Raw genomic sequence first — 121896 nt, 5'->3', positions numbered from 1 at the left:
TTAATTCTATTTTTATGATTTTCTATTTTACTCCTTATTTCTAACTAGTTATAGTTTGATTTTTCCCAGCTTGACTCTGTAGCAGGAGCTACTTTCACCGAAAAGCAATTTTTGATCAACAAAGAATTCCGATTCTGAAATAATACACGATTATGACGAGATGTGCGACCTTCTGTCTGACCTTCAGACCTGACGAGGTGGATGCCACCATTGTTCCACACCTCCAGCATCTGTGCGTTGGCAACTGTCGCCCCTTCTTCCAGCCTCCCTCCCGCTCCAACAAAAGCGAAGCCACAAATCAACCGTCGTGTCAGGAATTGTGAGCCTTATATAATGTGATCAAGTGATGGATTTGATATTTCAAGGGATAGGTCAGAGGAGATTTGATTACCAGTACGGACGCTGTGATCCCCTTCAGCTGCTTCCGCACGTCCAGCCAGGATTCCTTGCATATCTGCTGCAGTTTTACTGGCCCGACAGAATAGATTGCCTCAGCGGTGTGCGTTACGAAGGGCACAATTTTCAAAAATAACAAAAAAAATCCATTATTATGAATTCATATATCATATTTAATTCTGTGATTATTGTTACCAGCGTTTCCAAACATCAAAGATGGAATGTCGGCGACAGAACATCGATGTTTTTCCCGTGACAAAGGAAGCGAAGGAAGTGGCCGCGCAGCCAAAACACAAACCTCCACAAAAAAACCAAAGCGTCTCAGTGCACCTCTTCAGTTTGCTCTACCTGCTCCGGAGCCGCCCAAAGCTGAGCCTCCGTCCCGGCCTCGTCCTGCTGGAGCCGCCGCCGCCGCTCCTGCTCCGACTCGGCCTCCAGGCTGAAGTGGGCGTCCGGAAGTCCAGGGTCCAGACCTGCCTCTGGTCGGGCCAGAATCTGCTCCCTTTGGACCCTAATAACATATTTTCCAAATTTTAAAAGGCTAGTAGACTTTATCAGCCTTCATTAAATGTGATCGTAATCACCAGTGATATCTTCATGTCGATATTTGTATCTCTTTCTGAGAAAACCTTTGATAGACTAGATTTATTTCACCCCATTGTTGTGTTTTCTGAAAACATTTAAAGTCTGTTGTTGAATAGTGACAAAAAGTTATTATTATTATTATCATTACCGCAATTTCCGTACCTCAATATAAGTCGGACCAGCTAAAAATACCTAATAAATATAGGTGTACATATATAGGCGGCGCTTGTCTATAAGCCGCAAGTGTCCACTTGTAACATGAGATATTTACACGGAAACATAATTTTTTTTGCCTTTTAATTAAATATATATCAGTAACATCAACAAATATGTGCTTGAAATGCTTTTTTTTCCAAACAGTGGCTGTAACACGACTGGTGAAAAAGATGAAAGATAAATAACACAAGGAAAAGTCCATCCATCCATTTTCTATCCCCATTTTGTCCTCCATCTGATCGCTATCTCGGTCGTCCTCCTGCGCACTAAAACCATTAGTCGTCTTTTTTCGGTGTCGGAATTGAAAGGCCTCCGAATTTCACTGTCGTTCCATCGGTCCGACGTGACCAGGCTAAATGTTTTGGCGCCGTGAAGCTCATTGGCCCCCTAAGAAATCCATAAATTAGCTGCATCGTTGTGTTCAGCCGCAGTTTGAAAAAAGTAGCGTCTTATAATCCGGAAATTTGTGCTTGTCATGTTGTCACCTGTAGGCAACGAGCAGGGCGTGATGGGTCTTGGTGACCCTCTGTAGTCTCTTCTTGTAGGACCAAGCTGCAGAGGCGAGCTGCTCCTCTCTGCCTCTGTAGGACGACCTCACATCCCGGAGGATCTTGTCCACAAACAGCTTCAGCTCGTTCACGTCCGACGCGACCGGGTTTTCTCCGAGTCCACCGGCGCACGCCTGAAGACGATCGCGCAGATGGATGTCACGGGCGGGCGGATGTGCTGAAAGTACTTCTTGTGTGTTTCGGTACTCACTGCGACGTCCTGCATGTAGCCAATAAGCCGCCTGCGAAATTTCTCATTTAGCTCTTTGATTTTCAGCTGCAGCTTCGAGTTCTCCTCCTCCTGCTCTTTCACTTGGTTCCGGGAGATCAGGAGGGCCTTGGAAGGACGGAACACAAACACACGACGTCATTCTTTGCTGGTGTAACAATGCGTCACACGAGGATGCGTGAACAGAAATATTCGTTTCTATGCGGACGACACTGTTGTTGAAAGAGCAACGGAGAGTGTGGAAAAGAGGTAAAGAAGCAGGTTTAAGTGGAGAAGAATGAAAGGAAAAGGTGGACAAGACAGTTGTTAGATGTTAGACACATGTTAGATGTTTTGGAGAGAAGGTCAGAGATGGTTGGGTCACAGACAGAGGAGGGAGAGTGAATATTTTGGTAGAAGGATGCTGGAATTGGAGGTCTAGAGGAAGAGCAAAGAGAAGATTTATGGAAAAATGCAGAAAATGCAGACCGAATCCCTCTCCATCTGGAAGTCAGAAACCTGTAGCTTTTGATGAAACATCAGCCAAAATTTCAATCACCATTCAAATCTCTATGGTCTATTCTTCTGAACCACCTGGATGTTTTTTTGCATCAGTGATTCTCAGGCTGAACAAAGAATAAACCCTGGTCAGGGGGGGAAAAAAAATCTGTTTAACATTCAGTTATTGGCCACAAAGCGGTGACAATATCTGGAGGGGTTTGTGAGTCATCGGTGACCAAGAAGAGAGGGTTCACGCTCACCACGCTCTGCTCGGAGAGCTTCTCCTGGGTGTTGTGGACGGTTCTCTTGTTCTCCAGATGCTCTTTACCCAGGGCTGCGCTGACGACCAAACGCAGGCCCGGCCACAAGAAAGACGGCCACATCACAGAGGGAAGCAAAGAGACCACATCACAAATACGGCGGATAAAGCCACAGTTTTAAGAACCCGAGCTTCAGAGAGGATGTGCCGATGCAGATGGAGAGATAATGACGATTCATCGTGAATGAGCCGCCGCAAATGAAAAACATTCAGGTCCTTACGCTTTCTGCCGCTGCTCTTCATAGCCGTTCTTCATGTTCTTCAGGATGTCCATGATCTCTTCTTGGTTTCCCAGTAGCTGGCGACCGACAGAAGAAACGCAGCAGGTTGTGAGACTCCAACTTTTGAGTTATTACCCTCAAACCCGTGTGATATTTGACCCGGTTTGTGTGCATTCTCAGAAATCCCAACATATTTCAAAACGAAGGAATCCTTTTATCACAAAATAAAGTGCGCAAAGGAATGTAATATATAAGCAACACATTTTAAGCCCCTAACCTTGACCAGATCTGTGCAGAAAACTGGAATGGGACATTTAAAGGTCTCGAATGTTATCGCATTTCTCGAAGATTTGCGATTCTTTCCTTTACCCTACCCTGACCGTGCTCTGCGACAGACGGCTGACGAGGACCAGGACTCTGTCCAGCTGGTCCTGAGCGCCGCTGTGGACGCTCTGAGGCAGCTCCTCCAGCTGCCTCCGGAGGGCGTCCTGGGCCTGGGTCAGGGCCAGCAGGTCCTCCCTCAGCTTCTTGCTGTGGGAAAGTTCTCTTTCATGGGTCTCAGCCAGAGCCAAGTAGCTCTTCCTGAGCTCGACGCACTCCTCGGTCAGGTCTCGGCCGTTCTTCTCTCCGTCTTTCAGACGAGCCTCTGCCGACAGGAGCTTCCCGACACACTTGTCTTGGTCCCTCTGAAGGTCTGTTATCGTGGTCTTCTGGTTCGATATCTGAGCAGGGGAAAGAAAGAACGCACCGTTGAACCACCGTGGAATATATTACTAATATAATCTGATTAACCAATATTTTTTTGGAATTCTGTTTCATGGATTAACAGTAACTTTTCCCTTCTCGCTTATCCCGCTGATTCATTCGATACAGATGACTTTAGGTTTCACCCTCACCGTGTTTTTCAGCTCAAATATTTCTTTTTCAAACTCCTCTATTGACTTGGTCGTCTGGATTTTTTCCTCCACAAGCTCCTTGGATATCTACAAACATGACACGGACACTTGTTGAACATGCCATCACCGATATAAGGTTCACGCCTCGTGCTCTACCTTCAGCTTCTCCTCCTCGCTCTGCAACAGCCTGCAGGACAGGTCTGCGTTAGAGCTGGCCAGGTGGGCCAGTCTGCTCTCCAGGTAGCCCACTTTCATGAGAAGTCCTTCATTCTCGTCACGCCCCTGCAACTTAAGTTGATAAATTAAAAAAAAAAAAAAGATAATAATAATCTCAATTTTTTTAATCCCCAGTCACCTGCTTCCACATCAGGAAAGACTATTAGCAATTATGATTGATACCTTATTCAGCCATTCTCTATGGCACTCTTTACACATATATATTATATTGACTATAAAAGGTTTTTGTATTACCTTGTCCACTGAAGTTGGAAAGTGTCCCTGCTGCTGATTTGACTGGACGTCCCCCGTGTCCATCGTCATTTACAGTTTCCTTTTCACTGCTCAAACTCTGAATCTATCAACAAAATGTTGCCATGGTTCCCCACAACAACAGGAACGGTAACCACACAGGCTCTATTAACGAGGCAGGGTGAAGTGTAATAAAACTGTAAATAACTTTGCCACAAGTGCAGTTTGTACTGGTTCAGTAGCCTAACTCAAAACTCTGGAAAGCTCCTTCCAAAGGGACAGTTTTCTACTATAGCTTTAAAATGTTAGTGAATAACTAAAAATCTGTTTGATTTTCTAAAACAATTACATCTATTTTGTATTTATTTTTGTCATTTTAATGCATGAAAAGTGAAACGTACCTTTTTTTCTTATTTTGCCGGGTAAAAAGAAAGGGTTTTTCTAAAGAGATTAATTGTGAAAACCAAGACTTATAAGTGTTCCTGTGAAAGTGAGTAAAACCAGGCTTTGAGGTCTCACAGAAAATGTCGATTGTGTTTCCACTGAACTGAGAAAAACACCCTCTATGATTTCTAATAATCAATCTGGACACTTAAAGTTGAGGTGCAGCAGATTGATGAGCAGAAGCCTCAAAGGTGGTGGAAAGACAATACCATTGCAAACAGCGCCTCCTTCTGGACGTACAGATAACAGGTCTTGTCACAAAACAAATTGCAGCTTCACTCAATTTTGAAATTTTAATGCCATTTTCAAAAATATTTTATTTATTATAATTACAATTGTTATATGTAAAGAAACAAATAATAATAACATCTCACAATCAGATATTCTATGTAGAAATGTGCTCGGTTTATCAAAAATATTTTTTGATATATTATTGACACGAATAGCGTTCTTACAAAAATGACAGATAAAGCTGCCAAAAAAAAAAAAAAAAAAAATGACATTGAATTTCTCCAAATAAAACCAACATGATGTGTTTCTATATTTAGGACTTTATCTCGCCGGCTTCCTGATTTATATATCGAAGGAAGATCAGCTCCCCAGTGAGGTCATTTGTCCCTGAACATGTCACTGCAGGCATTGTTGGGAATGTGGGCAGAGCTCAGCGGCGTGCCGAGATGTTCTTGATGTACGTGGTAAGTGTGAAAGTGAGATGCGCGGCAAGAGAAACTGTGAAAACACAGCTAAGAGCGATCACTTAACGTCTTTAGGACCGAGTCCAAGGACAGAGGCCCTATCAAAGAATAAATAGATTAAAAGGCTTTGAGAGAATACATCAAATAGGAGATCTGATGAATCTTGTTTTTTTAAGAGATAGGATTACGATCTCAGTTCCTGGCTCCATTGTGTGATTGTTAAGTACCCTCCGTGGGTTTGTACTGCATCTTTTTCTCCTTTGTTTCCACTTCAGTGTTGTTGCAGCAAGAGCAGAAAGGTTCAGGAGCAGCCAGATCGGTCGGGGAAAGCGACCTATCTGCAGATTGTCTTCGGGATCTTAGACGCGCATTCGTGATTTTCTGTGTGACCTACATTATATATGTACATATGCGTGAAAATCACATCTTGTAATTGGCCGCACATTTGAGAGAAAAACTAGATTTGTCTTGTTACAATAGTGTGACCGAAAGTCTCATCCTCGTCTGGTTTGGTCTCAGGGTTGACAGCGGTGACGAAGTGCATCTCGGAAACGTTGCTCAACATCCGTAAACATCTATCACTTCGAGTCTTCATGTAAATGTAAGAAAAAAACTGACGTGGACGCCTGCAGCGATACCAAACACCAGTCTTTTTTTTAGCCTTCTAACTGCATTCAAATTCTGGTGTGTGTATGAGTGTTCCTTCCTCAAAATCTTTTGAGCAGCACTGTGAAAGCTACGAGTCCTAAGAGAAAGTCTTCACCTCTCGGTCAGTGCAGTGAGCGAGTCACCCTCCCCGGGAACATGATTTTAAGATTCAAAGCGGTGCGAGGAAGTTGTGTTGTCACCTGATCCGATTGGCCACCGGAGAAGTGTGCATAAATGCGTCTGTAAAAAAAATATTCCTCATCGTGGATGAAGATTTTAGGACTCGTTCAGGTCTTCCTCCACCTCGTCCTCGTCCTCGTCCTTTACATTGTTCGTCCGGTCGCTGTTATCGATGGTAAAACCCATTTCTTTCTGCAGAGCCTTCAGGCTGGCCTGGCTGACATAATAGCTGATGTTTTGCGACGGCAGCAGCTTCTGGAGCTCCTCCGCCTTGCGGTGGGCCTGGAGAGCGCAGACGGAACGCGAGTGAATCTCACCATCATCTCGCATTTAGTTATTTAGTTTTATTTCCAAAAAAAAATAATCACCACTTGGAAGTTTCCCTGCTGACAGTGATGCTCCACCAGGAAACCAAACACATCTCCGATCCTGACACAAGGGTCCAAATCTGGCTCCTCCAGCAAGGACTCGCATATCACCGCCGCCTTCTCGGCGTCCTCTGCGTACAACCTGCGGACCGACACGTTCCGGAAATGAGACTCTTATTTGCTTCACGCAGTTTTACTGGTTCAGGGTGGGGATTTGTTTGGGGTAAGAAAAATGAATCTTACCGGCGTGCATGGACAAACTTTTTAATCAGCGCGGTCTTGTGCTGCAGGTCTGCCAGTCTGACATCCTGCTGCTCCGCTGAGTCCTTTGCTTTTGAGAGGCACTTGAAAGCTTCAGTCAGTGCTCCCAGAGCTTTCTCATAGTTCTGGTATTCGTCGATTTCCACCTGTGTAATTGTAAGCAGACAGACCAAAGCTATACAGTGAATTCCGATATTTTTGGGGCAAGCAAAGAGACGGACGGATGGATGGATGGATGACACAACATTGACGGGAAATTGGCTAAAAACGCAGGAGCTTCATTGAGAACATCTCAAAGAAGTGACCTGACGATTAGCAAAAGGTTAAGGAGGACTCAGTACAGAACTTAAATCCAAAAGATTTTCCCGTTAAGTGGCTTTAAATAATACAGCAAATACAAACAGGGTTAATACTGATAATTCAAATAAAAGTGTCAATTCATGTGATGTGTGTCAGGCATTGGTATTTTTGACATATAGGCACATATTCAGAATCAGAAAAACGTTATTTGTCCCCGAGGGACAATAGGGGTAATTGGGGATATTGTCATGTCAGCATCATTGCTGAAAATTTGACTTCTGAACAGGATTTTTATTCTGAAACCAACTTTCTCAATATTTACTGTCTCATAATGACCATTTCAAAACTTTAGGGTTAAAAGTTTCCCACTAAACTGCTGAATGTCATCTAATAACGTCAGTGAGAACAACGGATGCGAAGCGCGACCTGAGCACAAGCCTCGTAGAAACCGGCGAGCAGGTTGGGAGCCCTTCCTTTGGTGTAGAATCCGACGATGGTCTTCAGGATCTCCGGATTGGTCCTCCAGTCCAGGGACTGAAGATAGTTGGCGGCCATGATGAAAACCTCCTTCCGACGACAAACGTTGGCGAAAAGGATGATTTTCTCGGTGTCACCTGATTTGAGGAGTGCTCTCATAGCCTGTTTATACCAAAAAAAAAAAAAAAAAGACAATCAAATGTTTTAAAGGTGGATATTAAAGCAGGCATTCATATGTCCTGGTCATGAAGGTACATGTGAGACCTTCTCTGAATACACATGTCAAATGTTACACCGTTTTATTACCTTGGGCTTGTTTCCAGCCTCTGTGTATTTTTTGGCGGCCAGGAGGTAATTTCCCTGACGCATGCTGCAGTCGGCTATTTTCTCCAGCAGCTCCTTGCAGGCCTCCTCGGCCAAATCTTTGGGATCGGTTACAGTCATTTTGTCTGCGAGCTCTTCTGTGATATTCAAGTTCTGGGCCACACACAACTCCAGCGCTTGGTGGTACTGGACAAGGGGAAAACACACACGGATACAAGAACAGATAACTGCAGGTACAGGCAGGCTCAGTTCAAGCACTGACATAAATATTGGATATTGTGAAACTGCAATCACATCAAGGATGGGATTTCTTTACCATCATTTCCACTTGATTTTTGTTTGACATAAAAACATGTTGTTTTCTTTTATTTGTTCCTATATTAAGGAAATACTGTGATGTATTGTAACCAAACAGTTCTTCTCCGAGTATCATGGTATTGGTTTCTGATGTGTTCACTCGAAAATGTTACGACATACACAACTGCCGTCACAGATACCTTCCTGGCTGCGACCAGTAACTCCACGGCCTTCTCATACTGGGAATGCTTGATGAAGAAATCCGAGCAGCGCGCCAGGATAGCGGGGTCAGAGTTCTCGTTCAGATCCTCGGCGATCAGCTGAAGAGCAGAGAACTGCTGGGTTGCAAACGCCAACTCCAGAGCTTTAGAGACGTAACCAGCCTACAAGAGAGGAATAAGAAGATCCCTCTTTTTGATAAGTCAGAGGGCAAGTTTCACCTCCATCTTTTCATGAGAGTGCAACATTGCCCTCTTGTGGGGTGATTTTGAGTGCAACTATAACCTTGAGGTCTTTCAGAGGATTAAAAAAGGGATGCGATGTCTGCACGTCGGCTACCAAATGTGACACAGAAGCTCCCATAGCCATCATGCCGTCCACCTTAATAAGAAAACTAAAATGACTTGCACTTGTTCATCTTAATGTCAAATTCCATCGCAGTGGAATCAGTTTAGCATTTGGAAAAAGAAGATTGCGCTTTTGTTTTTTTGCTAAAAACATACACGTCAAAGGGACTCATGATGGCGAAAGTGGCTGGTGCAGATATTGTTTTTTATTTTTAATGCATCCCATCATAGTCAAAACAGAGCCCAGGCAGACCTTGTGGTAGAGCGCGACAGCTCGGTCCATATGGGAGCCTTTCTCCTCGTAGTAGCAGGCGGCTTCCATCATGTCCTCCGGGTTGCTGAGCAAAGCCAGGTTCATGAGCTGGTCGTCCAGACCGTTCTCCTACTCGGAGAGAAATGCGTAATTCGACAGTTGCGGAACCATAAAAAGGTGTAATCATGATTCCGCATGTGAATAAGTGTCCTTAATTTAAAAAGAAATCCGGGGTTTTAAAAGGGACATCCGGCCAGTCATGCATGAGATTTACCAACCTTACAGAGCCGTATGGCGTTGTTGTAGGCCTGGGCTCGGGTGTAGAAGTGGACGGCCTGTTTGATATCATCGTGACCCTCGTAGTGTCTGGCCAGGTGGTAGGACGCTGCTCTGTCACCGGTGTCGTTGGCTATCGCCGACGCCTGGTAATGACAGAACTCTATCATTACATCCATTCATGAGGTGTGTGTTCAAGCTGAAAGTAAAAAGAAATGACTTATCGCATTAACCTTAATGACTACAAAGATCCTTTGGGCTTTTCCCTTCAGGGGTCGCCACCTTCTCCATCCAACCCTATTCTCTGTATCCTCCTCTCTCACACCGACTTCATATCCTCTCTCACTACGTCCATAAATCTTCTCTTTGTTTTTCCTCTAGATCTCCAATTCCAGCATCCGTCTACCAATATATTCACTCTCCCTCCTCTGTACATGACCTGACCTCTCAGACTGGCTTCTCTGACCTTCTCTCCAGAACATCTAACATGTACCGTCCCTCTGATGGACTCACTTCTGATTAGAGAGAAACCCCAACATCTTCATTTCTACGACCTCCAGCTCTGCCTCCTTTCTTTTCGTCAACGTCAGTGTTTCTAGACCATACAGCATCGCAGATAAATATCTATATCTAAATATATCAGCTGTGACTCCCAAACATGTCAGATGTTCACTCCATGACTGTTCTGGAACCACGACAGAACAAATAATAGAACCATAATTTCTGGGCTATAAGCCGCAACTTTTGAACACTGCACCAAAAAAACGCATTTCCAGTATGTATTTGTGGATGTTACCGGTATGTATTTAATTAAAAGTTTAAAAAAGTTTCTGTGTAAATATCTTATGTTACAACGTGGACATCTGCAGCTTAGATGTGTATATATATATATATATATATATATATATATATATATATATAAAACTCTATCTATCTATCTATCTATCTATCTATCTATATATATATAGAACGTGGACACCTGCTGCAGCTTTTACATATATATATATATATATATATATATATATATATATATATATATATACATATATATATGTGTATATATCCACGTTGTAACATCAGATATTTACACAGAAACTTTTTTTAAACTTTTAATTAAATACATACCGGTAACATCCACAAATACATACTGGAAATGCTTTTTTTTGCTATATATATGTACACATAGATTTATTTGGTTGTTATTATTCAGGTGCGCTCAAGAATCTGGAAATTACAGTAATATGATGGATTCTAAATTTTCAAAACTGTTTTCTTCAACTGTGAATTTCAATATGAATTGGAGTTTTGATCATAACTATATAATCAATATGCAGGGGAAACGTTTCTTTCGCTGATGGGAGTTACCTTCTGGATGTTCCCCATGTAGCAGTGAACTCGGACCAGGGAGAGGAAATCCTGTGCGCACTCATAGAAACGCAGAGCAGAATCCATGTCCGACTGGCTTTCCAGGTACTGAGCCCACCACTTGTAGATGTTCCTGAGATTTTAGGGATGATCGCATTTACAAAACATAAAGCGGCATACGAGCCATCATGTGGCGTCATTGCGAAGTCATCTGAAGCCTGCGTGGACTACAAACACCAAGTCCAGCACTTACTTGTCCTTCATCTTGGTCACATAGACCTCTAAAGATGCCGTGTCATCCTGGAGCATTCTGGGCACTTCCACTCTGTGGGTGCCTGCATTCTCGTAACTGCAACCACAAAGATGCCGGTCACGATCCGCGACCCCGTAGTCGGTTTGGAAAAGATGTCGGTTGATCTTACTATGTCAGGGCGGAGGTCTTATCGCCCATGGACTCCAGGTATTTGGCGTAATTGTAATAAGTGGTGCGCAGATGGATGCGATCGTGGCTCTCGGCTGTTTCTAACGCCTTCTGCCATTCGCCAGAGGCCTGGTAGAAGTTGTTCAGAAGGTCATAGCGCTGACAGGACTTGTACAACCTTTCTGCATCTTCCTGCAGAAGGACAGGAAAAGACGACCAAAACATTTATGCTTTTAGTGTGGAAAGTCCCATGATCTTTGTGTCGTGACATTCTCGGGGCTAAAAAGAGGAGTGCCGCACGTAGCAGCAGGATGTGGCATTAAATTGCACAATTTAAGGGAAAATTTCACTATGCTCAAAATAAAATTTTGACAATCTTTCAAGAGCATTCTGGATGGAGGCATCTGATACGTTCTAACAGTTTCTAAATCTGCAGCTGCTTTTCTTCAATGAATATTTACACAGAGAACGGCACAAGAATAAGGCTGGGTGATGTGAAAAAAGGAATGTCATATTTAGATAATTAATGATAATAATCAGAATTTTATTTAACAAATGTGACACATCACACTGATCTAGCCTTTTAAAATACATATTAATGATGATAAAAAAATAAGGCTTAATTCTTAATATTCTGGTGAATTTCCTGCCAGCGCAATAATGTTCTGACTTGGAAAGTAATATAGCAGATTCTTTTGTCTTACTTGGGTTATAAGGATTACTAGAGTGATTTTATTTCTTTATTTTTATAGGTGACAAAAAATATATAACAATAATGATTAATAATACCATCAATAATAATAATCATCATCATCATCATTGTATATTTTGCCTGACATTAACAAGAAAACTTCTATCAAATTTCCATACATATGAATATAAAATGTTCCCAGCCCTGCAAAAAACATAGAAACAAATAACTCTATTGCTGCGGCAGACATTGAAACGTGGCTCATCAAAAACTAATTTTATGCATTCATTACCAGCATGTGAAGCTGAATGGCCAACATTGCCAACTGAGCCTCTGGCTCCGGCTCAGTTTCCGCCTCCCTCAATGCTTTTGCTGCCCTGGCATTTCCCATATTCCCAAGGCACACTCGGGCCACATCCAGGCGGTGAGTTTTCACACACATCCTTGCCATGTTTTCCCATACCACTTTACTACAGAGAGAAGAGACAGGGTCATTCTGTGAGAATAGCAGTAAATATTACATGGGTGTATTTGTGCTTTGGGTTTATGCTCTTGAAAATGCCCTCAGTGTGCAGGGGAAAACAAAATACTGACAAAACAGACCCCAAATTAGACATCTACGGTTCTCTTGTACTCAAATAAAATGGCATTAATAATACATTAAACATTTCAGATCATCGACATCCTGTCGGGAGAAGCGTCATAAAGTATGGCGAAATTGGAAGTCAAAGTCTTGCTCCTCGCTTCGTCTGTTTATATTTTTGTTCTTTCTGTCCCGCTGACGTAAAACCGTTCGGCCCCCTTTTCTGTTGCTTCACCACCAAATTTAAAATTCCTCAGCCATCTGTTCTCTATTTGTGCCCCCCCCCCCCCCCCCCCCCCCTCCTTGCATTAGCTGATACAGATGTGGGCTGTTTATTAAAGTTAGGCTACAGGAAATACCCCAAATCTTTAGGGGCCCTGGTGCAAGTGGGGGGGGGGGGGGGGGGGGGGGGGGGGCCTGGAATCCAACTAAAGTAAATCAAAGCAAGAACACCAGAGCGAAGAAAATCACCATTTTCTGCTGCAGACGACGGCCAAGATCTTACTCTGCGCGGTTCTGAAATCTATTTTTACAGACAATGAATGAGCTGACTTAAAAACCGGAGAGGAATCGATGCTGCTGCAGCACACAGCGGCAAGATCTAGAGTGACAGAAAAGGAAAGACAAGAGAAGAAACAGGTCTACATTTGGCCCCTCTTTCCAGCCTCCTTTCCTCTCAGGAAACACATCCTGTTGCAGGCTGACTGCGGTGACCAGTATGTTTGTTGCACACAAGAGAGAGGACTTCAGTGAACGCCCCCTGGGCTCCGGACAATAGAATACACACAGTGACGTCTGAGGGAGGGAGGGGGGGGGGTCTTTTGGACATTCTGTCACACAATCGCTCTGACATGCACACACATTTAAGGTGATCATGAAGGCGGGACATGTCCATTTAAAGCCGGCTGCAGATGCAAACTGATGTGTCGGACAGTGACGGACTGCAACTCGACAGGCATTTCAACTCTGACCTGAAAGGATTTTCAAAGAGCCTTTGAGTAGAAGGGAGAGGGGCCACGGCAGAAGGAAACAGAGGGAGGTGGGTTAGAGGACTTCTTTTCTCAAGCAGACAAGACAGTTGAGAGACAGTCTCCGCAAAGCAAGCGGCTCAGAGGAACACTGTTTGGAGAACCTGCGCTTTTTCACAACTCCGCTCCTCTGACGGGACTGAAGAGTGAGGACATCCATACAGCGAGGCCGGCAATACACAGTGAGGACGCAGCAACTGCAGAAGTGAAGAGAAGGGACGATAGAGCACACACACACACACACACACACACACACACACAAAAAAAAAACCTGGAACAAAATCAAAGCAAGGTCACGGTCAGAAGAGTCAAGCTGCAGCCAGTGGGAGCCAGTGGTATGGACGCAGGTACCTGTTGGATTAACCCCGGCGTACCCAAGGTGCTTTCTGAGGAGGAGGGCTGAAGGTCTGCAGCGATAACAATCAACTCATGACTGAGGATGAATGGAGATGTTCTTTAGCTAAGCTTCAAGACAACACCTTTGCCTATTCCACCTCAGTGTGAGCGGGGACAGAGCAAGCCATCAGCTGGAGGAGGTGGAGAGGAACCACGGGGACCAGGGCACTGCTGGTGCTACTGCCCCGGAGGAGAGGGAGGGGAGCAGGCAGGACAACCAAGAGGAACACCAGGGAGGGGGAGAGGTGGCGGGCATCGGCCGTCGCATGGCCGTGCAGAGGCTGGTGGTTGTGGCGGTGGCAGTAGCCCTGCTGTCCCTGATTCTAAACAATGTGGCCGCCTTCACCCCCAGCTGGGTCCTGCAGAAGCTGGAGGACGGACGCAAGAGAAGCGTGGGATTATGGAGGATGTGCCCTTCGGTGGGGGAACAGGGTCAAGATGATCGCCAGACTTGGCAAAAGGGGAATGGGATACAGAGACATTGCGGAGGACTGAGTTGGGGCTCTGAGTTTGCAGGTTATCAAGAACACCGAAGCACTGTCAAATGTAAGTTCTCGATTTTTGGTGTGAGTTCAATGTTGACTGTAAAAGCTAAATCCTGCATGAAGTAAAGCCTTGAGCCAGACTCCTGTGTAGTAGATGTACTTGCTTTAGAATACAGTGCTCCATTGAAAAAAAAAACAAAAACATTCATTCAAGAACAAGTTTGGGAAGTGTTGAGCTCAGAACAATGAGCTGCCGCACCATTCATGATAATATTGTAACCATGTCAGAGTGTGCATATCTTTGCCACCAAAACAGAGCGGGCCTTCAGAATTTCTCGTGGCAGAACCGATCGTGACCCCCGCTTTAGATTTTACCTAAATTTGCCAGGAGAATCGACTGGGCCGATTGCGATAATTGTTCTTGAAGTGAAACGCGACTCTTTTCATTGTCCCTGAAGTGCAGTTTGATATGATGCGAGCCTGCAACCTGATGGCAACGGTGGCCTTGACTGTTGGTCAACTGATCTTCCTTCTGGGCCTGATGGAGCTGCCGTTCATCACGCAGGAGTCCCAGTGGTGGGAGGAGGCCATCGCTGCACTCTTCCAACTGGCCAGTGAGTACCAGTGTTCCCACAACACTTCAAGATGCTTTGTATCAACAGACAGACGTTTATCACTTAAAAAATATAAACAAGTCCAACACAGACATACCCCCCCAAATTAGCATTCTAACGTAACGTTTAGGTAATTCAAATGGTCTAAGATGGACCGCAACGGATGTAGGAAGAAGAGGAGAAAAAAAAACAGCTTGTGAGCCCAACGAGAGGAATATTTCCCAAAATGTGAACTCATAGAACCAAAATGAGCTAATCGTGGAACACTCGCTATCCTAAACCATAGTTCACAAATGCGACCATGCATATGTAGATATTACTTTACAGGAGAGCAACTTCTGTGTATCGCCCTTCAGGTTTTCCAACTTTGGCTTAATGTAAAGTGGTTTGCCGCAACTCGTGCAGTGTTGATGAACCAACAGATCGCCGAGCATTGGCCCTGCCTTGGGACTCATTAGCATGGCACATGACTTCACGGGTTGGCACGGCCCGTCGCGGTGCCTCTACTGAGGAAGTCTGTTGTGCGCTGCCGTTGTTTAGATGCTTGGTGCCGTATCACTGTTGCAGAGCAACATGATGGTGGTCTGCTTTAGGTCTAAATTTAGTCTTGGTCCAGAATCCAAGGGCCAGAGCTGCAGCGAGCGACTGTCGGGCGCCAGGATATCCCTGCTCAGGACGAGGAAATGTCTGTGACTACCTGTTATGCAAACCCCCGAGCTGAAGAAGGGAAAAGAGGGGAGGGGGGGGGAGGACGGGAAAGACAGTTTCAACAGGCCCTGTGTGTTTCTGCGTGCACGGGCAGGATTACATGCACATGCTGTATGTTTGTGTCTGCCGATGTGTGCTTTGTGATTGTGTGTTTATTGTGCGTGTCGTGATAGAGAAATGTCCTGTGATGCACGCGGCGGCAGGATGGGAATTGCCTCTGTCTAGATAAGCTGGCCCAGCTTTTATGTCTGTGTTTACAAAACGTCCAAGAGCAGCGGGAAATAAAGAATCTCCTTCTTATCATTCGCATTTTTCAGCAGGCATTTCAGCGACGGTGAAGGCTTTTATCTAAAGGACTGAGAACCGCTCAACAACACACTTCAATAGACAACACCAAGTAAACCCTGGATATCCAGGAATGTCCTCTACCACTTCACAATTAATAAATCATCATAATTAACACCCGCATTTAAAATGCATAGCCTGATTGAAAATGGGAAACCGTTATAAACTGAATTGCACGGCATCTGTAAAGTTACTATCTTGCCATATAAGGCCAGTCTTCTCTGCCTGTTTGGTTGGTGGTATGTTCTCAACCCAAAATAGCATTCTCAAGAGAATTTCTTTTTTGTTCGGTTAAACTGGATAAAGGGCAAATGTGGGGGCTTTCGACAGTGCTGCATCATTTGTTTTCGCCAGTTTGCGAAATGATGACTTTTCAAAATCAGGCTAAAGCTCTGACAGCTTGTAAAAAAAAAAAAAAAAAAAAGATGAAAAGTAATTTCTAAAAAAAAAAAAAAAAAAAAAGAGTAAATAGTAGTGTAGGCATGTACAATTCACTCCCCCCACAGAGCCCGTGAATGAGCTCCAGCTCTGCATGAATGGAGATATTTTTACCCATCAACATCTTTCTAAGGAATGTTTTCATTTTCCAACGTGCCAAAATGTTCGGCCTTTGCGAGCAGACTGTAGAATAACAATATCCAGTTCCATTCAGCGATATCGCCATAGTGTTAACAGGTTCAGATTGGAAGCGCAGAACTGACCATTTCACCCCTGAAAACAAGGCGGAGGGTGTGTTTTTGAGAGTTGGGAATAATCTGTTGGCAGTGTTATTTCCACATTAGGGTGTAGGTACGGTTTACCTAACCAGACAAACACGCAGAGAAGATTTTCTGTACAGTCAACGCCTCTCCGTGAAAGACAAGAATGCCTGCCAGGATCTTTTCGTAATAAACACCTATTTCAAGGAATAGCAAAGGCAGCACTAAATTTAGCTCTGTTGAACATGACTCACGAAGGAGTCAAATGCAGGAGATTCTTGGAGACCTTATCACTCATGGATTTTGCATCCTGCACTTTGGAAGCGAATTAACACGTGAGATTTCCGAGATCTCGCCTTAAAGGGGAAAGCAAACGTGCAAATACATTTAAAAAAACTGTCCAGATAATAAAGTAAATAAAATCTGGATGAGGATGTTACCGGTGGCTATCTCAAATGACAGGTTTGGCACTTTGGCCTCTGAAACAGGATAATGTTTGAGAAAAAGCAGACATTATTGACCAAACAACTGATATTGATAGATCGCACTCAAGACAAGAGGCAGAAAAAAAAAAATCCTTTTAATTTGGGGATGAATGCTCCTTTTAAAATTAATCACGGATAGATTTTCCTGTATCAGATCATGTCAGAATTCCAGCATATTCATCAACCTCGAGGCTTGGGGTGTGGAGAGGTGGGAAGGAAGGAAGGATGGAAAGAGGAAGAAGGGAAAGGAAGCTTGAGAGATAAGTCTGTGCCAAAAAAAGAGGTTCACACAGCCCACCCTGGCTGGAACCTGGACAGGAGATTATTCATTTTCTAGGATAAGGAGCCAGGCAGGTTAAACACGAACAAAGTGCGCAAACAGTTGCATTCCTATGTGTACACAAAGTGGCAGACACGCAATGATACAGAGACACAATTATCCACATCCTTACATCAAACAATGACAGGCTTCTTGCTGCCGAGAGGGAGAGAGAGAAATATAAATGAACTCCAACCCTCAGCGCCGGTGACCGCTTCAGGAAATTGACTGATTCATATCCTAAAGCGCCAACATCCCTATTTCCAGTAATTATTTTTGGTGCCTGTATTTATACAGAAGTAATGTGGATGGGGCAGGTTTTCAGACATCTATTATTGTTAAAACTACTGAATGGCTCCAGGCCACACTTGAACGCCGCGAATAAGGGTTCACTGACTTTCTTGTATCTACTTGGGAAGGTGGAGGATGAGGAAAGGTGTGGTGAGTGGAGACACTCAGTCTTTCTAGAGCAGATCAAAGAAACAGCTTGAAATTCAAGACCGTGGCTTTCTGCCTTTGCGTGTAAACCGGAGCTCCTCATTGTGTGAGCTCCATGAGCGTGAATCAAAGAAGTCAAGAGATAAAACATCTCAAAGGCTTTCCCGTGTATATAATAATCCTGATATTTTTAGACCTTGAGATCTCACAAATCCTTCCTCACAAGAAAACTCAAAGGCATCACACTGGGCTCCCGCTGAACGTTCTGCCTGCGGGTCTATGGCATGTGTTCTTTAGGCAGATGCACTCGCCATGAAACAATAAAAAGACGAGGTATGGCCAAGAAACAGTCTACCAGTCACACATTCTTCTCAGGGGAGAGCTAACCCCTCATTCAAAAAGCACATCCGCCTCCAGTTGGTCGCGATAAAATCCATGTAGACGATTTCACGGTACGTGATTGAATTGTGGAGATACAGTACGTGCCCGTTGGATTTGTCTAAAATACACCGGGGCAGAATGGGGTTTTTCCCAAGTGGAGCTAGAAGCGCTAACATTTGCATTCGAACGGTCATGTGTCTTTTGAGAAATAACGGATACGTTGGAAAAGACAGCCGTCTTCGTTACGACGCTGCCAGCGCTCTCGATGTAAAGTTTTCTCTGAAACCGCACGCTTTAATGCCAGAAACCAGTTTAAATGTGGAGTAATAGAAAAAAAAATCATTTAAAAACAACATTTCAGTAACCAAACCCTTCTGTGCCTTTGCTCCTGGGCAGGTTTCGTGCTGGTGATCGGACTAGTGACCTTCTATAGGATCGGACCCTACACACACCTCTCCTACTCCTGCTACTTGGACATAGCGGCGTGCCTTCTGGCTACGGTGGCGGCCGCCATGCTCATCTGGAACATTTTACACCGCCGCGATGACTGCCTCACGCCCCCGGTTATAATCATCAGTCGCTCAGTGGCACACCCATGCCACCCGCGCCTAGACAATGACTACGTGGAGTCACCATGTTGAGCTGAACGGGAGACGACCGCACTCTCAAGACTGTCCTATATGATATTAATCCATTTAGTTGATTCTCGCGAGAAGAGGACACTCCTGTGGCTTTACAATAGCTGCACTAACATGTACCTGCGTTTGTTCAATTCTATGTCCGACACCTCCTCCCACCACAAACACAAATGTCAGATTATTATTGCTGCTTAGAGTCCAGATGTCACAAAATTATGCTGAACATATTAGGCTACAGTCAACTATTAAATACATTCACGCGCATTTGGGTGAACATATTGGTAAACTATGGAATTTGGACCTGGAACTTGAGTGGATCAGTGGAAGAAAAGATCAAGCTGGAACTTGACCTTTATTAATATTATTATTATTATTATTATTATCATTATATTATGTGAACTTCTTAAATGTAATCTTTCATAATTATAAATTGGAAATTGTGAAAGATCTTACAAATATAATACCAGAATACCTCATATTTGTTTTAATTCTTTTAAAAAATTATTAAAATGATAATAGATCTTAATGGTTACAATATAATAACAGACATGTAAGTGTGTAAGTTTAAGCTTTACATTCAGTCCATCTTGAGTTCTTAATTGGAAAACTAATATAAAGTAAAAGCATGTGTCAAGAGAAAAACAGGTCTGACCAGGTTCACCTGGCAGATATGTTATTCCCTCAAGGTGAGAAATAATGAAAAATTAGTTATTAATGCAGGAAAAAAAATAATTTAAAACAAAACAGACTTTTTAAAATCAAGGAAAAAAAAATTAATGAAATATTTCAGTACTTCAGTACTTTTGTGATGCTTTCTATATAAATCTCTGCTTGCTTGTGGTACATACCTTATACTAAATTAATATTTTATGGTTGTATAAAGAAGAATGCTATCATTAGTATTAGGGTTATTACAATTATATCATATTTTTGTAAAGAGCTCCTGTGTGTCTTCTTGGGTGCCAAACATACAGGCCCATGAAAATAATAATAATATATCACATAAATCCAATAAATTTCCAGAAAAGTCAATGTGATTGTTTTGTTGCCTTTGCAGTGTCAACATTTCATCTGTTGCAATGGAAAGTTAATTTAAGATAAAAAAAAAAAAAACAAAAAAAAAAATCAGGTGGTAGCCCGTGGTAGGAAGGACCAGAACAGGGTCCCTGTGCAGCTTATAATGCAAAGTGTCATTTTTCGGTCATTTTTCATTTCAGCTACCAAATGTTTTTTTTCTGAGTGTCGCTGTGATGAAAAGGCTCATTGTTTCTGGTGTGTGTTCAACAATACAAGTATGAGATGAACTAAACTGGATCACCGGTCAGACTGACCTAGGTGTGAAAAACTGCTCCGCAGAGACAAGAGGTAGAAGATAGAGGTTACCTCAGGAGGAAATGCATATGCTCGTGGGCGGTGATTTCGGGAATCAAACACAATACGGACAAAAAAGGAAGAGGCAGTAAAAATAACCATCAATGAGTGACTTAGTAAAGCTGTCATCGGTCCTACTAAACTGGAGGGAATATCCGGCCTGTGGGATATTTTTTCCTACTTTTCATGCAATATTCCCATTTGCGTATCTTTTGTACGTGACAAAGAAAAGCTACTTCTGCATTCGGGGCGAGTGCCTTGAATCACGTATTCGCCTTGAGATACCATCAGATCTTTGCTCAAATCACATATATGTTTCCCAAAGACACACACAGGAACAGGCACACACATCCTTTCGGCAGCCCGATTCAATGCTTGCAAGAATGAAAAGGGCACTCCTTTTTCGCCAAACTGACAGGGGGAACCTCGTGCATGTTTGCATGTATGTTAGTGTCTGTGTGTGTGTGTGTGTGACTCTGTTTAGAAAAGTACATCCCCTCAGAACACACCCGCAAACTAACAAAAAGAGTCGTATATACACACTGTGAGAGTTCCTTCCCTCCGCACAGACTTGGTGAAAGTCCTTAATCATAACATGCGCACAAAATCGTAGTTTTTCAGAATTTATTTGCGCATTTGCTTTGACCAATTTTGTATCAGCCGCAGTTTATTCCCCATTCATTATAGTATTATAAACCTCTGTATTAGTCTTGTTTTTCACCTGCATTCAGAGTTCGTCTGATCCATTAATCAGATAAATACATCGACGTGATATTGTTTCCCTTCACTTGCAAAAGGGTTTCTTGCATTCTCGTACCTCAAGAGGTGAGTGAAAATAACAAAATTAGCAGTTTTTTTTTTCCACAACCTTAAAAGGTGCTGAATGAAATGAAGAGCGAGGAAAACAAGTTGCAACAATAACCCATTCTTAGCACAAGAAAGCAGTTTATTATAGCTCACCTATTGCAGACTATGGTAAAGGACTCTGAGCAGAGTCAAGGCTGAAGTAACAATGCTATCCCTGTGGCCTTTTCTTAGCCTTTGAACCTGAGCCCCTGTGGAAAGGAGCGGTGAGGAATGTGACTAAAGACTTATGAGGAGGTGGGCTCGCTCGGAGTCCGCTTCTCTGCACGGGCTCGCTGCACTGACACATGGAATGTGGACAAACTTCTTGTTGCCTTACCTTTTGATCAGTTTGATTGCTCTAAAAGCTTCATCCATGTCACCGATGGTCAGATAGAAGCTGAAGTTGAGCATGGCGTCCCGGGTGGACTTCTCACAGCCCTCTAGACCCACGAAGTCTCTGAGCGCTCGTCTGGATATCATGCTGGGTAATTGGGCCGTCGGCCCTCTAGGTGGCTGGATTTGGTTTGTAGGAGCTGATGCGGTGGAAACATCGGCTGATCCTTGGTCTGTGTCACCAGGCTGAGGAGGGTTGCAGAGGACAGAGATATTGTGTTCGGATAGCATCACCAAACAACACGCTATAATTCATGTTTAATAGAATATCTTGGTGAAAAGTAGCGCCGGAGAACAGGCCAGAGCAAATCACACAACGACAAAGCGTTACAGAGGAAGTCAAGGCACAGCGATGGGAACCGACCAAAGCTTGTGGATTTCTAGATATTCCTCAGCACAACACGCGGGATGGGGGGGGGGGGGGGGGGGGGGGGCGTACAGTATCTGTGCTGTTTTTAGGGATTCAGGATTTTCACAAGACATATACAACCACAGTAATTACAATGGGGGAAATCCAAAATTACTGACGCTTTTCAGAGTGGCCTTTCGCGAACAGAGATACTTACTTCTGGCCGAAAGACATCACCCCTCCGAAATAACAGCTGGGGTGTGTTGGACCAAACACAGAGTTTCACATGAGAGTACTGATGGGCGCAAACAGAAATACTTGCCAACCTGTGGCTCACGTTTAAGGTACTGCTGCCTGAAGAGACAACCGACTGGGTTAAAAGGGTATTATCTGTTCTCACCTTGCAGCTGAAATAGTAGTAGGGCACATCCAGGGCAAGGAGAGCCTGCAGGCCAGCATGTTTGGGGTAACAGTCCTGTAAGAGCAGCCCGTGTTCCTGACTACAGAACAGTGTGACCACTGACACGTCCACCTGAGATAAAATGACAGGCTTTAGATTCACCTCATGTTTGGGAAAATCATGTGACAAGAAATCACGCACTAACTGCTGATACATGAAGAAATCCATGAATCAGCGATATCGATTTTCCTGCTATCAATGACAGAAGGTGATGAGTAGATACATTTTCATTGTATGACAAAAGGGGCAAAGACTAAAACAGTATTTAACGGTTAACTTTACCGTGTCCAGGTAACTGGAGGATGAGGATTCAGAGCTAATCGGCACCGTCTCACACACAAAAAGACGAGGTTCACATTCATCCCAAAAGTGGGATACAGGACACCGACCAACGAGATCCGTCCCTTGAAACTCCCGACTGAATCCCAGAACACATAAATAAGGAGCATGAAAAGCATGAAAGAATTAACTACACAAAAAAAAACACAACACAAATATAGACAAAAGCAAAATCCTTCACCTTTCATTATCTTCGGGCTGTGAGATACCACTAGACGGCCTTCCACTGAAGAAGTCAAAGTGCGTCACGGTGTCCATCTCGACGTCAAAAAAGTAGACTTTCGGATCGGGTCGCCCGTTTACCTGGTGGTAGGGAATCGGATTTAGAGAATGGAACGGGAACATCTAAGAAAATATCCTGGGCGATGAACTTTACCAAGGAAATAATTAAAGATATAATGAAATCTTGAAATACAATTATCGTAAGGCATCAGCTATATATTTAGTCAATATGTAATTTGCTAATCAGTTCATTGGTATAGATAGGGTTTTAAGGAGGTTCAAATTTTTTTTGATTTATTTATTTATTTATTTATTTATTTTTAAAATAAGGATGAGAATCAAATTCTAATAACGATAATGATTGTGTTAGTTGGCTAAAAGGACACTGATTGTAATTTTTGCAAGCCCAGTGTGTTGAATATTCACCTGAGATATAAGAATGCTGACTTGGCTGCCATTAGCGTTGCATTTGACTGACCGCAAGGCTCCCAGGTTAGGAATTTGTTCGGCCAGGTTCTTTGCACCGCAATGAGCTTTGGCATCTCTATCACACCACGAAATACATCAATGAGACCACAGGGACGGAAACTGACCATTGTGTTTAGTCAGGACTTTCAAAGTGGAATATGCGAATGAAAGAATCTCCACAAGCACGGCTTTAAGTGACGTTGGCGATACAAATAATCCCTTTTGAAATGTACCTCCGGCTGAGGTCAAAGACTCTGACGTGCAAGGTGTCTGTGCCCACGGCGAGGTATGACTGGCACACACTGAGGAGCACAGGGTTGCCCTCTGCCTTGGAGAAATTCAAAAGCTGCTTCACCGTCCCCTGAGCAGTTGAGGAGAAAGTATGTGTAGGTTAAGCAATTTCTCCTGACAAATGCAATTCAAAATGTAAAAAAAAAAAAAAAAATCAGCTCTAAAAGGAATTATATCGTGTGTGTGATGCAGTCTGTGGTTCATTTTTATTCGTCAGAAATCACTAAGATGGGGTGACTGACCTGGGGAGTTCGGATCTGGACCCTGTTCTGTTCCACAGTGTAGAGGTTTTCATCATGTGCAGCGACCACGTGGGAGTCACATGGAAAGGAGCCTGCGTCCAAAAGTTTACAGAAGAGAGAAATGAAATATAGGTGCAGTTTGTGGGTCGTGAACTCTGCAAAACATTGCGAGTGAAGTTGGAGTTTGAAATATACCTGAATTGCGGAGGACTGTCCCTGAGATTTCATAAACATTGACCTGTTTGCCACTCCAGACTATCACTGAGTCCTGTTGGGATGATCACACAAACATAGTGAGCATTACGTTTGATTAAACTCATGCGACTACATTGTAACTTGGATGGAAAATGGTAGAGGCCTACAGAAACTTTGTAAAACCAATGTTTTAAAGTACACGAACACACACTTTCACTCTTTTCCTCCACTTAAAACTCACCTTCTTAACACACACTCCCTTGATGTGCATATCTGACAGAAGGGCGAGGTGCACTCCCGTGTTGAAGTCAGTGATGCTAAGCTGCGTCGGGGTAAGCTGCACGGCTGCCACCTGCTGGCCATAGTGGCTGGACATCACGTGCTCGTGCAGGATCAGCACCGTGTCGGAATTGTTGGCTGCCAGCAAATTCAGGTTGGACCCCCACTGCAAAGGAAATCTACTTTAGCTTTCTGAGCAGGATGTTATGCTAATAAAAATGTCACTGTGATATTTTAAATCAATTCTGACACCGCACTGGACGCGGGTCAAAACTGCACCTGCAGCTGAGTGACGTTCCCTTCTATTTCAGTAGGTGTTTGTAACTTCCACTGGGCTTTGGTTTCACCTCCGCCGCGGTCTGTCTGCATCACCATCCTCCACATGGCTATCCGACCATGGTTGGTGCCAGCAGCAACAATTTCTAGGAACCATGCCATGGTAAAACATTACCAAGTGAATACGTGGTTTAAAATGAATCAAAAACATCGTAATTGGCAAAGAATGTAAACAGCTGCTAATTTCAAGGAAACATCAAGTGGAAAAGTGAGGTAACCTTTTCCTGCACAGTATGAAACGCAGTTGATTATCTCTCCCTTTTCAAATCCCAGGGTGTCATCAAGAGACAAAACGTAGTTGTCATCTCGTTCAAGATCCCAAAGCCTGTGAAAGGATCAGGAAAAAACATCACTCGAGTTTCCTGTAAGAAGAAAATGTTGGCGTATTCGGCGAGTCCGTTACCAACCTGATAAACTGCTCCCCTGTGGCCGTGATGAGGAGACCATTCTCTGCCCAAACCATATCAACATTCTGTCCGGTTTTGCTGCTCAGCTTAACCTGAAAAAAATAGGTCACAATTACCTGGGCAAAATAGGAGAAATATGCACTACATAGTAGGAATTAAATTTTGCAACAAATCAACATTGATCCTATTGATTCACACGTTTCACATCAATTATTTAATAAGATGAATCCGATCCAAACACAAATTAGATAGGTTATGAAAATATGTTTAGTTTGCTTCCAGCATAATCAGTGAGTTTGACTCAGCTTGCACTCAAATAGTTGTATAAAGTGTTTTATTATCAAAAAAAAAAAAAAAAAAAAGGTGAAACTGACGTGAAAATGTAAATCTCCGTTTGCAGTAATTTCATATTCTGATGCTTTTTTATTTTAATTTTGTTTATTACTGTAATACTGATTTTTGGGAGATTTTCAAGGTTTGCTCGGTGGCCGTTTACTTTTCTCTTTTTCTATTTAAAAAACCCTGATGCATTTCCAGAAGAAAAAAATGTGAGCATACCCTTATTTCCAAATGTCTGAGTGAGCACAGAAATCATTTGAGCGTACCTTAGAGAATTCCTGCGCCCCCTTGTCAAGTCCCAAAGTGTACTGAGACATCATCATCGTCTCAGTGATCACAGCAAGAGCTTCCCTCGTCTTAAGGTAGAAAACCTTCTTGATGGCACCCTCCACACTGAGAATCGTGCTAGTTTTCCCGTGCTCATCCACACTGTGAACCTTTCCTGCAGAGACGGAACATCTGGTCAAGGATAAAATAAGCAGCATTTTTGTTGCACTGCTCAAAGACTTCATATTTGACAAGATGGAATAAGGGAACAACTCTGTGTGATCACTCTAGGACATGTTGTTAATACTTCCTTTTTTGAAATTGAAAACGCCGGTCATTTACGTGATAAAAACATTTAGATTTAACGTATTCATCTATGACTTGAGGGAAAAAGCCGACAAAACGGGAAAAAAAAGAAATCCTTGCCATCTGCAGTGCTGACGTAGAATGCAAGTCCTTCCTGAGGGCCGATCTTAAGAGGGGCTCCTTTCCAGCTGAACATGTCCAGAGCCGTCTCATCTCCACTCACTGATGCGCGGGCTAGCATTGCCACATCACTGTAAAAAGAGCTGTGTCTAAAACATGCTTTCAATAAGCTACACATTAAATCAAATTTGTTTATTTCAAAAGGGGACAATGCAATTTCATAAAACACACGAATAAAACATGAGTAAAAAAGCCAGAATAAGCCAAAGAGGCTATGTTTCATCAGTAGTCCCCCCGCCATGATGTCAAAAATGACATTAAATGGACAAAGAACAGGTGACAGGTTAAAAGATAAATGTTTATCTCTACATACTCTCCAGGTGAGGCAGGTCTGAAGATGCAGCATGTTAGAGGTTTGTTGTATTCATGCTTCACTTGATGGGTTCCTTGAAGTCTCCCTCTGGCATCAACCTTCCATACTGCTAAAGTTCCACTCTGAAATAAGGTTTTCACACTCTATTTATATAGGTTTATCATTAGAAATGCACAATTTGTGCAGTTTACAAAACCGCATGCTGATACAGTTTGAAGAATATATATTAACAATAATAAAAAAATAAAAACCCATAGTTGTCAACCCCACTAATCTGCCGTACAGAATGTGCAATGCTCTCACCTGGTCCCCGGTAACCAGGCGGCTTCCAGAGGTGCTCCACTCCAGCAATGTGATGCATGCTGAATGTGTGTTTGGCAGGACCGTTTGATCTCCAGAGGGGTAAGCTAACATCAGCACGTCTCCATTCTCCCAGCCTAAGGCCAACACTGGCTTGGTGGGATGCCAGCGCAGCACTGTGGTCTGATTTGGACGTTCGATGTGGCAGCTCTCGACATATTCTCCCTGTATGTAGACAAAGATGATAGGTTTTGAGAGTCCCCTTCTTTCAAAATTGTGATGTTAATTCTATAGCTGAATGAAGTACGTGCAAATGTTCCCACTCTCATAAGTGAACGAAATACGCACACTTGCTATGCGTGGTTTATGGAGTCATAATAATGGAGAATCTGATCCAGGCATAAACAAATCCCATAATGTACCTGCTGTAAATAGATGTCAATGCATGCTCCTGAAGTTGAACTACTCGAGGCCACGGCCAGTAACGGCAGAGCTGAATGCCACGTCAACAGGGATGGCGTGTCACTCGTTTCAGGGGCCTCGGTGCGGTGGTCAAAATACACCGCCATGTTCCCGCACAGTGTATCTCTCTGTAAAAAAATAAGAGAAAGAATGCATGATTGGACGGCGTGCGATGGTTGTTGACGTCGGGTTCGGTCTCATTCCGTACTGCGAGAAATGCAGTTCTATTAAAACCGAGTGATCATTAGTGCACAAATTCCAGAACACAATGCTGAAGTTGAAAACTACCCAGGAACAGGATGTTAGATACTTTGACTGGGGGATTCCAGAAGCACAGTCCACACTATGTAGATACACATCCAACTGGACAATACAAACATGTAAGCCCGTACCGGATATAATGAGTGCTGCATTAGCAGGAAACATAAAATAATGACCATTTCAATTCCCCATTAGAAAACAAAACAAACAAACTTAAGTTGTTATTGTTTTATCCTCCAATCAGTTGCTCCACTCTTCAAGGGCTGGTGATGTCTGTAGGCTGCTTTGTCAGCAACCAATTGCGGCCAAAGCACCAGCAAAGGAAGGGGAAGGTGTTGTTGCATTTATTGTTCAGCATTTGCTCCAGATAAGTAGCGGATAAGAAGCAAAAGCCCAGAAGGAGTGACAGCCACTGCAGCTGCCCGGTCCGTTTGCACAGTTCAAGCTTGAAAATCACTGGTTCAGTCTTCAACATATCCCCTCATCCCCTAGATTGTTCGACGTCATTTCTGCGTATGCAACTCTTACGTGTATAAATTAATATGTATCATTCATAGGAACCGATAAAGTTTGAACAGTAAAGCGTACGATTCATTGAAATCATATCAACATCAACAAAATGTTTAATGTGACACTTGTTAGCGGTAGCCGCTAACATTAGCTAACGAAAAATAAGCTAGCCAAAGTTAGCATTCTCGGTTAGCTGTTGGGTTTGAGACGCCGGACGGGGTTCGGCAGACGTACCTCGCCGTCCCCTCGCTACCTTTACCGCCAACTTCGCCGTTTAAATGAAAAGCGTTCAAAGAAAAGCGTTCAAACGTCGTCGTGTAGCCGCCGTGCGGGGACCGGAGCGTCGCCGCTAGTTGCCCCTGACAACACCGAGGGCTGAGGGGGCGGAGCTACGGGAGGACGGAAACATCAAAGGCGCGTTCCAGACAGGAGGTCCAGAGAAGGTCCAGAGAAGGTCCAGAGAAGGTCGAGGAGGTCCACAGGAGGGCCAAAGAAGGTCCAGAGGAGGGCCAAAAAAGGTCCAGAAGATCCAAAAAAGGTCCAGAAGGTCCACAGGAGGTCCAGGAGGGCCAAAGAAGGTCCAGAGGAGGTCCAAAGACGGTCCAGAGAAGGTCCAGGAGGTCCACAAGAGGTCCAGAGAAGGTCCAAGAGGCCCACAGGAGGGCCAAAGAAGGTCCAAAGAAGGTCCAGGAGGTCCACAGGAGGTCCAGAGAAGGTCAAAAGGAGGTCCAGGAGGTCCACAGGAGGTCCACAGGAGGGCCAAAGAAGATCCAAAGAAGGCCCAGAGAAGGTCGACAGGAGGTTCAAGAGGTCCAAAGGTCCACAGGAGGTCCCTAGAAGGTCCAAAGACGGTCCAGGGGAGGTCCTTCAGAGGTCCAAAGAAGTCCAGAGGAGGTCCAGAGAAGGTCCGGAAAGGATCCAGACGAGTTCCAGAGGTGGTTCAGAGAGGATCAGAGGAGTTCCAGAGGTGGTCCAGGGAGGATCCAGAGATGGTTCAGAGAGGATCCAGAGGTGGCCCAGAGAGGATCCAGAGGAATAATTACAATTATCATTATAAAGAAATGTGATGCCCATGTGCGACCGCAGAAGTGTTTATTTATAATGTCAGTCATTAACATCTAGAGTGGATTTCTCGGGGTAGCAGATACCTCCATATGACCTTCTCAATGACAATGGACCTAAAGAAGCACATCAGTGTAGGATTATTACTGTGTCTTTCATTTTGCTCCAAACTGTCTAAAGTTTTTCAGTGCAAGGCTTTTGACCCTGTACCTCCTCCTTGGAGAATTTTACTTTCCAAGACGGTTCATCAGCGTCCTCCTGCAGGCTGGCCCACACCTGTCGACAACTTTCCCGCTGCCTCCAGCTCCTCCTCCAATGCATTTTGTTTTTAAATCCACGCATTGCAGGTACACCCTGTATTTACTCCCAGCTGAGGCTACACGAGCCGGTAGTTTGCTTTGAGAAGACCTCCACGTCTTTGGGCCTTGACCCGATACGTTGCTTCTTATGTCCTTTCCGCATCAGAATCGCTTTAATCGCCAAGTAATTTTATTTCTACAAAGAATTTGCTTTGGCTAATGGTGCTACAAAGACAACATGTAACGGGCATTAAATCAAATAAATGAAAAAAGGATTTCTCAATATAAGAGTCTGGAAACGTTGCATGAAACAGCTCGGAGATACAATCATTTGACGTGTCTCGGCGTTCCTTCACTGCAGTGTTGAGACACTGGAACCCCTCCTCGCAGGTCACCGGTCCTCCGCCTGTCGCGGCGCTGCAGATGAACAGTCCTTCATCCGCCCAGTTTTGCTGAAAATGACGCTTTTCCCATTTTCCCGACACCATCCCCACTCGACATCCGCTGACTTCATGTACGGTCAGAACAGCTGCTGTAAACAACAGCCGATTAAAAGGTTCTGTCTGTCAACCATCACAGGTTATCACATCATTGTGATCGAAATTAAAAGAATGTTAACATGGATAAATTAAGAATAACAATTTTTATTTCCCGTCATGTGTATCTAAATTTTAATGCCTCAAGGCAACCTTTACCGCTCTAAAACCAATTTGGATCAGTTTCCCCGAAGTAAAGAAAACACCCGGAGCCACACAACCCTTTTGAAATTTAAAATGAATTAACACGGCATATAATGTTATTTTTTTGGCTTTATGCTTTCAAAACAAAATATAAATTGCAATTTTTTTTTTTATCAATGAACACTTGAAAAGAAAACAATATTACATTTCTGCATGCAACAAAATATTTTGAACTCAAAAAAAAAAAAAAAAAAAAAAAAAAAAAAGACATTAGGTTGAAGGTCTGCAATTTCCTTCGGGATTAATAAAGTTGTTCTTATTCTTATTCTTATTCTTAAGGTTACTTTTAAACAAAAAACTCAATGTCTATTTGAGTTCTTCTTGTATTTATGAAAAAAAAAGCCTAACTTAATTTTTCCACCAGCATCCTTTTACTGGTGCGTGCAGTCAAATATTAAGAGCGACAAAGATATTTGAACATGTTTTATTTAGATGTTACAAGATCTCCATAATCTTCAAATTTAAAATGACATGTAAAAAAATGAACGAAAGCAAAATACATTTTAATTAAATACTGCCGACCCCTAATCTAGATTTTGAATTTAATGCTTTTTAATGCTATTTAAGGCCTTAATTTTTGCAAAATCTTTTCCATGACTTTTATACTTTTTAATTACCTGCAGAAACCCTGTGAAAGGTATCATTTGGTATCATTTTTCCAGTTTGTTTTCTAAATAATGGTATCTACAATCATACTTTCTCTCAGCACTGCTTCTTTTGTAGTCAGAATGACTGTTTTAAAGGGATGCACGCTTTGTGCTGAAGTCACAAGAGGAAGTAGTAGTAGCATTTATTTTTATGTGTGTATGCATGTGAATATTCACAGGATGTCCTTTGCAAACAACCGACCGCAGCACCGAGATCTGTTTGTACAGGAAAGGGGTTTGGAGGATATCCTCTTGACACACTGTACTTTATTTACACGCATAAACTGCAATCTTTTATCCAGAATTGGTCAAGTTTCATTATAGACAAACAACATGTTCTTGTATAAAATGGAAGTGCAGGTTTCAAGTAAAAAAAAAAAAAAAAATGCAAAGACGTGAGACAATATCTGCTTTCCTTGTCCTCTGATTGGCTGTGTGTTCCAGGAAATGGAAAAAAAAAACAAACCTCAGCATCTGCAGCATCTGAGCAAGCGGCTCCAGAGGACATTCGTCATTGTCCAGTACCGCCGATTTCCTCGGCCTGACAAATGTCCAGGGCATCGTTTCCCTCGGCTCGGCTTGCGGACCTTTTTTATCCGCACTCCACGCTCAGGGCTTGCGGATCCTGGAGCTGCTTCTTCAAGCTCTTATCCAGCAGCAGCAGGCTCTGCAGAGCCAGGCTCCTGCAGTCGGCGTCAAGGTCCCCGTTAGCCACATCTGTCAACAATAAACGACACAAGCTGTCAAATAAAATAATTTCAAAAATAATAATAATAATTTCATCCTCTGGTTGGGGGGGGAGGGGGTTGCAAATTCATCTGCCGATGAGCCAATCACGTCATAGACCGTCTGTAGTACAGGACATCCTGGCTTCTTGTCGATTTCCCAGAAATGAGGGCCCAGCTGCGCGTGTGTGTGCGCCGTACATGTGTGCGTGCATCGCCGCGTCCCACTGAAGGGACGTTCCTGACAGAAGTACGTTATGCAGGTGCCGCACAAGAATAGCACGGTTACCAGAATAATGTATTTTAGGGTCCTTTTGTTGAGGACCGAGTCAATGCTGTGCAGGATTGTGGCATTTTGGCGTCATGATCGCAAAAACGCCGCCTATCAGACTTGAATATAGAGCACGTCCTGCGGCGAGCAGCTTCTGTGACAGCGCTTGGGTTTGCAAAGGACTGTAAAAGAAAGTGAGAACTTTATCTCCTGAGTTCAAGTTGGAGATAAATTTAAATGTATGCCAAAACATAAGAAATGACGGTGACATTATATTGTGAATTATCTCGTCATTACTTTCCCCACTCGGGGGCTTCTACTGATTCACACCTCCATTAAATGTTAAATGAAATGTTATTCTTGTGTAAAGAAAAAAAAAAAAAAAAAAAAAAATTCCCCCCTGAATGACTGATAATGGAATTAATTAACTGTGATTGAGACCTTCAACATGTTAATATCTGCACCGTAATGCAAAGGCGTGGACGGATGGCTGCATGGAAATGTTTTTTACCCGCCAACCAGGATCTGGTCTCCAACAGCTGGTCACCGAGGTTCTCCAGAAGGTTCTGCGCGGGCATGCTCAGAAACACGGAGCAGACGGCGAAGAGGATGCCTCGTCTCACCACCCTGCAGAAAGACGGGAACTTCTCAACCAGGCTGGATTCTGTTTTTTTTTTTCAAAGCTTGTTCTGATACTTACTGGTCAACATGGTAGCGCACCGCCCACACAAAGTCCATCAGAGCACAACCCATCTGTGCAGCGATCTATAAGGTAGTGAAGATTTCAAAATGATGCCGCTTTTGGACTCAAAATACCACCAGGGAGAGCAACGTTTTGTTATTCGCTCCTTAAATCAGTGTTTCCCAACCACTCTGCCGCGGCACGTGACTGTATTTTTCGCACTATAAGGCGCACTTAAACTTCAACCAACTGACCTAGGGATGTTGTGTTAAAGTCGGCCCCAGGTTGAATACGGGTTGCAACGTCAGACAATTTTTGATAACTATTTATGTAGTGCTGGAATACAACGTTGTTTCAACCTCACACTTACTTCAGGTGTCCGCTATTGCTGGCATCCATAAACGATCATAGAAGAGAACAAAGTGCGCTTACCTCTGGTACGTAATGTGCTTCAAAATATTACTGAACATTTGTGTGTATGAGGACCTCCAAAAATGGCACTTGCTTACAAAGAGGAATTCCAACTCAAGGCTATCAGTCACGCAGGAGATGATTCAACATGAATGAATCAACGGTACGCAAGTTGAGAAACAAGCACATCAACTGCGCCAAGTAAAGACCAAACAGTTTCCCAGGGAACAAAAGCGATGAATGAGATGAAGAAAGTTCGACTGAAGTTTTGTTTTGCTTTATATACCGTACGTTTTAACATGCGCCTTATGTATGAAAATAGACCCGTTCATTGCGTGTTATAATGCGGTGCGCCTTATGGGCCGCTAAATACAGGGTTGTGCTGTCAGAGATCATCGGGTGTGCCGTGGAAAAATGCCCACTTTCACCTGATTTTCCAACAACTATTTATTCAACACAAAAATAACGTGTCTTGGTTTTGTCTACCTTTGTGTGCAGCATGCAACGATGAAATGCTCTTCCACTAGAAGGCAACGGGTAGTGAATGAAACTTCTGCTGCTCAAACATCTTCCAGTGAGACAGCGGCAGTGATACGCCATGGATAAATATTTGAAAAGAAAACGTCAGGACGCTCTGGTCCTGAAGAACATTCTGACCTGGATGAAGTATGAATAGTGGTCAGAAGAAAGTCAAAATAAGACAATACGATGAAAGTTAGATTGCGATTGGATTCACTTTTACTGAGCCGACTCCGTTGTGCCTGGTTTGCTGGGAAACGCTGTGCCACGGCGCCAAACTTAAACGGCATCTCCAAAGTGAACACCCTTCCAACACTTTTAGTTCATCTGCGTAAACAGACTGAGAAACAGGCAGCGTTGTTGAAGAAAACCACCAAGATGAGCGCGAAAGCTCTGAAAGCTAGCGACAAAATTGCCGAACTCATGGCTAAATCCAAATAGCTACACAGCTGAAGAGACATTTACACTACCCGCCTGCAAAATCATCGTGGAAGAAATGCTCGTCCCTGGCGCCGTTAAATAAATACCCCAAAAGCACAGTTTCATTCTAGTTCATTAAAAATGTTTTTGACATATTTATTTGGTGGTGTGCCGTGTGATTTTTGAATGTTAAATATGTGCCGTGGCTCAAAAAAGGTTGGGAAACACTGCCTTAAGTTAAGGCCGCAGACTGAAAAGTCAAATGCGGTATTACTTTGTGATCAGATATATGAGTAAAATGTACAGAAAGTACCGGTGCGTTTACTGCCAGATGCATGAAGAGGCCCAATGTGTGGATCAACCTGCCGAGAACCAGGCTGTCGCCGCCCAACAGGTCAAAGGTCACCTGAGGCCTAAGAGAAAAAGATCACATCCAGTTTGGAAAAAGTGCTGCTGCTCAAGGGATGGGCGATCGCCTTCTTGGTCCACAAAAAAACAACTCACTTGTCATAATTCCTCAGCAGGGGGAAAAAGAAGTGTCCGGCAACCGGTGCGTAACGGTTCGGGGTGGCCTGAGCTGGCGGACGCTTGGCTCCCTGCAGTGACATGAAATATTAGCGAGTGACGTGCGGTCAGGGGAGGCAGGAGAGGCCGTGCCTCACTTGGCAATCTTGGAAAGAAAAAAATGTAAGATAAAAAAGGTGTTCAACAGTTCTATTTATCAATGATTTGCACTGTAATGGCATTTTTCTTATACAACTGCACCAGTTTAAGATTTTTTTTTAATTCAAAAATTGCTGGATTTTCACATTCAAATACTTAGAAGAGACATGCAGTGAGGCTGGGGACTGTTGAGCCTCAATGACAGCTGACTGCTAGCCATATTGACTGCATTGCTGTCTCTCTGTAGCTGCTATTAAATGTTGCTATATGAACTACATTTCCAATGTACAGTTTTTTTTGTACACAACTGTATGTTCGTTACTAGTTTCCTGTGCTGAGCGATCATAAAACGGCTGACGAAGAGCCACCAAGTGAGGCACGCAGTTCTCCTGCCTCATGGTAGGGGGCGCTCATAATTCCAGGGATTCTTCTTACGACTCCTCGGCTGCAGAATACGGTGCCCCACCAGCCACGAACCTCACCGCAAGTCACTGATTAGCGATATCCGTCGGTACCTCTTAAGATTGAAAAGGCCGATAATATGCAGGAGCAGCTTTACAGCCTTACAAACCTTGCTCAGACGCTTGGTCTTGCTCTGAATACGCTTTTCAACCACTTCTTTCCAATGAACAGGCCTGTTTCCCGCATACGGGGTCAAATCAGAGGCTGCTGTTGGAGTCAAACAGGCGTCTGCGTTGTTGGTGATTGGCTGAGAAAGTTCCTGAGCTGCAAGGCCGAGAACCTAAGAAGCCCAACAGGAGGAGAGGCAAAGAACTTGTAATTATGTCCAAATCACTGTCACCGTCAACTTTTTTTCACACGCTTTGAACACTGCGGCTTTAGGGTGAATGTGAAATTCTGAGGCCGTTCAATTGCAAAACTGCAAAAGACGACTTTAATAGTTTTGGTGCGCAGGAGGAAGACCAAGATAGCGATCAGCTGGAGTAGGACAAAGCGGGGATGGAAAATGGATGGATGGACTTTTCCTTTTATTTATTATTAATCTTATTCATCTCCCGTGTTCACAACCCACTCAGAAAAAAAGCATTTCCAGTTCATATTTGTGGATGTCACCAGTATGTGTTTAATTGAAAGTATAAAAAATATTTCTGAGTAAATATCTCATGTCACAACATGAACACCTGCAGCTTATAGACAAGTGTGGCCTCTATATGTACACACAGATTTATTTTTGTTATTTTTATCCGTTATGTTTTTTTTTTTTTGTAAGAAAGCTGCAACTCTCACCTCCAAAATGTCCAGCCGCTGACGGAGACTGTAGTTGAGTGAGTAAAACTCTGCAGTCAAATACCGAGTCACCTAACAAAACCCAACAAGAGACGGTTTAAGTCTGAGAAGTCAATCGCGGCTAAAAATGTGTCAAGTCTCAAATTTGCCCGAGACAAGGTGAAGCTCGCAGACGATGGCGTCTTACGGGGACGCAGTCGGTGACGGTGACGGCCACCATGCTCGCGCGTCTGAGAGTCAGGAAGCCGTCGAGGTTGTATTTGTCCTCCATGTGCAGAAGCACTTTAGTCAGCTCAACGCTGATCTGAAAAAGGCACAAAGAAGGATTCAGTTGGAGACCTTGACTTGGAAACAATCACGATATAGGCATCCCTGTGTGTGTGAGTGTGTGTGTGGGTGTGTGTGTGTGTGTGTGTCCATCATACCTCTTTGGTTGTAAACACATTCTTCCTCACCAGACTCTCACACACACTAAGACTGAGCTCCACACGCTCAGGGTCAGTGGAGGATATTAAGGCTGATGGATAGGACAACAGAAATGCATTAATGCAGGGATTCAGACAGTGTGTGTGCTTAAATGCTATAAACTTACTAATTTTTAAAAATAAAATAGTATCAGATATAAATCAAACTCAAAATAGTGATATAAAATACAGAAAATCCAGAAATGTGCTGTATTGTGCAAAAAATGACTCCATACATTAGCAACAACCTGGAAGAAACCATTTAAAATCACTGGTAATAAATGACATATAAGCGAGTTTTGAACAGAGAGGTCGTACTTTCCAGACAGTCTCGAAGATAGCGGGGCGGGGAGGCATTCTTCAGTTCCCGATCTCCAGACATGTCGTACGGAGTCAGGTCATCATCGCTGACGCAGGAAAAGAGCTCTGATACAACTCATGTACTTTTAAACACCCATTTCTGAACGTAGGGCAGGTTGAAGACCTACCTGTCCAGGTCTGAGTCGGGATCAGCTTCTGGTGGTGGTGGTTCAGATTCGCTTTGGGGGGACTGGCCGGGGGTGGTTTCTATTTCCTGAGCGGAGCTGTGGACGCAGACAAATATGCCATTAAAGCATTGCTTCTCCAAAAAGTTGGGGCCGCAGTGCGATGCCGGCGTGAACCCGCGGAATAGGAATATTGTTGCCTCACTGGAATAAAGTGCACATCCACAGTAGGTGGCAGTGGCGCGGAGTATTAGCACCGAGAAGAGGAAATATGAGATGCACTGAACAAACCCTCAAGAGACACCGTGGAAAAATATTTAACAGGGATGATAAGAAAGGCTGTGAGACACGGAGATGATGAGACAAAGTCAGGCGAAAGCGAAGACGAGGAAATATGAGGAAGCGTACGTAGCGCTTGGTTTCACTGTGACGACGGTGGGAGACGAGGAAAGGCCGCTGTTGCAATATCATGACAGAAACCCCATTTCAAAAAACTGTGCGCTGCAAAATGGGCTCATTGCAGCCATTAATCCTGACTTTATTATTTTGATTAAAAAAATAAAAAAATAAAAATAAAAAAAAAATCAGCACAAATTGTTCTATTCATTTTTGTTTTATAGGTTAAGGTGTTTTATTTATTGTGCTCCTGAGTTCATGTTGCTGATCAATTTGAATCTATTCTCATTTATTTTATATTTCAGTATCTAATGGTTCAGTTTGTCAAAAAATGTTAATAAGGATTTCATTTTTTTTTTTTTTATTTCAGCCAAAATTGATGCACTTTAAATCTTTCCTGTTACAGACCAAAAATCAATGGTAATAAAGTTATTCTTCGTTGCAAGTTGATCTATATTTCTTTCTTTAATGTGAATAAGGATACAATGTTCCGCAAAGGTGTAGACGTGACAATTTTATAGATCAATGATACTATTTACAGTTGTGGCGGAGATTTTTTTCTTCTTCTGGGGGGATGTTACAGAAAATAACGGAGAAGCGCTGCATTAAAGAGGACATACTTTAAAGCGTGAGATAAACAGGCTGTATGAGAACTCGCCACAAGGTTTGATATAGACAGGAATGCCAAAGTTGATAGCAGTCTTCTATTAAACAACACACTGGATATTTATTGACATTTTCCAAATATGACACTAACGCCAGGCTTACACACAATGACTGAGAGTCGGAGGGAAATCTTTTTTATCTTCGCAGTCTTAGATCGGGCTTCTCCAAATCACATGTGTTTGACATTATTGCAAAATACTCGATGAAAACATTGACCCTGTAAGATACAGTCTTTGTAAAATCTCACTTAAAACTTTAAAAACTACTCTTCAGATGTGAGGAAGTGTGAGATGATATGAAATAAGACGGTCCGAATCTTTTCAAAGCCTACAGATGTCTTTTGATTTGTCTCTTCTATTTATATTTATTTTCATATTTATTGATATTGTTATTGTTGCGCTGCTGTGACAAAGGAATTTCCCCTATGGGGATCAATAAAGTATTATCTTTTCTTATGCACGGGTGGCATTGGTTGTGCGACTGGTCAATTTTAACGTCTCCATGAAACAAGAGAGTGGATGTTTTGATAAAATTTGAATTTGGCTCGAAAATAAAATGATAAAGGGTTGAAATGTCATAAAAATATTCTGGGCCACTTTCCACGCTCGCCTGCCCTCTAGTGGGTGTGGGAAAAATGGGATTGTGAAGATTTTCAGGGAAAAATGGGATTGTGAAGATTTTCAGGGAGCAGAAACGAGCCTTCGGCGTCATTTTATGGACAATGTGTTTTATTTTTCAATTTGGAGGCAAAAGTTGGACTCACTTGTTTGCAGATTCTGGTTCATCATCGGCGAGAGGAGACATCAGAGAAAGAAGTTCACGAGTCTCCTCGTCCTGTTGGTACTGTATCACACAACAAGGAATGATTTCAGTAAGTAAGACCAGCGGTTTCCAACCTTATTTTGTACCAGAGATCAGTTTTATACATGAAAATGTTTAATCCGAATACATCGATTACATTTTGTGATTTTAATATAAAGTGCGGCAGCAGGGCAAAGACGGAAACAGTTGTTTTTCAAAATAAGATCTGGAAGGTCTGATGAAAAACACGGCATGTAATGTTATTTTTTCTGGCTTTATGCTACAAATATACAAAATATGTATTGCATTTATTTATTTTTTGAATCAATGAACAACTGCAGAGAAAACAATATTACATTTCTGCATGCAACAAAATATTTTGAACTCCAAAAAAAAAAAAAAAAAAAGAAGTAAGACGTTAGGTTGAAGGTTACTTTTAAACAAAATACTCAACTTCTATATGAGTCCTTCTTGTATTTATGAATAACAAAACTCTAACTTAATTTATCCACCTGCATCCTTTTACTGGGGGTTGCAGTCGCTTATTAAGAGCAACAAAAATATTTGAACATGTTTTATTCAGATGTTACAAGTTCTCCATAATCTTCAAATTTAAGATGACATGTAAAAAATGAACAAACGAAAATAAAATACATTTTAATTAAATACTGCCGACCCCTAATCTAGATTTTGAATTTAGTGCTTTTTAATGCCATTTAAGGCCTTAATTTTTTGCAAAATCTAAAAACTAATTTGCATTTGAACATGTTTTCTTTAGATTTTACAAGATCTTCATAATCTTCAAATTTAAAATGACATGTAAAAAAATGAACGCAAGAAAATAAAATACATTTTAATTAAATACTGCAGACCCCTAATCTAGATTTTGAATCTAGTGCTTTTTAATGCCATTTCAGGCCTTAATTTTTGCAAAATCTAAAAACTAATTTGTACCAAGAAAAATCCTCTTTGCAGACCAATCCTGGTACCACTGAGTTAGACAACTCGGGGAGGATTGCAGAACTTATGAACGACATGGTTGTGTAAACAGATATACACGACATGGCCAAAAGTATTCGCTCACCCATCCAAACAATCGCTGTGATACTGTGATAGGACGGGCAACAAATCCAGTCCTCGCTCCTAAATATTCCACAGTCGACTGTCAGCTGGATTAGAAGAACGTGGAAGTGTTTGGGAACGACGGCATCTCAGCCACCGAGTGGTCGGCCACGTAAACTGACGGAACGGGGTCGGCGGATGCTGAGCGAGCCGACTTTCTGCAGCTGTGTCAAGCATGCCGCCACTAGACTCCAGAGCGGTGGAGACGTGTTCTTTGGCGTGAACAATCGCGCTTCACCGTCTGGCGATCTGATGGACGAGTCTGGGTTTGGCGGCCGCCAGGAGAACGCTACTTGTCTGACTGCGTTGTGCCAAGTGTGAGGTTGGCTGGAGGTTTATGGTGTGGGCTTGTTTTTGGCCTCTTAGTTCCAGTGACAGAAACTCTGAAAGCTTCGGCAAACCGAGACGTTTTGGACGATTCACCAGTGCACAAAGCAAGGCCCAGGAAGACATGGATAAGAGTCTTTTGGATGAACTTGACTGTCCTCAAACCCCCCGAACACCTTTGGGATGAATTAGAGCAGAAACTAAGAGCCAGGCCTTCTGGCCCAACATCGATGTGCGACCTCAAAAATCCCCATAAACTCACTCCTGAACCTTGTGGACAGCCTTCCCAGAAGAGCTGAAGCTGTTCTAGCGGCAAAAGGTGGATCAACGTCATATTGAACCCTTTGGATTAGGAACGGGATGGCACTTTTATGTTCATAAGCGAGTCCAGGTAGGTGAGCCAATACTTGCGGCCATAAAGCGTAGGTGTGGACTGTCGTAAAAACCTATCTTTAACCTAAAAAAAAACAAAAAAACTGTGCAATATTTCATTTCACTGTGCAATATTCAGAACTGTGCAATATTTCATTTCATAACAGCTACACTACAATTTTTCCTTTTATCATACTATTGTGCACTCCTTACCTCACTTGTTACTAAGACACTTATAGTTCTATCACTTGTTCACTAAGACACTTTATAGTTTCACTCAGACACTTTATAGTTTATTTTTATTTCTAATTCTGCCTTTTTCTTTTCTTTTCTTTTTATTATTTATTACTGTTATATTTTCTGTAACTCTGGCACAACAATTTCCTTCGGGATTAATAAAGTTGTTCTTATCTTATCTTATTTTAAAGTGCATTGACCCCACCTCAAACTTCAGCTTGGTTCCGTTGATATCCATTTTGGAGGTGATGCATTCCCCGACCACCATGCCCAAATGTCTGATCCGCACCACGCTGCTGTCCAAGTGGCTCTGCATGCCGCCCAGCAGACACTGGAGCAGCTCTGCGGAGGTAGAAAGTGATTAGATCAGACGACAGCGGGGTTCAATGATGCTTGCGGATGTTGGAAGAAGCGGTCAGGGCCGCACCGGAACGCAGCTCCTGGAGCTCCGAGTCCTTCAGCAGGTTCACGCAGAGCAGCAGGGCCTTGCTAACGTAAACCTGCTGCTCGACGGCCGTGTGCTTCACCGCGCTCGGATTAGACCAGGCTTGAGCCACCGACCGTAACGCCTAGAAAAAAAAAAACACACCGGAAAAAGTTAAAAACTACATCGGGACATGATTAAACCCAAAGGTATTCCGTGCACGGACCTGGACGAGCAAAGGCCTTCGATCCACGTCTGCTGCCAGGTAACCCAAAATAGTCCTCAGGACTCGAGTCTGAGGAAATAAAGAATATTTATATTGAATTCTGAAGCTCCGGGTTTGATTTTGGCTGAACGCAACTTCTTACCTCATATTTATATTGTAGTAGCAGCAGTTTATGGGTGACGACAAACTGGGCCTTTTTATTTGTCACGACAAGATTCCCTAGGATTCTGCCCAAAGCGTCAGACCTGAGAGAGCACATAGACACGCAGATTTAACACAACTGCATCTCCTTGTTGGTCTCACTCCATTTATTTTCATCACTCTGTTTATACCCTTGTTGTTGTCATTTTGGTTGTCTATTGTTATCCTCCTCGTTGTTGTTCACTCTGCTGTCTATTGCTATCATTTAATTGTCTGTTTATTAATATTTATGCCCATTTTAATTGTTATGCTGCTGTGACAAAAGAATTTCCCTTATGGAGATCAATAAAGTATATCTTGTCTTATTATCCAATCTATCAATGTGCAACAAAAAAAAACTGCGGATCACAAACTAACAGAGAATGTATTTTCTCGTTTTGTTCATGTTGACAACGCAGGGATAGAAAGTCCGACCACAGGTGGTGCAAATGGGAAAACTCATTTTAAAACGATTCTAAAACATGTTGCGATATTATTTCCTCGACTGCAAAGCCTCGAGCGCGTCTTTACCCGCTGACCGCCTGAACCAGCCCGGTCAGCACGCTCTCCATCCAGCCCGGGGGAACATTGCCCAGGAGCTTCTGGCAAACCCTCTGCCACACCATATCTGTGCGAGCTTGGACCGACATCTGCGGAGCCAACGCCGCAAACACCAAACCTGCAAGGAGCGAAACGACAAAAGTAACCGAAGAACTCACTTTCACGCAAATCTAACCCGCAAGACATCGATATTAGAAATACTGTGCGTGACTACTCTGCTTTTCCCCTCCGTGCTACCACAACCTCACAACATTCATTTGTTTAATGCTATTGACACTCTGTCTATGTTGTCGTTTAGTTTTGATTGTCTATTTTCACCCTTACTGACTTGTCTTTTTCTCCTTCTTCTTCTCTGCACTTCACATGGAATTACTGCCGTTTAAATTCTTGTCGAAATCTTCTCGTCGTGGCAACCGAGTTTGAATTTCTTCACTTGAAGACTCAATGACCTATGGGGAGTTTCAAGATGTGACTGCCAGAACTGCTAGCTGTTATATTTGGAAGAAATTCAAGTCCAGTTGCCAAGACAGGAAGATTTCGCAAAGAATTCACAGACATGCTGCCATTTAAACTGTACTCATCGTTACACCTGTACTTTGCGAGTTGCACGCCAAGCTATCGTAATTATTGTTAATACAAATCCAAATGCAACGTGGACGGCAAAGTGAGAATTTCATTGTACAGGGAAACACATTAACACACTGTACATATGACAATACATACTTTGACTCTTGAATCTATGCGGAGGAGCAGCAGCTCCACCCTGATGGTGGAACATCTCACCCTATCTCTAAGGGAGAGTCCGGCCACGCTGCGGAGAAAACTCATTTCGGCCGCTTGTACCCACGATCTCGTTCTTTCGGTCACTACCTGCAGCTCCTGACCAAAGGTGAGCACGGGACTTAGATCCACTGGTAAATTGAGAACTTTGCCTTCTGGCTCAGCTCTTTCTTCACCACGACAGACGAGTGCAGAGTCTGGATCCATCCGACTGTCCGTCTCCTGCTCCATTCTTCCCTCCCGAGATCCTTAGATACTCCTCCGCTTGGGGCAGGACTTCTCTGACCTTCTCTCCAAAACATCTAACATGTGCCGTCCCTCTGATGGACTCATTCCCGATCCTATCCGTCCTGGTCGCTCCAAAAGTGAACCTCCACATCTTCATCTCTGCGACCTCCAGCTCTGCCTCTTGCCTTCTGGTCATTGTTACAGTTTGCAGGCCTCCTCCACCTTTCCTTGACCCTTTCCTAGTCTTCTATCTCATAGCAACCCGGACACTTTTCTCCACCCATTCCAACCTTCTCGAACCCGTTTCTTTGCTTCATTTCCACATGAAAATATCACGGGTCAGGTTATCCAACATTACGATGCTGATATTAGTTTTACTATGAATTCACAAAAATACTGCTGACGTGTCATCGAATTCAGAAATGCATGTGTGTGTACTTTTGCATAGCATACAGTCAGATACAAAGATATCAAAATGACATTTATTTTCCTCTAAAATACCGTTCACCTATCTCCATTGTGGTCGAAGATACGTCCGATTTGAAGGACGTTCTCGCGCTTCATAAATCAACTCACCGCTGTGCCCTTGGATACACACTTTTCCCAGTATCTGAGCCACGAACGTCAATGAACAGCTTCTTCCGTCTGTTAAAGAAACCAAGACGATGGAATTACAACGTTGAGAAATGACAATTACTTTAAGTATTTCACAGGTCTCTCTACCTCTGAGTGCCTGACACGTGCGCTCCAGCGCGGTGAGCATGGCTGCAGCCAGCAAAGGGTAATATTGTTGAGGCAGAAACACAGACTTGTTATTCTGCTGCAGCTTGTTGGCCATGAGGTCTGGAAGAGCCACCAGGCGTCCCAGCAGAGCCTCCCGCAGCTGGGGGGAGTCAGACGGGCCGGACTCCAAACAGAAGGACCACAGCAGGTCCACGAGCCGACCGCTCTGGAGGAACCTCTCGGTGACGCCGATCAAGTGATTTAGGCTCGCGCTGGGTCTGGAGAAGAAATCTGTTCAGGTCTGGACTCAATAAATGAAGGCCAGGATGCCGTTTTCATCAACACCTACCTCTGGTCTCTTATTGCTTCCATCAGGACCAGCAGAGACTGCTCCGGGGGTCCGCGCAGGAACAGGCCATCCCATAATTCTGTCCGCTGTGCGGCGGTGAGACCGTGCAGCCAGTCGGCTTGGATGCTGCTTACAAGGAACTGAAGCGTCCGGGTGAAATGGGCTCTTCTGAACTCTGACCTGTGACCTGGCGTGCTTGTGCTGTCCGTCCCTTCGTCCAAGTAGGAGTGGAGCGTCCGGAGAGCCGAGGCGACCTCATTTCTGTCTTTGGATGAACTGAGGGTCCCGAAACTCTGCGCGACGACTTGCCGAACCTCAGCATTTGGAGTGAGAGGCTCCATTATTTCAACAAGATCCAAATGTTAGATACACTCCCTGTGTGAGCACATTATAAAACAATTTCAGGGGATCAACAGACAAGCAAGCTGCACTTTGAGGATGATATCAGGCAAAATACACAAGTGAAAAGTGGATTTCTTTACTTTTTTGGCGTTGTAATTGTGATTTAGATCGGTTATTAAGCACGGCAGTAGTAAACAAGTCCCTACTCAGGGAGGAAGGTGGACAGTGAGTTAGCTGTGATGCTAACAGTAAGATTGACGTCATACGCACCGCTGCTTTTTTTTTAAAATAAGTTAACTTCATAAACTGACCAAGGGAGCTGGAAGGCTTCTTTCTGACCAGTGAAGTCTATCGTTGCAAGTGACATTTCATGTAAATCCAGGAAGGTCCCGCTGTGACGCTCGGCTAGCTAACGCGGATACGCGTTGCTTCCGCTAAATAGGTCCGTGTAGAACACGGGCGGAAAAGAAAGGTTCCGGGACAAACGGTCCGAGGGACGTTCAAGATGCCACAAGACTGGATGCAGTCAAAAACTTCTTTGGTTTCTTTTCTTCCGGTAATTAAATATGCGCGTTGTCTTTTTGCAGATTTGTTTGTTAAATAGGTTTTCATTTATCACTGTGATGGCTTTTCAAAAAGGGATTTTAGTTGAAAACCAAGGGATGCATATCTTTTGGAAATTGAATTACTTTCCATTTTTTGGCGTATGATAAGAAGATGAGGTTCAGAAGGTTAGCAAATAAAGTAAAATGGAAAAAATCAAGTGTTATGCACGGTTGCAGAGAGAAACTGGTTTGCCCAGCCAAGTCATCACCTTGATTCTTTTACAACCTCGGCGGCTCGTGAACCTGGAAATAAATGGATGCAAATACATGGGATAATATACAACCTTGCGATAAACAAAGCAACCAAACCAATTCTTTTCAATCCATTTATTTTTCTAATCTTACTTTCACTGCTTACCTTTATATTTTCTCTTTTTACAATGACTGAAATTATACTTCCCCTGAAACAACAGGATTAGATCTCGTGGGGATATTCAAAAATAACATACAGCTGTAACCAATACTTATATAATTTATACATTTATCTTTGAAAATAGGAATAAATTTAAGTTTTACAATTTCTGTTCTCTACAATATTCTTTTCATCTTCCCATGTCACACAATGGCAAGTCATGCACTACACCAGTAGTGATGTTTGTGCCTTGAAGGAAAGGGAAAAAAACAAACCAAAAAAAAAAACAACAAAAAAAAAAAAACTCTTTGGACACTGGAAGTGAGTGTGAGAGGAGCGAGAGGAAAAATATCACAAAAATGACAATTTATATTTACAGTTAAGCTTCATCATATATAATTTAATAAACTGACAGTCACTTGGTCAGTGCTTTTCCCAGGGCTCATCATCAGGTTAGTTTAGAGGAAGTGTTTTAAGACACAGAGGCACAGTGTTTAGACTAGTATGCCAGTTGTTTGCCTTTCAGGAAATAATGAGAATCCTATTATTTCAGGGAAAAGGCGGACCCCCGACGAGTTAATTCAAATGTCTGTCTTTGGTCATTTAGACGGAGCTAAACTGAAACTGGATCTGGGTAAAGTGCAATGACCTTCTGCCGAACGGGAATGTTTTTGTCCGCTTCATGGTCTCATCTGTCGTCTGTCTTTTGTCGTCCAAAAAGTACCGGATAGCGAAAAAGTGAAACCGGGGGAGAATTACTTGGGAGTGTAGCCTGCTGTGTTGAGGTGTCAGACCATTTCATCTTTGCGATCTGTGATTAATTACTATAAGCATCAAACCTCCGGGCACACTTAAAAGAAGAAAACATTACTCCAAAAGCCTAGAAATTAGCTCTAAAGGATGGTGATATCATGAGGTCTCACAATCTACAACTCCACCTACTGGTGTTTTAGCATATGATTTGTCAGTAAAAACTGAAGTCAACCAACGGAATCAAAGATATACAATATTATTTAAAAAAAAAAAAAAAAGAAAGAAAGAACGAAAGAAAGAAAAAGAATTCTATGTTTCCATGCAGTACCTGACTCCATTTGGGAAGACAACGCTAGAAACCGCAGACTCAGCTGTACATCTAAAAACCACAACCCTGAAGACGTCACAGCAGCAACAACATGACAGAGTGCAGCGACCCGGATCGATCTGAGCAGGTCACGTTCAAGCGTTTGCATACCGTGGTGAGCCGCCCAGAGTCAGTAGAACTTTGATTTAAACATTTCTCCGAAGTCAGCAAACTCTCCCCAAAAAAATGCCACAAATTCTGTTATCCTTTTTTTTTTTTTCCCCTCCCTTTGCGAATTGAGAAATAGCAAACAAACAAACATATTCTAGATCAGAGTGTGTGTTGTGGCGGTGTTGTCACGCTCAATAAATATCTGCATGTGACTGAAAACAAGAAGAGAACCCAACAGTTACTGTACACGCTACATGCTAGAGAAGAATACAGGCAGCCATTTCTCAGCAGAAAATAAGAAAAAAAAAGAAATGCTATTTTTTTTTTTCCCTCTCAGACTAAAAAAATACCTAGAATCTAGAATGAGTGTAGAAAACTTTACATGTACAAGTCATTTACATCCAAGGCCATTTTCCGTGGTGTGGCAGGTGAGGAGGAGTGAGACTGATGTGAACAAAGGTGAAACGCAACACTTCTGTTCAGTGCAGCAGCTGGACAAAAACCGGTCCGCCATCGCCCGGCTAGAAACTCTTCCACGATGTTTCAAACTGGCACAAATGTCCGTTTTCAATGCCAGTAAAAAGTGTCCTTAAGGTGTTGAGTGATGGGTCATGTGATGGCTGCACAGTCCACCTCCAGTCCGCACATGTTCCTGATATATTTTGATGAAAATGTAGAAGATGCTTCAGGAGAGGAAACGCAAGAGCTCCATCTTCCCTCCGACGCACACTTTCGTTCAAAGCGTTATTGCTATCAAAGTCTGCCATGTCTCTTCAGTGTCATTTCTGCAGATCGACCGACGCAATCCTCAGACACGGCTGCAGAACTGCGTCAATATTTCCAATTAGTTATGGCATTATGGTTAGTCTTAAATACAAGTTGGTTGTCTGTAGCAAGAGTCCACAAGCTTCCGATTTATCTACAAAAAAATACCTTCATTTATCATTTGATCCCTTCAAAATGTTTGTTTCTTTCAACTAAATGACAATGTGATTAAAAAAAAACAAAAAAAAAAAAACAAAACAAAAACATAGTGCAAAAGTACAACCATGTGATTCTTCACATACAGCCAGAATGTCAGTGTTTTACAGTTTTACTGAAATGGCTGCGTCGCAAACAATGATAGAGGTCGGTCACCTGGATCACCTCAGTCCTGTAGCACTTTCTTTCCCTCCGTAAGAGAACGCCGTGATCAGGCAGGCCGTACTCCCCCGAAAAACGCCGGCAATCAATCTTCCCTTCATGCTAAACCGAAGTATTTTAGGGTTCAGAACATTAAAATATCACTGTGAACAAGTGAAATCACTGAGATGCAGGTGATTTTTTTTGTACTAGGGAGTGATGGGAGGCGCAGTGCTTTCCCACGCCAGGTTTCCAGCCCACCTGAACACCGACACCCTGTGTCATCGCAAATGTAGAAGAGATGAAGCGCATTACTGACAACCCAGATCCTTCATTTGGGAAACTTACGGCTGCAACAACACAACCTTTAAGTAACACAGAAAAAGGGTCACATCACACACACACACACACACAAAACCCTTGGGGTGTTTCTCATCCTCCACCCCTAGAAATGGAAAGAAAAATCAAAGTTATTAAGAGGACAGGAAACCCTCACTCTTTGGGACTGGTAGGTAGCACAGCAAACAGATCAAGAACGAATTGAAAGGATGAAACAGCAGATCCTCATCTCTGATCGGACCGGGGCTTCATACGGCTTCGGGTTGGAAAACGCGGTTCCGCCCGGCTCCCGAGGACGCTGTCCAAACACCGCAATTCCAGTAACACTCATGACTGAACCGAGGCAGGTACGGTTTGGAGAAATCATTCCATCACCTGAGATTTAAGGCCTTCAGGTAAAATCATCAGGTTATTGTTGTTTTTTTTTTAAAAACTACATCAAACTTTGACACTTTTTGACTAGGGGCGGGGAAATTTCTGCTGCTTTAGATTTCTGACCTCTTGCATACGTGAACACACTCATTCACACAACAGGAGGGGAAGGGAGGGACACAGGTTCCTCTTGCCAAACGCATGGAAATCACAGGAACCCAAGTGGATTCGGGAGGAATATAAAAAAAAAAAAAAAAAATTCAAAACAAGCAGAGATTCAGGGGATCGAACTAAAATAGCTTATTTTTCACTGACCGCTATGAATGCCTCAGAAATGGTGAATTCCTTTTTTCGAGGGGTCGTGTGAGTGGGGATGAGTTGAGTGTACGCTTCTTTTTCTACCAAAGTAAAATCAACCTTTTTTTTTTCTTTTTTTACATCTTCGATTGGTAGTGATTTTTTTTTTTTTTCTTTTTCCCCAAAACAAGTATTCAACCAGCCTGTGAAGTAACTGTGAGCGGCTCTTGAATCACAGTGGTGTCTATTTGACCTCCAGGATAGACGGGTTGGATTCCATGATGGCAACTATTATTTTGTCAATGTAGTCCTGGAGCCTGTAGTTGATCTCCTCTTGTTTGTGAATAGCCTCCATCAACTACAAAAATAAGACAAGGGCAATTCAGTCAAACGGACATTCAAGTTGGGCCGCGACCGGTTTGTGCGCTTGCTGTCTGACCCACCTCAGTTCGTGACACGGAGTTGATTTCGGCCGCCAGGGAGTCCGAGAAGGAGGCCGACATCAGGTTCTTTGCTCCTTGGATGCTGAGGTTGATGATCTGGCCGTTCAGCTCATCGTTCTGCTCCTTCAAGCTACGGTTGTCCTACAGACGGTCAATCCGATTAGATGATCTGGCTTTTGGAAAGGCGGCGTTACGGGAGGGCGAGGAACCTGGGGTTGCATCTGTACCTGCTTCAGTCGTTTGATCTCCTGCTCCAGTTCTGCCTCGCGGGTGCGGGTCTGATATTCTTGCAGTCCTGCGCTAGGAGAGCGTCCTCTCTTGGCTTCAGCTTCCAACTTGTACAACTGAAGGTGCTCTAGCTGTTTACGCAGGTCTTCGATAAGCTATAGAACAGTCAAATAAAAGGTAGACGGTCCGTTAGGGGGAAAAACACAACCTTTATTCTATAAAGAAAGCCCCTATAATTCAGTCAGGTCCATGTTCTATAGCAATATGCTACATCTAATATAATGTCGGATCAAATACTACATTCCACTACCCACTACCGCTGTAACACGCGATAGCTGCTGTTTACAGTGATGTGCAGTCAGGGGAGGCAAGAGAGGGCGTGCCTCACTTGCCAATCTTGGAAAGGAAAAAATATATAAAATGAAAAAAAGAATTCAATGGTTATATTTATTAATTTCATAGTAATATTATATTTATTCAAATTGTCAGCATTTAATGTTCAAATATTGAGAAGAGATATGTGGTGACCATCGCAGACTGTTGAGCCTCAATGACAGCTAACTGCTAGCATGCTCTGCACTAAGACAATATTGCTGTCTCTTTGTCTGTCGCTATTAAAATGTTAAACACTTTCACTATATGAACTACATTTTCCAATGTATGGTGTTTTTTGTCAACAAATGTAGTGTGTTACTAGTTTCTTGCTCAGAGCGATCACAAAAGGGCTCAGAGGAGCCGCTAAGTGAGGCACGCAGTTCTCCTGCCTCATGGTAGGGGACCTCATGAGTCCGGGGCTTCTTCTTGCGACTCCTCAGCTGCAGAATGCAGCGCCTCACCAGCCATGAACCTCACGCATGTCGCTGACTGTCTAGATTTATTGATACACTATCTCAGGTATTTATGAATGGCATAAGTTATCATCTGTATAGTTCTAAATGACGAATGGGTATGCACATATCCACCTGTGTATCATTTCCGTATGACCCTATCTGTAAATCACGAGTAAATTACTGGCCTAATACACCATGTAGACTGTTGATTTAGGTATTATATCTTCACTTTATACTTTATTAATATCATATTTTGCACTTCTGGATATATGCTAACCTGCATTTTGTTACCCTGTACCTGTACAATGACAATAAAGTCCAATCTAATCATCTAATCAAATATAAAGTGCAAACCCGTCTCACCTCTTGAGTGCTCTCCTTCTCTTTCTGGTTCTGATGGCGCTCGTGGCTCAACTTGTCAGCCAATTTCTGGCGGGAGTCCGTCTCGTCCTTCAACCTGTCGCCCGTTGTTTCAGTCTCATCCTGCAGCTTCCTCTTTTCCTGGAAATGTAAAATGCAGATGGAGAAGTTTCAGTGGAGCAGTATTTGGGAGTTAATCATTTCACCACTAAAGGAATCTATTTAATGTCATTCAGACGTACAGAGCAGAACTTCTTTTCACAAATGAATTCCAGCGATATCCTTTTAAGACTTTTTTTTTTTTGAGAGGTAAGCTTCTTTCTAGGAATCAATCCTATTCTATTCCAGCGCAGTTTCAAATTGATTTGTAGACAAAAAGGGTCCATCATCGGCCCGAAAGCGAGCCGCTCTGGCAACGCGGCCAGGATTTAAGATTTGTGATCGCGCCAGCAGCACAAGGACAAAACAGGAGCCAAAGCCAAGAGCTAATACGCTACGGCTCTCACCTCCTCTAACCTTTCGATGTTTGCCCGGAGACAAGGAACACAAGACCTCAGCTCACTGTTCTCCTCGTCCAGCTGCTGCACCCTGTGTAAAAGACAAGACAGAAAAGCGCAATCCTAAAGCCGTGCCAAAGGTCTTCATCGGCGCTGTTTTTGATGGCTGAGTCGAAGCCAGACTGGTCGGACTCTACGGCAGATCAGTGCCACAGGGAGGCAGTGATGAGCCGTGTTTTACCCCGTCTGAACCTCCGCTGGCTTCTAAGTCAACCTGATTCTCTTCTGAAGCCAAATAAAAACACCACAATAACAAAAATGAGCAAACAAATTCATTTGACTTTTTTTAAAAACTATCTATTCAGTCCTGTTTGAGATCTGTATCGTGAACAAAAACATGTTGTTCCTCTTGTTAGCAACGGGACAAACATTGATCGCAGCAACAAGCATCAATTTCCACATATTGAACAAATCTGGATCCACATCACATTTAGAGCAGGGAGGACTAGAAAATACCTGGCCTGCAGGTTTTCCATCTCCAGTCCCCTCTCCCTCTCCAGTTTACTCAAGGCCTCCTTGTGACGCCGGGTCTCCTGCTGTAGCTGTTCGTCCGCATGGAGCTCCTGCTCCTTCAGTTGCTCTTCCAGGGCATTGGCCCGATGCACCAGCTGCAGGTTCTCCTGGCGCAACCGAGCATGTTGCTCTCCGGATGCTTCTGACTCCTTCTCCAGTTCCGCCACGCGACGTTCGAGTAGCAACACCTGCCGGATTGATTTATAGTTAACGGAACAGGAAATTAGGCTGCATTTACGGGGCAGTCGTCACACAAAAAGAACAAATAGTCATTGTCTGTGAGCGACATTGCTTTTTGTTTTTTTTTTTTCCCCCAGCGGACCGAGGAGTTCTCACCTTGTCTGTGATGTCATTGTCAGCCAGCTCCAGGATGTCTCGTGTTAAATCGCTCACTGTATCCAGAGTTATGGAGTTGTTCTGGAGAAGATGCCTGCATGCGGAGAAAGGAAACGTTACGCTCGCTGAAGCCCGTTCAGAACGCGTCGGTTTCCAAATATCGTATCTCCGGCCGAAAGAGTAACTTCGCACTGAGACAATTTTTGCTTACCGAGCTACTTTCTTGCTGGACAGCCTCTTCCCCGCGCTGAATAGGAGATAAAACGACAGGAAAATAGTCAGGAAAAGAAGCTGGATGGAGGAAAGTGACACCATGGCCTGCTATTTCTCATTGCCACCCCCATGCCTTTCTGCGAGTAAACAATCTCCACTGAGATGAAGGGCACCAGATAGGGGAGCTTTAACACAACCACTAGGTTCTTGTCAAAAAATGTTGCCGCAAAACAAAGTAGCAGATATCACAGCGAACACACACAGCAGCTGAGCTTTACGCAGCTGATCCAGGATCAGTTTTCCCTACAATTTAAAAAGTCAACTGATTGCGGAGCATAACACAACACTCTTTCTGAGTGTAAAGTGTTGTGCAGATTTTCTCATTGAGTTGGACACCTTTGCCTGGCACAAATTTACAGCGGCTAAACTGATAACATAGGGATTGCGGGGTTACTAAGTTTCCGTAATACAGCTACTCCCCGGTAATCCTGGATCAGCAAGGCTGTTCTGACAACAGCAGGTCCTTTGAGAGGCTTTCCTCAACTACTGGCGGTTATCCTAAACAAATAAAATGCAAAAAAACGCCGATGTAGACATCACTTACCTGTGATACCAGGTGTCACGGACATTAAATCAACTTAAAGTCAGCGAAGCAAAACCTTGCGCTGTCTACAAAGTGACGTCTACCACTGAAAGCCACAAAAATACTACAATGGAGCTTTTCGCGTGAAAGCCAAAGATGCTAACACATTTCACGAAAGAGGAAGCAAAGGAAAAAAAAAAAAAAAAAAAAAAAAGAGGAAAGGCTCCTCAGACGGTGGGTTTCACATTGACTTGAAACTGTCGAAAAGTCTGTGTTTAACAATGTCATTTATATAAAAACACAGAACAAGTCTATTGCAGCATGCACACAGGATTAGAACATGCAGGATACTGTTTTTGAAATTAGCACCGCAAAACACACACAAACACACACTTGGGGTCCGAGTGAGTCGGGAGTTATGTGTTACCTAGTCATCTCTAGGAAATTGAGGCGAGTGGAGAGGTCTTCGAGACGACTTATTTGTTTATGACACTGGCTACAGAAAAAGTCCAGCGCCTCCTCCCTGAGGAAGCTCTGAAAGCAGTCAGGAAGAGGGGGAGCAGGTGCACTGGGAGGGGGAGGGATGGAGAGGTAGAAGAGGAAGAGAAGGAAGCAGTGAGTGACAGGAGAGAAGAGGTGCTCCAAAAAGTAGGAACGGACACCTTAGCAAGTGGATTTTGGGGGAAAGTGTGAAGGCGATGGGGGAAGTGAGACAGACCGTGCTTTGTGGCTGTGATTAGTGTCAGGGGGGGAAAAAGAAGTGTAAGGAAACAAAACATTCGGAGAGAAAGAATGTGTCGATCTCCTTCCAGAGCTGATAAGTTTATCTTTCCCTGAAGCTCCACATTCTTGTCTCCCCCCCCCCCCCCCCCGTTCCCTGGTATCTTTGCCGCAACCTCGCCCGACCAACAGAAATACCCGGCATTGCATTAATCCCTGCGCATCACATTGACAACCTCTAGAGAAAATGATACGCCTGGTGGTGTTTCACGGTGGAAGCCTGTGTCCTCTTCTCGCATCACCTCTACCAGCTGACTGTTCGCTAAGGGAGTGAGTCAAGCTTGAATTATGCAACAAACTGGCGCAGGATCCTGTTTATGTAGGCAGAAAGGCTGCTCATGCACATGACAAAGTGCAAGGTAGTTGTTGGACGGTCATATGCGCTGTCATACCCAGCCATTTTCTTCTGAAGGTGTAAAGAATGACTCCGGGAAAAGCGGATCCATCTTATCTCATATATGTCAGGATTTTACCCCGTGTAGAACTGAGACGATCGAATAAGATTTACATGAAGTCCCTCGGCCGGTGCATATGCAGCCGGATATGGGGGCGTGTGTAGGATCCACCGCTACATGTGGCAACATGGAGAATAACTCGCCCGAACGTGGTGACGCATTCACACCGAGTGGGTGAGCTTTGTGGGATGCGGGGTGTGAGCACATTTCTGCTCAGCTAATAAGCAGAGCTTTCTTTTCCATTTTGCACTTTGAAGTCCGATTCCAAGTTCGATGACAGCTGGTCTAATGTCATCGCAAAACGTAATTCTGAAATTACCGTGTTTTGCAGAGCATGAGGCGTGCCGCATTTTGAGGTGCGATATCAATGACCGGGTCTATTTTCACACATAAGGCGCACGGTATATTAAGCAAAACAAAACGGTCAGTTTAGTCGCACTTTATTTATCTGGTTTTGTCCCCTCAAACTGTTTGTTCAGTTCATCTGCTTGCCTCCTCCACTTGCATACCGTCGATTCATTCATGTTGAATTCTTCGGCGGCTTCTCTATTCCCATCATCTCCACTGATAGCCTTGAGTTTGAATTCTGCTTCGTAAGCGTGTCTCTTAACAGGTGCCATTTTCTGGGCGTCCTCATACAAACAAATGTACAGTAATATTCTGTTGAAGCACAGTTCCTACCGCTTTTATGAAAACCGTCTGACAATCAATCAAGCGGAGCGGCTTCATGGCCTGCCAAAGTTGCACTAAAACATTTAGACAGATGTTTGAGCGCAGTGTGCCACATAACATTGGTTGGAGGTCAGTAAGCACAAGAATTCACACATAAGGTGCACATCTGATTTTTGAGAAAATTTCAGGATTTTCAGTGTGCCTTTTAGTATGAAAGGTTTTCCTATCATACTGTATACAGACTTCAAACTTCAGATTATATTGTCGATTAGTAGATTAGCCACATTCTCTTCTTCGAAAGCAGGGATGCTGTTATTTAAAGTCTTAAATTGTGTTTGTTTGTTTTTTTAACAATAGCTCCGTAGGACCAGCTCCTTTCAATAGCCAGCTTGTCACAAAGCCTAAGTAGTTTCCTGGCAAGGCAATCCACAGAAATATCACCTCAGTGTGAATTTCACGTTATCCGGCTTAAGAGTTCCACATGAAAATAGAGTTGGAAGGAGCAAAGCGACGGCTGGGTAAACACTAAGTAGGTGCCTGAAAACAAATGCACAGAGTCGTAGAGGGGAGGATGGGATGTGCTTGGTCCTCAGACATCTTACGTTAATGCAGTTAATCTGGAGCTGTACTGCGGTTGTCTTTAAGATCATGGTTAATTAAAAAACAAAGAAGAATCCCCCTTTCAAAGAAGAAGTCATTGTTCCGAGACGACAGGGGCTAGGAAAACAGAGCGGCGGTTTTAAATAGTTTTTTTGTACAACTTCCAAACAATGGGAGTGTATGAATGTTGCATTCCCCCACACATATCTTGACCTTAGCCAGAAAAGGATGTCTCCAGATAGCTCTTATCAGTGCCTTTGCTCGGAGGCGAACGTTTTGTTTGTAGAACATAAAAAGGGTCATTGCAGCCAGTGCAAGACATACCAGAACCTGACGACGATGAATCACTTAGATCCTAGATTTATGGAAGCGAGCAGCGAGTGGTCAGGCTGCTCGGAGTTAGTCATAGTCGCACTGACACAAACTAATGGAATCGGTGTCAACATGTAATTTGACTGTGCAGCACTCTGTTGTTTAGTCATACGAGGCAGGGCCCGGTACCTGGGAGACACCAGCGAGGAGCCATTCAGTTGTTCTGGAGGCTGCAGCAGCGGGGGGTCGCCCGTCCCATCTGGCCCCTCCACGCTGCTATCCAGCAGCAGCTCTGAGGTGTTGCTCTCCCCGAAGTCTTCAAAGTGCTCCTCCTCTCCACCGATGACCGACACCAAGGAGTGGTTGTGGAGCTTCGGGTTCAGGGAAAACCTTGAGGGGAACAAATCAGAAAAGTCAAAACGACTCCGAAATACGAGGCCGCGTTTGCACTTCACACGGGATGCAAATGTTTTGTTGGATAGTCTGAAATAAAAGAATGTCCCCAATTCTGATATTTTCCGGGTCACTTAATTAAAGGTGCGATTTTGTTGCCAATTTATGCTAATTTTATGCAAATTGTTTTGTTGTTGATTTCAGCATGATTTTAAAGGTGGCTAATTGCGGTCGTAGTTTGGGAATTTTTTGAGGTGTTTGAGAATAAATAAAAATATCATCCAACACTTTGCAGTCCACCATACTAAGGTAGAAATTCGCGCAGAGCTTGAATTCAGGTTTCCAAACCAAACTTGGTCGCTCTTCTTTCAGCTGGCATTGAAAAAAGGATTCACACCCATACTTTAGTTATTTTGTAGTAGGACTGGTTTATAGGTGTGTGTGTGTGTGTGTGTCGGCAAATAAAAAAAGAACCAAACTTTAAATCCCAATTAGCAAGTATAATTATGTTTCGATTAGCGACAGCGGCAGTCTGGACAAGCTCGACAATCACTTGTCTTCAAAGGTAATCTTTTAATTCACATTAATCCTCCGGGCTCCTTTAAATGGCACAAAATGTCTTCCGCGTCTTTGGAAATTCAACTGTTAGCGTCGATCCAAATGTAATCCAGAGAAGGCAGCTCAGGAGCTTTCGGAGGTGGATTTCACATTCCTCTAAAAAAAAAAAGCCAGGGAATAAACCCATTCAACAGGAAAGGTGGAAAGCTGACTTTTTGTCTTTTCCTGTTTTCCAACAGGACACTTTGGAGGTCTTAAGCGCACGCACACGCAAGCACACACACACACACACAACAAGAATATCAAAATCAGCAGAAAAGCTTGCCTTGTAAGCACACCATGACAGTTTGTTTTGCCTCTTCACAAAGCAAAGCTTCAGTTTCCCACTTTAGAGCTAAAACATCACTACAAATTACAGTCCAAGGAATATTTTACAGACTCTCGATCATGACATTTACACAATTTTTTTTCCCCTGACGCGCAGAGAAGAATGTCCGTAAACTCCGACTGAACTGGCCGAATGGCACCACGACCGATTTTTGAGACAACTTACCCTTTTCTCACTTTCTTAGTACACGGCCCAATATTGAGTTCCCTCGCACAGAGGGACGGCGAGGATAGTGAACGCATCTTTGAACGGCCTCCGCTGCCCTGGCGTGAAAGCCTCGGAGCAACTGGAGTTAAAACACCAGACAACCAGAGTGGAATCCTGAAGTTTCACGGGTTACACCGGCCTAAAATGAAACCAAGGAGTCTCCGGTTTAGGAGAAAACAGGAGGTTCTAGCCCTTCGAAGTCGCCCGGTACGCGTTTCAGCCCGAAATGTCCTGTGACTGTTGGCGCGTCGTCTGTGCCACCCCGTAGACTTTAGGTTGTACCAGAGAAGGTTGAGTATGAGTGGGTTAATCAGATTTGAGGCTAAGCAACAGCCAACAGACAGTCCTGCTGACTGTCCGAGGGCCAAATGTGTGTGGGGACATGGGGCTGGATAGAGGGGGGTGGGGGCGGCTAATCCTGTTAGATTCTTAATCCCCACTCCAATGCATGTGTACCTGCACTTGCATGGTTTGGGCAGCAGGCCAGTGTTAACATGCTAACCGTGCTAGATGGCAAAGCATCCGTCGACTCACTTACGGACCTTAAAATGAATTGTTTGAAACACTAATCGGTAATTCCTGATGAAGTGGTTTGTAGTGTACACACACATGTAAAGATTTCGTCATGGGAAAAACATCCTGGTGAAGGAAGAGTCCTCATTGTTGCAAAATAATGAGCAACAGTTTTTGGCAAAGAGATTTTCAAGGTCATATCGGTGGTTATGCACCAGTCAGCAAGAGTCTTTCGGTGAGAGAGCCCGATCGTCTCATTCCATGTCAAAGGGGAGGGGAAAAAAAGGGAAAACAACAATAAAAGAGCTGAACTCAACACTTCCAGGAATTCAAGGCTGAAATGGGAAGTCCTAATACATCCCTGTCAGGCACGCCGTTCCAATCCTCCATCAAACCTGGTCGACTCGTCTAACAGGCACAACATCCTACTTTGTGACACTTTGAAAAACAAATGTCGTAATTAAAGCTCCTGCATTTTAAAAACGGCGGGCCATTTACTGGACATTGTGAATGTATTTTATTACCCAAAATCCATTTGAGTTAAGCAATTTCCCCCAATCATATCCGCAAATCATATTATTCAGCCCTCTATCCTAAATGACTGAACCCAAGAGACAAGAAATAAAGAGCTTTAGCAAGAAGTAGAAGAGGATCAGCTTCCCTCTGAACTAAAAAGAGATAATTAAAAACATTTGACTTACTGTCATCTTTCCAGGTTTATGCCAGTACCTGAGAATTTATAAAACATGCACAGATCTTTTTGGCTTTTACTTTGCAGCTAAAACAAGGACACTGTCGCTTTGAGAAAAACCGGTGGAGGGGAAATAACCGGGGGTCGAGCTCAAGTTATCACCGGTAGCTTCTGACTGATGATTCCACTCATTAATGTAACAGGGAAATCGAAGCACAAGTTCAATTAAATAGTTGCTGTCTATTTATTTCCCCGGTTTAATCTGCTCTTCTGGTGACCCATTTCAGGCCTGAGCGGTCACTGATCCCGCATTGGCAAGGAGATCATGTGATCAGTGTCGTCGTGGGGCGCCTCAGAGGCAAACACTGAGCAGAACATTTGACGCGTTTAAATGGAAAACTCTTTGAACGGTAACATTTACCATCATGATATCGCATTGATGTTTAGGTGATAGACTGATCCCAGTTGATGATGTTTTGCTAGCGGCGTCCGTGACCGGAGCGATTAAACACACCTCCATAAAGCGGAGGACAAATCCCGAACGAACACGCCGTGTACGGCTGGGTATATACTGACCTATTTACGCCGTCGTCGGCGTCGTGAAGCGTTGCCTCAATACCGCTGTCGGTGTCCACATCCTCATGCATCTCGGGAGGCACGAGCGCTCCCGTGTCCTCGTCCGTGAAGGTCTCACATTCACTGTAGGTGCTCTCTGAGCCCAGGTATGCGCTGTCTGTCACCTCATTTTGCTAAAGCGGGAGAGAGAAACATTTTATGGCTTAGATTCGAGACCTTCTGAGAACTTCATCATACATTGCAAATAGGTAGCTTTCAAAAGCCTTTGGTCCAGTCTCAAAAAGCAGCATTACGAATGGACCTCTAAATCAAGCATTAACTCCATTAACCTTGACCAGCATTAATTACCAAAGGTGATAACCTTATCAAGGACTGTATTGTTACAAAGGCGAGGATTATGATAACGTAGATAAAAAAAAAAGGCAGGTTAAATTGGAGAGGGAGAAAAAAAAAATATTCACAGAGACTCTTTGTTCATTCTTCAAAAGTCTGGTTATTGGCAGGGTTGCAAGCAGCACAGACAACTAAACAAATCACACAGCACGAAACTTCAGACACTGTTCGGATCGTTTCAGAAGGCCGTTCCAAGCAAATCCTGCGTATCGACACCGCCAAGACACAGATTCAAACAAAATGAGCGGAATCAAAGATGAAGTCAACAGATTAGACGTTCCGGAGTACAGTTAGTATCAGTTATCTGTTGTCAAACACAGAAGTCACAGAGGAGTCGCGTTGGAAATTGACACATACCAGCTGAAACGGATTTTCCAAGGAGGCTGGACCTAGAGGAATATCCACCATAGCCAAAACCATTCTCTCTGCCCGGCGTCACTGACAGGAAAAATGGCCTGTCATTAGAGCATCCCAAACCTAACTACTAACCCTTCCTCGCCTTCACGCTCACACGGAGTGTATTAGGGGGAAAAAAAAAAAAGAGGTGGTGGTGGCGGGGGACTACAAACACTGCCGTTGAGCACCGCTGGGTGGTCAAGGGGTGGAGACAGAGGCAAAGTCCAAACCAGCAACGGCACTCAGTTGTAAAAGTCAACCAGCTTTCTCCCTCTCAGGTCTGGAAAAAAACACAGATAGACAACTGCTTTTCCTCAGCTCAGTCACGAGGGCTTCACTTCCTGGCTCAGCTTGACAGGATAGATTATTAACAGTGTACGAAACATGTAGAACTGGACAAGGATTGATGATAATAAATTACATAATCCTGCTCTTTTATCTTAAGATAACAATGCAAGCAATCTGCCTGTGATTTGAATTTCATAGCTAGAAACCATTAACATTTTGTCTCGTGATGTATAAACTTAAGGGGAAAGTTAGCAGTGGTGGAAAAAACTCAGCAAAGGAAAAACTGGGTGGATGAAACCTTGAATTTCTCTTAAACCAGGCCTCAGCCTGAATAGCCTCACCTTGCTTGTTTTGAAAGCAAACAGGGCAAGAACAGTGTGGCCATTGAGGGAGAGGAAACCCTTTTCTGCTAAAAAACCAAATGAAAAAACAAGGCTACGGTTGCAGGTGTGGCGTCTGCTTCAAAAGATGCAGCGCTTTACCCGTAACTACTTACAGTTTCCAGTACACAGCAGCTACCGGAATATTTTACACAGAAAACCCATGGATACGTTCATGGCATGGATTACTCAGAACTGAAAGTCATTTCTTCCATTCCTTTGTGAAATACATATACCTGAAACCACGAAGGGTCCAAATCCACATTGTAAACAAGATACCGATAAAAATACATTTATTTTGTGGGTACTTTTCATTTTTACATTTTCCGCATTTATAAAACCTGATTTCTCATCCAACGAAAAAAGCTAATGCACGTCAACTTGATGACATTTGACAAATGTCAACATATAAGGGGGACTCTTAAGTTCTTGCACCTCCCAGTTAGAGCGCCTCCGCTGTCTTTTGGAATCTCGGCGTCGTCATCGAAACCTGTACTTTATACAAGGCACCATATTAGTGCCTCTCTAACAATGTGGTAGTCACAACAAATGTGAAAAGGCTACAGTGCTGGCCAGCATTTTCTCACAAACTGTTTAAGGGAACACTGAAGTCAGTCATGCAATGGTAAAACCATGCAGGCAGTGAGACTAAATGAGGAGCCTTTTAAAATACCAACCTATACATGTAACTCGTACCAAGCGAAGGCGCTGATCCGGTGCAAAGTGCAGTCATAGTTGTGAATCCGTGCTCAAAACGCATGCATTTGCAGCAACATTTCTGCTCCGCAAAGGCCAGTAACTAGATGATGGTTAAATATACGAGCTCAGTGGGAGGCAAGAATTCTAGATATGCCAACCACGACTGTAAAAACACAAGTCCACGCAGATGTCAAAACTCTGGCACGTTCTACCTACTTCAACAGTTGTCGAAGAACAGAAAATATCAAAAAAAAAAAAAAAAAAAAAAGGCCAAAGCTCGCCAGATGCGTTTTGGTGTCAGTGAAACCAGATTGTTTCGGTCTCAGGAATATTCACATCGTGGTAATGATAGCTCTGCAAAGCCGCCAGTGAATTACAGTGGGAAGAGTGAGAGTGCACGGAGAGTTCAGCCTGTGACCTTCACGCCGCACTGTTGTGTATATCAATGGGATCCCAGTGCACAACAACAGAGGATAAGCCACCTGTTTGGAGCCTCACCTCATCGTACTCCTCTGGACAGCCAACAGCTCCATCCCCTGGACTGTAGTTCACGGTGTAGAGCTGTGACTCTGGAACTAGAGGTTTAAAGGGAAGAGTAGAGGTTTACTGTGTGCAGGATAAACATACAGCGTCAACATCCAACGCAGCCTCAACAAACACAAGACTGTTACGAATGTTTACGCACAAACAAAAAGCCGCGGTGAGGAAAGGAAGATAAAGTGAATGTCAAAATCAATTGATAGAAAAGTGTTTTGTAAAACAGGTGTTCGAATAGTACCAGTACTTTGAAATAGTGAAACATTTTATGCGCATGTTTAAGAGAACTAAAAGTTACGAGGACCCTTTTTAACAATTTCTGCAAAATCTTACAATTAATTGAAATATATTTGCTTAAATGCTTAAACTCCAGTGTATTCTTAGATCATCTTTGCTTTGCAACCTGTGGCATTTTCTTCAACATGAAATGCTTCAAATTACAATGGACCTTATGCAGTTCTTTATTTACTCTCCACCTTCACATACAGAGATATCCACGTTGGTCTAACTAATCAGTTCTTATACAAGTTTTTGTTCAAATACACAATCAGCGCATTTTAGAGGTCATACTACTTACTGCCGGACTTCAGCATATTTACAGTCTGCAATCTAAGCTTGGTGTGACAGTAAACATCTAACTTTGACACTAATGTGTCAAGGCTATCCATTCTCATGTGATACATTTACTGGCAATGTAAAACAATCAAAAGGCTAGACACAAACAAAATAAGTCAATATAGGCTTGTGTATCAAATCCCCTGTAGACAAGTAATGTAACCTGAGCTGGACATTTCAGCTCCTGTATCTAGTAAACAGATATGTGAATAGCACCTGACTGAGAGACCGGGACCCAAACAGGTCTCTGAGAGCCGCCAGTAGAGCCAGAGATGGTTGCGCCCCAGGTCTTACATATTCAGATGCTCTTTAAGACATGCACACATTGCAGTCAAGTGAAATGACATTGCTGGAAGGAGACTCCTGCAGAATAACACGGCTTTCAGAGGCTGAGCACCTGTTGTGGTCTCTCCTGTTATTCCAGGCATGCAGAAAAAGGCATTTCCATAACCTACAGCCATGTCTTTATTAAGGGATCCGCCTGCCAGTAACAAGAGCGCCAGAACGAAACTAAACTAAAAAAAAAAAGAAAAAAAATCAGATTGAGTTTGAAAGCCATGTGGTTTCTTTAGAAACAGGTCCGCTTGCTCGTCGCTTAAAAAAAAAAACAAAAAAAAACATGTACTCAGGTGACGGCAGCGGCGAGCCGCAGGAATGGCGTGGAACGTCAGACAAGACTTACGGCACCTAAAATCAATACTGAAGCAAAGAGGGGCCTTGAAAAACCAGTCCTTATTACGCTGAGGAAACACTTGCGTATCAGACTTACCGAAAATGATATCGCGTATAACAAATATTGATTGCCTCACTATTACCGTTAAGCTTACTTTCAAGGTTGTGTAAGAGAGAGAGAAATAAGGGCGCCGGGACAGATGGTTAATAATTCAGGTGAACAGGACTCTCTGCTCAAACCCCATCTCTGTCCTACTCAAGCTCTGAAACCTCACCGACCCGAGCAACCTGTGCATCCAAGCGTCTCCTGCTTTTCAGCGCATTACTTATTAATTTTCTGCGTAACCAGAGCTCTGCAACCTCAAAAGCCTCGGGAAACAGTTCTACGTCTCGATAGGCCGCGCAGAATGAGGTAAACAGCACGCTGTTGTGTTGACGTCACCGCTGGTTTGACCGGGTGTCAGCAGCCGGCTTGCGTTGCTGCAAAAATTCCTGGGAATGATTTCACTTGAGGATGTCAGCTCGGCAAGAATAAATCAATCCTCCCAACTTCATGCGCTGCCATTTCCAAGGGAAAGAGATATCAACTTACAGCAAGGCAGAAAATGCGTTTCGCGAGACCCGAATGACTTGATTGTTTGGCTGCTAAACAGCTGTTCCTTACACCCACTTTGAAAGGTTTTCACATAGTAATCCCATCTGATGATTTTAAAAAAATCATTCATTTCAATCCTATTAATGTATTTGTTTTCCATAATTTCAAAGGCAGATTTCCATGGTTTGCACGGTTGTGGCTAAATTCTTATAGCAACTATACAGACTGCTATTTTCCTACATTCTTAAGAGATTTATGACACACCGGTAAAAATGTATCACACTTACCTCCATTGCTAATAGCAGATATCCCACGGTGGAAATCTTCAAAACTGATAACTCCCAGGCCACTGGGATCCAAAAACTTGGTCAGATCCTTAACCTGAAAGACAGAATTTGGAAAACACTTAAATCTTCTATTCTGGTACTTATACAATCATTTGAATTGCATAAATGCTTTCAATGATGTGATACTTAAGATGATATTTCCCCGCACACAGGGTGCGAGGAAGACAAAAAAAAAAACATTTGACCTCAAGAGGGTAAAAATCAACCTTTACAAAATGTCATGCGTTGTTACTTTTACTGCATCAAGAGCAGCGATGGATTTACAAGGGTTTTAGCTCGTTCAAAGATCACACGTTCCCTGAGCAACGAGGAAAACGGCGATAAATGTTCACAGTTACAAAGACAAGGACATGCTGTGGTAAGATATGAATAAAGTGCATACATTCATACATAAATCTCCATATAAAATGATATATTCAGTTACTAAAATAACGAGAAGTCTTAGCGCAACACAGATGCATTCATTGCATATTCAAATACGCATGCTTGTCATCTGAAGCAATACAGGCTTTGGTGTTAAAAAAAAAAAAAGTCTCAGCGCTCAAGGGTTAAATGGCTTACGTAAGTGCGTCTATACTGTATATTCCAACAGTCAGTAACCTGGCAACAAGAGGATGTGTGCTTCAGCAACTACAAGTCCGCAGAGCATAGAAAAACATGAAATCGGAGCCGATCTGTGTCGAGAACGAAGGAATTCTGTGGCGCTTTGGCTAAAAATCATCTTTGTCTGACTTCAAATCGGACCGAACCGGGATGCGAGACTTGCCTGTGCGTTTACAGAAATGTCAGCGGCACCGAGCAATCAAACCTATTTACACAAATAATAGACTACACCAAATGCCATTCATCACAAAATTACAGTAACCCATTATTACAGTATAATTTCAGGCACATATCACTGACAGAATAGTCTGGGAGGGAGCCTGAGAGGTTGTCGGGTGAGGTTTCAGTGGTTTCAGCTCGCTTATTCTTTGGAAAGTAAGCACGCACGGTGAATATCTTACTGGAACCACTATTATGTGGCGGGGGATTGTTGTTTTGTTTTTTACTTTCTCTATCAATTTCACACTGAAGCAAGTTTATCTGCTCAGGAACACTGATCCGCCTCTGGAGGCTGGGAAGGTTCAAACTGCTAATTCTGTACGCTGAATCCAGGAACCCGCTTGGCTTATGACAGAAGTTATGGGAATTAAAACCATCTGTATTTAGCGAGCGGAGGGGCTGATCTCACTGAACGGTGGGTAACACTGACATGCTAAGTTTAGCAAGTGGAACCAAGAGTCATCCAGCAACCATCTCCCTTTGCCTACACCTGCCCACACAGACATGTTTGCATAGGCGGTAATAAGGGCTGGTAAAACGGGGTATGTCATGTTTGAAATGGAATGTGGTGGAATGGATTTGTTTGAATAAAGAACTTTCTTTTCCGTTTCGCAGCATCACAGTTCACAGGAAAAAAAAAGTGCCGCTTTTCTGCAACACCTCTGCCGGGAGAGGAAAGTTAAGCGCAGCGCAGAATTGGTGTCTTTTCCCCGAATGACATTTTTAAATGACACTGTGAATACGTATTAGCTATTTAAGTCTGCAACAACGGACTGCAGCAGCACAACTAACCACAAACTAACAGCAAGAAAAGCAAACAAAAGGCAGACGAAACATGAGCAGAGGAAAACAGAGAAGCGGTGATGAACAACTTAAGTTGTATAGTAGAATACCCTTTCCCGACCTTAATAAAAACAGAAATTCCAATCTGAGATCAAGCATGAAGGTGAAATGATATCCCGTGTTGAGTAGACAGTCAGTGTTTCTGAAGGCAGCTTGCCAGAGAGCAAAAACCATTAGCTGTCAGTCAGTGTTGGGCCTACAATGAGTGTCCGTGTCCATAGTATCTGCGCCGTGTTTTCCCTTTGAATTCTCAGCCTGGCTCTGGTCCTGGAAGTTCATTTTCCCGATTCATTTTCTCTATAGACTTGGAAAAGAAGCCTGAGCCCAGATTACCAGCTTGCAGATGAATCAATAAAACATTCAATTCAAGGAAAATGTAAGAGGGGGGGAGAACAAACACAAAACCCTGAATAGGAGTGAAAGAATAACAATGGCATAAACCACTGAGAAGGGTACTTTTTCCTCCTACAACATTTTAGTACATCTTGGTAATATTGTTGATAGAATATTTTTCCCCCTCAAACTAGGTTTAGCTCTTATAGCAGGAGAACCGATTGTCTCACAGTCCACTCAGTCGTGGAACTTTGGCCTTGCAACTTTATGTATTTATTCTCATACTGACAATCCCTGACAAGAAAATGAATGGGATTTTCATTTCTGGAAATGTGAGCTGGTGGTCACAGAACTGCTCCACAGTCAGCACCCCGTGTTAACAATCGCTTTGATTGGCTGGTTAACTTTAGAAGACCAAGGCACAGTTCAGGACCACGGAGCGAAAATGTTTTGGGTTTTTTTTTATAGAATCTGTAGTAGACAAGTGTCGCCCCTTCCTTGTTGTCATCTGTTTGTTATTTCCATCATTTTATTGGAGTTTCTTTTCGCCGACTGTTCCTATCCCGAGGCTGGTTTCCCTCCGAGCTAACACGATAACGACAATGTCCAAGCTGTTTCCTCTCGGTCTGTCGGTAGTTTGAGCATCAAACAATCACCAGCAATTCTTTGAAGCTCATTAAGACTGACTGGTCAATTACTTTTGCCAACAGAATACTAGAAATCTGGTTGAAATGATCACGTTGTCCATAAATAGAAAAATGACGTAGTTCACAAAAACAAACGATTTTCTGGTTACCAGGGTGAGTGTCTTGATCTAATGTCAGACCACCATGTAATTGCATGCTTGATGCTTAACTGGGCTAAAACAGGCCCCTCTTTGAAAAGTTCCCCATTTTTTCAATACAATTTACATGCACACAAGAAGCATAATAATTAGGGTGAAAATTTCTCTCCAACATATTGAGGTTTTCTTATTCTTTCATTGACACACACACACACACACACACAGAGGAAAGAATTGGAAAAATTAGAAAATGCGAAGAAACAATGAATAGAACCTTGTCAGGAGTTAAGGTCCGTTCTTTCTCAACTAAAAGCCGCTACTTTTTTCATAGGTTTCGAACCATGAGGCTTATATAAAGGTGCAGCTATTCTCCAGAGTTTTCTTTCACTGCTAGGGGCGCTCTAACAGGAATGAGAATCAAAACTAAGAAAAATCAATGCAAAGAAGAAAAAAAAAAAAAAAACCTTTTTTAAGCAGATAGAACACGAATGACAATTACCAGCTATGAATTATTTTCAAAATCCTCACTCCATCATGGAACCCACAGGAAGAAGTTCGTATGATGCAAGTTTTAAGTTGAAGGCCATCAATCTTGCTATCCAGGAAGGAAACCGCACTGCTGCACGCAAGCTTAGCGTCAATGAATCTTTGGTGAGACGCTGGAGCTGGCGGCGGGAAGGGCTCTTGCAATGCCAAAAGTCGAGAAAAGCTTTTAGAGGACAAAAAAAGGCATTCACAAAAACCGTCCGTATGCGAAAAGCATCCTTTTCTGATGTCTGTCAGTGGATCCTAACAGCGTGAAGTGCTGTGAAAGAATCCACCATCACCAATGGGTTCTGAAAGGCTGGACTGCTGCGCATCTACAGAGCCAACTTCACCGATGGATGATAGTGACACAAAAAGCGAGACCGATGGCGACCGATGTCACGAAGCCCTTCTGAGGTTGTTTAACTCAGACACTGAAGAAGACGACTTCATGGGTTTCAGTGAAGATGATTAAGGTGCCTTGTGATTTCAAACACAATAAAATGAAGATAAATAAATAACTATTATTTATTTTCTCTTGGTTCTGTTCCGTTTTGATCAACAAAGTTGCTGCCGTGTTAAAAGGCACTGTTACGAAAGAATCTATTCAGGAACATACATTTGCATTCAAAGTTCAAAATCATTCGGCACACGCAGTAAATATCTCATTTTTTAATATAGATATCTGTGGCTTCTAACCCGGCGCAGCTTGTATATCCATTTTTTTTTTTTTTTTTTTTTTTTTAAATAGAGCGAATGCATCTTATATATAGGTGCGGCCTATAATCCAAAATATACGGTAACGTACAAGTGTATTACTACCAATCAAACTGAAGACAGCAGCATATCCTTGCTACAAATATACAGACATATGTGGTTTTAAAATATCGGAGAAAGACAAAAGTCCAAGGAAAAAGTGACTGATAATCTAGTTACGCCTTCATAGTCCATGCTACTTCCGCTCACTCATAAGAAAACTTGTACTCAATCTTTTTTCTAAGAAAAAATTAAAACAGCAAAGGGAAGCACAAAGGTTGTTCGACAACACTGGACTTCCTGATTGAAACTGCTAAAGCTTACAAACACAGGCTAACTTGGAAAAGCACCTTGGAAAACTAAAAAACAATCACAAAGGAAGCATGCACTGTAGAGCCAATTTCACTTCTATGCTCACAGACATTCGTTAGATATGGTAGCACAACAAAGGGGGAGGAAAAGCATAATGTTTCTGTCCAAAAATCAGTGTATACCCAAGAAATATCAGCACAACTTTGCTTTTCTGCACAGTCGCCACAGTCCAAAAACACTAATGCACAAGCTCCGGCAGGCAACTCATTATTAGTATTTCTGATATTTCTACCAGCACCTTTACATTTAAATACATATTTACTTCAAACACTTTCCATGGGGTTTATTTTTGAGGTAGTATGAAAAAAAGGCAAACCCATAAGCACATCATGTCAATGTTTACATTTATTATGTGCGCCTCAGCTCGTTACCTTGCTACCGCATCATGCTTCGTGAACATAAATGGAACTGAGGTGACGCTAACTATCAGACAATGGCTCCCCAAGTGCACTGGATCATCAAGGCGGATAATGAGGGCAGCACCTTTCATCGGATGACTGGGCAGTTAGCAGGTTGTTAAAAAAAAAATTTAAAAATTTTAAAAACATGATTGCAAAATTGTACCTTACGCTACCTTGCTAACGCAGACCCGATCGACAACTGTGAAGTCGAAACTGAGGAATTTGTGTCAAATCCTCTGCTGAGCAGAGCAGTGACAGCACCGTCGTTTTTTGGTTTCCTCTATTTGTGTCTAATCAGTGATTGGACACGCCTGACCGCCTCTACACAAACCACTTTTGTGCATAACCCCATGGAGAAGAATGGTCTTTGGTGAGAGACTTTCCTGAAGGGGATCTCACAATGGTTCCCATTCAAAGAAATCTGTGATGTGATCATAAACGCCACAAATTCAGAATGATTTCGGTGCATAAAATATTAATGCCCATTTACGCAAAGTTGACTCAGGAGGGGGTTAAGTTTGAGGGCACGGGACATTCCATTGTGGATTAGAGGGGCAGTGCATAAAAGCAGCATGTGAGGGGAGGCGGGCTGGCTAACGTGGAGTTGGGGGTGTCGACTGACATGAGCGCTATCGCCACAATGGAGTTCAGTGTGGCGCTTTTGTGCAGAATCGGGGTCAAAACCAGGAGTGGAAAAAAAAAAAAAAAAAAAAACTAAACAAAAACAGAGCATGGTGGTTAGGAAAATCTTTGCAATAGCCAAAAACTTTGATTTTGCACATTTGAAGAACATCTTATGTTTGAAGACGGTTTTCCCTGTTATTCAAAACCATGCAATTCCACATAAAAAGGCAGGAGGTGCAGGTAAAAAACACGTGATTAACATTAAATGATGATGAGAGAACGACACTAATTTGATTTAGGGCAGGGCAGGTGTCCTCTATCTGCTAAAGTAAAACAGATCTCCTCTAAATAAATAAATAAAACAAGTCCTCACATAATGGTCATTTCTAAAAATGTGTTAAAACGAAAAGAATGTGAGGGAACTGGTTGAGGCAAAGTAGTGGACCGGTTTTAAAATTGCTGGTTATAGCCAGGCAAATAACAAGTTGCATCCCAACACCATATAAAGGGAGGTTGTCCTCTTGTTAGCAGTATTGGGGAATTGTTGTATTCAAATTGGCAGATCACATGGGAGACACCCTTATTTTATTACAAGCTGAAAAACTATCAAAGCTCAAACCGCGATGGTATGAAATTTATGAGGCCAACTTAATTGGGAACATCCATCTCAACAACACAAGAAAACCTTGAGGAAACAATGGTAATCATAAGACTCCGATCACCGGAGACACACAAACATTTTTAATTTAATGAAAAATGCTTAAAAGAGATTACTGGACTACATCAAATCTGCCAAGGCTTTGGCTCGTAATTAGATAATAAAGTCAAGGGAGAACCATCTTTGAAAACACAGAGATGAACAGGCAAGTCTGACATCTGACAGCTTTCCACAAAATAAGTCCTCTTCCTATTTTGATAACGAGGTCAGCGGTCCCTACTTTGCTGTGAAAGGAGGTGATTACATGAATACAAATCGAGGTCATATTCAAATGGTTCTGTCCTCTGGATTCTCCCTTTTTGTACGGACATTGTTCAGGTACAATATGACTTCCATGCATGAAAAAAAGAAAAAGGATTCGAACAGTTGATATCACTCATGACCAAATATTGGTCATGACCAAATATCATGACCAAAGTTTAGTTAAGACAATTCATATTTCATTGTATTTCAAATTAAGACAATTCATATTTCATTGTATTTCTTATTCTTCCTCCTTTCTACTATTATCTATTACTGTTATGTTTTTTACTTGAAACTCTGGCACAACAATTTCCTTCGGGATTAATAAAGTTGTTCTCATCTCTCATCTCAAAATATTTTTTAACACATCCTGACATAGTTAAACATAGTGTAACTGTAGCTTTAGAAGTAAAGCAATACTGTATCGTTTGTTTACATTTGCATCCCTGCACAAAAACCGAGTTTCTCTTCATATCATCAGACTAATACACAATGCACTGTGTGTACATGAACAGTCATCCTCATGGAGGAAACATTTGCATGTTTGGCATAAAAGAACAAATTGAAAATGTATGCAAATACTTAAGGCAGCCTTCCTGCTAATGCTAATACTGTATGATACTGTGATATTTGAAAGCGGGTACATGATACAAATCAGATGTTAGACCTCTTCCAAGCCTTAAACCGCTGCCAAGTTACTAAAATACCCGTAGACCCTCCGGACTCAGCAGTGACACCTTAATTCATCAAACGGGCCAAACACATTTATAGCCGTACTTGCTGCTTGTTCCGGGATCACAGAGAACGAGAGCATCTGCTGAATGCTTACATTTCTTTAAAAGGCTAACATAAGACACCTTTGGGGTCTACGGCTGCGATCGAAAACACACAAGTAATGACAGTACAACACCTCAACAGTCTGAGAAAACGGGGACTAGAGAGACGCATAAAGATAATAACCAAAGAATAGCAGAAATTCAGGACCCACCTTCTCGACAAATTGAGCTCCCAGTGTGGTGTAAATGTACTGCATCAACATTCACTCAAAACAACAACACACTGAATCAATATGTATTTAACTATCATAACAACATCTTAGCTCTGCCCCTCAAGACAATGCCACGTGTTTGTGGATGGCAAACAAACGATGACGTCCCATTTTACTCTTAAATCCTTCACAATTCTCTCCCTGCGGAGCCATGGATACCTATGGCTAGACATAGGGCATCGGGGCAAAAGAGGCACTTTGGGCTGCGAGAGAGGGGATTACAAAGCATTAGTGAGCCAGCATTTCACGGGTACCTCGACCAAAAGCCTTGTTCAAAGTTCATCTAAAAGTTTAAAACTGAAACACTCTAAATAAAGAAACTGTTACCTGAACTGCTCCTGCATCTAAATATAAATCTTTAAAGCTCACGAGGGATATACTTATAATAAGAAGAAAGCAAGGGATTCAAGGCACACCTTATCCTCATGCCTTTGGGGCTATTTATCCACCCTGTTTCGGTGGAAGTGGCCAATATTTAGCAATGCTGGTGGAAAATATGTTCACCTTCTCTAAATTTCAAATGGAAATTATGTTAGGTATCTTCAGAGGGCCAAAAAATAAATTGAAATGTGTCAACCCTACTGAAGACAATGGTTAGACCTAAAGAGTTGAGTCAAACTGAAGCAAAAGAATGGAAAACTGGAATGGACAAACAAAATTTTCAATTGAACAAATCCAGTGCCCAAATTATAATCAGACAGCTTCTTATTACTGAGGATAGCTGATAATCTGCAGACAATTTTCTAGGCATGTTCTTGTAACCGCTTACAACTTGACTTCTGTTTCCTCTAGAGTATTATTTCTTGCTGATTTAAGGTGACCAATAATCCATTTACTCTGAACCTTCTGAAAAGAAGGTTATGATTAAAATAAATTACATGAAGAGGTTGAAAGAGGGCAATCTCAAATTACCCCCCCCCCCCCCCCTCACCTTTTGAATACTGAATTAGTAAAGAAATGGGATTTAGAAAAAGACAAGGCATTTCCAGACAGTGATTCATGTCTGGATGCTAAACCATAAAACCATTTTTTTTCCCCACATAAATATATGTTGTATATATGTATATATGTTCATCCAGCCAACCAAAGTATTTTTTCCCCATTTCCTTAATGCAAAATAACACGTTAAGCCTGGTGGCAAGCGTGACATGCAACCGCTGCGTTGGGGAAAGACCGGAGAGAGAGGGAGAGATGCATCAGCCCTTTGACAAGAGATAATCCCTCAAGCACATGCTATGCAAAACAGGAAGATGAGCATTAGTTATTTGACATATGGAGGCCTAACAGCATTCATTGTGCACAATATGTCTGACAGATTTCTATGGAATATAACCCCAATCTTGGCTTTTGAACAGTTACCAGCGGCAGGGCAAACTAATCCAGGATCAGTATTAATCATGTTAAGCTAAATCTAATAGGGCTGATTTTCCTCAGCTGCTCAAACAAAGTAAACACAGGATAACAATTGTAAATGGTAAGAGTTGGCGGTAAATATACAAAACTGGCATCTATTGGACATGGACAAACCTGCCGTTTGTATTGCTTGTCCCACCTATTTAACAAACCACTGCAGAGGCTCGTATTACCTCTGATTTACAGTGGGTCAGGGCAAAATAAACCTGATGCGGTTGTAAAGTGTTGAAACTGGAGCTAATTCCTTATACCGATACTAGCGCTGGAAATACCTCCGACACAGCGTGCAATGGATGGATAATCTAATCAGGACATCTGTAACTGAAACGCATAATCAGATCACCTTCAGACAAAGTTAAAATACTAAACACCAAACTATCTGTAATATCTGCCTCGGCCAAAAAGGACGGCGCTATATTTGTGCAGAATTTTCGTAATACAAACGTTTGAAAAGGGATCTGTATCCTGAAATTAAAGAGTTTCCAATGATAAATCACATGGATTCAAATGGATTGTGTTAAAATGGCTTTTTGAAGGAAACGTTGAGGCTCAGCAGAAAACCAATGATAAATAATTAACAGATGTGTGGCTTTACGCGGGTTTACGAGGGATATCGCTCAGCTCCTACCACTCAGAGAAAGAAAAATACTGGAAAAACGGGTCATCTTACCTGATCAGCCCCATAGGCAGCAGCAAACTCCATAAACTCCTCAATGCGAACAAAGCCATCTCCGTCTTGGTCTAAAGCGTCAAAGACGGCTTTTAGTGGAGAGACATCTTCCTCTCTTGTGCTCACAGCTGAAACCATTGGCAGTGAGTCATCTACCACCATCTTAGAGAGGGAAACTGTCTCCACAGTTTGCTCTTGAGTCCATTCCGCCTCAGGAGAAGTGCTATTTAACTCGTGAACTGAAAAATCACAGGAAACTAATTCAGGATGATGCGATCCTTGGAGCTGGTTAATATCCGTCAACTGATCCTCTTCCCCGTGTTCGCTTTTCAAATCAGGATCGCTTTCAGTCTGCACGCCCCTCAGTGGTTTTAGGTCCCGGGCTTCTTCGTGCCGGACCTCATCAGTGGTTAAGCACAGATCCAAAGCCATTGCCTCATTCCCCTGGTTTTTGGCTTCAGAGTGTATTTTGGTTTCCATGTCATCCTTCAACGCATTCTCCTCGGAGTAACTCTCACTGTGGAAGGCGTCATCACACTCGGGCGCCGTCATCAGCGGAGGTTCGTCTGACACACCAACAGCAACCGCGTCGCTCTCATTTTGCCGCTCCAAAGTTGGACTTCTACTTCCAGTAGCTCCTCGATGTTCCACACCCGCTTCCTCTGTTAAAAAAACGGTCGATAACGCCGCGCCTGTGCAGATAGCGGCTGCAGAACTCGGGCTCGGGCAGCTATCGCAATCCTGAACCTTGAAATCCAACAAATGCACGGGTCCTTCGAAGCGCTCCGTTGGTGTGCTGATGTGTTGATGGAGGAAGCTGTTCGTATGTAGATCTGGCAGGGTAGAGCGACCGGTTGCAGGCAGATCAGTCACTTGATCGGGGAATAAACCTTTGTCTCCAGTTTCAGGTGACAAAGCCTCCCCGGTCAGGGTGGGAGGGACGGCCGGCTGCTCCTCCTGTGGCAGCTCCAGCAGCGTCTCACCGGCGCCCTGTGAGTCCGACACATCCGAAGGGTCAGGGGTGACAAGGGGCTGTTCGTCTGACAGGAGGATCAAAATTGGATCCCTTTGGTTCGTCTCTGGATTCCTCTTGGAAATCTTTATTGGAGAAGCAGGTTCTTTGAGGATTAAGTCCGTCTGACTTCCGAGTGCACACGAGCCCCCGAGCGAGGCCTCCTCTGACACGCTCAGCTCCTCAAAGGAAAACTTTTTCCCAACCACATCAGTGAGGCCGGGAGAAAAAAGCCAAGACAGAGTAAAGTCGCTGATTTCATCAGGACCTTCATTATTTCCCACACAGGATAAGTCCTCTATATGCGTACGGTGGAGAGAAGCCGGGGTGTCGGTGGACAGATTTTCCTCAAACAACAAATCTTTACAAGTATAATCAGAAAAATATATGAGGCTGTCCAGCTCTACGGTCTCGTCCTGAAAAACATTTTCCTTCTCGCCCGGTGTGACGGTTTGATCCTGGTCGCTGTCTCTGAAATCCAAACCTGTCTGGCCGTCGGTGTTTTGACAAAGCGCGTCCTCGCTGTCTGAATCCAATGCGAGAAATCCGAGAGGAAATGGCTCCTCTGCCTCCCACTGTGTGTGCCCCAGAGGGCCAGACACAACTGCTGCTTCCATCTAGACCCCACCGCCGCACCTTTACGGAACCTGACAAGGCTAAGGACGTCTTTATCTCACTGCTGCCTTCAAGAACCCGTTTATCTGTTTCGATGTCATTGTCTTGGAGTGAATGTGTGCGAGTGAACCTCAGGGTACATGTTCTACCTATGGAAATTAAAACAAACGCCGGTGGCCATCGTGGGATTGTTACTTGGTGGTAAGAAACAAGCTTTACCTGAATGCAATCTGCGAGATTATGATTTCATAGACTGAAAAATCACGTGTAAATAAACCCGGTATGGTCTGTCGTTCATGGTAAATTGACTAATACATCGGTGACACGACAGGTTGACTCACTTTATGACTGTCAGGTATGGCAGGTCCACTCATGGTTGACGCCAAATGTTTCCCTTTCAGTACAACCGAAGTCAACATGCTTCACTCCGCTCTGAGGTCAGGCGTTTCCAGGAAATCATCTCCGAAAACTAAGCAGGTGAACACGACCGAGGGCGCATCTTCTCGGAGGCCGGGAATTAGCAAACAAACGCGGTAAGACACTGTTTGTCAACATTAGCTTTCTTAGCCGATTACCTAGTCTTATCCATCGCAAGCTAATTTGCCCGTGAAGCAGACAATGGTACGAAACGTCGCTAACGGCCCTCTAAAAAACACACACTTTTCTTCACGGGACTGCGACACGTCCTTCAAGAAGAGGGAGTTTAAGTTATCGGATAAAACACCGACTGTCAGCCCGCTATCCTCAGCCGAATTTATGCTAGCAACTAACGTTAACTCCTCCTTCGAGCATCCCCGCTTCTCTCACGCCATTGGCCAGTGAGGCTGCTAACTGGCTAGCTTGCAAAATTAGCCTATTAGCTCGCTAACAGGCCAAACAGTCCACCTTGTGCCCTTAACAGCGATACCAAGTCCAAAGTCGACGGCAATATCGCGAGATGTGGGAAATAAATGAGGAAAACGTCGCCTCCGTAAAGGTCCGGTATTATTTCTGCGTTTGCCGTTTTCCAGCGGCGATCCACCTGTATCCGTCAGAAGGCAGGCCGAGCGAGTGACGAGACGAAACCGTTCATTCCGCTGCAAATTCCTCCGTTGCGATCGCGTCCGTTGACAAAAATACTCCTCGCCGGACCCCCACCCCCCCGCACTGAGACAACGAAGGTGTTAGTCGGGGTGCGAAAGTTCCATCATCAGACGGCCACCCTGGCGATGTTGATCGGACAGCGGACAGCTCTCGCATCAGCATCAGCGACGTCCCATCCTCCTCCTCCGCCTCCGCCTCCTCCTCCAGCCGCACACAACCGCTGACGTTTCGCGCATGCGCACAAAGCACACTGCATCAGCGGCCACTACATGAGCTGAGTTTATGCACAAAAACACACCGACTGTCGAGCTGCAGCGATGGGAAGAACACCGAAAACGTGGAGCTCCGCCGTCGTTAAATCACCCAAGTGGCAGGGATTTATGTTGCCCAGACGTTCGGCGTTTAACCCAGTGGTTTGACAAATCAACTGGCTCTGCACAAATCAAATATTACATACGATATGTCAACAGAAACAGCAATCACTTGAATGTTTTGCAAACTCATGTGGATGAAGGGAGCGATCGTGGAGGTATTAGTGGTGCCTTGGCGCCCCCAACTGGCACAAATCAGTGTTGAGTCGATTTGTCAGCGTTGACATGATTCACGGGTAAACGCATTTGTTTTTTATGAAGTCACTTCCAATTCCTGAAAAGCAATCAGTGAACACAACGGGGTCGGGGAAAATACCCTGCGGGATAACAGTTCATTCAATTTGATTTTTGCAACTGAAGGCAAACACCAGTCGTCATTCAAAGTAATTGTAAAAGGTTTATTAGAGATCACATTTAACCACGAGTAATGAACATGACTGTACATAAAATGTATTAGGACACTGTGAAATGCAGACAACCCTGCAATCTTAGAACATTTGATTAGGTCTTAAAGTTGAGAGGACTTGAATGTTTATGAGGGTTCAACTCCTCCAGCTAGTCAGTCGATAAAGATTATGCAGCAATGGGTGGGGAAGCCAAACGGCCTGGGAATTCTTTTCACCATTTACTTGTCTTTTGTCTTTTCAGCTGACCAATATCCTAGAAGAGGGGGAAAAAAAGATAATATGAGATTAATATTGAACATATGTAAAATTTCACTTGTATAAAATATTACTGCACCAATATGAATGGACAAACTAATTTTTGCCAGATGTACATTTTAACACAAGGTAAAGAGTGTGAACTCCTTATAGTGTATATTGTTTCTCTAACACCAAATCTCAATTCGCATAAGATATTTGAGTGGTCAAATGCAGTTGCGAACGTTGAAGCTGGTCATATAAAAGAGGAAGAACACCATAAGACCTTCTCTCTTTCAGTACATCTGCCATTTGTCAGTTTAGGCACTGAACACAACTGAGGTTTATGAAATAACAGATATGTTTTATGAAAAAAAAATAGGATGAGGTATCTGTACTATCTGAACTAAAAATAGTTTTAGAAATTAACCTTTTTTTTAAATTGTTTTGCAATATGTCTTACACTTTACATGTCTAAGCATGATACTTGGCCACATTTTGAACACTAGAGTGATTAGAAAAGGCCACAGCTCAATCACAAACACACAAAGAGGCAAAAGTACATTTTCTCTCTCTCTCTCCTGAAAAGCTGAGCCTCCTCCTACGAACCTGGGTCAGGAGGAGGACAGGGAAGACCCTGTTCAGAGTTTAGCGGATTTAGAGGAGGCTATACCCATCAGCATGGAGACGTCATTGGCTGAGGTCAGCCACGCTCCACCATCCGCCACCAGGATGGCTCCGGTCACATAGGAGGAGGCCCGGCTAGCCAAGAAGAGGGTGCAGTGGGCCATTTCAGTCTTATTGCCTGCTCGTTGCAAAGGAATGGATTGGAATGCACCAGCTGCTTCCCCTCTGGGTCCACCTGAGATAAATTCAAAGAAAAACAGCATCCACGATCAAATGCAAATCAAGGCTTGGAGTAATAAAAAAGACAAGTAATTCATTGTGATATTTGCATGCAAACCCATCCCACAGGCAAGAGAAGAAATTGTCATTCTTAAAAAGAAATAGGAGGTATAATGATGAAAGCAAAGTGCCTCAATACTAAGTTACCCCCTCAATTAAAAGTAATTTATACAATATTGTATGAGACAGACAGTAGATTTCAGGAACATTCGCAACCCAAACCAAAACTCTCATTTGCCTTTGCGTAAATATCACACTAGCTCCTGCAGATTCTGTACTCTATATTTCCTCAACAAATAAACACTAACAGTAGAACCATTTCTTTTCAGATACTTGGGGTTTTGTTTTTTGTGAATGATTACGTGACTCAAATCTCAAACAGTTTTGTAAAGTGGAAAAATATTTCAAGCGCCTTGAATGGGGGAAAATAAGATCCTACAGGTAAACTTTCCATGTGTTTTTGATTGAATTTTCATTATTTTTGACAAAGCCCTCATGATAATATTATGACTGTTAATTTAGCACAGGGGTTGGTCACTTTTACCACTCAAAGAGCCGTTTGGACCCATTTCCCCACAGTAAAGAAGACACCTTTATGCTACGTATGCAAATGCACTGCAGACAGCAAAGTAGGAATTTCACCGTACAGGGAAATACGTTTCTACACGGTGCAAGTGACAATAAATGCATTTTGACAGTATCAACAAAATGTGTTGCAATGAACAGCTGTAGAGAAAACGACATTACATTTCTGCATGCAACAAAACATTCTGAATATTTACGGTTGCTTTTAAGAAAAAGGTCTATTTGAGTCCTTGTATTTATGGAAAAAAAAAAAAAAAAAAAGCAGAACTTAAAGGATCCACCGGCAACAAACCAAAAATGCCATCCTCTCTCTGTGCAGACTGCACTTGCAGTCGTTTATTAAGAGCGACAAAAATATTTTAAAACATTTTATTTAGATGTTACAAGTTCGCCATAATCTTCAAATTTAAAATTACATTCTAAAAATGAACGAACAAAAATAAAATACCTCTTAATTAAATACTCTATTATTTTCAAAAGCCACAGGGAGCCGCATCAGACGGATCATGGTCTGGGATTGCTGACGCCTGATTTATTCAACGGGACATAACAGAATCATGTTGAAGCTTTACCCAGTCGGCGGAAGCCCTCCGTTCCAGAGATGGGACCTGGAGCCACTGCATTGACTCTCACCCTACTGGGCCCCCACTCCACTGCCAGGTGCTTGGTCATGGCATCTGGATACCGAAGAGGAGCAAAGGGGAATTGGATTTTGATGCTGACACTGTAAAAAGACAAGAATAATGCACTTACCATTTGCAGCCTTGGCAGATCCAGCATGCACCTGGAGGGCCTGTCCTTTGTATCCAAGTGTCGCAGAGATGTTGACAATATTGCCTCCGTGATCCTGCATACATAAGACATGACTCTTAGAAACCAACATAGCGAGTGCATGATCATGTTATGTGATTAATAACTCAACAAATACATTTTAGCTGAATTAATGTCGGTCCGTTTGAATTACAGCACTGTGACATTGCATACAAAATTAGCAGAGACACCCTTGAGTCGTCAGTGGAATATCACGAACGTGAGAATTGGATGGAAAAATTCAAAAACAGAATCCAATTAGCGGAGATACAGCAGTAATGTTTTAGATCTCTATTAAACAGAGCTTTAGGAGTGTCTCCTAGGTCTTAATGTTATTTATTGAAAAATTCACTTTAAAGGTCAAGCTTTCTGCGTGCACTGTAGCGCCCGTTACGTCAGTTTTGAACGGCGGTCAACGAAAAGCAACCACAGCAACAGAGATTATGTTCCTGTACCTTGAACCACTTCTCAAAGATCACTTTGCTCGTGTTGAATGTACCCATAGTGTCTATTTCCATCACAGTCTTGAAGGCGTTGAAGGAAAGTGAGGTAGCAGGGCAAAGGAAGTTTCCAGCAGCATCTGTCCAAAGCAGATATTAGATGTTCAACAACACAATTTAGAAAAATCCAGCCGGACAGGCTCAGATGCTGAATATGTATCAACCGTCTCGAACAAACTACATCCGTTGAAAACAGAAGTCAAGAACCTGCTGCAGTAAACCGCTTGTATCAAATTGTCTATGACCTATGGATTCTTATTTTTAATGTCTGAGTCGGCACACCTTTTTATTAAAATATTAATCAATAATCTCTCTCTAAGAAGAAGAAGACTGAGCAGAATCAGTAATGACGTTGGTATCAATACGGTCTTATCGATCACCATCCCTGTAAGGTCGCCGGAGATTAAGGAAAGGCTATAAATAGATGCAATAGCAGAAAAGTAGATGATTAAACCAAAAGATTTCACACTTGCCCTTTGCTCAAGGTACATTTACAGATATTCCACCTATAGATCAGTCAAAACGGTTTGTACTTGTACCCTTGCTGGTATGATACTGACCTAATCGGTGTCGGCCTGCGCGAAGCATACTTTAAACTCAGTAATCATGTATTTTGGCTTGACAAACCACATACTATTAATAAGGATGTCTATGCGGCCAAACTCTGTCAGCGTCTCATCCACGGCAGCTGCAATGCTCTCTGGCTTCCTCACATCTATACACAGCGGGAGACAGCGGCGTCCTGATGCGGCAATTAGCTTATTGGCTGCCTTAAGAGACATGAAATTAAATCACACAAGGCCCAAATATCAAGATCTGCTCATTTGCAAAAAAAAAAAAAACGGTGTAGGCCACACGCAATAACTGACCTCTTTTAGCTTATCTAAGTTTCTGCTGGCGATCACTGTGTCACATCCGTGTCTGGAAAGGAAAACAAGAAAAATAAGGCAGAGTGTGAGAGCAGTGTTTTGTTGTTATTAGTATGCACACTTGCATGAATGAACACGCGAGAAAAACAGGGATATTGATGATGATTTCTGTATTCATTACAACTCAGGGTCACACACAGATGATTTCAGGACAGTAAAGATTAACAGGGCATAAACAATCACTGGGAAGTGATGAAGAAGAAACTGATAAGTGAGTAACCGAGAAGTGGGAAATATTTCAGTGGTAAATTAGTCTAAGAAAAAAAAAACAAATCTGCCACCTGCTACAACCAAACAGATAAATAAATAACAGATGGCATTAGGTTTCCCTTTTTGGAGACTCTGCCGAAGGGCGACTTTGGTAAACAATTGAGCCATTTAAACAATGTCACACAGGACCGGGCGAGCAGATAACCGATTGGAGTGTCAGATAACCTGAGCAGAACATTTATAGTACATCTACGCACTTGCTCAGTCCAGTATCCCACTGAAAAGAACAACGCGATCGAAAAGCTTTAAACCAAAATACAAAATTCAGCTCACCTCATGAAGATTTCTGCAATCCTGAGTCCGATTCCTGATCCACCACCGGTGATAAATGCAACCTGATTTCTGAAAACACAGACCCTCAGGAGTCACTTCATGAAGTTTCCGCAGTGCCATCCATTCCAAAGAGTCCGATTTTCATGCATCTGCATAGAACTTGCAGAGAAGATCCTCAGTCATGGTCAAGGGAAGTCCATCTTGGTCCACTTACTTCAACAAATCTGGACTGTAGATGTGCGTGTAGGAACTCAGGCAGTCATCTGAATCAATATCCTCAGGCAAGAGCCCCCCTTTTCGTTGTGCATCTGCCATGCTGGTTTAAAAAAAAGAAAAAAAAGCGGATAAAAAAAACTAAAATGACAGTCAATCACCACAACACCAAAATCATAGAGTAAAACTAGCACAGCACGGTTAGCATGCTAAGACTTTAAGTTACAAAGTTATGCTCGAAGTATGAGGGTCATTAGCTCGGGCAATTTCAAAAATAAAACAAAATTTGCCGACTGGAAAGTAATTACTGATTAGTTCGAGTCAAGATAAATTGAAGATAAATGTAATGCATTTGAAGACGTTTGGTTTATTACTTGTTGTTCTTTTTTTTTGTGATTGAGATTAATAGGTAGCTCTGTTCAAGCCTCTGCTTAACAGTCCAAGCTAACTCTTGTAGTCTTTTACTCACACGTCGGTCACCGTGGCGCTGAAAAAGGACACGAAACCTCACTTTGGCTGAACATGAACTTGCAAAAGAAGATTTAATCCAGTCCGGCCACACGCCTTGGGATAAGAACTCTCACTTTTCAAGCGCTTTTACCTGTAAGAGCTGACTGAACTTCGGACGTCTTTTCCCCTGGCGGTCCTCTACAAGTGCATTGTGGGTAATGTAGTCCATTAGTTCAATCCCACATTAAAGGGGAAACATATGCTTTTACTAAGAATCCCTTTTTTTTATATTGATGCACAGATTAAAAATATGAAAGTTTATATTTCAACTCTGTGCAATAAAGCAGTTTAAATGGAGCAAACAGCACAATTACTGGTATGATTAATGAGCAGAAGTGCAGAGTACGATAGTCTCTGGGTAGCAATGAGGTGCGAAGATAATGTGTAATGTAAAACTGGCAATGTAGTGAAAGTAAAAGGGGTTATGAATTATACATTTAATCCGTGTTCAAAAGTCAAAATTTAAGTCTCGTTTAAGCCACAGACGCAAACAATGTCAGATATCACATGCATTGGGACAAGCCCCGGTGATCATGTTGCTCCTCTCTAGTAACAGTAATCATGGGTAAACAAATCCAAAATTCAATGAAACAAGGTGTACATTTTCAGGCCCGGTGCTGATCTGGATGCATTAGTGCACTTTTTTTTCTTTTTTTAAGTATTGATCTTTCCATTTGGAACCACAGTTGGAAAAGCCCCAGTGCCATAGATTCTTTAATTACTCCAAGGGAATAGGTATTCTCTTCGATGCTTAGGCTGCTTCTTTGCTAAGACAGGTATGAGGAGCAGAAATGTGATCTGCACTTCCTTTGGGTTTTCAAGAAGCACCACTTCACAAGGGCAAAGCTGCAGCGCAAATTAAGATGGATTCAGAAATAAACCATGTGAGACTGAAGAACTGTCAAAGGAGCAATGTTTTTCTTCTCAGGACGTTATTTCCGGATTTAGTGTTGTATTTTTCACATCATATTTCCCTATTTGTTATAATAATTTGTGGTCCGTTTTGAATGAAAAACACTGCATTTCCAGAGAATATGTCAACGCAATTTATATTCAAATATGCACAATATGACCATAAATTTGGAGATCCAGGTTTGAATTGTTTAACAGCCAGGTGGCGCCACTTGTCAGCATTCACGAGAACATTTGCAATCACGTAAACGTGGACCTACACTGAGGCTGGAGAAGAATGCAAATAGATGCATGGTTCACACGACTGTGCCTCCAGACACTCCTCTTCCCGTCTGCGTTTAAGTCCAATGAAATCTCGGTGATGAACGTTTCCGGCATGATAACGAGACAGAACAGCGATGAGAGCAAACAGGAAGACAACAAGTTCATGAAATAAAGAAGAGGGACATTTCTTACGGATGGAGACGTCGAATGTTCCTCTTATTTACGGCAACTTTCACGGTGTCTCCACTGAAAGGGCCGCGACGTGTCTCTCTTGATATCATTGGAAATTTGGTCTTTTACAGTCAGACTTAGAGCGTCAAAGTCAACTGTCAAAGGCAGTTTTTATATCTTTTGAGAAGAAGATCTCGAGGTGTGAACATAAATCCAAGTCCAAAAGACAGCGATTATACAGCAAAGCAGAACGATTGTCTCGTTCATTTAATTGCTCCTTTTAGCCGGACAAGATTCGAGACGTAAATGTCTATTATCCCCCGCTGCTCCAGAAGGTCGGAGAGGATTTACAGCCCTACAGCTCCAACATCTGTTCCAGGGTTTTGTCCTTCTGATGGCGGTTTCATCTCGCTGGACGGTCCTTCATCTTTCAAGCCCACCAGCCTGCAGCTGACCTCCCACAGCCTGCGAGCCGCGTCCTCGTCGAGGGCCTGCGGCGCCGGCTCCTTCTCCGTCAGCACGTCGTAGTACCGTCCGGTCACGCTTTCCAACTCCTCCGCCACGGCCAGGTAGACGCTGGGCTGGGCGCCCAGCTCTGGGCTTTTCACCAACAGGGAAAAGAAGGGACCTGCACAAATGTCAAAATCAAAGAACTGACCTGGAAGTGTTATTTATTTTTTTTCCTCTAATCCAACATTTCTCTACCTTTTTTTTGAAGCGCGGCACATTTTTTTAGATGAAAAAGATCCCGCGGCACACCGCCAAACAAATATGTTACCCAATTACACTCCGTAGCTTCATACAGCCGCCGTCCAGTGGAGCGGAAGAGTATTTAATTGCTCTTCCTGTCACTACATCCGAGGCACAGTCACCTAACAATGACAAATTATTTGCACTCGCTGAATAATAACCTTTCGGACCAATTAAGTTAAATCTTATCATTTTGGATGGCATGCCTGGTGATCTCTCATGACACTCTGGTGGTTGAAAATCACCGCTCTGATCGCACCAACTACAAGCTTGCTAAGATCTCCCAAAGATGGCCGGGATGCACACCCTTGTTTCCAAGCGATAACAGTTTGGCACACTTTCCCACGGAAATTAAACAAGCAATATCTTTTGGTTAGATTTTTCTATTTTTTTTTTTTAGTTTATAATAAACAATAACTGCCATTTGTCAACCCAGAGTATATTTTTCAACGTGCGGCTGTCTTAATGATGAATAGGGCCCGAGGTGCAAGTAGTAGCGGGGAAGGTCGACTTCACAGCGTGACACATCTGCTGCAACATCAGGGCGAAATTATATCCGCTGACAGACTCAGAATTTTACAACCAATATGGTGCGTCTCTGCCTCCGGAGTTAACTTGGTTAAACTTCACAAAGTACTATGCACCTATTTTTTTTTTAGCAACCCTCGTAAGTACCGTAATTTTCGGACGATAAGCCGCGACTTTTTTCACGTAAACAAAGATGCGGCTAATATGTGGACTTTGGGTGGGGGACGCTAACGAGCTTCACGCCGCTAAAACGTTTATCCTCGTCACATCGGACCAATGAAATGACCGGGAAATTCTGAGTCCGTTCAACTCCGACACCGAAGAAGACGACTTTGACGGTTTTAGTGCGCAGGAGGAAGCCCGAGATAGCGATCGGCTAGCCGGTGCGGCTTATATTGAGGTGCGCTCAATAGTCCGGAAATTACGGTATTTAAATATTCATATAACTATCATCATTTTGCAGAATTAAGATAACATCAGGCTATTTCTGTTCTGGTCGTCCGCTCTTGCATTGCTCCGTCTGGTAAATGTAACAAAGATTCGCCCAGAGATGGGAGCGCGGCGGGGCTGAGGTTTCACAAACAAACCTAATAAAATTATAATCCTTTCAGTTGCAAAAGCAACCCCTTTTGTATACGTTTTTTTTGCCGATGGATTTCGCCGCGCTCCATCATCCCCAGTATCGTGCAGCTTCACTTTCAGGTAGCGACATCAGCGTTCTCTTCCTCCACTAATTTTTCTGTATTCATCAATCATCCTCGTGCTTACGCCTGGATGAAAACACTCCAGGTGGTAAAATGAGCAGAATCCCTATTTAATTAATTTTATCCCTACGTTTGCATTGCCATTCTATTTAATATTTTCGCGACAGAAAGGTTTCATTCCTGCTGCGGCGCTGAGCAAACAGTGCCTGCGTTTATTGCCTTTTTTTTTTTTTGTTTTTAATTTATCTTAATTCAGTGTTAAGGGAGCGGGAAACTCACTCAGCACAGAGCTTGAGAACTGTGACTGGTGCAGACCCGTGTGTCTCCCGAGCTCCGTGGCAACGACGCCGGGATGCACGGCGTTCACGGTGACTCCGGTGCCTGTTACGCGAACACACACAGAATGAGAGAGAGCGAGAGAACATTGTAAAAAAAAAAAAAAAAAAAAAATACATCCATTGGCTATTTACATATTAGAACATAGGGCGCGCTCCCACCCACGCATGCCCACGTATGCAGCATCCACTAAATTTGCCTTGTAATCGCTTGGCGAGCTCTCTGGTGAACAGAACGTTGGCAAGCTTGCTCTGAGTGTACGCCTGCTTGGTATCAAACTTCTTCTTCTCCCAGTTCAAGTCCTCAAAGTCAATCTTTCCAACAATGTGGGCGAGGGAGGCCAGGTTGATCACTCTGCTGGGGGCGGACTCTTTCAGCTTATCCAGCAGGAGACTTGTCAACAAGAAGTGGCCTGGAGGAAGGCAGAAAGTACGTGAGGTGAGGCGGTGATGGAGCCGGGAAGGGTTTATTGTTACGTAAATAGGATTTTAGACATGCTCTCTTTCACCGAGTTGGAGCGAAAACTTGTTTGGGAGTGAGAGCGGGTGAAAGTTCACGCCGAAATACATCTGTTTTTTTTTTTTGTGACCCTTAAAGTCAATAAGTTCACAAACCGTTAGTTTTTTTCTCATCTGGATGTACCTAAGTGATTTACTCCGAACTGCATGTCGAAGCCGTCTTCGGTCTTCCACGCTGGACATCTCATGACCCCTGCATTATTTATAAGTATATCCACACGCTGCTCCTCTACAAGGCAATAAACAACATTATTGCAGAGCTTTATTTTCCTCTGAGGCGGCAGGAATCTCCGTCCGGTTGCTCACTTTGTTTGTTGATTCTCTCGGCGAACTCTCGTATGGATTTGATGGAGGACAGGTCGAGGTGATAGGCGTAAACGTTGGGGTTGAGCGTGTCTCCTCGGATCTCCCGCGCCGCCGCCTCGCATTTCTCCATGTCTCGACATCCCATGATGATACGACCCCCTGATTGGAGTGAGAAAAAACAATGGAAATCACAGCTGGGGGGAAAAAAAGGGATGTTTGCAACAAATATCCACTTGGGAATGGAAAATCAAAATGAGTAGCGACTCCACTTTTGACCTTTTAAATTATATGTGCTTAGATTTTGTACTGTTTCACACATTTTCTCATGACCAAAAATTTGAGTATTTTCTTTGTGATTTGAATAGTATTCTTTTTTCCCCAATATGTTTACCTGTCCACGGCTCACAAACAATAAACAAATGCTGAAACAATTTGAAATACATATCAATATGTTGCCCATCCAGACTGATGGTGCCGTGGTGTTTACTTCACACCTCTCTTAGCCAGCTCTTTAGCCGTCTGTTTTCCGATCCCAGTATTGGCTCCAGTTATAATCACCGTCTTCCCAGTGATGTTGGCTTTACTAGGACACCGGCCTCCGGTCACGTGATTCCTGTGGAAACAGTCAAATCAAAATGTAGAAATATGTTTTCTATGTAGTTTAGTCTTGCTAAAACTAAACTTTTTCATGGAAACTTCAGCATCTCATGTGTCTGCTCTTGTCAACGTTCACTTAAATCAAAGATTCACAAATTCTCCCTTCTGTGGGAATAATTCCAGGGAATGATCTGAATGCTCAGATGAAACCGCTGCAAATAATTAAGATATTTGTGAATTCGCGTAAATTAAGCACAGTGTGAGCAGACACATAAGACCCTTAGAAGACCGCAGTGGCTGCTTGAAATGTTGTAAATGGCAAATTCATTCATTCATTATCAGCTTATCCTGCCGGGGTTCATCCCAGTTGTCATCGGGCAAGAGGCTGAATTCACCTCCTCTCCTCCCATGGAAATCCAACCGTGGACCTTCTTGCTGTGAGGCGAAAGCGCCAACGTGCAGCCCATAAATAGTTACCACCGATAGTTTACCACATTTAATGCAGATATACATCCTTATAATATGTACACAATCTGTTTTATCGACATAATACACCATGTCAGACTGTTCATTTATTCATCATACTGTTGATTAATTGATTAAATCTGCAACTGCTGCTTTTTTTGCACTTCTGGTCAGATGCTAGACTGCATTTTCTTGCCCAGTACTTGTACATGTATACTGCCAATAAGTTGAGTCTAATCTAAAGAGAAAGGCTACCATTCCAGGACACATGCATAGCCGGGTGCAGGGATAGTGAGAGCTGTGATTGACTAAAGCTGTGGAAGAAAACACCAAGCATGAATTAATGCACATGGGCTGAGCGATAGCTGTCACACTCGCTAACTGGAGAGAGGTTGGGAGATTCTAAAGCAGTGACGTGCAGTCAGGGGAGGCAGGAGACATAGTGCCTCACTTGCCAATCTTGGAAAGAAATAAATTGTAAAATGAAAAAAGAATTTAATGGTTATTTATCTGTGATTTGCACTATAAATGTATATACCATTTAACTTCACCTGTTATTTTATTCAAAATCACTGGATTTTCACTGTTCAAATACTGAGAAGACAGGTGCGGTGAGGCTGAGGACTGTTGAGCCTCAATGTAGACCGCACAATGACGGCTGACATACACCGCATGAAGACCGTATTGCTGTCTCTCTGTATGTCGCTATTACAATGTTTCAACACTTTTTCCAAATAAACTACGTTTCCAGTGAACACTGTTTTTTTGTCAACAACTTGCGACTAGTTTCCTGTGCTGAGAGAACATGAGGCACTATCAGTCAGTGCCTCACCAGCCACGAACCATGCACACTTCAATATCTAGAGTGCATGGTTTGCTGATTTGTTTGCAACAAGGATGTTCTATTGTTGTTGTTTTTTTTTTTTTTTTTGTAACAATGACCTGACATGACCTTACAATAGCACGGTGCAGCTGTTGGCCATCCCGGCTAGCACTAACCCCACTTTGCTACCCAGAAAGAAACCGAGCCCTGACTCACTTGAGCAGGACGGCGCTTCCGACGGCTGTCCCGAACACGGACACCGGCAGCAGATACCTGCTCATGATTCTGGAAAAACACAGCTGACAAAATAAGTTTAAATCATATCTAGAAAACGACTTCAACCTCACAACTAGCTCTCTGCTACTTGTCTCACGCTAGGTTGCTGCCGGCGGTTTTTTATTACGTCATCAAAAAACAGGGACAGGGGCCGCGGTGCATCATGGGAAATGAAGTCCCTCGATCAGCACCAAAGGCAATGACTTCCTGTTGTGTTTTTCGTGCAATAAACTGTAGGAAATGCTTTTTCTGCCGTTAGCAATGATATCATTTCTCTTTCAGTGCATCTTTACTCTCTGTTCTTGCTGCGCCTTTGCGAAATATAATTTAAACGTCACAGTTCTCATGCAATTCAAGGCGCACTCGCCTATTAGCGACACCCTTATGAGTCATTGTACCAATTGTGTACCACTATTATCAGATCCACAGGACACGACTAAATAAGTGCAATCTTTCATTCATGTTTTACATTTGTTCTGTTTAACCCTGTGCCAGTGACCATCAGGAATGTTCGCAGAACAGTTGGGCTCCGTAGGAGAGGTTGTGCTGCTGCTTTAATTTTTAACAAACTATCTTATTCAAAGCTGTGAATAATTGCTAATGACCAGAACTGAAGTTTAAAAAAATTATAAACCACAATTGAAATTTTAACACAAAGAGTTACATCACACTATAAGAGGAGATCGCCTTGATCTTTTGCTTTGCAGGCTGCATTGGAGCAAGGACACTCTGCAGGAGCAGCTGAAAAACAAGGCCACCCCATGCACTGAGAAGTAGAAACTTGAGGTGACACATAAAAAGTAAAAACTAGGACATGAATCTGGTGTCTGGGGAGGGGAGGGGCCAGAAGGAGCGGCCCTGTTTTATTCCTACATTTGGCCAGAAGTGTGTGTCCTCTCAGTCTCTTTGACCCCCGGTGCCGTCCGCTGTCAACCCACAATGTGATTTACAGCAACCCGGTTCTCATGTTTCCCCGAGGAACCCGCTTGTTGGCATGAATCGAAAGGGTGAATTACCTAAATTCACAGATAGCATGAGGATGCATCTCATCTTCTACCTCCCAAGGTGAAATGAGTTTTGTTTCAGCGCGTATTATCACCCTCCCCTGTGCCGTCTCTTTGTCTAGCCTTCAATCTTCTCCCCTTTCTGATCTCCGGCTGCTTTCAGAGTTACTTTCTAACTCCGGTGTGTGTGTTCTCAGCAAGTGTGAGCCTGACTAAGATCTCTTTGATGGGAATCTAGGCTGAAAGGGTGGCCTGGGTGTAGAAATGAGAGCAGTCAGGAAAAAAAAAACAAAAAACAAGTAGATACCTGGAAGTTATAGTAACTGTCAGCAATAAAGGATGTTTCTCGGGTGTTTGCGGTGACATTAAGAAAACACGGAAGAAAGTAACGCAAGAAATGTTCAGCACGGTAAAACTATCAAGGACTAGAGCCGTTAAACGTCCATGCTGAAATATATATCTATATATATACATTAACCACATAAAATGGCATGATGGACCACATTTGAGCCGTGGGCCTTGAGTTTGGTCTACATTGCCATTTCTTGAAGTAATTCTTGGAAATGGAACCCCTACAAATGTAGCGCCGCTAAAATGTAGTAGGAATTACATGTAGATGGTGCTCAACGTTGCCCAGAGAATAATGAGCCACTAGGTCAGGGGTGGGCAATTATTTTGGCTTGCGGGCCACATTTCTTTCTAAATTTAGGCACCGGCCAACTAGGGTAGCATAAGCTAGGTAAATTGAAGAAAATAAAAAAAGAATAAATAAAAAAAAAAATTGAAATATTTAAATTTATTTAATTTTGTTTTAAAGTTATTAATGATCATATAAATGTACAAACATTATTTTGTATGTAATCATCCATACAAAATTAAACAATAGAATAAGAATAAGAACAACTTTATTTATCCTGAAGGAAATTGTTGTACCAGAGTTTCAAGTAAAACATAACAATAATAATTAATAGTAGGAAGGAGGGCAAATAAGAAATACAAATAAAACTATAAAGTGTCAAAGTCAAGGCTGTAAAGTGTTTTATAGTGTTTTATAGTGTTTTTAAGTGTTTTATATGTTTTTTTTTACAAGGAAAAAATGTGGAGTTTCTAAATTCAATATTGATTGAAGATGATTATTATAATATTCCAAGAAAATATTTTGGCGGGCTGGATAAAACAGCAAAGCGGGCCAGATGTGGTAAAATACCCAGGTCTTAACTAGATTCTTCTCTACTCTTTTTTTTCCAATCTTCAGCCCTCGCTTTAAGTTAATAAGCTCCCTGCTATTGAATTGAAAAAAGATAAAGACTTTAGAATTGGTTATTTTCTATCCAGTTAGTCTTTTGAGTTACCTTTATACCCCAAATGAAGGTAGACACGAGAAAGCGAGACGGTGACATCGACTTTTACCCTATTGAAACTTCCGATCTGTTTAATGGTGAGCGACGGATTGCCAGAACCGTGATACGTGAACAGAGGAACCCGATATTGGACTCGGTCATTGGAAAGCACACATTTTTTTTGGGGGGGGGGTTAGTTTGGGATTTCTTTTTGGACTAAGGACTGAATTATTTGTTATTGCTATTGTCTTTTTATATTGTCGTCTCATTCTGGTTGAGTATTTTTCCCATTTTTCCTTTTTGATGCCCATCATTTTCCCTGATGTTGCAGCTGTATCTTCTGTCACTCTATTTGTTTTATCTTTCGACATTATCGCTGTTACGCTGCCGTGACAAAGGAATTTCTCCTATGGGGATCAATAAAGTTTATCTTATCTGAGCCATCACGGCGCCAGGAGAGTCAGGACTTCGGTTGCTTGCTCTGCGACACTCCTACGGCCTCGGAGGAACCGAGATTCGAACCAGAAATGTTCGGTTCCAAGGACGATCGCTAGCAAGCCTTTCGCTTTCTCCCGAGCCGAGGTAGATGTTTAGCGCTTACAGGTCCAAGTCTACAAAAGCGCCACAGAAACAAGCGTCTCTTCCGGTCGACCCCCTGCAAAGGCCCCCGATGCTGTCTCGGGTCGACGGCCGCGACTGGCGGGGGGGTCGGGGGGTGCTAATCGCGCACTATAAAGAGGCGATGCCGCGGCGGTAAATGAATTGAAAGCCTCGCCCTGCCATTACCTAATAAGAGCAGTTGGCAAAGTCATCATGGGAAGTACTGGAGGCCATAAGCTGCTGAATTATGCAGGAGCGGAGCAGCTTGTGACTCCAGGAGCATGAATCAAAAACTCGGAGCTTTAAGATGGAGGTTGTGGTGGTGGTGGTGGTGGTGGTGGGGCCTCGGCCAGGCGCTAGGACCCGGGACACGTGAGGGAATTAGTGTGGGAGAGGGTGGAGACGTGAACAATGAGGGAGATGACTGGTAGGACCAGAGGAGGAGACCCCCTCCTTCCTCCCCACACACACACACACACACACACACATGCATGCATGCACACCATCAACCCCAACACATGAGCTCCCCTGGACAAACGGACAGGACGGACTGAGGTGCTGGAAGGGGAGCGGAACGGAAGCACATCCACGCCGGTTGCAGAGGGAGGTGTTTCTGGAGCTCCACCACCACACACCCCCTGTCAATGAGTGGGTTCGCCCCCGTACGTGTGTGTGTGTGCGTGGAGGCGAACTGGGTCATGCGGACCAGCGGAGGAGCGAAAGATAAACACCCCCCACCCTCCCCCCGCAGCTCGGCAGGTTGAGACGGTGGGCGCTCCGTGGAGGATCCCAGCCTGCGCGCATCCACGCTCGGATGATGCTGTGATTTAACCCGCCTCCGGAGGAGTGTCAAAGCCAGAAAAACCTCGGCACTTCACCAGCGGCGAGCTAGTCAAGGGAGGGTTTCTGCAGGAGGAGGTTGTTTTTTTTTTTTTTTTTTTGGTTTGTTTTTTTTTTTTTTGCAGAAATCGCGGTTGTCGCCCCCCGCGGACTCCAGCGCATCGGTGCCGCGCAGAGCGCAGCGGCTCCGGCGGCCGAACGGATGCAGGACCATGGAGGAGAGAGACAGGTCGCCAGCAGGTGAGCGAGTAACACCTAGAGAAGCACCCCGGGGTGATCGGGGGGGTTGACATCCTGCAGCCTGCAGGGAGAGGACGGACTTTAAATGGGGTTAGATTTAAAAGGAAAAACTTGTTTGAGGTGGAATAAGACGTTTTCCCCGATGCACGATTTCTAACTTGTGAATTTGACCCAGTTTCGGTTGCACATCTGAAAGCCGTGGTGCAGGGAGGCAGCGGGGAAAGCGGCCGTTGGGCTCCACAACACATTATTCTTGTCATTTTCTACCAACTAGTGTTGATATGATGTGGATTCGCCGGTTCGTTCCACTCGTTTGCAGGACCCTCTTTTATCCTGAAGTGCCACTTCATATTTGCAATTCACCTCCTCTGAACGGATGCGAGGGCAGACCCGGCCACTTCATTTCTGAATGGTACTTTTTTCCAGGGCAGACAGGTGATATCTCATCCCGACGACCACGTGATGCATTTAAATAAACAGCCGACTCGATAGATCGGGACGCGGGAAACCGAAACCTGCGCTTTCAAGGCCGAATCCGCGTTGGTCCAAACCTGGTTCTGGCAGGAGCAGCTGATGCTACTTTACAAGAGGGTCTGCTTCCAAGGATAGTTCACTCAGTGCATGGAATCAATAAAAAATATACAACATTTTCCGCTGAAAGCCACCGAACCAGACAGAAGGAACGATATCGATTCTCGTCATCTATTGGCGACGTTATTTAGTCGCGACGCGAGTCCACCGAAACACTCGTAGCCAAGCAGGGACGTCAAGGGGCGCCGATAAGTAGCCGTAAGAATTAAAAATGGCGCTAAATGTCTCTCCGTTTCCATTTACAGATGCCTTACGAGGGCAAAAACAAAATGAAAACGCGACCGTGTTGCGATGTAACGCGGCATCCCGTTTGAATAAAGGAAAAAACGATTAGACGCTAATTCGGCGAGTTTGATTCTTCAATTACAGCCCACAAATTAAACATTCAAAAGGAAAGGAAAAGAAGGAAATAAGACGTGCGGCGGGTTTCTTAGTTTCCCAATCAAACTCCGGCGCCTCGACTGGAGGCTGCGTTCAATGTGAAGCGCGTGTCACGCTGGGTCGGGATAAAGACGGAGCAGATTACGCTAACCAGCCCGTCGTCGGCGGGGAGAAAACAGCTGTCTAATCATAGCCTTGTCAATCAAACGCTGGTGAGAGTCGACACAACGTTGATTACATTTTGCAGCTCATTCAACGTACAAGACGTAATCTATCAATTAGACGTTATGTTTGAACTTCCCCCAACAAACCGACTGCGTTGGGTTGGAAGCGGTGCGGGAACGCGGGGGCGTCGATCCGTGTGAAACTCCCCGCGGTGGCCGGGGCTCGCCGCCGCCGCCGCCGCTGAGTCCTCCTCGGCCGCCGTGGAGCTCCGTCATTCGGACGCACCCCTCGTCTAGACCCCCATTTTTACCGAGCTCCGAAATCGGCCATGTATGTGTCATCAAAGAGACATGGGAGAGATGATTCACTTCTCTCTCTTTTTCTTTTTCACTCTCTCTTTGTATTAGAACTCGAGGCTACCGGCTGGTGATAGAGCGGGGGTTTCGGTACAGTGTGTTCCCTCGGTGCTTTTACCGCAAGGGTATTTCAACTGTTTTCTTTTTTTTTTTTTTTTTGCATTTCCGTGGCATAATCATGTGACGGGTGATGATCACACCGACGACGGCGATAATTTCCAAGCAGATGCTCCGCGGTCTGTCGTTCCGACGTCCCCTTCCTATCGACTCTCCCCGTGTGTTTTTTCTCCATCCAAAAACGAGAAAAAAGCGCGGACGCGGTTCACGCCTCGCTCGGAGGGTCACGGCTGAGATCGCTTGAACCCGCCGGTGCTCGCTGGGATTCTAAGGAAGGCTTTTTCGTTTTCCCTGATGCTCAAGAGCAGAGCGTTTCCACTAAAACTGGAGGCCTACTGGAAGAAAACAAAACAAAAAACAAATCCGTTGGTCTGGATGGAAGCAAAGATGGATCTGAAAAGTGACAAAGAGATGGCGGCACATTTCTAATTCACCGGATGCACCTGTAATTTCGGAAATACAAAACATCACATCACGGATGCAGCTTGTCACCGAATCCATTTGAGAAAGAGGTTCCATTCGTTCCCAGGCGGCTTTTGAACAGTACTGGTTTACGCTGAAAGGCGTTCCTAATATTTTGTCAACCCTAAATGATTTAAAAGGGGGCGCACTGGGCATTTTGACAGTAAATTGGACACAGGAGATCAGTCTCTCCCCACGGTGACGATTCCGCCGAAAGCAAAGCGAGGAGTCCATTAGTGATGGAAGGAGGAGAAGGAGGAGGAGGAGGAGACTCGGGCGAGATCCGAGGTTTATTCATTTATCTATTTCATTATTTCCCCCCCCCTTTGTTTACATTCGCAAGACCAGAAGAGGGGGGAAAGCGAAAATTCAGATTATCATCCCGTCTTCCGGTTCTTTCCCACGTCCACGAATTAAATGTGAACGTTTGTATCCGCGTTGACGCTCGAACCCGCCGGCTCAAACGTATTCTTTCGGGGGGGCAAATGAATGTCACGCCTCGGTTTTCGCACCGTTCTCGGTGTGAGGGTGATTTGAGACCAGGACGTCGGCGTGCCGGCGCGCTAACTGTGCTAACTGACATTTAGCTTTGTCGCGTTTATCATCTCCGATCACAGAGCTGGCGAGTCGCTGCAGCTAACGCTTGCCTTGTAAGTCTTTAAATAAAAGGGTAAAGGAACGCAGGTCCGTCGAGTCTAAATGTTAATCGTCGTTCCGAACGGCCGAGGCCGGAGAATCGACATGATCACCCTGTGAGGTGATCTTAGAAGCTGGAAATGTCTGAAGATCGGCGTCGGGTTCGCCGCAGAATCACCGATCTCGGACCATATTTGGATCTTCTCGCCGACGAGGCAACTTCACCGGATCCCGTCGCGATATGTTTCAACCGTTACCTCCAATGTCCCAGATGTCAAACAGCAGCGGCATCCCAGTGCACGTCAGCAGCTTTCACCGGGAAGAAACAAACGTTTGTTGGATGTCGGATTGCCGATCCGTCTGTTTATCGCCTCCGATCTCCGCACAGCGTCGCACATCAAGTCGCTCTGACTGACGGCTCCCTTTCCTCTATCGTTCTCCTTCATGCGAGGTTCAGGCAGTTTTGGGCCACGGCGGTATTTTGTAACCGTCTGTCATAAACACACCCCGGAGAGGCACAATTAAATAAAAGGGACGACTCCGCGTCGCTCTTGCGAACCGCGGTCTTCAGCTTCAGAGGGAAAGGCTGCTTGTTTAGTGATGAGAATGATTTCAGCGGGGGTGTGAGCACACCTGTGGATCGTCAGGCTGAGCTTAAGAGGAGCCTGCTGCTAGCCTTTTGGGGCTAGTTTCTTTGTCTCAAGTGGGTACCGCCACACGGACCTCGCTCACGGATTCCATTTAGCCCGTCCAGGTGGATCTTTATCTCCAAAGTACGATTCATTATCTCTGTTTCATTCCAAGAATTTGACGTCCAAGACCGGGCTTGTGCCCGTGTCTACGTATGCTAGCCGCCTGCCCGCCGGGCCTGTGCCCGTGTCGATCTATGCTAGCCCTCCGCCTGGGCCTGAGCCCACGTCGGCCCACGCTAGCCGCCAGCCCTGGCCTGTGCCAACGTCGGCCCACGCTAGCCGCCCGCCCGCCTGCCCAGGCCTGTGCCCGTGTCAGCCTATACTAGCTGCCCGCCGGCCTGGGCCTGTGCCCGCGTTGGCGTATGCTAGTCGCCCGCCCGCCCGGGCCTGTGCCCGCGTCGAGCTATGCCAGCCGTCCGCTCAGCGGGGCCTGTGCCCCGTCGGCCTTTGCTAGCCGCCCACCCGCCCGCCTGGGCCTGTGCCCACATCAGCCTATGCTAGTCACTTGCCCGGGCCTGTGCCCACGTCGGCCCATGCTAGCGCCCGCCTTGGCCTGAGCCCACATCGGCCCATGCTAGCCACCCACTGGCCCGCCTGGGCCTGAGCCCACATCGGCCCATGCTAGCCACCCACCGGCCCGCCTGGGCCTGAGCCCACATCGGCCCATGCTAGCCACCCACCGGCCCGCCTGGGCCTGAGCCCACATCGGCCCATGCTAGCCGCCCACCGGCCCGCCTGGGCCTGTGCCCACATCAGCTCATGCTAGCCGCCCGCCCGGGCCTGTGCCAACCCTAACCCTAACCCAATGCTAGCTGCCCGCCTAGCCCTGTGCTGCTTCAGCCTATGCTAGCCGTCCGCCCGCCTGGGCCCGTGCCGGCATCGGCCTATGCTAACCCGGGCCTGTGCCCACGTCTGCCTACGCTAGCCACGTCCGGAAATCCACGTCTTGCCTTTCCTTGCCCGTTCCCGTGACTCCCGTGAGGTGACCCCAGAAACAACTCGGACCCGGCACAGCCCTTATACATCCTGCTGAAAATCATGACACGAAAGGTCGACATTTCATCTAGAAATAAGGAAATGTCAAACCCTGAGGTGTTCGTCTGGGTGTGCAGCCTCCTGCCGCTCCCGCAAAGATCCACAAACCGTTCCTGCGCGGATGACGAAAGAAAACGTGAAATACGACACGGATGCTTGTCATCCAACCGGTTCGGGTCGTCGTAACTCAGAATCCGGACAATGTGAGACGCACTCCCGTTCCCTGTGGTTAATATGAAGTATAAAAAAAAAATCAAACTAATCTCTATCTGTATAATTACTGAATGGAGTGCGACGTCCACGCGGCACTTGGAGTAAATCCCCGAATTGTCAGCTAAAACCTGTCCTCATTTTCCAGACATTGAGGTAACAGGTCGCCCTAGTTTTCAGGTTTCCATTTTTTTTTTTTTTTTTTTTTTTTTTAAAGGTGTCCCGGGATTTATGATGGCATTAAAAAGGGTCGAGCGTCCGGGTCGCAGCAGAAACAATATAAAGATAAGCTGCGTTCGGCCGACACCGACCCGAATACGTGTCTCGGTCCGGATAAGAAGCCGTCGGAGACGAGGACAGGGGGAAACTAGCCGGGTCGAAGGGCGGAGCGCAGCTGCTCCCTGGCGGAGGAAGGACCACAAAGGGCCTTTTATGGAGCGTCGCTGTGCAAACTGTCCACCGGGCCCTTTGACTCCTTTTTCAAATCTCGCACTCAACGATCAAAAAACCGAAGCCTCCGAGACTCGGCGCCGCGGTTTTCCGGTTCCCGCTCATCACATTTCAGGGATTCTTAATCTGGTTCTGCAAAGGAAATGAGTGCAAAGCATCCTGCGCTGCTGGGCGGGGGCCTTTGTCTTTGTGGGAGCCGGGTAATGTGATTAAGATCCGTGCTGGAGTGCTTCACATTCTGCCTCCGGTGCTGAATGGAAAGAGCGGCGGTAAACAAGCGGCCCCTGTGCTCGCCGCCGTCCCGACTGATGGAGGCTATGGGGCCACGCGGGGTGGGCGGTCTGTCCGTCCCGGTTAAATGTTTAATCGCCAAAGTTGGACCACAGACCTCTTTGGAAAGTGTCCAGTTTGTTGTGGACGTCCCTGGAGGCTCCACACAGTGGGCAGACTCAGCGTGAATAAACTCCTCTCTTCCGTAACCGTCTTCATGCTTATGACGGAATCGAGAAGAGGGTGTGATCTGCGGAGACTCGTACGCTCTTTCCATTTGCAGCTTTGTTTTTGCTTCTTTCTTTTTTTTTCAATGCAAAAGGAGGAGCCGAGAAAAGGGCTGAAAACGGTCACGTCCGCCGCCCGGCAGCTATATTTATTACACAAAGTTGAAGAGCCGCAGCACCTTCAGGACGTCTGGAGGGAAAACTTGATCCAAACCTCTTGTGCTGCTTTATCACTATGTATTTGCATCCGTCTGTGTGTGTGTGTGTGTGTGTCAGACGTCTAACAGTAAATCAGGTGCTGCTGAGAAAGTGGCTTCAGGGAAGGCAGGACCAATAAAACACAAAGAAAAGCTGAATGGTTGGCTTTAAATGATGGATTGAAGAAGCCGGCGGCAATCTAATTTGTACTGATTTCCTGCCTATTAGTGTGTGTGTGTGTGTGTGTGTGTGTGTGTGTGTGTGTGTTCGTGCCACCCGTGATTGGACATTTGAATTAGTGAGAAGGGGAGCAGGTTAGCGGCAGGCGCATGCGATAAGATCCTCGCTTCCATCTACTCCATTTCATTAAAAAGCATATTTTTGGGTCCGTTTATGACGCCCATCCATTTCTTTTCCGGTTTACTCACTGTTTGCGCAAACATTGCAGATTGAGACGCACCTGCTGCTCATCTCTGCCTTTAATTTGTTGTGTCTGACATTTAGCTTGCAATTTAACGTTTTTGTTTTTTTTTTTCTCCCCCTCTCAGATCAGACTGGTCTTTTTCAAACGCCGCACATTCAGCCGGTCGGTCTGTTATGGATACGCGTCTTCATTTCCGAACACATTACTGTTGCATGGCTGATCGGAAAGCGGGCGTAGATGACTTCCAGAGTGCTCGCGAACCTTAGTGGTCCATACACACCTCCGAGCCGTCGGCCGTTTGTTGTCTCTCCTACCTGCTTGTATTGATTTTCCCATCGCTGTCTGCCAGTAAGTGCTCTCTGACACCGACCATTCCAGCAGCTATATTTGAAAACCGGCCAAAGTGATCTAGAGGGACGTCCAGAAGTCCAATACATTTACTAAGAGCACTTCCCTCCGCTGTCCCCCGCCACCCCCACCCTGCTGAATTGATTGGATGGAAATGAATATCTGTTAAACCCTTCCTGATTTAGTCTACCTTCGGGACGGGCGGCACAAACAAGAACATTACGGGTGCACGAAAACAAAAAATGTTGTCATAAACGCACACATGCGTAAAGTTTGTCTCATCAACCATTGTTTTTCTTTCAGTCTGCCCCACGGCGTCAAGGCGAGCCTGTCTCTTTCTCCGTCCGGGCCTGGACGGGCGGGCAGCGGCGGCGGCGGCGGCGGCGGCGGAGGAGGTTCTCCCACATCCAAGCTGGCTTACTGTGGAAGCGTGCCTGTGGAGGACATGCAAGCGTTAGCCATCACCACTCTTTCATCAGCGGATGTGAACAAACAGTACGAGCACATCCGCGAGCTGGGAAAGGGCACGTACGGAAAGGTGGATCTGGTAGCTCACAGGACTCAAGGTGAGAGCGCAGACGCAAAGCATGTTTACGTCTTCTTTTCCCTGCAAGGGTCGCCACCTTCTCCATCTCACCTCATTCTTTGTATCCTCCGCTCTTTGGTCTTCTTCTAGACCTCCAATTTCAGCTAATTCTACACGCATGTTTGCTATCCCTCCTCTGTACGTGACCTAACCTTCTCTTGGAAACATCTAACATGTGCCGTCCCTCTGATGGAGTCAGTGATGTGCAGTCAGGGGAGGCAGGAGAGGCCGTGCCTCACTTGCTAATCATGGAAAGAAAAAATATCTAAAACGAAAAAAGAATTAAATGGTTATATTTATCAGTTTCATATCAATAATATATCTATTCAAAATGGCTGCATTTACTGTTCCAATACTGAGAAGAGATGTGCGGTGAGCCCGCCAACTGTTGAGCCTCAATGACGGCTAACTGCTGCCATGCTCTTCACTAAGACAGTATTGCTGTCTCTTTGTATGTCGCTATTAAAACGTTTAAACACTTTTCACTATAGGAACTACATTTCTAATGTGCAGAGTTTTTTGTCAACAAATGTACGTGTGTTACTAGTTTCTTGTGCGGAGCGATCATAAAACGGCTCAGAAGAGCCGCAAAGTGAGGCACGCAGTTCCCCTGCCTCATGATAGGGGGAGCTCATGATTCAAGGGACTCATTCCTGATCCTATCCGTCATCTCTGCGACCTCCAGCTCTGGAAAAAAAGAAAAGAAAAACACATTAGGGATGGAAGCTGGATCAAAAAAAAACACAAAAAAAAACAGTCGACTAAGTAGAGTTTTGAAAAACTTTGCACACCAAAAGTACTCCAAAAAGAATATATGATTTACTCTACAAATAAGGCAAAAAACTTCTCGCAGGCATGTATGACGTTTTGAGCAAAACTTCCTCAGATGCTTACCAGAAATGTGTGTTAACATGTTGTTGTCAGTTTAACTTTTGATAAGTATATTTATGTTATATTTTATATTGTATGCTGAAGCCCTTTGACCACAAAGATTTTCAGTCCCCATGTCTGTATATCTGTTCATATGCGAAAATGTAAAAACAGTATCGTTTTCTCCGGTCGGCTCTCGAAAAGTAGTGAAGATAATGTTATGATGACATATAATCTGACAAGAGCTGCGCAAAAAAAAGAGGGGATCAATCAGATAATAATTGTATTTAAAAATGTCGCCACAATAACATGTTTGTTAACACACATCTCTAGCGAGCATCTTAGGGAAACCCCGTTTTGCTCTGCTTTTTTGTGTTATATATAAAATAATTTTTTTTTTTTTTTTCAAAACTCTACTGTTTCCAGACCATCCAGCATCGCCGGTCTCTTACCGATCCGAGCGCGTGTCTGCCGTGCAACCGAAGGTCATTATGAATGAAAACGAAAACGAATGAAAAGTCTTCAGGCGTCTGGCTGAGAAATTAATTTCATCTGAGTTAAAAGGGCTTTTTTTTTTTTTTTTTTTTGAAAGGGCTTTAGATGTACGGTTTCACCCTTGGTCGTTAGAAAATGAAGGTTTTCGGCTCAACGGCCGTACGGGTCCGATCTGGAGATCGAGTGACGGTCATGTGCTGTACGTTGTTTATATGAACGGCGGCAGCAGCGGCCGCCGCAAAAGCCGGGTTGATGACTCGGTAATCCCCCCCGTCCCGTTCCCAGGAGTCTAATCCCCAAATCACACTTGCTGTAAGCGCTATTTCTAATATGAGCGTTCAGGAAAGTAACGACCTCCGGGCGGGTCGAGCACGTGCGGCGTTCATGTTTACGTTCGTTTCTGCAGGCACGAAAATGGCCCTGAAATTCGTCACCAAGAACAAGACGAAGCTGAAGAGTTTCCTGCGGGAGTTCAGCCTGACGGGCTCGCTCAGCTGCAGCCCTTTCATCATCAAGGTCCTGGACGTGCTTTTCGAGACGGAAGACAGCTACGTGTTTGGCCAGGAGTACGCCCCCGCCGGAGACCTTTTCGACATCATCCCCCCGCAGGTAACGCCCTTCCCTCCCGCCGATCGCCGGACGGCTCCGATCGGTCGCCGCGCTCAAACGCGACGCTTTTAATAAGCCCTCCCGGGACCCGAGGCTCGTCCTCGTCTCTCTCTCCGCTTTGCTTTGGTGGCGCTCCCGTTGATGTGCCGGTAGTTTCTGACTTCAAGGTTCTTCTGAAATCTCATTAAAACGGCCGCGGTGGAATACAGACTCTTATTTCCTTTTCGGCTTCGCCGCCGCGTCGTTCACCTTCTCCTTCCGGCAGGACTCTAACCTTTCCGTCATGAATCCGAGCGCCAGATCTCCTTTTTGTTTCTTTTTTTTTTTTTTCCCCCCCCCTCGCTCTCTCTCTCATTGTCGCCTCTGTCTCTCTCCCCTCGCCCTGCTCCAGGTGGGTCTGCCAGAGGAGATGGTCAAACGCTGCATGCAACAGCTGGGCTTGGCGTTGGATTTTATGCACAGTAAAAACCTGGTACACAGGGACGTCAAACCCGAAAACGTCCTCCTCTTTGACCGCGAGTGCCGCCGCATCAAGCTGGCTGACTTTGGCATGACCCGACGCGTCGGCTGCCGGGTCAAGCGCGTGAGCGGGACGATCCCCTACACGGCGCCGGAGGTGTGCCGCGCCAGCCGCGCCGAGGGCTTCCTGGTGACCACCAGTTTAGACGTGTGGGCGTTCGGGGTTCTGGTCTTCTGCATGTTGACCGGGAATTTCCCGTGGGAGGCGGCGTTGCCGGCCGACGCGTTCTACGAGGAGTTCAGGCGTTGGCAGAAAGCGGGGTGCCCCGTGGGAACGTACCCGTCGCAATGGCGCCGCTTCACCGACGACGCCCTGCGCATGTTTCAGCGGCTGCTGGCCGCCGAGCCGGAGAAACGCTGCGGAGTCAAGGACGTCTTCTGCTTCGTCAAGTACGAGCTGGTCAGCGAGCTGCGGCGCCGGGCGTCCTGCAGGTCCAAGAGGAGCGAAAGGTCCAGCTCGGGAGTTTGCGCCGGCAACTGCGCGCCTTCGTCGTCCTCTTCGGGGCGTTCCTCCCAGAGGCACCCCGAACCCTCCACCCCTCCGGGAACCGCCTGCCTTCGCCCGGCTCCGCTCAAACGCAGCGTCCTCTCCGACCCCCTGTCTCCCAGAGAGGAGCACCAGTCCCCGGGCCGAGACAAGAACAAGAGCCAGATGGTGATGGCCACCGCCATCGAGATCTGCGTGTGAGCCCGGAGATCCCAACGGTAGAACGTAGTTCCCGTTTTTGAAAAAAAAAAAAAAAAAAAAAAAAAAAGGAAGACGGTACTTTGACGCGGAGGCTCGAGGTCACGGCCGCCGACATCATCCCGGAAAGCCGATCGGCCGATCACGTGACCAAAGACTGGCCCCGCCCCCGAGCCCAGAGGCCGCCGTGTCCCTTTTAGCCGCTAGGAGAGCCTTTTAGTTCCTTATTTATTTTTTTTTTGCCCTTACACTGTGGCGGTGCTAATGAGGCTAGAATAGACACCCTGTGAAAATAAACCTCTTTTAATCTCAACCGTCACTCGGCTTTTTTTTTTTTTTTGGGGGGGGTTTTTGATGCAGCATCTCCGTAAAATCAGAAGAAACTCCGAGGAAGCCGAACTCCACGGATCGGCAAGCATTCCGCCATTTCTCACGCTTGTTTATGAAACGCAGCGGATAAAGCGTTCCTGCGGACGCAGCAAACAAAAGAGAACAACCAAACTAACCGCCATGTAGCAGCTGAGACGTGTCTTCACTTCTGCGTCGAGGCCGAGAGACGGACTCAGTGACAAGCATCACCTCAGGACGCTCCAGTGGGTCACTCGCCGTTTTATTATTAATGAGAATAAATCGTCTGTCGGGGAAACGTCACCGATTCCTTTCAGATGAGCCGATTTCGCGAGGGAAAAGCCGGACCGACAAAGACGAGCTGTGTTTTTCGGGTTTCTCTTCTCTCCCGTGTGTGTGTGTGTGTGTGTGTGTGTTCGAAATGCTAAAGCACAAGATTTTTTTTTGTGAATGAGATGTTAGAGAAGCGTGTGACTATTTGTGAATACCTTTTCCTATTTCAAGCCCACTGTAATATCAGGTAGTTCAATTGTGTAGCTGTACTAATTTTCTACTGAATAGAGGTTTGAAAAAAATCTGCACACCAAAAAACTGCTCCAAAAATAAAGAGAATTTATTTCACATGCAGTTCAGAAAACGTTTTCTCGCATGGCGTTAACAAACAAAACAAAACAAACGAGGGAAACAATCACATGATAATTCCCTTTTAAAAATGTCCTCACAATAACATGTTTGTTCACACAGGTTTCTGGTAAACTTCTGAAAAAGAGCCTATTTTTGCAAAATAAATTATTGCAGGAGCGTTTTCGGCGTGCGTTTTTTTTTTTTTTCAAACCTCTATTCAGTTTTTTGATCCAGCACCCGTCCCTTACTGGGCGGCGGATGTTTTTTTTTCTTTTTCTAGTACTAATTTTCTACGACAGGGGAAGAAGGGTTTTACAGGGCAATGCACTGTATGTAGCAACAAACATCACAGAATGTACAGTATATCACCGCAGAGAAATATAGAAATAAGATCCAGTAACACACCATGTAAAACGTGGGTAGCTGTTTTTTTTTTTTTTTTTATGGTTTATGAGAATTTCTCCCAGGGCGGTTCTCCGTTCGCCACATTCTGACCATTTCCTCGCCTGTTCCGCCCTTGTTTGCTTTCACTCGCGAGCCTCAGGTGTTTACCGTCGGGTCCGGCAAGGCCTCGGCCCGCCGTTCCCTGAGCCGAGGCCGGATCCGGCTCGGCTGCGCCCCCGGCTTCCTGTAAGTTAAAGCTAATTATGGGGAGATAAAGAGCGACCGCTTCGGGGAGCGCTCATTACCGCCGCGTCTCTCGCTGGAGTTGCGTTGCTGTCATGTCTGTCAGGTGTGCGTGTCACTGTCTACTTTTGTGCGTCTTCGCTGTCCTTATTTCTCCGCTTCTTCCCCCTCGACAGCCCATAAGCTCTGTTGCTATAGAGACAGCCGCCGCAGCTTTTGTCCCCTTCTAGAGCATCAAGTCTAATTGAGCCCAAATGAAATAGACTTGTCACCAGCCTCCCTCCCAGTCATCCGTTGCTTTTTCCGACACTTGCTCGGGTTGTTAGCGCAGATAAGACACTCCAGCAGGAGGACGTTATCCGGGATTTTCGCGAGCCGGTTCACAGACCGAAGTCCCGGCTCCTGTCACGAGGCACGGTCCAACTCCTTTGTTTTCCCTCTTTTTCCCCGCCCTCGGCTGAGTGTCCTCGCCGGATGATGTGATCCCAGATATCGCTCGTCACATTGCAAATGGGTGAAGATGGAAGTAGAATTGCAGATCGTCTGCTCTCCCGATGGCTTTTATCGTTTCTCTGTCGTCGCCTCTAGTGACTTACGACTGTTGTTCCGGTAGCCGGAAGCACAAAAGATCCCCAAATAGACCCCGACGCGGTTTCTCCGGTCTGCAAGAAGCACAAAAAATGTCTTTGAGTAACCGTTCGCTCGCCATTCCGGCTCAAAAGATCTACATCAGTGGAGAAAGTTGGGTCTTGGATGAGAAGGTTTAGGGTGTTGTCATGTGGCAGTACATATAGGGAGGTCCCATCCCCGGAAACCATTCATTATCTCCGAAATCAGCGAAATTCCGGCGGGGGAGCGGCTGAGAACCGAAGCTCCGTGGATCTCCAGGATGCCCATGAGATCCAGCGTCGATGCGACCGATCTGCACGGCGATCGTAGCTCCTCTCCCGAAGAGGCGGACAGTAATAGGACCCTAATGGTCCGTTGTGCCTTCGGAGAGGCGACACTTAGGCCCAGACATTTATGCCATCTCCGTTTCTAATGGGTGAAGATGTGATTAAACCGAAATGTCTTCAATGGAAGCATCGGCGGGAGAGGAGGAAGAGTCTCCACCGTTGGGTGTTGGCTTTTCTTCTACCGCTGGGATCTTTCAGTGTGGAAACAATGTGTTCAGGGTTGCTCTCAGGTTATCGCTGGCTGTAATTCCATTCTGGAGGCCAGAAGATTTTAGCATTTGGCTTGTTGTTCAAGGAGAGTTGACGCCTGGAGACCAAGATCGGTCGATTCTGACCGATTCCAAATCAGAAACAAGTCGGGGTGTTCCAAGAAGAACATGAAAAAGAGACCCCGGCCCCAAAAACTAACATTTCCTGGTGTGATTTAAAAAGTCAGCATTGCAATTTAGAAGATATGTCTTCAAAGCAAGAAGAAAATATGCAGATTTCAGGCTCATTAGATAAAACAGCATTATTTTACATAGATCCCCCGCCCTGTTCTCCCACCTCCGACCCAGAAAACGTTTCCTTGCATTTTTTTTGTTATTAAATGTGAAAGACGGGATTAGATCGAGCAGAAAGATGCTTTGCATGTGATTTAAATGACAATTACAAGCGTTTGGTTTATCTCCTGCAATGAGCCAGTGAGCTTTGCAATAACATCGGTGGAGCGGCGCTGAGCGCTTCCTCCTCATAGCAACACGGTCTTTGGTTGATTCCGTGTGGAGTTTCCGTGTTCTTCCCGTGTCCTCCCACAGTCCAAAACATGCAAGAGGTTCTCAGCCTTTGGAGTTCTTCATTACAGGACGGGAATAGAAGATATTCATTATGATTTCCCCGAAATACCAGGAGTTCCTCTCCATGCAAAATAACTGATCTGCATTTTTTTTTTTATCATTATTTTTATTGAACTTTATTGATCCCTTGCAAGAAATTCTCTCTGCATTTAACCCATCATGGATGAACCATTTTTTACATTTTTTTTTTTTTTTTGTATGCATCCTGTCTGTGCGTCCATGTGAGATTTACACCGAAGAAAATGATACGATTACAATAAAATGAGATTAGCGGATCACGACTTTCCAGAGGACACCGACCTCAACGACCCCTTCCACCTCAAATGTTTCATACGCCGACCAAACTCCGATCTGTTTACCTTCCAACTTACAAATTTGTGATGTATCATCATGAAACAGGGAGAAAAAAAAATGACTTGGGGAGTTTTGATCATTTGTATCACCGGACTGTTGCCGGATGTTTTAAAGATGCTCTGACGGCGATTGTCAAAATTCAATAGGACGTCAAAGATTACGGAGTTTTGTTGAAACTGTTTTTCCGACGGCGAAAGCGTGGTGGTGGATTATTTTGTAAATACTGTACGTATTGTGTCTTTACTAAAACCGGGGATTATACAAAAAAAAAAAAAAAAAACAGCAAAAGGTTAATATATGTTCAAATAAAAATGATGCACCATGTCGGATGGCTCCCGGGTGTTCTGTGGAGGGAATTTTCTTCGGCTTTGCATCGTCCCCAGACTGCATATTAGATGAAGGTCATCCTAAATCACGTGGGAGTTCCCGGGGCTTTTGGTCCTGGGCCAGTGAGCTCCCAGACCGCTTTAATATGCTCACTTCCGTTCTGGAACACCAATTAACACATCTGCAGATAGGCGTTATCAGCTGCCCTCTAAGGCCGCCTGTGCGAAACGGTCGGGGGGTTTTTCCAATCCGGTCGGACGGTTCCCGGCGAAGTCGTCGGAGGAAACGGGCGCGAACCGCGGTGCATCTGCCGCCGAGAAAAGCTAATCAATGCAGACGGCGAGGGGGAGGGGGTGGAGGTCATGCGAGACGCGCAGGGATCGGATGTTGACCGGCGGCTCGTCCTTCCTGCGTCGACAACCTTGTGGCGAAGTATGGCTTCTAATCGTCGAAGCCCTCGTCTGATTTGCTTATTTTTTACATTTATTTGCGTGGTGTAAATCAAGTAATCCACGTTGCCAGCTCTTGTTGCGATTTCCAAAACGGCAAAGGCGGCATTGATTAAACCCATCAATAGCGCAGATACATCCAAGCCCACGTCTGCAACGCCGCATGCCGTCGGTGTCGGAGAGGAGGGGGAAATACACGCCGGTGTTCAGAACTGCAGGATTAGACGTCGGCTGAAAATTCTAAACGGCCCCCCCGGCTGCAGCAAATTGATTCACGGGACTGGAGCGAGTCGCGCGCTAAGCCTCCAGGAAGAGGACGGACAGGAAGTGAAAGTGATCTCCGAGGATGCGGAACTCGTGTCGGTAGGTGAACGTGGGACCGACGGCTTTCTTTGTTCCCGCTGCTGTTTCTCCGCGGTCAGAATCACTGCGGCAGAAGAAAAATGCGAATAAAAGTAAGGCAGGATGTGGATTTAGGTGTTCATGCAGAAAACAGGTGGACGACCGAGGGTATATTTTGCAATTGTTGGGTATTAGCATCAGGGTGATGCAGTTGGGAGCACGTCACAACAAGAAGCTCCCTGATTGGACACCCACAACCAGGGGCCTCTCAATGTCGAGTGTCCATGTTCTGCGTTGGTTTCACCCGGTTTCTCCGATTTCCTCACAGAGTCCAAAAACATGCAGGGGATTCACTGGAGACCTTTAATTGTCTAGACCAGAGGTCGAGAACCCACAGCGCCCTGTGTTTTTTTTTTAATAATTAACCAGTATTTCATTAAAATATATCTTATTTTAGTTTTTTTATTTTTTATTTTTTCATTTTTATTTTTATTTTTATTTTTATTTTTATTTTTATTTTTATTTTTATTTTTATTTTTATTTTTATTTTCTATTTTTATTTTATTTTGTTTTATTTTTTATTTTTTAAATTTCAAGATTATGGCGATCTTGGGACACCTCAAAAATTTTTGTTAAAGTCGCTCTTAGTAAGCGATTGCACGCACCAGTAAAAGGATGTTGGCGGATAAATTAATTTCCCTTTGTTTTTTTTTCATAAATACAAGGACTCAAATAATCATTGAGTATTTTGCTTGGAACTAACCTTCAACCTAACGCCTTTTTTTCACTGTCCAAAATGTTTTGTTGCGCGCAGAAATGTAACATTGTTTTGCGATGCAACACATATTTCGTTTATACATAGCATAAAGGCCAAAAAAAAAATGCTTTATGCCGTGTTAATTCCTTTTAAATTAAAGGGTGTTTTCTTTACTGTGGGGAAACGGGTCCAAACGGCTCTTTGAGCGGTAAAGGTTGCCGACGTATGAATGGCTGTTTCCAGATCAGTCCGGCTCGACCCTGCGTGCAGGATAAGCTGCAATTTAATGAATGAATGAATGAATGAATGAACTTAGTAGCTGTGGTTGTGGTAACACCGGCAGTGGTATGACATTCTATCACCTTTTCCGAATCAAAACCTAAAAAGGAAATGAATTGGGAAATGCAATTTTAAAGTCAATATAAATGCAAATAGCATTTGGATCTAGAAGTACATATAGCTCGGGCCCAACAAATTACGGCCAAAATCCCTATTTGGATTCCCCCAAGTTATTTCACATGTGACGATAAAGGGGCATATTTTCACAGACAAATATATGAGTATATACAAATAGGTTGATATATGGGAGGGAGGGGGCAGATAGAGGTCAAGGCACACGGTTATTGAATATCTACACGGCGCCGGTAAAGCCGCCGCAGACGTCGCGTCTCGACAGAAGACACCGACTGTGCTTTTCTTCAGAGGAAATTCAGCTGCATAATCGTGCAGACGGGCGAGGAATTATTCCAGAGGTAGTAAACAGAGATAGAAGATATTTTTAAGGTTGCAAGTTGCACACTGACTGTAATATCCCGTCCTTCCTTTTTTTTTTTTTTAACACCACAGAGAACATACTGTACAGTTGGGTTTTTTTTTTTTTTTTTTTTAAATCTCTTTTGCGTCACCTCAGCTTCTGCCTCTGCACCTACAGATGAATCACGCCAAGAGAAAAAAAAAAAAAAAAAAGTGTCTGATGCACCGTGAACTATTCTCCTGTCCCTGATGAATTCTGCACAACAGCTTGCATGCAGTACACCCAGAACGCTGCAGATGATTCGAAAGTCGGAACCACGGCTAGTGATAGTGATCTCGGCAGGGGCTGACAGTGGAGGGATGTTCCCTTCTCCCTCTGATCCCTGGTGAGGCGTCGTGAAATCGGATCACAGCCGGGGATCTGGGAGGAGAAAGGAGGAGAGAGTAAAAGGAAATCATAGACGATGACAGGCGACTGCAGGAAAGGATGTGTAATTTGGAACAAGTGTGCATGTGTGTGTGTGTGTGTGGGTGGGTGTGTGTGTGAGCGACATGGACAACAGGATAGGATGTAAAATGCACATTCAGTGCAGCATAATCAGAAATAGACCCCAATGTTTGCCATCTGTTTTTAGGTCACTGCAAACTCCATTAGGTTCCTTCAGCACTCTGTATGTGTGTGCGTGTGTGTTCGTGTGTGTGTGTGTGTGTGTGCATCGCCTGAGGGTTGCCACAATATTTTCTCAATGCCAGACTTAAACTCTCAGACACGTGTGTGGTCATCTGCCACCATTGCTATAGCAACCGAGACGATCCTAGTTTACACACACAAGGAAAAAAAAACCCTCCTTTTCTAGAAGAGCGTTGCATTCTGAGCCCTTCCTCGGCGTTCCACTGTCCAGATATAAAAACACTAATTGGGAATCGGTTCCCCGAACTCATTAAGCTTAAGAATTCATATTTTGCTGTATTTCAGACTTCTGCGGGAGGGGGGGGGAAGATGTGTCTGAAGTGCAACTTCACTGATTCTTCTTTCTCCACGCTTTATTATCATCCTCATCATGAAGATGAGGATGATGTCTGTCCAAGAGCCCTGGGCCAAGACGCTGGATGGTCTGCTTGGCGCCTTGCCTGGCAGCGCGGGTGAAAAGGTGAATGTACTCCAGTGTTAAGTGCTTTGAATAAGCGAGGTGTGAAAGAGCTACCAAGAGATGTTCTTGTCGAAATCTTCTTGTTGTGGCGATTGGACTTGAATTTCAGAGGCTGGTTAAGTTCTATTGACCTGTGGGGAGTTTCAAAATATGACTGCCGGGGTTTTAAGTGGGTTTAGGTGATGGTGGCGAGTTATGTACATGTACCGTATTTTGCGGGCTATAAGGCGCACCGCATTATAAGGTGTGATATCAATGGACGGGTCTATTTTGTAGACACACGATAAATCATACGGTGGATAAAGCAAAATAAAAACGTCAGTTTAGTCGAACTTTATTCATCTCATTCATCTTGTTTTGTTCCCTTGGAAACTTCAAGATAAGATAAGATAAGATAAGATAAGATAAAACATACGGTGGATAAAGCAAAACAAAAACCTCAGTTTAGTCAAACTTTATTCATCTCATTTTGTTCCCTTGGAAACTTCAAGATAAGATAAGATAAGATAAGATAAGATAAGATAAGATAAGATAAGATAAGATAAGATAAGATAAGAAACGCACAAACGATTTTTGAGAAGATGTAAGGATTTTAAGTGCGCCTTATAGTGTGAAAAATGAGGTAAAAGGTGACAGTTGGCAGCCTGCGGCTCCAGGTATTTTATTTTATTTCGATCATTTTTTAAATGTCATTTTAAAATTGATGATCATGTAACATCTTAATAAAAGGTGTTAAAATATTTTCGTCATTTTGCGCCTTCACGCGCCAGTGAAAGGATGACAGCACAGAGAGAGAGAGGACGCCATTGTTGATTTGCTGGATAATTTAAGTTCGACTTTTTTTTTTTGTCATAAATACAAGAAGCACTCAAATGGACATCGCTTAAAAGTAACCTTCAACCCATCGTCGATTTTTTTGGAGCTTAAAATGTTTTGTTGCATGCAGAAATGTAATATCGTTTTCTTTGCATTTGATAAAAAATGCAACCCATATTTTGTTTATATTTAGCAAGCGTGATTGACTTGGAGCTACATTGTGTTCAGTGTTCCCTCTATTTTTTTTGAGCAGTATATTTTTACATACCTTTAACAATATATTTTGATCTTTTCTGTTCTTTTTATTTTATTTTTCATTATTCACTATTTTTTTCTTTATTTTTACATCGAGTTCTATTTTGATTCTTCCCCGCTTGACCCTGGGGAGTCAAGCAGGAGCTGCTTTCAGTGAAAAGCAATTTCCCTCGAGGTGGATCAATAAAGTATTCTGATTCAGATCCTGACCTGGATGACTGAGAGCCTCCACAGATAGAAAGAGCTATATTTTGTATTTATATTTATTGTTTAATATCTTTTGTTGCCCGTCCTTTGCCCCGAGCTGCAGCCACACCCGAATTTTCCCAATTGGGATTAAAAGTATTATCGTAATAAAGTATGATCTTACGAGTGGAGTCCATTAGCAGTGGTAGCGGCAGAAATATCATGATTTATTTAGGGTTCTGAAAATATTTTAGCCCACAATGAATGAAATGTCTGAGTATTGGTCCGTTCCTGTCAAAACCTTCTTCTCGTAGCAAATGACTTTCTTATCCGAGAGGCTCCTTCGGTTCACGTGGATGGCGGGGAGTTTCCGATAGAAGCGCCGGGGTCGGGGGCTTGGGATGCAAATGGAGAGTTGTTGTGCAGAAACTAGGTCAAGGGGGTTGTTGCCGCGCTAATGAGGGTGTCGTTGGGTCGGAACAAAGGTGCGCCTCCCGGGGACATGTCTGGATTAAAATTTGAAAAGGCTTCACCGAAATTCTCAGAATGTGAGACAAAGGGGAAAAAAAACCCGTTGGATCGCGTGGACTGAGGATCAGGTGGGCGTCACCGGGGTCTGGTTCCGGGGTTGGAGCTTTCTTTTGGTTTGGAGGTAGCAGATAGACCCCGTCTGTTTTAGCTAATCCGTCTTGGACGGATCCCAATACGGCTTTGTATGGAGCGGGAAAGGTCGTGCCTGAGGCCCCCTCCTTTTTTTCCGTTTTGACCAAGATGGCTTCTTTGCTCCCTTTCTTTCTTCTCCGGCCAGAATGTGGCCATTGCTTTCTAGCGGTCGGGCCATCTGTTTGCGCAGGGGTTGTTTTGTTTCCACCATATAGACGTCATCACAATGACCGCAGGCATCGCAACTTCAGTATTGTCTTCTTCTTCTTCTTCTTCTTCTTCGTCTTCTTTCATCTTTACACTGCGGCGCCGAGTGGGTTGGCAAAATAAATTATAAATATTTAATTGAAGTGTATTTCATTTGTGTTAATTCTTTTTTTTTTAACTTTCAGTTCCAAGTTGGAAGATTATTGTGATCTTGAAATATTAAATGAAATTATATTTTTTATTTTTCGCCGCTCAAAATAACGTCACAGCCAGTATACCCGCCAGCCGGTAAAGTCCCGATTTGCAGATGCTGTGCGCAGAAGTTCAGGAGCAGAAGTCCCATAAACCAGGTAAAATAGATATTTATGAGGATATTTTGCAAATATCTATTTTTTATTGTTTACTGACACAGTGATTTTTTTCCTGATTTATTTTTAAAATTCAGGTCAAGGCTCAGCTACACGCTCTGAAAGCCCAAAGGTCAAAATGAGTTCATTACATAAATAAAATTTAATATTCTCTCTAATACTTTGTGAATTCCAGAAGCAACACACTACACACTTGTTTATACAAAGTGTAAAGGTAATAAAAAGCAATATATACAGTTGTACCTTTATTTTAGACGTCAAAAAGTAATTGCGACTCCCAGTGTTTTCTTTTCCAAGGAAACCGGGTCCAAATGGCTCTTTGGGTGTTACGGGTTGGCGACCCCTGATCTAGACCTCCAATTCCAGCCTCTGTCTACCAGTTTCTCAGTCCTGCTTCTCCAACTTTCTCTCCAAAACATCTAACATGTCGGTCCCTCAACATCTTCGACCCTCCAGTCTTGTCCAAGGGTGTTGCACCTTGTAAGTACCCTAAGGTCTATGTGTACATGTCACATGTAAGTACACATTAAAATGTTTTATTTCATTATCTTTACTTTAAGGCTCGACATTTTGTGAAGTTAACTTTTCTTCCGAGGTATTCATGCGTGATCCGTGCCTCGTCTCACGGGTTTCCACGTCCTGCGTGGGAACAACCTACGCTATTCCTTACGAGGCCTTTCAGCCCCGTAAAGAACCTCCAAACACTTACATCATCGCTTGAAGGAGAATAATAGTTATGTAAAAAAAAAAGATAGTACAAGAAGATCAGATCTCTGCTCACTCTATGGAGGCATAACACGATATATCCTATATTTAGATGGCTAGAATAGAATAGAAATAAAAATATTCGAGTGTGAACGGTTTCCTGCGTGGGAAAGCCGGACGCGAACAGAAGCGGCATCGCAGTCTCGGATTTCTCGACTTCTTGATTTATTTTGATTTGTTTTTATATAGAAACGAAGTCACAAGATAATATTAGTCTGGAGAGAGAAGAGATGTGTCTGCGCCAGATTTGTTATGGTCCACAAATCTTCTGATCACGTCTCCGTTTCCTTTAAGTAAATCACAAGTCACATCCGACGGCGGTAGTTTCGACGTTCTCCCGAGCTGGAAGTTTTCCCCCAAGTGTGACGAAACCTGCGCCGTCTGTCGTCTCGTGTTCTTCGGTTGTCCCGGCCCTTCGCCGGAGAAGGATTCACCGAATTCGAGAGCGACAAATAACACGGCCGCCTGCGCGAAACAGGCCGAACAGCAACCGGAAAATGGAAATAGTGTTTTCAAGCCGACGCTTTCAACTTCACTTTTGTAACTTCCTGCATCCGCGGCCTGTTTTCCACTGGCTTTTCCCCCCCAAACACAATTTGACGCCGGACCGGACAAATCTCATAATGTATGCTCTCTTTGCGCCGCTAGTCGGACGGAAACAGGAAGCTGCTCGGTTGCAGGGGGGAGAATTTTGAGGAGATTCAATTATCGGCGGTCAAAGGGGTCCGTCGTTGAGCGATTTCGTCGCTAAGCCAAACACAGTTTCTACCGTCCTGCTGTACGGTATTTACATACATATCGTCCTTTTTTACTGCGTTATTTTAGCTCAAAAAGCGTTTATTCCCCGGCGCCATTTAAAAGTGACTCTTAAAATATCGTCGTATATCTAAGATTTCCTGGGATTGAATATAGATTTACACCTTAAGATACGGATTTAATTCGTTACAGAAGTGGGTTTGTATGTTGTTGGTTTTTTCGTATCTGAAATGAATTTTCCCCATTTAAAATGACAGAAAACAAATTAATTGAAATAATAATACAAATTGTGCCGCCTCCTCATACCTCGCTGCCCAATGAATTCCGCTACGGATTTTAAAGTTTTCAAACCAACGATGGTTGGCTTGAAATTCAGCCTCAGTCGGTTGGTTACTTTCTCCGCTTTCTGCCGACCCATGTTGTAAATCATGATATATAGAGCTCGTCGCCTCACTTATTAAGTGATTCATATTTTTTTAGTGGCCACTGTCGTAGGTTTTAACTTAGTCTTCATGGTATAATCGTGTTTTGTGTTGTCAGGAATCCAAAGCCAATCAGCCAAAGCTGCAGTGGATTTAGGAGATAATATAAATCCAGACTTCTCCGCCCCGCTTCCACGTGCAACCCGGGATAAATGAACTGCATAAATGAACATCCCGTCCCCGCAGGTTTAAAAAAATTAGTGTCTGCTTGATGAGGCTCGACGCCCTCCTGCGCTCGCAGCTGCAGAGGAAGCCTCAGCTTTCAGACACCGAGACGCCCCGCGAACGCGTCCCGCGACAGACGTTTCAGCCGGCGGTGACCCCGGCGCAGCGTGCCGGCCCGACGCTGACAGAATGAATCGACTTCATTTACCGCGGGAAACGCCGGAAAAGGGATTGGAGTCAGCCGGGGATGGAATTTCGCACGTTAGAAAATGTCATTGGTACTGAACGCTTAAACGGGAAACAATATTGTTGAGGCAGATTGAAAGGGACGGCTCTTTCCCCCTCCGACGGCCCCGGCGCAAAGTGATCATCATCACCGGGGGCCGCCGGGACATGCACTCGTGACTAAAAAGAATAAGTCCAGCTCTGAGTATCACCTTTTACTGTCTATGGAAATCTCAACATTTACTCCGTTCCACGTTATTTGCGACATTATGAATTTATTCTCTGCTTCCCCTGCGGTCAGAGTTTGCAGCATGTAGGGACCTACAACCAATCACCCTCTCACTGACACGTCTGAGCAATTTTTTTTGGCATTGATAGCGATGTGGTTTGAGGTTCACGGCTGGAGAGGCACTGACTTCATCACAATCAGATTTACAAGTCACAATCCCTGGAATCGGGAGCGCCCCCTATCATGAGGCAGGTGAACTGCGTGCCTCACTTAGCGGCTCTTCGCAGCTGTTTTATTCATGCTCGGCACAAAAAACTAGTAACACACCTGCAGTTGTTGCCAAATAAAGACTGTACATTGGAAACGTAGTTCATGTAGTAAAAGTTTGTTTCAACATTTTAATAGCAACAGAGAAACAGCAATACAGTCAATACGGCCAGCAGTCAGCCGTCATTGAGGCACAACAGTCCGCAGCCTCACCGCATGTCTCTTCTGAGTATTTGAACAGTAAATGTGAAAATCCAGCGATTTTGAAAAAAACTGGTGAAGTGAAAGGAAAAATACCTTCATAGTGCACATCACGAGTAAATAGAATTAATTGTTTTTTTTTTTCATTTTACTTTTTTTTTCTTTCCAAGATTGTCAAGTGAGGCACAACCTCCCCTGCCTCCCATGACTGCACAACACGCACTCCTTTTCGTGCCACAGACCATATTTCCTTTTAAATGCAGCTCTTTTTGCCGGCATCCTCGGACCCTTCTGGTATCTCATCTTTTCAAATAAGCTATCCGGTGACAACTTTTTGCTAGCCATTTTAAGCGGGGGTTATTTCATTGCAGAAATACCCTTTGACTGAGTCACTTGAAGGAGGGAGACGCAGACAAAAGTGGCGATTATTCAAAATAAAGGAACAAGGTAGATGACTGAAAATAAAATACATTTAATTTTAAACAACTTTATTCTGTCTTTGCAGGCCAAACGGGCCAAAGCGCAGTACTGGTTTTCTCTTGGTGTCATCCAGGTATTGTTGGAACATGTAGACGTGTCATTAGCTCCACCTCGGGGGACGTTTTCACCCACATCCTTTGGTTTGTGCCTCAGTCAGATGACTGGTATGAGTAGATGCTTTGTGCCGTGCAGTAAACAAAGCAGTTTTGGTTGACAGGGGGCCAAAAAAAAAAAAAAGACCTCAGGCATATTGTTTTATGGCCTGATGTGTGTAACTGGCAAAATTAAAAACACACAAACCGCCTTGTGTTATATTTGTAAAAAAAAAAAAAAAAAAAAAACCCTCCAGTCCACACTGCTTCCTCTAAAGCTTCCAGACGTCGGTTGGCTGGGAGTCGGTGTTTATGCAGATAAAGCGGGTCAGCATTCTGTGCTGCGCAGCGGCGCCATAAATCAATGGAAAACTGCAAACCTGAGGACCAGCTTGAAATGCGGCTCATCACAATGATGTTCTCGCCATAAATCCGTAATAAACCTGCTTTTTCACAAGTGCTTATTGGAATACAATACTGTGTAGCATACGCCGGCCAAAACATAGGAGAGGAGGGGACGGCGGCGGTTTACGGTCCGACCGCCTCTCAGAAAACGGTGAAAAACACCAGAGATGATCTGATTGATTTCACAGAAGCTTCTGATAAGTGATGACAGCCCCTCCTTAAAATACCAGATTACAACAAGAAGCGCACGCAGTGGCATCATTAAACACGGCGGTGGGAGGATTCTGACACGTGTCTCAGAATAGAAAGCAAGTGAAAAAGAAAGACTCTGCGATGCAGGTTGAGACCTGAGTGAGTCACAAAACGCACCCCTGTGAATCAGTGGAAAAAAAAAAAAAAAATCCATCGTGATTGCGCGCTCCGATTTCACGACCGGCTCCAAAAACCGCGCGCCGGCCTCGTCGTCCCGGTGAAGCGGCGTTGGAGTTTGATTGGGCCGACGGCTCACATGGCCGCCTTCCAGGAAGTGATGGGAGCGTCTTCTCTCGAGAGGCTGCTTTGCATCCGGTGTAAACACAGCTATCTCACGTTGCCAAGGTGATCTTGATTCAGCACCGCGGTTGGCAACGGGATATGACTTGGCGTCGGTCATTAAACCGGATGAGGAGAGCGGCGGGTTTTATGAGGCAAACGGGGGATCCTACCAAGAAAAGAGCCGGCTCTAAAAGATGAATAGCGTCATGAAAAAATGAAACGCTTTGGAAGGCGGCGGCTCCGAGGTTCATTCGCCTGCCGGGCTGAGTGCCTTCTAATAGCAAAGGAGGGAGGAAAACAAGCTCGGCAATCCGGAGCTGTCAGAGCGGCACAACAGAGGAGAAGCGGCGGGTCCATCCTCTTATCTAAATTAACTCTAATATCGTGAAGCAAGACAGAAGAAACGCTCATTAATTATCCAATGCACCATCAGAGGCCGGGCTCTGCATTTGGCGGTTGGACGGCGCCTGGCCAGAGGCCACCGGAGGAAGAGATTGTTAGAAAACATGCGTCCAGGAAGGACAGAAAGACGGCTTTTTCCCTCGCTGCTGATTTTAAAGATGAGTGTGTGCGTTACGGAAGGAATCCCATCATTTCGTGTCCACGTAGTGAATGATTGGGAGTGAGAGAGTGAATGGCTGCGCGTCTCTGTGGCTCTGTGATCGACCAATCGTGGCTGGGATTGATCAATCACGTCTGGGATCGACCAATCGCAGCTGGGATTGATCAATCACGGTTGGGATCGACCAATCGCAGCGGAAACGGCCCCAGCAACCCCGACTGCAGGATAAATAATGGACAAATGAATGGATTAACAGAATAAATACGCATAATTGCGCTGTTGAAAGAGAGCCCTGAAAGCAAGGGACAAGTGTGTGTGCGTGTGTGTGTGTGTGCGTGTGTATGTGCGCACAAATGCTATGTTCGACTTTTTATTATTAATTTTTATGACCGGTAACATTCTGCATGTTGTACATGATAGGATTTCCACATTATCATTCCCCTCTCTCTTTGTGTGTGTTTGTGTGTGTTTGTGTGTGTTTGTGTGTGTGTGTGTGTGTGTGTGTGTGTGTGTGTGAGTGCGCACGCACACACATGCCATGATCAACTTCTTCATTATTAATTTTTATGATCGGTAAATTTCTGCATGGCGTACATGATAGGATTTCCACATTATGATTCCTCTCTCTCTCTTTGTGTGTGTGTGTGTGTGTGTGTGTGTGTAAACAATAAAAAAGGCTTAAATTTGCAGCCAGGCCCAGTTAATTTCAGGGTTGAGTTGACCTGATAAGTAAAAACACACATATAGACGTTCCAGGCAATCAGCAGTGCTTGTTGTTGTTGTTGTTGTTGTTGTTGTTAAGGTGGGAACAGGCCGGCCATGGAATTACAGCCATTCTTATATCAACTTATAATTTCACAAACTGTCCGGCTGCTTGATGAAAACAAGTGGTCTGACCCAGCGGGTCGCAGAATTGAAGGGATGTCTTGACTGGAAAGCATTATTTTGATGCCGTAATAATACTTACGGAGTGAAAGGTATCATTACTGGAACGTGACAACGTGCGGCGCGATCACGTCGGAAAAAAACCCCGAACACGAGTCTGGGAAGACGCGGCTCCACGGACGGATCGGGGCTCAGGAAGACTCGGTTTCGGCGGGGCGGAAATCATCCTCAGCACCTCGTGCTTCACCGGCGGGATGACCCTCCGTGTCCTGTGTTTACGCGTCGGGTCCTTCAGATATGATTAAAATATGTTCTGAGGCTCTGAGCCGAAGCCGTTACGCAACACACCCGGGGTTGATTACACTTACATATTATATAAGCGTTTCTTAAAAGCCAAGTTTCCGTGACCGCGAAAAAAGGGAGGAAGAAAGTTTAATTGTTTTTTGAAGAGCTTTGGCTTGTCTGACGGCTGACGGATGCTGCCGAGACACGGCGCCGTCGCACCCAAATCAGAACAGATGGGGTAATTGAACGCTGGCTGGCTTGTAAACGTGCGTGGCGTTTCCGTTTTGGAGAACTTTCAGCGGAAACCTCCGGGTGTCTGATAAAGGCTGTCTGCTGTAAAACGGCGTGAACGCGCTGGACGACCACCAGACTCCTCTCTCTCTCCTTGGCGCCGCTCTGCGTGATGAATGAAATCAGAAGTATTGTTCGCTGTGAGCGTTTTCCATTTCAGTCCTTCCCCGTTCTATCCGTCCCGGCGCGGTGACAATCAGGCTGAGAATACGAGAGCACCTTTACAGAAGCTCTCCTCATGAAATCCGACCTTTTTAAATGAATTGAGCGGAACAACTTCATGCATTCATGCAGTAATTCATTCATTCATTTGTCATCTTTACCGCCCATGGTTGGTGAGGCACTGGCTTTATCACAATCAGATTTGCGCATTTTTGTATTTTTGCGGCCGAGGGGTCGCAACAAGAATCCCTGGTATCACAAGCGCCCCCTACCATGAGGCAAGAGAACTGCGTGCCTCACTTTGTGGCTCTTCGCAGCCGTTTCATGACCGCTAAGCATAAGAAAGTAGTACAAATTGGAAATGTAGTTCATCAAGCGAAAGTGTTTGAACATTTTAATAGCTTGTAACACACTAGTAACACACACACTGTTGTTGACAAAAACACTGCGCATTGGAAATGTAGTGCATATGGCGGGTTCCTGTAGCTTTTGAAAGTAATTAATGAGTATTTAATTGAAATATATTTCATTTTAGTTCATTCATTTTTTTAAATGTTTTTAAAATGTTTAAAAAAATTCTAGATTAGTGTAACATCTCAATAAAACATATTGAAATATTTTAGTTACTCTAAATGAGCGACTGCCTACTCCAGTAAAAGGTTGACAGCACTCAAAAAGAGGATATTTTTGGTTTAAGTTTGCCTTTTTTTCATAAATACAAGGACTCAAATGGACATTGAGTATTTTGCCTAAAACCAACCACACAAGTAACCTAACCCGGGTTATGTTTCAAATCTCATATCATTCACTGTATTCTGCAGTCGAGGAGTTGCAAGAAGAATCTCTGGAATCACGAGCGCCCCCTACCATGAGGCAGGAGAACTGCGTGCCTCACTCACTTTGTGGCTCTTCGCAGACGTTTTATGATCGCTCAGCACAAGAAACTAGTAACGCACAAACATTTGTTGACAAATTGGAAACGTCGTTCATCTAGCAAAAGTGTTGGAACATTTTAATAGCTACATACAGTGATATAGTTTTAGTGCTGAGCATACCAGCAGTCATCATTGCACAATCTATGTTGAGGCTCAACAGTCTGCCGCCTCACCGCACATCTCTTCTCAGTATTTGAACAGTCAATGTGAAAATCCAGTGATTTTGAATAAATATCTTAAACCTGTTAAGTCTGAAAAATACCACGATATTTTCATTTTTATCTTTCCAAGATCCGCAAGTGAGGCACGGCCTCTCCTGCCTCCCCTGACTGCACATCAGCGCCGCATACCCTGCAGTCAGGATCCCAGGGGTACCGGGAACTATCAGGGTTCACCACGGACCCGTCCTCCGGTCCATCACATTTGGAGACGTGCATGCGTTCACCCTCTCAGTCCCATGCCTTCTAGAAACATGCAAACTTTCACTCACTCGTACACGTCTAGCTGGACATCTCACTCCACACAGAAAGGTCAGAATCCAACCCTGGACCTTCTTGCAGCAAGGCGGAGGTGCTAACCAGTGCACCACCATTCCGCCACTTATTGTACAAAATGCATTTGTGTTTTATTCTTACAATCTGTGAGTCTCAAACTGTCCTGACTGTGACTGCGCCCGGCGGAAAAGATAAAAGAAAGCAGCAAGAAACCTGGATTCCGATCAAAAAAACCTCATTCCCCGGCCGTCACTCCCAAATTAAACCTTGTTACTCACGGTATTTGCGTTGGAGATTCAGGGAAATTGGCTAATTGTGTTTTGATGTCATCCTTATGAGTGTGAGGCGGTCGTGCTGTGAGGGGAGCCCGGCGCCGCCAAGCCAAGGTCTTCCTAC

At 44.1% G+C, this 121896-nt stretch overlaps 8 protein-coding genes across 16 annotated transcripts; 2 read left to right on the top strand and 6 right to left on the bottom strand.

The window, feature by feature from the left end:
- Window positions 1–555: 555 nt before the first annotated feature.
- Window positions 556–4424, bottom strand: ccdc78 (coiled-coil domain containing 78). The gene is made up of 10 exons (XM_086140249.1): window positions 4362–4424; window positions 4047–4172; window positions 3891–3977; window positions 3369–3716; window positions 3272–3294; window positions 2995–3114; window positions 2715–2793; window positions 1957–2082; window positions 1683–1879; window positions 556–907 (listed from the first exon to the last, which is right to left on the bottom strand). Exons 1-10 carry the CDS (start codon window positions 4422–4424, stop codon window positions 718–720), a joined length of 1359 nt encoding a protein of 452 aa, XP_085996375.1. The 3' UTR covers window positions 556–717.
- Window positions 4425–5108: 684 nt separating this feature from the next.
- ift140 (intraflagellar transport 140 homolog (Chlamydomonas)) lies at window positions 5109–28542 on the bottom strand. 2 transcript variants are annotated; one of them, XM_086140455.1, is made up of 31 exons: window positions 28413–28542; window positions 27368–27535; window positions 26949–27170; window positions 26646–26767; window positions 26273–26403; window positions 25846–26021; window positions 25241–25332; window positions 25052–25158; window positions 24777–24919; window positions 24460–24663; window positions 24219–24291; window positions 24024–24115; window positions 23724–23851; window positions 23449–23566; window positions 22982–23103; window positions 22744–22879; window positions 22402–22533; window positions 22219–22254; window positions 21597–21838; window positions 12217–12394; window positions 11235–11425; window positions 11066–11161; window positions 10813–10945; window positions 9450–9593; window positions 9172–9300; window positions 8553–8735; window positions 8038–8241; window positions 7681–7893; window positions 6937–7100; window positions 6694–6835; window positions 5109–6607 (listed from the first exon to the last, which is right to left on the bottom strand). In XM_086140455.1, the coding sequence occupies exons 2-31, from the start codon at window positions 27512–27514 to the stop codon at window positions 6422–6424; spliced, it is 4386 nt and encodes a 1461-aa protein (XP_085996581.1). In that variant the 5' UTR covers window positions 27515–27535; window positions 28413–28542; the 3' UTR covers window positions 5109–6421. The 2 variants fall into 2 exon arrangements, with proteins under 2 accessions (XP_085996581.1, XP_085996582.1); XM_086140456.1 differs by lacking the exon at window positions 22219–22254.
- tmem204 (transmembrane protein 204) lies at window positions 13368–20074 on the top strand. The gene is made up of 3 exons (XM_086140457.1): window positions 13368–14477; window positions 14875–15030; window positions 18801–20074. The coding sequence occupies exons 1-3, from the start codon at window positions 14198–14200 to the stop codon at window positions 19043–19045; spliced, it is 681 nt and encodes a 226-aa protein (XP_085996583.1). The 5' UTR covers window positions 13368–14197; the 3' UTR covers window positions 19046–20074.
- Window positions 28543–31173: 2631 nt separating the features above from the next.
- On the bottom strand, window positions 31174–44988 carry telo2 (TEL2, telomere maintenance 2, homolog (S. cerevisiae)). Of its 3 annotated transcripts, none has more exons than XM_086140452.1 (21): window positions 44860–44988; window positions 44207–44581; window positions 43858–44135; window positions 43711–43779; window positions 42097–42244; window positions 41528–41630; window positions 41386–41454; window positions 41163–41304; window positions 40941–41077; window positions 38640–38719; window positions 36818–36913; window positions 36648–36736; window positions 36291–36382; window positions 36053–36169; window positions 35866–35937; window positions 35189–35359; window positions 34459–34550; window positions 34268–34367; window positions 32623–32687; window positions 32434–32549; window positions 31174–31643 (listed from the first exon to the last, which is right to left on the bottom strand). In XM_086140452.1, the coding sequence occupies exons 2-21, from the start codon at window positions 44545–44547 to the stop codon at window positions 31519–31521; spliced, it is 2502 nt and encodes an 833-aa protein (XP_085996578.1). In that variant the 5' UTR covers window positions 44548–44581; window positions 44860–44988; the 3' UTR covers window positions 31174–31518. The 3 variants fall into 3 exon arrangements, with proteins under 3 accessions (XP_085996578.1, XP_085996579.1, XP_085996580.1); XM_086140453.1 differs by having other exon boundaries at window positions 31183–31643; window positions 44819–44954; XM_086140454.1 differs by lacking the exon at window positions 44860–44988 and adding an exon at window positions 44689–44706 and having other exon boundaries at window positions 31183–31643.
- A 480-nt stretch (window positions 44989–45468) lies between these two features.
- On the bottom strand, window positions 45469–76383 carry rab11fip3 (RAB11 family interacting protein 3 (class II)). 3 transcript variants are annotated; one of them, XM_086141031.1, is made up of 14 exons: window positions 73549–76383; window positions 63937–64030; window positions 61729–61805; window positions 59075–59247; window positions 55938–56138; window positions 53357–53497; window positions 52345–52380; window positions 52134–52227; window positions 51741–51985; window positions 51234–51315; window positions 50731–50868; window positions 49537–49692; window positions 49310–49450; window positions 45469–49224 (listed from the first exon to the last, which is right to left on the bottom strand). In XM_086141031.1, the coding sequence occupies exons 1-14, from the start codon at window positions 75175–75177 to the stop codon at window positions 49111–49113; spliced, it is 3321 nt and encodes a 1106-aa protein (XP_085997157.1). In that variant the 5' UTR covers window positions 75178–76383; the 3' UTR covers window positions 45469–49110. The 3 variants fall into 3 exon arrangements, with proteins under 3 accessions (XP_085997157.1, XP_085997159.1, XP_085997158.1); XM_086141033.1 differs by having other exon boundaries at window positions 75517–75850; XM_086141032.1 differs by lacking the exon at window positions 53357–53497 and having other exon boundaries at window positions 73549–75993.
- Window positions 76384–77031: 648 nt separating this feature from the next.
- On the bottom strand, window positions 77032–83749 carry decr2 (2,4-dienoyl CoA reductase 2, peroxisomal). 4 transcript variants are annotated; one of them, XM_086140754.1, is made up of 10 exons: window positions 83635–83749; window positions 81758–81859; window positions 81544–81612; window positions 80941–80992; window positions 80706–80841; window positions 80027–80151; window positions 79515–79608; window positions 79334–79438; window positions 77880–78132; window positions 77032–77289 (listed from the first exon to the last, which is right to left on the bottom strand). In XM_086140754.1, the coding sequence occupies exons 1-9, from the start codon at window positions 83721–83723 to the stop codon at window positions 77912–77914; spliced, it is 993 nt and encodes a 330-aa protein (XP_085996880.1). In that variant the 5' UTR covers window positions 83724–83749; the 3' UTR covers window positions 77032–77289; window positions 77880–77911. The 4 variants fall into 4 exon arrangements, with proteins under 4 accessions (XP_085996880.1, XP_085996878.1, XP_085996881.1 ...); XM_086140752.1 differs by having other exon boundaries at window positions 77944–78132; XM_086140755.1 differs by lacking the exon at window positions 83635–83749 and adding an exon at window positions 82358–82398 and having other exon boundaries at window positions 77944–78132.
- Window positions 83750–83958: 209 nt separating this feature from the next.
- Window positions 83959–89019, bottom strand: LOC147214946 (retinol dehydrogenase 13-like). The gene is made up of 7 exons (XM_086140751.1): window positions 88857–89019; window positions 87250–87368; window positions 86756–86914; window positions 86574–86678; window positions 86131–86343; window positions 85875–85976; window positions 83959–84241 (listed from the first exon to the last, which is right to left on the bottom strand). Exons 1-7 carry the CDS (start codon window positions 88919–88921, stop codon window positions 83961–83963), a joined length of 1044 nt encoding a protein of 347 aa, XP_085996877.1. The 5' UTR covers window positions 88922–89019; the 3' UTR covers window positions 83959–83960.
- A 3371-nt stretch (window positions 89020–92390) lies between these two features.
- On the top strand, window positions 92391–106365 carry sbk1 (SH3 domain binding kinase 1). The gene is made up of 4 exons (XM_086140451.1): window positions 92391–92940; window positions 99806–100068; window positions 101860–102062; window positions 102454–106365. Exons 1-4 carry the CDS (start codon window positions 92903–92905, stop codon window positions 103267–103269), a joined length of 1320 nt encoding a protein of 439 aa, XP_085996577.1. The 5' UTR covers window positions 92391–92902; the 3' UTR covers window positions 103270–106365.
- The last annotated feature ends 15531 nt before the right edge of the window (window positions 106366–121896 follow it).

The sequence above is a fragment of the Fistularia commersonii genome, chromosome 33 (assembly GCF_037954325.1).
Source record: "Fistularia commersonii isolate RoL2024-O1a breed Wild chromosome 33, RoL_Fcom_v1.0, whole genome shotgun sequence".
Classification (NCBI taxonomy): domain Eukaryota; kingdom Metazoa; phylum Chordata; class Actinopteri; order Syngnathiformes; family Fistulariidae; genus Fistularia; species Fistularia commersonii.
This window is presented reverse-complemented; position numbering and strand designations above follow the sequence as displayed.

Coding starts and splice junctions, on each gene's coding strand:
- telo2 (XM_086140452.1), bottom strand. CDS start 44,547: ATGGAGCCTCTCACTCCAAATGCTGAGGTTCGGCAAGTCGTCGCGCAG. Junction 41,078..41,162: donor GCTCCAGGAGCTGCGTTCCG/GTGCGGCCCTGA, acceptor CTACCTCCGCAG/AGCTGCTCCAGTGTCTGCTG. Junction 36,383..36,647: donor TCTTCGAGACTGTCTGGAAA/GTACGACCTCTC, acceptor CCTATCCATCAG/CCTTAATATCCTCCACTGAC.
- tmem204 (XM_086140457.1), top strand. CDS start 14,198: ATGGCCGTGCAGAGGCTGGTGGTTGTGGCGGTGGCAGTAGCCCTGCTG. Junction 14,478..14,874: donor ACACCGAAGCACTGTCAAAT/GTAAGTTCTCGA, acceptor TTGTCCCTGAAG/TGCAGTTTGATATGATGCGA. Junction 15,031..18,800: donor TGCACTCTTCCAACTGGCCA/GTGAGTACCAGT, acceptor GCTCCTGGGCAG/GTTTCGTGCTGGTGATCGGA.
- ccdc78 (XM_086140249.1), bottom strand. CDS start 4,424: ATGGACACGGGGGACGTCCAGTCAAATCAGCAGCAGGGACACTTTCCA. Junction 4,173..4,361: donor TTCCAACTTCAGTGGACAAG/GTAATACAAAAA, acceptor CTTAAGTTGCAG/GGGCGTGACGAGAATGAAGG. Junction 3,978..4,046: donor GCGAGGAGGAGAAGCTGAAG/GTAGAGCACGAG, acceptor TCATGTTTGTAG/ATATCCAAGGAGCTTGTGGA.
- ift140 (XM_086140455.1), bottom strand. CDS start 27,514: ATGGCGGTGTATTTTGACCACCGCACCGAGGCCCCTGAAACGAGTGAC. Junction 26,022..26,272: donor CTACGTCAGCACTGCAGATG/GCAAGGATTTCT, acceptor CCGTCTCTGCAG/GAAAGGTTCACAGTGTGGAT. Junction 25,333..25,845: donor GGGCGCAGGAATTCTCTAAG/GTACGCTCAAAT, acceptor TATTTTTTTCAG/GTTAAGCTGAGCAGCAAAAC.
- rab11fip3 (XM_086141031.1), bottom strand. CDS start 75,177: ATGGAAGCAGCAGTTGTGTCTGGCCCTCTGGGGCACACACAGTGGGAG. Junction 61,806..63,936: donor ATCTGCTATTAGCAATGGAG/GTAAGTGTGATA, acceptor TTAAACCTCTAG/TTCCAGAGTCACAGCTCTAC. Junction 50,869..51,233: donor ACATCGAAAGGTTAGAGGAG/GTGAGAGCCGTA, acceptor TTACATTTCCAG/GAAAAGAGGAAGCTGCAGGA.
- LOC147214946 (XM_086140751.1), bottom strand. CDS start 88,921: ATGAGCAGGTATCTGCTGCCGGTGTCCGTGTTCGGGACAGCCGTCGGA. Junction 86,679..86,755: donor CGAGAGAATCAACAAACAAA/GTGAGCAACCGG, acceptor ATTGCCTTGTAG/AGGAGCAGCGTGTGGATATA. Junction 85,977..86,130: donor GCTCGCCAAGCGATTACAAG/GCAAATTTAGTG, acceptor TTCGCGTAACAG/GCACCGGAGTCACCGTGAAC.
- decr2 (XM_086140752.1), bottom strand. CDS start 83,723: ATGATATCAAGAGAGACACGTCGCGGCCCTTTCAGTGGAGACACCGTG. Junction 80,993..81,543: donor ATTGCAGAAATCTTCATGAG/GTGAGCTGAATT, acceptor TTTCCTTTCCAG/ACACGGATGTGACACAGTGA. Junction 77,290..77,943: donor TGACGTCTCCATGCTGATGG/GTATAGCCTCCT, acceptor CCCCTCTTCTAG/GATATTGGTCAGCTGAAAAG.
- sbk1 (XM_086140451.1), top strand. CDS start 92,903: ATGCAGGACCATGGAGGAGAGAGACAGGTCGCCAGCAG. Junction 100,069..101,859: donor GGTAGCTCACAGGACTCAAG/GTGAGAGCGCAG, acceptor TCGTTTCTGCAG/GCACGAAAATGGCCCTGAAA. Junction 102,063..102,453: donor TCGACATCATCCCCCCGCAG/GTAACGCCCTTC, acceptor GCCCTGCTCCAG/GTGGGTCTGCCAGAGGAGAT.